Source organism: Mustela putorius, unplaced genomic scaffold (assembly GCF_011764305.1).
Source record: "Mustela putorius furo isolate JIRA1106 unplaced genomic scaffold, ASM1176430v1.1 tig00000765_pilon_pilon_pilon, whole genome shotgun sequence".
Taxonomy (NCBI): domain Eukaryota; kingdom Metazoa; phylum Chordata; class Mammalia; order Carnivora; family Mustelidae; genus Mustela; species Mustela putorius.
Window position 1 is genome coordinate 1394474 of NW_025421470.1, and position 135792 is coordinate 1530265.

Sequence of the window (135792 nt, forward strand, 5' to 3'; positions counted from 1 at the left end):
ACATCTGAATTCAGATACAAGTAAGCACTATTTTCACCCCAGAATCTGAAAAATCACATTTCCCAATCTTAACAAAGCCTCAACACAAGCCAACATCACAAACACGTCTGTGATTATCACAGTAACCATGTTATTTCAATAATTTTAGAAGAAAGTGCAGTTTATTGAGTCTGTTTGACTTCTAAATAAGGAAGCTGTCCACGCAAGCCAAGGGTCTCAGGTCCAGAAGCAGGGGACCAGCTGTCCCGGGAACCCGACATCAGAGAGAGACCGGAAGGCTGGCGTCTTGCTATCTCTGGGAGCCGACTGGCTCTCCCGGTGTCCTGGAAACGTGCACTGATAGCGGCACCCTGGAACCCGGGTCATGGGGTGGCAGCCAAGAACCCACTAGGGCCAGGCGGGGGCCAGACCCCAACATCTCAGCACAACGTGACCAGCCTAAGCAGCCGTCCGGAGCATTACCGCCGCCTGAATGGTATTCCAGAAGCAGCCTGCGCGACACCGACTTCCACGCAACACGGGGCCTTCACAGGCAGCGCTGCCTGTGCCTGACTCACCATCCAGCGGAGACGGCCCCGCATGGACACTGGTCTCTGCCCAAGGTAAAGGCTCTGAAGCAGCCAGGGAGCCTGAGCCCACGTGAAAGCCCGCACACGGAGGCTGCGGGGCTGCCTCGGGGCTACCGGTCACCATCCGCCTGGTGCCAGACCCAGGCCCCTCTTGGTGCAGCCCAGACAGCAGAGACAATAAGCCAACGTGAGCCAATCCTGCCGGCCTGCCTGGAACGGAGCGAGCCCGAGGGCCGTGCGTTGACACCAGCGCCTTCCTCCCCTGCAGGTGCTTCGGAGTCAGGGCCCCAGGAACCCTCTTCCCGCTGCACACTCTGTGCAGACACGAGGCCACCCCACCCAAACCCGGGGCTTGGTCACCTGGGTCAATGCAGGCCACCGTTTCCTGTCTCTGGTTCATTCACAGACTCACTGCCACACCCAACAGGGCAAATCACCCCCTGCCCTCAAGCGTTTCTGTCCTCAGGAAAGCCAGGCAGCTCTGAGGACATAAGATTAACACCAGGCAGGACAAGGGCTGGGTGCTGAGGTCCGGGGGCACCAGGAGGCCCTCATCACCATGAGGGGACCCCCAGCCCACCGCCCAAGGCCCCAGCGCCGTGCTCTGCTGCCCACGGCTGCCCCACGCCTCCCCCTCCTCCTCCCGCATGGCCGTCCCACCGCACGAAGCCTCGGTCGCCCAGCGTCTACCCCACAGGCAAGGTCACCTCCTCCCTGCCCCACCTGGTGAGTAGCCGTGGACTCTGGATGTGGACCTGCGGTTCACCCGGGAGCTTCCGAGAACGCCACTGCCCTGACCCTCCCCAGACCCAGTGTGTCTCCGATGACTCCCGTCTACCTGGAACCTCAGAGCACGACTGTATTTGGAAATGGAACCCGCGGCGGCATTAGCTGACGGGAGGCCATCCTACAGGACGGCGGCCTGACCCAGTGACTCCCGGGAGGCAGAAGAGCGACGGGGGTGATGCAGCCACCAGCCGGGGACGCCAGCGCTGCTGGCAGACGGGACCGCCCTGTCTGGAGGCCTCCGGAGGCGGCGTGGGCTTGCCAGCAGGGACCAGACTCCATGGGAGAACGCATTCCCGGTGTCTGAAGTCACCTCATCTGCTGACGTATTGCCCAAGACACAACTTTGGTGGGTGCTGCAGGCAAGCGTCCGGCCCGGCCCACACTTGTGGGGAGAACAGGCGGTGGCACGTCCGGGGGGACGTCTGTTACACGGGTCCCACGGCGCCGGTACCGTGCACGCGCACATGCACACACACACACACACACACAGCAGAACGGGGACAGCAGACGCGGCAACCGGGACCCCAGGGGGAAGAGGAGAGGGTCCTGGGGAGGGAGGATCCCTGTGGGTCGCTGGAGTCCTTCAGAAGGGGGTCCTGACGACGTCAGGCTGGGACCGGGGGACCTGTAGAGGTGAGCCTGCGGGCCCCATCTGTGCCAGAGAACAGACCCACGCAGCCCTGCACGAACACAACTGTTCCGCTCACCGCTTACCCTGCCGTGCCGTCACGCCCACGCCGTGCACACCAGAAACCACGCACGCGCACACAGGCTTCCCTGCCTGCTCGGCGGCAGGCGTCCGGCCACACCCAGGGGACACCCGGAACGGCCTCTCCTGCCACAGCACTCACCGGTGTCCGGCACTCTGTTCTGGGGCTGAGGTCCCCACACATTCGAGGCCTCCCGGGGTGGGGGGGGTTCTTCAGAGGTCAGTGGACGGGGCAGCCTACCCTCCACGCACCCTCCCCTGCCCGGCACAGGCTCCCCAGGCACACCCTGGGGCCGCGGGAGGCCGGGAACTTTCTCCCTTCAGGTAACACGTAACACGCTCGCAGTCACTGCCACCAAACTCGGACGTTCGGACAAGCGTGATGGAGAAACAAGACGGCGGCCGGGCCCCACTGGGGTTCTCCCGCACGTGTTTATTGCAAACGCGAGTCGATCACAAACACCACATTGTAAACAGCTCGTCTCACTTAAGGGGAACCAGTGTCCATGCTGAAGACAGGAGAGCACCGTCGCTCCGAGGCTGGCGGGCCTGTCCAGACGGCCGTGCGGACCTCCGGCCAAGGGGACTCAGGCTCCAACGTGCAGCCTCAGAGGCCACACCTGTCCCTTTCTGTGTCCTGTTCCTGGGGGGCGTGACGCTGTGTGCTCTGGTGGCGAGAAGGGGTCCAGGATGCCCAATGGCGGCAGGGCACAGGCTTGGATTCCCTTCAGCCACCCGTGCCCGGAGAGTCCTGGGAGACGCTGCTCCGTGTCTGAGAGCCGCAGGCACACCAGCCGTGGCACCAGAGGTCAACGACCTTTCCAGAGCTCACGCCAGGTCGGCCACAAAGCCCAGAGCGCCTGGCTCCTGGACGCCCCGCCCGCACACCACAGCTAGGCAACGGGTACTGGGTATCCCGGCCTGTCCCCGCGGGTGATGGGGCTTCCCTGGGTCTGAAGCTGCTGCCCTGGGTGCCCAGGCCCACACACCGCACACACCCCGGACAAGCCCAGGCCCTTAGGGGTGAAATCTGCTCTTGCAGCCTGGCCTCCAAACCCCGGGCTTCGGAAGGGAAATGCCCATCTTGCTCCCAGGTGGGACCAGGTCTGCTGTCTCCGACCGCTAGACGACGGCGGCCCAGCTCACCTCGATGCCAGGCGCAGGTCGGCAGCGATGCGGGCTTAGAGCCCAAGGGTCGTGGCATGGGGGCCACGACCCAAGAGGAGCAGACAGGAGCCCCTGGGACCTGGGAGGGCAGCAGCCACCCACAGAACCTGCCTGGACAGCATCTTGGGCTGCAGAGGAGCTGGGAGGCACAGAGCCAGCCGGGTGGGGGGTTGTGCCGAGGGACCCCAAGCAGCCCAAGAGCAGTCTGGAAGGAAGCCCAGGGACTGTGGGGAGCAGAGGGGAGTGCCCTCACCCCAACACCTGGGACCATGCCCTCCCTTCCGCGGTGGGCTCTCTGGCCAGGTTCGGGGCACGGACGTCCCTGGAGCTCCTGGGACGCCTCCGGGCTGCGTCAGAGCTGGCCGCCGCCGTCCAGATGCACCTGCCGGGCCAGCTGTTGCCCGATGGCCAGGAGGGGGCTGGCCCTGTAAGCTGGACTGGCCAGCAGCTCCCGAAACCGAGCCCTTTCTTCATCCCTGAAAGAAGCGAGATCAGAGCAGGTCAGCAACCCCCGTGCCTTCCGCATGGGGGGCAGGGAGAGGGAGTGTATCAGCAGTACCCCAGCCCGGCTGCGCTGTCTCTGGGCACCTCGGGGCAAGCTAGACACTGGAGTGGGTAGGCCAGGTGCCAGAGGTTACACAGGGCAGAGTCCCTGGGGCCCGAGGGTGGCTTCAGGAAGGTGGGTGGGGGCAGTGGTGCCATGGGGATGGGTGGGGAAGGCAGCAGGGCAGGGAGGGGGCTCAGGAGCAGCCTGAGGCCCAAGGGGGACTGACCCCGGCAGTGGGAGAAGGAGTGGCTGCCCTGGGGCCCCTCGGGATCACACAGGCTCTGGAACCACTGTACCTAACCGCAGCTTTGAGGGACTGGCACCCCTGCCCAACCCCAGGACGTGGGCTCCGGGCCCCCGACCCCCAACTCCGATGCGGAGCTGCTATTCAAGGCAGGAAAAAGAGGACACACGTGGGGAGGCAGACGCAGCCTTACGTAAGAGGCGCCCTCTCTCCCGCGCTGCCGCACCGGGGCCCGAGACGGGCCGTGCCCACAAACAGGCGCCTGGCGGGAGCTGGAGGGCTTCCTCCGGCAGAGGTCCGAGCCCCAGTGGTCCACAGAGGTGGCCGCCACTATCGCCACATGGGTCTCTATGCCCAGCCAGCCCCCAGGTGGAGCCTGGGGTCACGCCGCCTCTCAGAAGCACAGGGGCGGGGCGCCTGGGCAGCTCAGTCAGTGAAGCCACGGCCATCGGCCCAGGTCAAGATCCCAGAGTCCCAGGATCAAGCCCCACATCGGGCTCCCCGGCCCAGCTACAAACAGGCTGCTTCGTGCCAATGAGGAGCCACTGGCCAGAGGCCGGCCAGCCCCGGGAGCACAGGGAGGACAGGAGCGGGTGCGCGCAGGCCCGCGGCGGCCATACTCACAGGAGCTGGAGCCTCTCCGCAGCGCTCATGCGGCTCAGCTCGGCGGGCCGGGGCCTGCGGCTCACCCTGCGGGGGGGCACAGAGAAGCAAGTCAGCATAGGCTCCCCCCGACCTTCTCCCGGTGCGACGCCACCGTCGCCAGCACAGTCGGCCCCCTGCGGAGCGGTCACCAGCAGGCACACGAGGCAGCAGGAAGGGTGAGAACACCAGAGCCCCGGGCCAACACCTAAATTTAGCCTCCTGCCCGGGAGACCTCGTCCTTTATTCATGGTTTCCGTTAAAATATGAATGAGAGACTCGTCTCCCGTGTCCATGCTCACCGCAGGCCTGTGGAGACAGCGGCTCAGAGCCACACATTTCCCTGGGCCACCGTGGACGCCCTGCCCGCGGCCAGCCGGTCACGCGCCACCCACAGCCCCAGGCACCGGGGCTCTGCTCCTCTCACCGCCGTCCCTCCCGTGCTCACCCCGAGCAGGCCCCTCTCGGCAGTGGCCGGCATCTCCAGGCCCTGGATCCGAGCCCCCACCCAACACCCCTGCACCCCATCCATAAAAACGTACAATCGGACTGTCTGGGTGGCTCAGTCAGTTAAGCATCCGACTCCGGATTCTGGCCCAGGTCGTGACCTCAGGGTCATGCGACTGAGCCCTGCATCGGGCTCCGCACTCGGCAGGAAGTCTGCCCCACCAGCACCGGAGGCAGTGGCTCCGGACACCAGCTGACGAGGGATGACCCTTGGGACAACCTTTGTACCCCTGAAACCTCAGCGTCCCTGTCACACTGGCAAATGCTCTCCTGCGGGAGCACCCAGGAAACTCCCAGCTTTGCGGCTCTCCCGCAGGCAGCGGACCCAGCCCCAGCACTCGCCCGCTGATGTGCGGGAGCCCACGTGGCATGTCCCACCCCCCGGGGCCTAGCAAACCAAGCAGGTAGAAACCCCAAATGATGCAGACTCATCCAAATCCACAGCTTCAGGTGAGGCCGTGACGTCCAGCCGGGGACGGCCCAGTGGGTCCCGTGGTACTATTCCTAGCCCGCTCTCCTTAGCCGCTGCTGGTCTGTAAGATCTGGGGGGGCTGAGCCGGCAGGAAGCACCCCCGACCCTGGTGGCCGACCAGGGGCACTCTGAGAATCCATGGCTGCAGCCTCAAGACGTGGCCAAGGCCACCAGGCCCACATGGGGTCCAACAGGTGGCTGGCCTGGTGGCTCAGCCACCCAAAGCTCCCCCGGTCCAGTTTCAGAAAAGACAAGGTGACCTTGGCCTGATGCTCTTCGCAGAGAACGGGTTTCCTAGAGAACTAACCTCCCACCGAGGAACAGTGTCACTGTGTTGGTGCAACTGTGCACTGTGGTGTCCCCCAGATGGCAGGGACACCGCCTGGGAAGCTGTGCTCAGACGGCTCGGACCCCAGGCTCCCTGTGGCCCCCGCCCCACGAGGCCACATCACGGGTGTGGGATGAGCTTAGAGCGGCCCAGGGCCTTGGTCAGGGTGGCCCAGTAGGTGACTGGTGACCCTTGTGCTTGGGTCTGGGGGTCCAGGGCCACAAGGCCAGCCCCCTCCTGTCCCATCCCAATGCTAGGACACACCCAGAGGAGGGGGACAACACACACTAATCAGCAGTCACCTGTGCCGTCTGTCTGCCTCCTAGACTCAGCCTCTGCTGTGGCCCGCCCAGCGCGGAACCTCCCCCTGGCTCCAGGACCCTGCCCCGGTGAGGCAGGAAGGGGACCAAACGCTCCTGTGACCACACTGAGGGCTTGGCCTGGGCTCAGGACCGCAGGGCTGAGGGGTGAGCGCCGGGGACTCTACCCGGCAAGATGGGGCTGGGGGTTCTCAGCTGGGCCTCAGCGGGCTCGGAAGCACAAGGGAGAAAACAGAAACGGAGGCCAAGCTCACCAGCCGCCTGGGGAAGGGGGCATTGAGCTCGGGGAGCACGGCTGGTGCTGTCCCAGCACAGTCCCTGTATACTGCAGACGCAGACACGGGCTGTACCCTCACCCCACCCCGTGGGGACAGGATGACGGGAAGCTCTGCATTTGGACCGTCCTGGTCCCCACCCAAGGGCCTCTCCCGTGGCTAACTCTGGCCTGTTCCCTTCAGCCTGCTGAGTTCTGAGTCTAGGGAACGACTAAAACTAAGGTGATCCTGGGGACCCTCAGACTCCAGGCCAGTGTTACAGGGAAGCTGGTCCTGAGGTGCCCGGCCGGCTCAGTCAGTGGAACATGCGACCTGGTGTCAGCATCGTGGGTTTGAGCCCCACAGTGGGTGTGCACATTGCTTAAAAATAAAATCTTGGGAAAAAAACAAACAAAAAGGTTGGTCTTGTAAACCACTGTGGTACTTTTGCAGGAACGCGCTGGGGGCACACAGAGCTCCTCACTCCCGCCGCAAGACAGACCGGGGCGCTCGCAGAAACGCTGATTCCAGGATCAGGCAGGACCTGCCCCGGGGGGGCCCTAGAGCACCAGGCAGAGCCAGAAGGGAAGGAGCCCCCACCCTGAGGGGCGTGTCAGAGGGACAGAGGAGCCACCTGAAGGGGCTCCCGGTGGCCAGAGCCGGACCCGTGCCAGCCGCGGAGTGAAGTCGTGCTGGATCACAGCTCGCACGGTGCGTAACTACCCACGAGTCCGCACTGACATCGTCTGCGGCTCACGTGCGCTGCGACCGAAACGGCATTTCCTCCTCCGAAGGAGACCCCCCCAGTGTCCGCACAGCCGCTCTGTCCTCGGGAGTGGAGTGTGCCTCCCCCTCCTCAGGTGTGGGCTGGGCCCCAGGGACGGTGCAGGGAAGGGAAGGAGCCACGTGGGGGGGGGGGGACACCTGGCAGACCCAGCCCCAGCAGGTGACCACGGCCCACGTGAGCAGGGACAGGTGCCCCCAGCGCCCGGTCCCCCTCCGCGCAGTGTGGATGGGAGGAGACGGACACTTGCCCTCTGCGGTCCTCCCCGCCACAGCCCCTGGCCCCGGTCCACCCTCGAGGAACCGCCATGCGGACCCCAGCGAGGGGCGTCTCCCCAAAGGCCTGACTGGGCCTCCGCCCAACGGTCGGGGTCCTCGGAGGGACGGTCACAGCCAAGAGGAGACGGAAAGCGACGTGACTGATGTCGCGTGGTGTCCTGAAGGGATCCTGGACAGATGTTCGGGGAGACTGAGGACATGTGAATAAACCCCGAGCGTGATTCCATCGCTCTCATCCATGCTGGCTCCGTAGCGGCGCCCGGCGCACGCGGAAGCTGCCGCTGATGAGGGGCTGGTGTCGGGGCCGTGGGGCCTCGCAGTGTTTCTCTGTAAACCTAAAACTCTTCCACAGTAACGTTATTCCAACAAACAGCCTCCCGGTGCCAAGACACACTCGAGGAGGGACAGTGACCCTGTCCAAAAGAAGGCTCAGCGGGAGACCGGCTGGGGACCTTCCCGCACCCAGAGTGCCGGAAGCCACCTCAGCTACGGCCCAGCTCGGCACCCAGGCCGCGCGAGGCCACGCGCTCTCCCCTCGGTGGCCGGCCGGGTGCTGACGCGGCTCTTCTTCCCCGCCGGGAGCCCCGAGCACACTTTTCAGAGGAGAAAGCTGAAAGCAGGGAAAGGAGTCTCATTTTTTATGGAGAAATCCGGGGGGATTTCTCTCTCAGGCTCTGGCTCCATCCCTAGTCTCAACCGTGAAGGCCACTCCCTGACTCCGTCCCGACCAAAGGTTCTGGGTGCTTCCATCCCGGGGGCCAGCCCGGGATCTTCCGACTCTGTGGCCTAGTGGCCCTGAGCTTGCCGGACACCCCCCTGCCAAGCCAATGCAGCGGGGCGCAGGGAGGGACCGCAGAAGGACTGGCTTCCCTAGAGCACACGAGCCCCCGGGAGGCAGGAAGCACTACAGGAGCGCGTGCTTCCGGGACGGGCAGCTGAAGGCCGCGGGTGTGGTGGCAGGCGGGGTCCCTGCGGGTGAGCCCCGCAGCTGGAAGGACCGCGGCCCTCCCGGCTAAGCCACTCCGAGGCCCGCAGCGGAGAAGGCCGACAGGCGCCCCTCGCCCACACGCCAGCCGGGCCGCTCGCCTCCAGAGGCCCCAGGGCTCCCAGCCCCACGCGGGGGAGTCACCACACCACATGCCTGCCTTGAGGCTCGGGCCACGGGAGCGAGGGCTTCTGCACCAGCACGGAGGTCAGGCGCTTCAGCGGCCTCTGCCTCCCCCGGCCCCCTGCCGGTTCTTCTCGGGGCTCTGGACACAGGTTAGCGGCTGCCACCCCGGAAGGGCCGGCCCCATCCTGGCGCCGCAATCCCCAGGCCGCAGACGGACACTCACCCCCGGGCTCGGGGCTGCCGCGCCCCCGCCTCCAGCTCCAGCAGCTCGGGGAGGGCGTCTCTCAGGGGCTGCAGGTCCCCCACCACCGCCGCGGCCCTCCGTTTCCGCTCCGCCTTGCGCTGCCGCTCCGCCAGCTTTATGGCTTCGATTTCTGGTGGGACAGAGGACAGTGGGTTAACGAGAGGAGCAGAGAGCAACGGATGAGCACACGAGCGACCGGCTTCTTCCCCGAGCAGGGCCGGGAGGCGGCACCTCCATTCGGCCGGGGAGGCCGGAAGCAGGCCGGCAGCCTCACGGCGAAGGCCAACACCGAGCTGCACACACGGGCGCTCCTTCTGAAAGGGACGCTGGCTCGGCGGCCTGTGCGTGGCTGCTGCATCAAAGGGGTCGAGGGGCGGACGACAGGAACGGCGGGTCACGGAGGGTCACGCACGCCCCTCTGGGGACGCACCAGCAAGGAGAAAGCGGGTCCCCACATATGGGAGCAGGCATCACGGGGCTCCCAGAAGCCGCTGCACGGCGGTCTGGGCCTCTGAGGGGGCAGCGCAGCCTCTGGGAAGGGGGCCCTGGGGTAGGCTGGGGGCCAGCACGGCTGAGTGGAGAACAGGGAGCTGGAGGAGGAGCCCGCACCGGCAGGCAGGGCATGGCCTCCGTGCTGGAGGAGGAGTGGGGGCAGGGCCTGTGTGGGGGCACGAGTGGGGCAGGGCAGAGGGAGGGGGAGGGGAAGGCGCAGACTCCCTGCTGAGCGTGGAGCCCGACACAGGGCCGCGTCCCGGGATCCTGAGACCAGGATGTGAGCCGAAATTGAAAGGTGGACACTTAACCGATGGAGCCCACCAGCTCCCCAAAGCCTGGGGATTTGATTTTCATTTAGAAATATCTTTATTTTACAACTGCTAATAAAGTACGTGCTCCAACCAGTGTGGCTGGAGGCCAACTCCCAGGCAAGGCTGCGCCCCAGTCACTCCCCTGACTCCCGTGTCCACACCTGCCGGCCGACGAGAAGCCCAGGGGAAGGTCCCCAGAAACCAGGTGTGCGGCGGACAGCACGTGACCGATGGCCCCTTGCATCATGCACAGCACAGCTGGGTCCCGGCCCCCCCACTCACACCCCTTCCATCACCGCTCCCCAGAGGCTGGAGCCCCTGCCCGACAACGAGAAGACACGAAACGTGAGGCGAGGAAGATGAAACGTCCTCTCCGTGTTTGGCGCCGTGATTTTCATGCAGAAAGTTCTAAGAAAGCTACAGAACAACTAACAGGACACACAACTTTAGCGCCTTCAAAAGGACACAATATTCTTAAAAAGCCGTCTTACTCCCTAAGAGGGCTGCTGCGGGAGGGGGTGTGGAGAGGGGAGGGCGTGAGCTACGGTGAGCGCTGTCAAGTGTGGAAGCCTGACGGTTCACAGACCTGCACCCCTGGGGCCGATAATACGCTATATGTTAACAGAAAACAGTAACAAAAAAGCCAGGTTATTTACTAATAGAAAACTAGAAAATGAATCTTTCAAGAATCCCGTAACTATGACCATAAAACTGTCAGGAACAAGCTTAACAAAACAGGACAAAGACCCAGGTAAGACCTCTACCGTGAAGACTGCGTGACGTCGGCAATGGAAATTAAAGAAAGTCCACGTTAAGTGGAGAAACAGACCGTATTTGTGAATGTGAAGATGCGGTTGTCAACACGGCAACGCTCCCCAAACTAACCTACACACTCAAGGCGCCGCAGCCGTAGCCGGCAGGGCTGTCGGTGGGGCGGGAGTCACGCAGCCGGGGCGCCCACGGCGAGCTCCACACGGAGCCACCACGGACGCGGCCCCGCACTGAAGAACCGCGGAGGAGGACGTGGCCACGGGACCCCACGGCCTCCCCCACAGCGGCATCAGCCGACAGCGGCCGCCGTCCTGCCAGCGGCGAGGAGGAGCGAGGAGCAGGCGTCCGGCAACAGGAAAGCGGCCGCACACGGCGCACCCAGATAAACCCTCCCGGCGAGAGAGGGGCCCGGGCCACGGCCGCACGCGGCGGCGCAGAACCTCCAACCGTCCCGCGGAGGCAAGAAACGCGCGCACTCACCGAGCACACCCACGAGGCCCGCTTGCCTGCCGTCTGCCGCCGTCACATCCCAACCGCGGACTCAGGCGGCAGCGGTCACCACCGGGGCCAGGGACAGTGGGGACTAGTGGGGGACGCAGGGGGCTTAGCGGGGCTGCTGCTCCGCCTCTCTCGGGGACTGCTGGCACCTGCGTGTGCGGCGGCCCATGGCCCAGCCGTCTGTCAGAGGCTGGCTTCTCCCCAAGGTGAAGAGAACCGCCAGCAGGGGCGGAGCTGCAGCAGAGTCATTCGGGACAAAGCGTCCTGACGTCTGCAGGAGTCCACGGAGCAACGTGTGGGAGGGACCTGGGTGGTGGACAGATGGGCAGGAACGGACAGAGGAACAGATGCGGTAAAGAACAGTGTCCAGGGGCGCCTGGGGGGCTCAGTGGGTGAAGCCTCTGCCTTCGGCTCAGGTCATGATCTCAGGGTCCTGGGATCGAGCCCTGCAGGCTCTCTGCTCAGCGGGAAACCTGCTTCCCCCTCTCTGCCTACTTGTGATCTCCATCAGTCAAATAAATAAATAAAATCTTTTTATAAAAAAAACCTTCAGGGAAAAAATTAATTCTAACCATGAGAGAACATACTGGATGTAACAATTTTAAAAAGTCAAGAAAACAAAAAAATATTATAAGCAAATAAAAATAAAAGTGAGCAGAACCACACTAAAATGAGAATAACAAGAACAATTGCAAAGCATAGGAAAGCCCTTAGCCAACCACCGGCGCAGATTCAGCAGCAGGAAAACGCTCCAGACGGGACACCCGGTGCGGTGCGGCATCTGCCGGAGGCCCGGGACCAAGCCCCCATAGACAGGCCAGGGGAAGGGAGGAGCAGGGGCCCCAGGATGGTTCTGCCGGGAGACCCTCACGACAGCACTGTCCCCTGCGCGCTGACGAGGCAGCCCTGCACACGCGGAGCCCAGAGCCACAGTGCTTGGGGAGGAGGGGTCAGGGCATGGCTCCGGGCCGTCAGCCACCTGGGCAGGGATGGGGGCCATGGGGACAGGGGCACAGGGGCTGGACACGGACTTACTTTGCAGCCACCTCTCACGCCGCAGCTTCAGCTTCTCCTTCTTGGGTAAAACCGCCCTGGGCTCTGCACCTGAGGACAGAGAACACACGGGGGTGAGCCGGGCGCTCCGTGCCCACAGCGGGGAGCTGGTGCTGTGCATGGCGGCCCAGTGTCAGGCAGGGCCCCTGACCCCAGGAGGACCTCCGGCAGGCAGCCCAGAGACCCCACACAACTCACCAGGAGGAGGCATGCACTCTCCGCTCGGGAGAAGCCTAGTGGCACGGAGGAGGAAGCCGACTGCCCTGAGCCCTGGCACCCTGGAGTGGAGGCTCACAGTTCCACCCCCCACTTGCAATTTCGCCCCCACCCATTTGCACGGGCGCTGCCCAAAGCCAAGGGTCTCGGGTGAGTCCTGTCGAAGCAAGAGATGGTCCCAGATCTTGTCACTGATTCTACCAAGACAGTAAGAAAAACCCACTTCCGGGGTGGGGGGTCGGGGGGGTTCAGCGGGAGGGCAGCACCTGACGTCCCTGACCCAAAGCGGACCCCCAGCTGGACAAAGCCGGTCGGGAGAGCCCCGAGGGTGCTCGGGCAGGGCCTGGGGGTGCCTCAGACGGCACTGCGCTTCCCCTTCTCCAGGCCCCTCCTTCACCAAGGGCAGGACGTCAGGATGGGCCTGGAACCACACGCCGGGCAGCGGGACCCCCACAGAAGGAGGGACCTCTCATCAGGTACCGAGCGCCTCGAGCCTCTGTGTTCGAGGGTGAGCTGGTGGCACAGACAGCAGGGCTGCTTCGGGCACGATCGGGACAGTTACGACGCAAACCCCGAGAGCGCAGCGGTAAGCCTCTGGGATTCTTCCAGCCGCGGGAAGAGAGGCTGCTCACATCGCCAGGGCTGCCACGTGCGAGACACGCAGGCGTCCCTGGGCTCTGTGCACCGGAGCCTGGCCCGACCTGGGTGGGGCAGGGGGCACAGTGTGGCTGCCAGGCTCCGGTGCACAGAGACAGAGTGGTCTGACTGCTGTGTGCCCCACAGCAGGGTCGTGGCACGTGGAACACAGGCGCGTCTGCCTCCCGTGCGCTCTCAACACAGTGCGGTCCCAGGCCGGCTCCGCTTCCTTGGCCTTCACGGGGCCTGAGCCCAGGGCACACGCCACCCAGGGCACAGACTGAGTCACGCGCGTCACCGATGCAGCTCGACTTCCGCCGCTCTTCTGGCTCACTCGGCAGATCTGTGGCGTCTGACGAGAGCACAGACCAGAGCCGTCAAAGAAAGGGGTGCGTCTGCTAAACGAGACTCTTCACCTCAGAACCCGGGGCCCCCAGGAGGATTTAATCCCTTCTGCAAGAGTAAGAGCCTGCACGCTCTGGCCTTGCGCCGGAACTTCCAGACTCACGGGAGCTGACCTACATTCCTCCTCGCGGCCCTGACACCCCCAAGCCCCTGCCGAGAGCGGAGGCATTGTGTGACTTTCCGGTCACCCTCAGCTGCTTAGAACAGGGCGGGTGCGACGGGGCGGAGAGAAGGGGCTGCAGGCGCAGGCCCCGGGTACCACTGCTCCTGAGATGCCCCAACCCTGCTGTGCTGTCCAGCCCCACATGCGGGCCTGCTGCGGGCCACGGAGGGCATCTCTGCAGCCCCATGCAGGCGTCAGAGGCCCCTGGGGGTGGGGGGAGACGTCCACATGTCCCAGTGCCATGTCGAGCCACAGACGGGTGGTGACGGTACCCACTGTGGGGTCAGAGGGCACCTGACTGGGGTGTAATCCTGGGCAATGGAGGCCAGTGTTGGGAAGAGCTGACGCACACATCCAGTGGGCAAACGCGGGCAGGTGGCCTCCCAGGGAAGCCTCTGACTGCAGGACGTGCAGACAGCTCACTCTCACACGACCACGGAAGACGGGGCCTCCCAGCCGCACGGCCTCTGGCTGACGCACAGGCCATGCACACGGTCCGGGGCGCCTGTGCCTCGACCCCACCCCAGGGGCCTCAGCCCAGCAGCCTGTCCCCACGGCACCACGGAAACAGGAACCAAACATGCCCTCACTGTAAGACAGCGGAGCACCTGCAGAAGGAGGCCCCCCAGGGCATCTAGAGGGTTCCAAAGCCCAAGCCCCCAAGGACTAGGCAACGCGCAGGCTACAGCCCTGGAATGACACAGACCAGAGCGCAGGAGGGGAGTGGTGGCCGGTAGGCCAGGGGGACAGACCCTACGGACAAGGCATGGCAGCACAGGCCTCAGAAAAGGTGGCATCTGGGGGCATCGGGATGGTCTGGGCAGCCAGAGCCCGAGGCTGAGGGAGGCCAGACAGCTGCCCGGACACACCTCGCTGCCCCTAAACGGTGTCAGACCTGGAGCGGAGGCTGCCCCGGAAGAAAGAGAAACACCGATCCTGGGGGAGAGGCCTCCGCGGCAGCCTTCTTACGGGAGACCGTCACACACGTGCCGGAGAGGGAGGCCGTGAAGAACCCTCGAGCGCCTCCAGCTGCGTCCACCCCGACCCGGTGGCTTACAGCACACCTCCGTCCCCCTCTCGTGCCCTCTGCCCCCAGGCTGCCGGTGTCTGCTCACCAGAGCGCCCCCGGGGGCCAGAGCCAACAGCTCAAGGGGACCCGCCCTCGGCACGGGCACCAGGGGAACCGGCTGAGACGGATCAGGAGACGCTCAGGAGGACACGGCGGCCTGTGCAGGCCTAGCACCAAAGCCCTGCCACGGCCCCACATAGGGGCCCCCCTGGGCTCAGCCCTGGACACGCCACCCTCACGACTCCAAGCAAGGACACCTCCCCGGGCAGACGGGAATCCCCACAGAGCTGCCTGGCTGTGACTTCTGCACAGCGGCGGGGCCTCTGCCACAGGGGCCGGCTCTCGGGGACACTAGCTCACATCCTACCAGAGCACCCCCGGTTCTGCTCTGGCTCAGTTACTCCTGCCCTCCTGCAGCCGCAGGGCTTAGAGGATGCCGGTCCACAGGCCCTGTCCCTCCGGACGCCCAGCAGGCTGCTGGGCCATGTCACAAAGGGAGACATGGAGGCCCAGGAACTGCCCAGAACCAGGCGAAGGGAGTGCAACAGGCACCCCGGGGCCCACAGATGGGAGGTGCCCGTTGCACGCCCTTTGCCTGGTTCTGGGCGTGTGACCCAGCGAGCAGCGAGTTCTCACCTCCAGGGTCAGAACCTCTCTCCAGACCAAAAGTCAACACTCGAAACAATCAACCCGCTGACCGTGCTGAGCAGGAGAAAGGGCAGCCTCCCGCCCTGCTGCGCCCCCAGCTGCCCTCCGGGCCTCGCAGCCCCAGGGTCGTGGCCTGAGCGACACACTGAAAGGGCTCTGGGCACCCCCGGGGACAAAGTGCAGGCACAAACTGGGGCAGAGGCAGCTCCGAAGAGAAAAGCTGACGGTAAGATGCGGCTGGAGCCCTGGGTCTCCGGCGGCAGAGACACGACGGTCTGCTCGTCCGTGTGAGCCGCTCGGGCACCACGTGCTCGCGAAGCCCCGGGGCAGAGGCAGTAATGCCCTGTGGGGAGCCCACATCGGCCAGCCCAGCACTGCGCTGGCACCCGTGGCCCGCGCCACCGGCGGTGAGCTGAGGGGACAGGACACAGTAATGCGTCATCCCAGGATGGACGTCCCAACGGAACCGGAAGCTGAATCGATACATAATTTGCTTCTCCACAAACGACATCAAGAACCCGCTCTCTCTCCACCGACAAGGATGTGCGAGATCCGGGCACAGGGTCCGCAGCGGCTGCAGCAGCGACCAGCGTGGCCGAGGCCTCGCACGAAGGCACCCGCGGTGGCGCGCACACCTCCCCACCTCGGCGCGGGCTGCCGACAGATGGGGGGGAGGGAGCGCGGCTCCCTCCGGTCCCTCTGTGCATCGAAAGAAGGTCCCAGGGCATGAAATACAGAAACCACAGCACCATGAAGGATCCATAAAGAGCACAAACGAGCCACGAAACACAAAGAAAACGTCCATCGGGCCACATACGAGACCCGTGGTGAAAAAGCTCTGTGACCTGCCGGGGCCACCTGCCGAAAACAGGCTGCGTCCTTGCTGTGTAAAAAGTTCTTCTGGAAAATAGGAAAGACAGATAAAGAAACGGGAGAGGTGCAAAGCGGGTGCCTGCAGAGAACCACGGCTCACGGAACCTCGAAGGAAGCGCACGTTTTACAGACTGGCCCCCGCTGTTCGCCCTTGACATTAGCAGAGACCTACGCGTGCGCCCGCCAGCTCAGACCAGAGGCAGACGCCCACACGCAGAGCAGGGGCTCCCACGGGCAGCGCCTTCAGAGGGGGACGAGGTAGCGCCTAGTGACCTCCGCTGCTCTACGGGCTCCTCACGCGCAGGCTCCAATCAGAGACGCGCCCTCACACCCTGGGCCGCCGGCGGGGACTTGCAATGCAAACCCGGGGCCAAAGGGGCCATCCAGCTCCCAAAGCCACTGGCGGGTTTTCTAAATGCTGCACGTGGTCCCAGCAAGTGCCTGGCTACATCTGCAGAGGGGGTTAACGAGCGCGCACCGTGGCCGGCAGACACGACACGCCCCGCAGCCCGGGGCCCATCATACGACAAACCCCGACAGCCTAGCACAGGAGCGGGCATGCCGCGTGCTGCAGGGCCACACGCCCACGCTCGAGGACGCGTGGGGCCGGGGCCAGCCACATGTGCAGACAGAACAGAGAAGCCTGCAGGGGGACAGCCACGCCAGAGTGCCTGCTCAGAGTGTCCACGCTTGTGTGTGTCACGCCAGCCAGAGGGCAGCGGCGGGACACCAGCGCGAGGAAGGGCAGCGAGCTCTCGGGGGCACGGGCGGGTGGGCACTGGGGGCTCTGCAGGAGGGAGAGGGCGGGCCGGCGGCGGGAGATGCAGCCGGACGTGGACCCGCGCTCCCCACCCCAGTCTGAGACAGGTCACCTACCACCGACGGTGCAGATAGATTCTGTTTTCTTCATTTTCCATCTAATTAATTATTGACACTGCACTCTGCGAGCAGCTGGCCCTGTAGAATTCTTTTTAAAAAACAAAAATACAAAAGAACTGGGGACAAATTTCCCTCATCAGAAACAATGTCTGGGAAGAAAAGTGACAAGACTGTTCCCCAAACAGGCCACATCAACGTATTCTCAAAAACACCCCCTGCCAAGTTTTACTGTTAAAACACCCGTTTTATTGGGGAAAGCCGTCTCCCACGACGAACTCCCAGATGCCCCAAACTGTTGCAAATGTCAAAGAGAGACTCAAAACCCTTAGGACCAACTTCTACCCTAAAGACACATGGTGACGCGGCCGTCGGTGGCGTCGGTTCTGCAGCCGCAGAGCTGTCCTCCTTCAGGGATGACCCTGCCAGCCCAGAAGTCTGACAGGAGGGAACCAGGGCAGCACCCACGGGCAGACGGGAGGGGCTCCTGGGGGACTCGGGCCAACCTGCGGTGTCCCCTCAGGGCAGACTGTCCTGCCAGCGCCTGGGCCCCATCCCCGGCAGGACACGAGTCTGCTCCTCCGTCTGCTCCTCCCACGACCCCTTGTCCCACCTCTGCCAACCCGGCCCATGTCGCCATCGCCTTCTGCAGGCCGCTGTCAGGGGAGACCCGGTGGGGGACCCTCCACATGACCAGGCGCCAGAGGGCCAGCGGGCAGCACGGCTGCGCTCCGAGGACGGAGGCAAACGGCTCCTCCTCACGGGCTCCTTTCTCTGCGGGAAGGAAGCCTGCAGGGGGGCCGCCACCCCGAGATGCTGCAGCCCAGCTCGGCCTCCCTCTGGCAGGAGCAGGAGGCCTCAACGTCTGCCAGGGAGAAAGGGGCCAGTGGGAGAGGTGCCCCAAGGACACCCCACGCAGCCCCCGCCCGACATGCTCCGGGGCGTCCCCCCGCCTCCTCTCCACAATCTACGACCGTCCCACAGCGGGGACAGGCCGGGCCCGGCTCCAGGCTCCTTGCCAGACAGGCCCCGCAGCCCCTCCCTGAACGTGGCGAGCACCGAGCCCGTGGAGCGGACGGGGACGTCACTCAGGCTCAGCGGTCACGGCACCTTCACCGGACAGTACCTCTCTCTGAGTGGTAGGGACGTGAGGACCCTTCGGCCCCAGGAGACCAGGAGGGCCCCGACCTCAGCGTCCTACCTGAGCATCTTGAGTGGGCTTTGAAAAACCCAGCAGCGCGCAGGTGCTCACAGGGGGACGGCCGCCGGACCCACGGCTCCAAGCACTGACAGGGCCGGACGGTCCCCACTCAGCCACGGGGACGTGAGTGACAGCAGACGGCCCCACGAGCAGCAGACACGGCCCCTTCCCACCAAGCGCAGAGCGCCGGGTTAGAAAGCGTGAGCCGCGTGCTCGACGGCACCTCTCCAGCCCGTCTTTGCCAGTACGCGACACCCCTCGGGACACGATGAACCCCCAACGGCCAGAGAGCCCCACATGCCCCAACGGGTCCAAAGACCATGGCCGGAGGGCGGCACCATAAAGACCGCGTCCCCTCTCAGTGGGAAGGTTCGGGAGTGGCGGGAGCAGAGACAAGGCTCTCAGGCGGTATCCGGTGACAGAGGAGCCCCGAGGACCTGCCGGCGACGCACCGTCCCGACACTGGGCCGCCACCGCTCCACGGGCGCAGGCCAGCCCCCCGTGCCGCGCGTGGAGGCAGCGGTGGGCGAGCCGAGCAGGGGGCGAGCAGGGCGATTCCGAGGGCCGCTCCCACAGACGGGGCCGGCGGCTCCCCCAGCCGACGAGGGGCGGAGTGGCCCGTGTGCTCGGAGAGCGGGAGACCAGCTCGGCCAAGCAGCCACCGGCCACGTCCGGGAACGGGGCAGGTGGCACCTGCTCTGACCAGGTCAGTGCGTGGGCACGGCTGAGTCACAAACACAAAACCCCCACAGGGACACAGAGATCCAGGGAGCGCGCGCTGGGTGGAGAAGGAGGCGCTGACTTTTCCAGAACGCACACCAGCTTCTCCCCTTAGGAAGCGTTACCGTTCACAAAAGCGGATTCAGAGGGAGGCCAGGCCCTGACTTGCGCGCCTCCGCCTGGGCTCCCCGGGTGGCTCCCGGGGTGGCTCCAGGCTGGGGATCGGGGCATTTGCTCACACATCAGCTCAGCTTCACGGAGCAGGGACCTCAAGTGGCACCTAGCGAAGGGGCCTCCTCTGCAGCCCGGCCCCTCCCGCTCCCCCCGATGCCAGAGTGAGCCCCAATCTGCCTTCCCGCCCGACTCTCCACGCTCTGCACCCCCAGGCGTGGAAAGTCCCGGCAGCGAGACACTGGCCCCCGAAGGGCTGCCTGTTCTCCCCCCAGACACGCGTCAGCCATTCCGACGACGGACAAATCCAACAGCCTCCTCCGGGCCGACGAACGCTCAGCCCGCTGCGCTGCCGGGAGGGGCCGTCGTGACGCGCTCCGGGACAGAGCAAGGGTCGTCCTCAGCGCTCCCTGTCACTGCTTGGGCCACACCCTGCAAGCCGAGCTCTGCACGGATGACCTCACAGGGCCCCCCGGCAGCCCTCCTGCCAGTGAGGGAGCCCACCGCAGGAAGAAACCGGTGGGCAGGACGTGACGGAGCAGGCTGGCTCCCCCGACTGCCCGACAGCCCGGCAGAGGGTCACCGGAGCACGTGGGGGCCGGGACAAAGGCAGCAGCCCTACAGACGGCTGCCCAGAGGTACACAGCCCCAGCCCCAGCACAGGCCGGCCCAGAAGCCGCGGCGCGCAGCCCACTCCCGCGTCCCAGCCCTGAAGGGACAGCCTCTCATGGCTGCCCGAGGAGAGCTCGGCCTCCCAGGTCCATGACGACGCGACCACAACAGCAGACTCCGGGCGCGTCCTCATACCGGCCACTGCCCACTGGCACAGGAGGCGGCTCGGGCGCATGTCGGGGTGGGACGGACACCCAGAGCCTCCGAGGAGCACAAACACGAGCACCGCCGGGGCTGGAGCCTGATCCGGACCTGGACCTGGCGCCTCAGCCAACAGGCACAGCAAGGCCCCGCAGCGAGGCACCCCCGTGGCCCGACTGTAGAGTGGGGGTATGGTCCCCCCAGTCCCAATCCTGGTCCTCTTTCCCACTGCCAGGCGGGACCTTGGACCCTAGTCCTGCGGGGAGGCTGCTGGGCTCACCCCGACGGTGCTCTCTGCTTCCCCGAAGGTAGACACAGGGAGACACGGACTCCGGAGCTACACTGGGCCAAGCCAGGGACCCCTGTGACACGTGGGGCCTACACCCTGCTGTGGCTCCCACTGACTCTGGGAGCCCGGTGAGCCCAGCATCCCTCCCCCACCCGCTCTGTGGGCTGTGCAGCGCCGCTGCACTTGGGTCATCACGGCTGGGCAACAGTGAGGGACAGGGCTTGGGCTGGGGCTCTCCGAGAGGGACGCCCGCGAGATGGCCTGGAACCGGGCAGGGAGGTGCCGGCTGGAGGGCTACCCCAGCCACCTGCGGGGTAAAAACAGGAGCTGGCCAGGCCCTGCCCGCCGCACGCCCTGAGCCCAGGCTGACAGGCATGGGTGTCCTGCAGACACCCTGCTCTGGCCCAGGAAAAACACCTCCTAAGGCTACCAGGCCTCCTCCAGCGCGGATCTCAGACCCCAACCCACGCTCAGGGCTGACGGGGTGGGCACAGAGGTTCCGGCCGCTCAGCCCAACACAGGCACAGCCCACCCCCCATCAAAGCACAGGAACTCAACGGGTGCAGGGCCAGCGGCCACTCCAGGCTGCTGGGACGCTGCCGTGCCCCCAGCCCCACACCTCAACCCGCTCCGCACAGACGGCGCACCAAGTCCCCGCACGGCCGGGCTGCAGGCCGTGGGCATCAGCTAGGCCCCCCACGCTTCGCCCCCCACGAGCAGCCCGTCTACAGGCTAGAAGGTCCTGGAAGTGAAACGGCCGTGGCTTGTCCCAAACTGGGAAAAAGGGGATTCAAGCACAGCACCGAGGCCTCCCACTTCCTCCTCCAAGCACTGAGGACGGAGCGGGACGCAGGCCCTGGGCCCCACACCGTCTCCACGCCCTCGGAGCAGGCCTTTCCGGGCTGCCTCCTCGACCCTGCCCTTCCCTGCTTCCTGTTGTTGCAAAGAACGGGCTGGAGGCAGACCAAGCCGCGGGCAGCCCGACAGCGGGCCCCTTCCTGCGCCAGCAGTGCGCGACCATGACCGCAGGTCGGGTGCCGTCAGCACTCCAGCTCCGTGGCCCCGTGGAAACCAGGGGGCCCAGGGCCGGAGAGCCTGCCTCCCCGTCCTCCGCACGGACAGGCACACAGACTTCTGGGCCCCGTGAGTCACGGTGCCTCTGGAGGCAGTGGGTGCCCCTCCCTGGGGCTGGGCAAAGGCGCTCCCGCCCCACAGGTCACGGGAGACGCGGCCGCACTCCAGACCGCCCACAGGCAGGCGCCACGCACAGCAAGGAAGCAGGACGGCCCTCTGGCTCCCGGACCTGGCAAACACCGCCAGCCCCTGCAGACCTCCGGGACCCCCCGCAACGGTCTTCAGGAGGGCCACGGGGGAGTCGGACACCCCCTCGGCCAAAGCAGCCCCTGTGCGGCCACCAGCAAGGCCCCAGCCTGGCCCAGAGCCGTCCCACGCGGGCGGCGTGAGGTGAGTAATGAAAACCTTCCCAGAGGGTCGTCTCGCCCCTACCTCACAGCTGGACAAAAAGCTGTGAAAGTCTTCGAAGGGGAGAGCGTGACAGAATCCCGGAAGCCTGGGAGTCCGTGCACAGCCAGGGTCCCCGTCTCCCTAAGGCAGGGCCAGCCGCCCCGAGCCAGGCTCGGCCTCGGCACACGCGGCTCTGCCGCCCTCTGCTGAGCAGACCGCGCGCCTGCACCTGCTCCAGCCTAAAGCCAAGGTCGCGGGCCTCAGACCCACCAGCCCGCAGGCTGGCCTGGTCCGCTCACCACAGCCACCTCCAGACCCTCTCTCCGCCACAGGCAAGTGGGCCCCCAGAGCACGTCCGGGCAGCCTCCCCACCGCCCAGCGCCCTGGCCTTCCAGTGGGCTGACCGCGCTCTCCGGCGACGCGGACACCCTCCCCCCATCCACTCCCATCCCCGACCAGGCTTGGGTCTGGGGACCAGCACCGCCCACCCCAGGCCACACGCCCGAGTACTGACCCAACACTCTGCGCGCTGACGTGACAGCAGACGGGGCCTGCACCTGCACCCTTCCAGCACAGAGAGCTGCACAGGACAGAGAACCGGAGGAGCAGTGTCCTGTGCGGGGGAGGGACGCAGGAGCCAGACGCCCCGCCCCCCGGACCAGCCGTGGACCCTCAGACAGACATGGAGGAGCTTCGAAGCCACGTCACACACAGGTCCAGGAGCCCACAGAGCTGGACCCCCAGGCCACGCCGGGTTCTGCTACTGGCAGACGTGGGGTGCCATCTGCAGCAGGAACTGGGGTGACCTCTGGCTCTGCACCACAGCCTCCTGCCCCGGGGATGGGAGACGAGGCCACAGCAGCACAGGAACCCCACAGCCCACGGCACAGAGTCCGGGGGGAGCTCGGCATCCCTGCCGGGAATCACAGGGCGGCCCACGGAGGCAGGACCCGGCTCGCAGGCCAGCAGGGTTCGCAACGACGCCACGTACGGGCTCCGGGGAGGCGCCCGCCGCAAAGCCCCCACAGGGTCGAGGCCGCTTGGCTGTGAGCACAAGTGCGCACCGGGGCAGGGAGCTGCACGCGCGCACGCGGTGGGGACGAACGCGGTGGGGACGAACGCGGGGACACGGTGGGCCAGCCCCCCGCCCCCAGCGCCCCCCGCACGGGGACCACACCCGCCGCAGGGCTCCCGCGGCAGCCAGACAGGCAGCCCTTCTGCTGGTGACTCAGCCCAGGGCAAGGACTCTGGAAGGACCGCGTCTGTGCTGATCCGGGCCAACAGGCACCCGCGCCCTCGCGGCCCAGCACGTGACTGAGCGGCAGCCGAGTCCTCGGATGCCACCTTCCACAGAACCCGCGCCTGCCTCAGGCCACCAGCCCCGGCGCAAACCTGGGGAGCCACAGAGCGCGCCAGGACCCAGGGCGCCGGTCAGTCGGGAGACAAGGGGATTCAGGCCAAGACGGAAGAGCTGCCGGCAGGGAGGGAGGCCGAAAGCCGCCACCTGAGCCGTCTGGACGTGCCAGGCCGGCAGGGAAGGGGCCGCGGCTTCGGCAGCCCCAGCCGGGCGGCGACAAGAATCAAGCGCCCTGTCCAGCACTTCCCACCTGCCCACCTGCACCGAACCAGGCAGGACTCGGAGGGCAGACAGCACGGCCGCCTCCGGCCTACAGACCTGCAGACCCAGCGCCCTGCTGGAGGCCACCAGCTCACGAGGCCCTGAGCACACACCCCTGACCGGCAGCAGCTCGGCCTCAGGCGATGTCCACTTCAGGGTCCCAGGACCCGGGCTCTACCGGAGGCCCCCTCGGCTCTGCTGACCGCAAACACCGCAGAGCTCCCGACACAGCCCGAGCGCCGAGCTCCGCACCCCAGAGCCCAGGCCCTCTCGTTCTGCTCGTGTTGCTTAGCTTCGGTGTAGGAGGACGTGTGACATCCTAAAATGTCACCCTCCTGGCCGGGGAGAGGCCACGGACTAGCCAATGCCCGTCTTCCGTCTCCTAACCCCCCCTCCCCAGCACTTCTGCCCCGAGGCCCGCTGTGCCGTGCCCCGGCTCGAGGACCCGAGAGCAGAGCTCCCGTTTCTCCCGAGCAACCCCTGCCTCTTCCTGGGACCCCATCTGACTGCCCGCCCCATAAAGACACGGCAGCGCCTTCCCCGTGGTGTTCCGGCTCACACCACGCGGACGTGCACTGTGCTCTTTGCTGGGAAGGAACGTGGTGCCCTTTCTGGGTGGCCACGCTTTCCGCGTGGTCCGGCACTTTCTACCGAGCCCTCGGACTCAGCTCGAGGCACGAGGTAATGGAGTTCTTCCCCGTGAGCACAGACACGAGCGCAAGGCCCCAGCTCTGCGGGCGGACCTGCGGACGTGCTAAGGGGCCGCCACTCTGGGGGCTCCCGCGGGACCCCAGCAGCTGCCAGGACCCCGTCAGGTCAGGAAGGACGTGCTCACGCAGAGCGAAGAACCGAGAAGACGGGCTGGGCTCTATGGTCTGCAGGAGGGCCCAGGAGAAGACGGAGGGACTCCTGTGCCCTACAGCTGCCAAACAGGACCCAGAGGCTCCCGGCCAATTCCTTGATGTGGAGAACACTGGACGGCGGCGGCAGCAAGGCCCGGCAGGTCCGGCTGGGGTCCCCGTGATGCTGGTGGGCACGCGGCCTCAGCAGCTCTCGCTGCTCAGGGGAGGAGGAACACGGAGGGAGAGGCCACCGTGCCCTGCGGGGAACCCCAGAGGGAGGCGCTGCTGTCACTCTCGCTCCCAGACGGGGCTCGTCCCTCCGAGCTCTGCAAAGGGAGGGTCCGGCGCCCAGACCAGCACTTCACCTCCTCCCGTATCATCCACGAGGGGACACGGTACGCCAGCCCCTAGCAGGCACGGCAGCGCCACCTGGCCAGCACGGTGAGAGGCGCCCCAGACCCTCCCAGGCAGGCCACATGGCACACCTGCCCGGCAGGTGCCACGCTCAGCTGACCCCTAAGTTCAACGGGTGCCCCGATCGCCGGCAGCCACCACCGTGGACCGGCAGTGGCCGAGGCAGGACCAGGCTCTGTCCCACAGCTCCCACCGCTGCTCGGGGACTCCGCAGCACGGACCCTCCTCCCGCCCTTTGCCCCGGGTCCTCACCTGAAGCCAGCCCCTCACAGAGCCCCCACAGAGCCCCCAGTACAGGCAGGCCGGAGACGGGCGCAGGACTGGGGGCCCCGAAGAGCCCCGCCGACCCCCCCCCCCCGTCTCAGGTCAGGGGGAGCCCAGGTGCGCGCGTGGACGCGGCTGCTGCTGACAGCGGTTCGCCCGCGGCCACGGGAACAAGAGCCTCCACCGTACCCCGGGACGGAACGGACAGGGGCCCAGGGCGCGTCGCCGCGGCAACAGGTCTGGCTGGGTCCAGCCGCTCCGCTCCAGGCTGAGTGCCCCTTGCCACCTCGGGCCGCTCCGCTCCAGCCACCGACGGGGCCGTGAGAAGCACATGAGGAGGTCACAGCGCGCGCCGAGTGGTGCCCATCTCCCGCCCGCTGCCCGCCCACCCCGGAGGGCTCAGCCCATGCGGACCGGACTGGGGCCGGACCAGGACGTCCGAGCCCGCCCCACGGGCAGGAGGCAAGCAGCCGCACAGCCACCACGGAGGCAGGCAGAGCAGGGGAGAGGCCACAGGGTGGCACAGGGTGGCACAGGGTGGGGGTGGGGGGACGTGGGAAGACCGCGTCTGTCCGCTCTCTGGAGGCACAGTCCACGCGGTGACTCAGAAACCCCGAGGAGCGACCCTGAACACAGAGCTCTCCCCCAGGGCCGAGCGAAGGGGAGAGGCCGTCCACGCAGACGGACGGGAAGAGAGCGGCGCATGCGCTGGTCAGCGACGAGGCCTGAGAGCCCGTGGCCCCCGCGTCCCTGCGGAAGCCCAGCGGCTCACACCAGGGCAGGACGCGGCCCGGGCTGCAACCCACCGTGGGGCAGGCGTCCTCCAAGACAGCCGGGGGCCTGTGAGGGACGAACCCGCCCGAGGGCCGCCATCAGGCGTCCCGCAGCAGACGCGGAAGGGAGCCCTCCCAGAGCGCCCCTTCCCCGACTCAACGCAGAAAATCCTGAAAACGACTGCAGGGGTCCCGGTCCTGGGACGTCTTCTGGCTGCACCTGCACCAACGACCCTTCCTCCGCTAAGTTCCCCTGGATTTACCCCTCTTCTGTGCCCTTGGAAGCCTGAGATCAGCCTCCACGCTAAGACGGCCGAGAAGCCGCAGTTCCGACGGCCCCGTGGGGTCACCTCTCACGGAGGCTCCCCCGGGCGATACCCTCTTCCTCTCGTCTGTCGGCTTACTCAGCTCCTGGCCGAGAACGCAGGGCCGGTCCCCCACAGGCGTCCGTGTACCGAGAAGCCAAGGAGATGGGGACGGCCCGTCTCCCCGTGGAACTAAGGACCACACGGCACGGCGTGCGCAGCCCCAGGCTAAGGGCCCGACACAAGCCACAGCTGCGCCACTCCAGCTCTCCAGCCCTGGGAAAGGCGGGCAAGCAGGAGGTGGAACCGACCGCTGCTAAGACCCGAGGCCACGCGGTCACCCGACACAGAAGAGTCCAGAAACGCGCACGTCGAACGGACAGAGCACCGTGGGGCCGCAGGGACCCGCGCTGACCGCGGCACGACACAAAGACTGGCAGCTCTCACGACCGGGGCAGAGCAGGACTCTGGCAAGGTGAACCGACGGGCGGACCCCAGCAGAGCAGGATCCGGTCTGCGCAGGCAGCCCTGCCCTGCACGGGTTCACACGCCGCCATCGCCCAACCGCCCCGCTGTGCGTGTGCAGCCCCCGGGGCAGCGGGGAGGCCTCCCTGCAGGCGGCGGCGGTGGCAGCGTGCCCTGTCCAGGCCGGAGCCCACCGCGCCCAAGGGCTGTGACCCGCAGCAGCCCGTCAGAGGACACCCAGCAAAGAACGCACGGGGCAGCACGCGGGGGAAAGTGACCTGCCCCACGCCGGAGACACGGCACGATACAGCCGGGCAGGAGCTGGGACGGGACGGGGGTCCCCGGGCGCACCCACGTCTACACGGACATTGTGAGGACATCGCGAGGACGCGAGCACCGCGTGCTTATCTGAGGATGAAGGACGCGTACCCGCCGAGGGACGTGTGTGCATCTCGACAGCCCTGCAAACGCGCGGAAAGAACGCAGGAGCAGCACCGCGCGTCAGCGTGCGGCGGAGAGCGGGGCGACCGGCGTCTTTACACCGTCCTTCCTCCTTCGGTGCAGCTGAAAACGCTCCCGTTCCGAAAACACGCACGGCTTCGCTGACCTGCCCCTGGCCCACGCGTGAGTGTCTCGGACGGGGCCTGGGGCCAGAGCTCCGAACAGCCCGGCCGCAGCCCCGCGTTCTCACCTCTCCTGATGGAGGCCACACTCCTGGCGTCCGGGTCCAGCTTCTGCACCAAGGCACTGGGGTCTATCTTCGTCCCGGCGAAAATATCGGTGCTCGCGAAAGCCCATTCCTAAGGAGGAAACAAACCCTAAGATTTCTCCAAGGCTCCCGAGTCCACGCGCGGCCGGTCACGCCGCAGGGAGAGCCCCCAGTGGGGTCTCCCAATGGGCCAGGCCGGGCCAGCTCCTCCATGGAGAGCCTGGGGAGGGAACCCTCGCCCCCCAGAGCTGAGCCCTGAGCCCTGGGCCCCTAAGGCAGCACTCCCTCCCACCAGCCTCTAACGGGCTTTGCTCCTGCTGTGCGGACCCTCCTGGCCCGGGCTCCGGACGGGCACGGACTGTGGACGGAAGGTCACCATTCAGAAGCACCGTGCCGGGAGCCGGCTTTCCTCCGGATCCGCACCCCCCTCTCCCCACGGCTCCCTCCCGTTTGGCGACCACCGTCCCGCCGCGGCCGTCTCTCCCCAGGCCTGCCTCCCCCACGTTCTGGCCACAGGGAGACTCCCACACCTCCCAGTGCCTCCACGCACACGGTGCCGGCCAGAGCCCACCTCCCAGGCTCCCCCCTCCACCGGCTCATTCCAGGACAAGCATGGGGGGGGGGCAGCATCGGCCCCCAGGGGAGTCACAGACCAAGACAGGCCTGTGGGGAACACTGACCAGCCTGAGCGCCAAGGTGCAGGCCGGCCTGCGGCCCAGAGCCGGCGCCTCGGAGCTCCCGGCGGGAGGGAGACCGTCCACAGGAGACGTCAGAAAACGCACAGGGACAGCGCCCGGGCCTGGGAGGCAGCTGGGAGGGGGGCACGGGACGGCGGCCAGGGAGCCCTCCCACCGGGGAGCCGCGCAGCCGGTGAGGGCCGCCTGCGGACCCGCGTGGCCGGGGCACACACAGCCAAGACTCCCGTTTTCCCACGCGGCCATCCGGACACCGTCACAGGGCAGCGCCGCGCTCACGGCCTCGGACGTCCGGAACACCCTGTAGCAGGCTCGGGCTGCGCGGCCGACCGTCCTCTGGGACCTGCGGTGCCGCCCAGTGACCGGAAACCGCGCGCTCCCCGCCGGAGCAGCCCCTGCAGCTGCGTCTCCACAGGCCGCCCCGGGTCTGCCCACCGTCCTCCAGGTCTTGTCCGGCCCCCGCACACTCCAGACGCGGGCACCCACGGTCTGCACGTGACAGCTCCGCGCTCCGCCGGGGGTCCGGCTCCGAGGGGACAGCGGCTCTGCCCGGGCCCTGCAGCTTCCTTCCGAGCCGGTCCGCATCAGCAGGACTCGGCCTCCGGGGGCCCCTCCGGCCTGGCCATCGCGGGGGTGGGGGGTGAGGGGGATGCGGATGGAGCCGGGGCTGCAGGGGCGCCGCCCTCCGGCCCAGGTCAGCGGCTCCCTGCTCGATGGGGAGCCTGCTTGTCCCTCTCCCGCCCCCTGCTTGTCCCCCCGCGCCGTGTCCCCGTCAGGGACGTAAGTAACAGGGCGCAGAGAGCGCGACCTCCGCCTCCCCAGGCCGCGCGCTGCCCCCACCGCCCCCAGCAGCCCCTCGGGAAGGGCCGCGGCGGCCAACGACCGCCCCACGAGCGCCGGCTCAGTCCGAGCCGAGAGCCGCCCCCGCCCTCATCGCCGCTCCGGCCGCGGACTGCAGGGGCCGCCCCGCGGGCTTCTGTCGCGGTGACCCACCGTCCGGCCGCCGCGCGACCCCGACGCTCCGGCGCGCGACCTCCGGCCCGAACCGCGAGCGCCCCGACGGCCGGGCCGCGGGCAGGACCCCGCTGGCCCCGCGGGCCGGACGCTGCCGCGTGGGGCGGGGCCGGCGGGCGCTCGGGCCCTGGACGCTCGTTGACCGGCGCGGCCCGCGTTCCCCCGGAGACCGCGCGGCTCGCAGGCGCCCCAGCGCCTCCCACGACCTGGGCTCGGACCGCGCTGCGGGGCCGTGCGGGGCCGCGGCCGGCGTCCGCCCCGGCGAGAGGCGCCGACCCCCGAGCCCCCGGCCCCGGAAGCGCAGGCGGAGCGCGTCCGCGCACACCCGGCCCCGCCCCGGCCCCGCCCCCGCGCGACCCCGGCCCCGGCCCCACGCGACCCCGACCCCGCCCCCACGCGACCCCGACCCCGACCCCGGCCCCGACCCCGCGCACACCCGGCCCCGCGCCGGCCCCGCCCCCGCGCGACCGCGACCCCGACCCCGCCCCCACGCGACCCCGACCCCGACCCCGGCCCCGACCCCGCGCACACCCGGCCCCGCCCCGGCCCCGCCCCCGCGCGACCCCGACCCCGGCCCCACGCGACCCCGACCCCGACCCCGACCCCGGCCCCGACCCCGGCCCCGCCCCGGCCCCGCGCGCCCCACGCCACGGGCGCCCACCGCGCCGCCGCTCACCTTCGCGCCGCCCCCGCCGGCCGCCGCCTGCGCAGGGGCCGCCTCCCGGGCCGGGGGCGCGGGGCCGCACGAGCCCTGCCCCGCGGGCCTCACCGCCGCCTGGTGCACGCGGGCCCGCAGCCCCCTCACCTTCCCCATGCGCCCGCCGACCCCGCCGGCCGCCGGAAGCCGGTGCAGCGCGCCGCCCTGCGGCCGGAAGCTGGTCCTCCGCGCCCGCGGCCCGGCCGGAAACAGGAGCCGGGCGGCCGGGATCCGCGCTCCTCCCGCGCAGGCCGCCGACGGGGGCGGGGCTAGCACGCGCGCCCCGCCCCGCAGCCTCCGGCCCCGCCCCACCGCCGCGGCGGTCCTGCGATCTGCGGCCGCGATGGACGAGGTGCGCCGCGGACCGAGCCTGCTGGAAACACAGCAGTGTGTCGGCCCCACGGCCTCGTGCCTTTCAGAAACGCGCCGGGGGAGAACAGGACTCAGAGGCCGGGGCCGTGCGGGCCTGTGTGTGCCGACCAGCGGAGTCCGGTGTGCGGGAGGACCCCCGGACACCAAGGGGAACCCCAACAACCCGTGGTCCACGCGGCGCGGCTGCTTTCATCCGCCCTGACCGGACAGTTACAGCGCTCACTCACTCCCCCGAACGGGCCCTGGAAACTGGCACAACCCGCCCCTTCCCACCCCAGCTCCCCCAGCCCCGGTAGGGCGCGGCAGGGTCGCAGGCTGGGGAGCCCCGCTCTCCGGACAGCCCCGGTGCTCCGTGCTCGGGGCTGCAGGGCCTGCGGCCCGGACGGCCGCCTTCAGGAGAGCAGCCTGGGGGGACTCCCATCCCCAGGGACCCCGTTGTGCTGCTGGGGACGCAAGGCTGGCGAGTCCAGAACAAAGTTCAGCGCAAAAAGGGCTGCGGTGGGGGCCACACGGGAGCCCAGACTCAGCCAGGACACTAGCCACACCGTGTCCCCCCACAGTGGGAGTCAGCACCACGGCTCAACCATGGCCGGAGCCCGGTGGAAGCCCACGCGCACCGATGAGTCTGGGAAAGGAAGAGCCAGCTGCAGGCAGGGCCGGGTGCCGCTGCTCAGGAGGGACACAGAGGGGCTCCCCAGCAGGACACTGGACAGATGACCACATCAGCCGCTTAAGGCCAAGGTGATGGGGTCTGTGATTGACTCAAGGCCACGTAAGGGGCTGGAATCTGTGTCCGTTTATATATTCAAGGCTTTACTGAGCACACAGTGTGCTAGAAGAGGCAGGACTATGGCAAGTGGGCACGTCCTACTTGTGGGGAGAGCAGGTCCCTTCAGGGTGTCTTTGGCCAGGCTGTGCAGGAGCCCATCGGTCCCGTTCCAGAATGGCCCAACAGGGAACCAGGCGGTTCATAGGTGCAGAAGGAGACACCAGGCCTGAACATACAGGGGTGACTTCACAGCATGGACCTGGGCTGAAGCCACAGAGAAATGTCCCGGGAAGAAACCCCAGAAGACCCTCTCAGGCGTGACATCCCCGCGGTAAGAGCTGCCAGCGTGGGTCTCTGCTCAGCATCTGCCGGCCCAGGTCGGTGGAGAGGAGAGACCGGCTTCCTCTGGAGAGGACCTCCTGCGAGGCGGTCAGCGGCGCGGTGGGCACTCAGCACTTGGTCAGCCCTTCAATTTTAGGGCCTGCGTTTTGCCTCCTCTGGGCTGTGCAGGTTTTCTCCACACAGACAATCGTGTCCGACAAAACGGATCAGCTAGGAGTTTTCCAAAGTCCCGGGGCCTCTTCTCTCTCCATCTGTCCCATGGTCCCCCTGGCTGACCTCCTCCTGTCCACACGTCCCACGCCCGACCCTGCTGTCCTCACATTTCCCTGTGCAGCCGGATCTCCCCATCTCCACCCGAAAATGTAGTAAAAATCTTAAAACAGAATCCTCCCCCTCCTCCAGCCCCCGCCCCGCCCGGCTCTGCTCTCGGTCCGGGAGACCCCGCCCCATCCGCTCGGCCCTTCGAGGCGCTCGGCGGGGACCGCGATTCTTCGCTTTTCCTGCCTCATTCTTGGGTCACCCGAGGGCGCTCGCGGCCCGCTCTGCGCGCATCCTGGGCTTCTGGGTTTCCGGGCGGAGCTGGGGGGCCGTGGGGCTGCCGGAGAATCCGCTTCCCCAGGGCCTGGAGCCCCTTCGACCTCCGCCCTCGGACTGCGGACGGGCCGTCTCCAGACCGCCGCGCGCCGAGGCCTGGGGTCCCACGCAGCCGCGGAAGGATGGACCCCAGGAGGTGCTGACTCCCCCGCGGCCCTTCCCTGTCCCCCCGGGCCCTCAGTGAGGCACTTCCTAGTGAAGAACCCGTTCCGCAGACCCCACCAGGCTGCGCGTGAGGGTGGCCAGCGACCGCTCCCGGTAGGGCAGCCCCTCGCAGCTCGGACGCCGCCGGTGCCGGGTCACAGTCCCGGAGTTGGGACTCCCAGCCCTACCTGGCCCTCGGCCGCTGCCCTAACCCTGCCCTCGCCAAGTGCCCAGGGTCAGGTCTTCCTTCCCGGGGTATCATGGCCACCCCCTTGCCACCAGCCAGGGCCAACCTGGGTCCAGATAAATTCGCCCACCGCTCCCCACTCAGCCCTGGGACTGTGTCCTCTTCAGCCCGTTTCTGCCCCTCTCCCCGCACACTCTGCTCCCTCCAACCCCTTCCTGGCCTGAGTCCCGGTCTCAGGGTGCCCCCAGGCCCCACTCCTGGCAGGAAGGTCCTTGCGTTCGCCCCTGGGGAGCTGTCCAGGCTTGGGGTTGACTTGGCAAGGGAGGAACTTCTGGGGCTGTTTCCCCATCTCCGCAGTGGGGGTGCCAGTGCGGGGGGTCTTGGGGAGACAGAGCCCCAGGCGCCCGCAGCAGCCGGCTCAGTGGGCTCCAGGGCCCTGCGAATGTAGGCAGCAACTGTGGCCTGGCTCGCGGCTCAGGGTCGGCGTGGGGTTGGCAGGGCGGAAATCCTGAGTGCGACCCCAGCCCGTCCTGCCCCGCGCGGGTGCTCGAGGGCGAAGGGACGGGAGAGCGTTTTCCCTCCCCTCCTCCATCTCCCGGACCCTCCCCAGCGTCCGGCACCAGCGACTCTGGCAAGGAGCTGCCGCGCCGCAGGGCGTGTGGCTGACACCCGCCCCACTGGGCGCGCAGTGCGCTCGATCGCCTGCCTGCAAACTGGGAGACTAAGGCAGGCGCCGGGTCCCGGGGTCCTCCGCCCGGTCTCTGGGCGAGGAGCGCCGAGGCCACGCCCAGAGCCTTCTCCGCGACCCAGAGGGCACACGCCCGTGCTCTTTGGCTTGGCTTCGGGCATTTCAGGGGTTAAAACGGTCGGTTTGAATCTCTGCGGGACCGCTGTGGTCTGAACGTCTCCGTAACCAGGGGAATGTCCGGGAGTCGGGCCGCACGCGTGGCTCCTGGACAGTGCGGCGGGGCCCCGGGCCGTGCGCGCGTCTGCGGGCTGGACCGTCCGCGCCTGCCCGCGCCCGGGAATGCGACAGGAAGTTCAGATGCTAACGCTCTGGGGCTGTGCAGTTCCCGAATTTGGAAACTTTCAGGGTAAAAATAACGCGTCCAACTCTCTGCGTGATGCCAGGGTTGACCGGAGGAAGTGGTGAGCCAGGGGTGGGGGGAAGAGGCCCGGGGAAGTCGCGATTTCGCCAGCGCGCTCTGCCCCCAGGGGCTGCGGCGGCGTGGGGCGTGGGGCCCGCCCTCGCCCTCCCCGGGCGGCCCCAGAGCCCGGGCCCCAAACGTCCAGCTCGGTCTCTGCTCCTCCTCCCAGCCCTGCCTCCCCGGAGCTGGGCAGAGAGCCGCTTCCGACGTGGGCCCGTCGGACCAACTGTTTATAGTTAACGTCCTTTTCCGATTCCAGAGTGAACACCTGCACGTCGGAAACGCTTTGGAAAACACAGAAACCTACTGTAAACAGCTACAATCCCTCTGACCCCCTTGCCCAGAGGTGCTGGGCCATGACGTCCGTTCCTCCCAGCACCTTTCCCCCACCTGTTTGGGTCTTGCCGCCTTTTTAAAAATGTGAAATTTTCATGTTGCTCAGGCGTGAGAAGGGGTAGGTCTCCCTGGAGCCCACCCAGCACACAGCCCTGGGTCTCAGTCCGCCCCCCACATCCTACCCATGCAAGCTTCAGGGCGCAATTCCCAGGGTGGCCAGGGTCACACCCAGATTAGGGCAAATGATCCAACCCTCCCTCCCCCCTCAACCTGAGCCTCACCGCAGCTTAGGCGGCTCCTGGGTGCTTCCCCACGGGAATGGGATTTTCCTCTCCTACCCTCTGCTGGATCTTATTCACCAGCCCTAGTGGGCTGGGCCCTGGGCGCTGGGCCCTGACCCCTGCCCCACCTCCCCCTTTCCAGGCTCTTCATCTCTACCCCACCTTCCAGGAACTGGGCTAAGGCCTCACAGCCACCTGCCCAGCGGGGGCCTGGCACTGCCTTTGGGGCTTCCCAGAACCCAGTGGCCCAGCACTGCTCACCTGCCTGCTCCTCTGCGGGCCACAAGCAAGACTGACCACGGGCCCGCCCGCACGCTGGAAAGGTGCTCCTGTTCTCTTGAGAGAGAAAACAGGAAGAAGCGGACGGAGAAGGCTGCCCCCAGCCTGCAAGGGCTTCCCAGGTGGCGGAGGGTGAGATCTTCCCGGATAGCTCCCTGTGGGAGCGCTCTCGGTGGGGACCCCAAACCAAGGCGGGGACGGGAAGCAGGTGGGCAGAGCTGGAGCACTTCACGGGAGACCGGGAAAGGAGGCCCCTGGCCCCAGCTGGCTGCCCAGGAGGGTGATGTGGACCCAGGGGGGACAGGCCCAGGAACACCAACCTCTGGGGCTTGGGGGGTGCTGGTGGGGAGCTGGGGAGCGGAATGAAATGCCTGGGTCTCCTCTGCGGAGGAGGAGGAGTCTTGAAACTGGTGTGGGAGGCCAAGGGAGAAGCTTTTGGAGAGAGAAAAAAGGCCCCTAGGGTTGACTTCAGCTTCCTGGGATCCGGGTTCTGTCCCGGCCCTGAGGCCCTCCGGCCCTTCTTCCCCAGCACCGAGTGCCTTCCTAGTGCAGGCCCAGCAGCCCGGGGCTCAGAGTCTGCTCGGGGCTCCGGACCCAGCGTCCCATCAGACCCCCGGAGCGGGTGAACCAGACACTCGGGCCCTGCCCCCATCGGGATAGAGATCCTCGGGCTGGGCGTGGGCCCCGGGTCTGCGTTCCTCACACGGGCCCTGCCCAGTGCTTAGGCTGGGATTTCCAGGTTCCTGCGTGTACTTCCTCCTCTCCCACCCAGCGGCCTCCCCAGAGAGCCCCTGGTGTGGAGCAGGGTTCTGCCTGCTCTGAGCCCAGCTAAGCTTGCTTACGTGCAGTGGGTCCGAGGCTTCCCTGGTGTCGCAGAGCAGTTTCCGCGGCACACGTGACACACGCCGCCTGCTATTCCCGCACTTTCTCTGGGCCAGGCCTGTTATCTGTCCCCGTTGGCCCATAACCTCACACCCACGGAGGGGAGGCCAGTGATCACTGACCTCATGGACGAGGGGGAGCCCAAGGCCAGAAGCGACTGTTTGTCACCGCAGCCAGAGGCTGGACAGCAGGAGAGGGAGAGAGAAGCTCAAACAGACCCTGCCCTGAGCACAGAGCCCTATTCGGGGCTCGATCTCACAACCCTGAGATCATGACTTGGGCCGAAATCAAGAGTCGATGCTTAACCAACTGAGCTATCCAGGTATCCCCAAAAGAAATTTTTCTATAACTTCAGGTATAGACACTCCCCTCAACAACAACAGAAAAATCTGCTGTAATTTGATTGAGAGCTCCATGCTTCCTGGGACCTTGTGGCTGCCATCTTTCTGATGATTTGCAACTTCACATGTATTGGGCACTTGCTGTGTGTGCCAGGCCCTTTGAGGAACCCTTTCATATTCATTTGTCCTCATAGTGCAAGGGGGGGTGAGGGAAACGGGGTCCAGGGAAGAAAAGGGATTGGCTGTCTGGAGACGACTACCGCTACCAGTGCCCCGTCTGCCGGACCCCAAGTCCATGCTCCTCTCTCAGCCTGGCATCCCTGCCCCCAAACCAGGTACCAGTTGGAAGGTACAAAGTTGATTTGACAAAGGCAACCGAGACGTCCAGTGGGCACATGTCCCTAAAGATGTCCGAAAGGGGCTTTATTTGGCATTGGAAGAAATGACAGATTGAACAGGAAATGGCAATCCGGTAGGTGCCGTAAAGAGAGAAATGACCCTGGGACCTGGGTTAGGGTTAGACGGCTCGCCTGACCTCCTGGAACCCCCACCCGTCAGCCCGGTCTTCATACTGAAAGGAGAAATTCGATTCCAGGGGACCGGGAAGGCATTATGACCTTCCTGTTGTGGTAATGAGGATGTTAGCTTCTCACACCCCAGCCCATCACATCTCTGTAGAACGATGAACAGTTTCATTTTTAAATTATTGTTTTTAAAATAGGCACCATGTCCAGCATGGAGCCCAAAATGGGCCTTGAACTCATGACCCTGAGATCAAGACCTGAGCTGAGGTCAAGAGGCAGATACTCAACTGACTGAGCCACCCAGGTGCCCTCCAACAATTCCATTTCTTTCTCTCTTTTTTAAAGATTTTATTTATTTATTTGTCAGAGAGAGAGCGAGCACAGGCAGACAGAGTGGAAGGCAGAGTCAGAGGAAGAAGCAGGCTCCCTGCGGAGCAAGGATCCCGATGTGGGACTCGATCCCAGGACACTGGGATCATGACCTGAGCCGAAGGCAGCTGCTTAACCAACTGAGCCACCCAGGCGTCCCAACAATTCCATTTCTAACCTGGGTTCAGTGCTTTGGTTATTCTGACAGTGTAACTGTGCGCTACTGAGCCAAGGGAACATTCTAGAATTACATTTTCTTCCTTATACAACTTATGGCTTTCCCCAGCGTGGATGATCGCTTAACTTTTTCTGGCTCAATCTCCTTTGCTGGAGCCAAGTCTTCTGCCCTCCAGCAGGTCCTCAGTGTGACCTTCCACAAAGTCAAGTCTGTTGGTTAATCTTTCTGTTCTGGTGAGGGTTGGGCAGTCCCTGCTCAGGCCATAGGCCAGCCTCTGCCCCGGCCTCCTCAGGGTGTCTTTCCTTTAGCCGGGTTGTAAGGAGGAAGCCAGAAAGAGGAAGACTGAGGACAAAAGACCTTCTGCTTGACCTGAAGGCGTAGTTGGGCCGTAAGTGAGGATGAGGACACAGGCCGCGTCCAGGACAGCAGGTGGCTGGAAAGGGCCAGGCCCTTAAACATCTTCCCTAGCTTCTGCGCTCGCCTGGCTGCCCTAGCACCCGTGTGGCCTGGACTACAGTAAGGATCTCTGTGGCCCTGGCAGGGTGACTTTCTGCTTGTCGGTAAGGATTTGTGGGGGCCCCGGGGAGAGCACTGTTCAGAGCCCCTGGCAGGGCCCACAGTGTTTTCCGCTCTGCTCTGCCCACCCCCTGGGAGCATGTTCGGGCCTCCTCTGCAGCTGCAGCTGCCTCTGCCGGCTCCTCCACCCCCTTCCTGCCCCACAAAGGGAGCAGCGGCTGAATCAACATTGCAGAAGGAAGTTACTGCGAAAGAAATGAAAAAGAAAATAAAAGTGAAGATCGGGGAGCGGTCACGAAAGGACAAGCGCTGGGGCAGACGGAAGTCGCAAAGGGACGCAGGATAGAGGGTGTCAGCTGGGAAATGGTGTCACGGCCCTGCTGCTGGCCCGAATGCCACCACGCCACGGCACCCTCTCAAGGGCCAAGCTTGTTCTGTGCCCTTTTATTTTTTTTTAAAGATTTATTTATTTGAGAGAGAGAGGGAGCAGGCAGGGCACTGCTCAAGCAGAGGGAGGGGCAGAGGGAGAGAGAATCCCCAGCAGACTCCCGGCTGAGCACAGAGCCTGGCTTGGGCTGGATCTCAGGACCCTGAGATCATGGCTTGAGCCGAAATGTAGAGTCAGACGTTTAGCAGGCGGAGCCACCCAGGCGCCCCTGCTTTCTGCCTTCTGAGCGCTGGGTTGTGTTTCCCCGGTGCCTCCTCTGATGACTGGGTCCCCCGTTCTCGGGCTGGCGCGTCACACCCGCACAGCACCATGGGCTGCGCTGCCTTGATCTCCAGACTTCTCCCGGCTTCGGCTAAGACACCGCAGCGTGCCTGAGCGTCTCTATAAAGGGAGCCTCGCTTTGGCCATCATTAAACTATGTCTTAATCTTTGAGACCCCTTAGTGCTGTGTATTGTGGGAATGTGGCTGGGGGTGGGGAGTGGGGCTGCGGGTGTCCCGGCCAGCATTCGGGACAGCCAGAGAATGGAAACAGCCTGCCTCTTGCGTCTCTTTCTCTGTTTTACATCAGTTAGGCTGCCCGCTTCCCCCCCACCCCATGCCCAGAATAATCTGAGGGACCGCCGCTCTTTCTGCCTTATAGCACTGTGACATGCTCGTCCCTGAACTGGGCCATGGTGTCCTGGAGGGAGCAGGCTACGTGCCCTCTGGGCTTCTAACACAGCACTGGGCCAGGCAACACGTCCTCAACGAACACTGGATGAAATGGAGTTGATTTTCTAGAAGGCTAGAGGGAAGTGGCCACAGATGGAATTTATTGGGACTTTGGGGAAAAGATTTTTCCCAGAATTCTGTTCTTCCACCCCTGGCTTCAGCTTTTTTCAAAACACCAAGCCTCGTCTCTCATGCTCACGCCCCACAAAGGCTTCCGCTGGTTGGACCATCACTTCCTCTGTTTCACACCATTATTCCTGGATGGAGAAACCCCTTGGCACGCACCCCAGGACTCCCTGTCTCCCACCTCGCTGCCCTAGTCACTGGCACCACACCCGGGTCTCGCCTGCTCCATGGTGTTGGGGACTGGATGCGCCATGGTCTTAGCTAGATGTTTCCCCATTACTAGATGTAAGTTAATTACGTTATAGATGCTAATGACCCAGTAAAGACACAGACACTTTGTGGTCCTGGTTGTGGCCACCAGGAAGAACACACGGTGTGCATACTAATACTAACCGTTTACATAAGTGACGCCAACTGCCCCCCCCATTACCGCATCATCTTTCTGAGTTAGCCCCCATGGGGAATGGATCTCGTGTGGTTTTGGGGTCTGTCTTCCCAGTGTCCACTGAGTCTCTGTTCTGTTGACTTCCTTCACCTGAAGAATGCTTGGGATTCACTCATGTTGTTGAATTTCTCATACAATCACGTAATGCCATCAATTTCCCTCTAGGCGCTGCTTTACCTTCATCCCATAGTACGACCGGCAGCATATCATTTCATTCCATTCAAAATATTTTCTTTCTTTTTTTTAAAGATTTTATTTATTTTTTTTGACACACAGAGAGACAGCAAGAGCAGGAACACAAGCAGGGGAAGTGGGAAAGGGAAAGCAGGCTCCCCGCCGAGCAGAGAGCCCAATACAGGGCCCAATCCCAGGACCGTGGGATCATGACCTAAGCCAAAGGCAGATGCTACCCAGGTACCCCTCAAAATATTTTCTAATTTACCTTGAGGCTTTTGTTTGACCCACAGATTATTAAGAAGTGTGGGGGCACCTGGGTGGCTCAGTGGGTTGGGCCTCTGCCTCCAGCTAAGGTCATGGTCTCAGGGTCCTGGGATCGAGCCCCGCATCAGGCTCTCTGCTCAGCAGGGAGCCTGCTTCCTCCTCTCTCTCTGCCTGTCTCTCTGCCTACTTGTGATCGCTCTCTCTATCAAATAAACAAATAAGATCTTTATAAAAAAAAAAAGTGTGTTGTCTCGTTGGCGGTTTCTCTACATCTTTCTGGTTGCTTATTTTCTAGTCATACTCCACTCTGGCTACAGAGCGTACTGGGATGGCTTCGGCCCTCTCGGCTGCGTGCAGGCGTCTGTCTTCCTTGCTGCAGGTGCCACGCACACCTGTGGCTGCCGGCGGACGCAGCAGGTCGCCCGTGTACTTGCTGCACGTGTCTCCGTTCTAACGGACTGCTGAGGGGGCACCGACATCTGCAGCTGTAAGTGTGCATTCGCCCCATTCTCCTTGCAGCTCTGATTGTGTGTGTGTACCATGAGCCTGTTGTTAGGTGTGTGCCCATTTACAAACCCTACATCTCGTGGAATTGGCCCACGGCGGTTAAGTAAAGCCCCACCAGACTGTCGATGGTTTTCACTGCTGCGACAGCTACGGTGATTGAAATCAGCAGAGAACTTCCCTGTTTTCCACCGATTAACATTGCTGGGGTACATCTCCTTCTTCCTTCTTCTCCCTCTATCCCTATCTGTTGCTCTGTCTTTATTCCTCAGTGTCCATATTTCCAGCATCATTTCCCTTGGAAATCTTAAGATTGCTTTTAGAGCTTATCGGCTGGAGACTAATCTTCTCACTTTGCCTCCATCTGAGACTGTATTTACTTCTTCATTTGTGGGAAATAAGAGAACTGCAGGAGAATCCAAGGCTGGCAGCCCTTTTCTTGGAGCACTGTGCCACTGTATCCAGGATCTATGATATTTTTTAATGATTTACTTATTTATTTTTGAGAGAGAGCAAGTGAGTGGAGTGAGAGGCAGAGGGAGAGAATCTTCAAGCAGACTCCCCACTGAGCAGAGAGCCTGATATGAGGCTCAATCTCACGACCCTTGAGGTTATGACCTGAGCTGAAACCAAGAGTCAGATGCTTAACCATCGAGCCACACAAGTGTCCCTGCGCCTATAGTTTCTGATGCTGCAAACCTCTACAGTTTGCAGTTACTCAATGCTTGCTGCTCTGCATGGAATGTGTCATTTTTCTCTGCTTGGTTTTAAGAATTTTTGTTTTTTTTTTTTTTTTTTAAGATTTTAATTATTTATTTGACACCGAGAGAGAGAGATCACAAGTAGGCAGAGAGGCAGGCGGGGGGTGGGGGGCAGGCTCCCCACTGAGCAGAGAGCCCGATGTGGGGCTCAATTCCAGGACCCTGAGACCATGACCTGAGCTGAAGGCGGAGGCTTTAACCCACTGAGCCACACAGGCGCCCCTCAAATGCTTTTTCTATCAACCGTTCACTTCTGTCCTTCTGGGACTTCAGTCATGCAAATGTTATCCAGCCTCTGTCTTTGCCAATCTCTTGGTCATTCATAATGGTCTTCAAGTTCACTCACTTTCTTCCATCTCACCATTCTCACATTAAGCCCATTCGATGATTTTTTTAATCTCTGTTACTGTATTTTTAATTTAAATCCCATCTTACTCTTTTTCATAGTTTTTTTTTATCTCTGCTGAAAATTTTTACCTTTGTATTTGTTTCAAGAGTGTTTTCCTTACTTATGGAGCATATTCATGAGAGCTGATTTAAATGCTTTCTGTGATAGTTTCAACACCGGATCATCTCAGAGTTAGTATCATTCATAATTTTTTCTCTTACAAATTCCTGACATTTTCTTTGGTGTTATTGTCATGTGAGTACTTTTGGACTGTATTTTGAACATTTTGAGTATTACCTAATAAGTCTCTGGATCCTATCAAAATCTCCAACCTTGCTCATTTTGTTTTTGCTGTCAGATCAGCCTGATTAGAAGCAGATCACAAGTTCAGACCTGCTTCCTGTAGGCTGTGGTTCCCACATGAGATCAGTTTTCACAGTCTTCACAGTGTTATTTGGATACATCTCACACTTGCATGCCCCTGGGTCCATTCTTTGACCTTGGCAATGGTCTGTACCATGTTTCAATGCTGTGAGAGAGAGTGAGCACACATTTCCAGCTCAAGGGTGAGTCTGGAACATCATACTAAACTTCATGGGGATCTTTTTCTAGACCTCCTTCTTATCCCCTACACTCTTTGCCTCCAGAGGCCTCCCTCCCTGCTCCTCTGGTTGTGAAGTGGGGGTTGTAGTCCCCGCACACTGCTGAGTATCTCCGGTGGCTACATTACCCTGGGCCACAGTGAAGATTGCAGTAGCTTCTGCTGAAATAAAATAAAATAAATAAAATAATAAAACAAAATAAAATAAAATCTTCTGCTGCTCCCACCCTCTTGGGAGCACAGGTTTAGGGCAGGAATTGCCTCTAGGGTAAGACTAGGACAAAGAAAAGCAGGCATTTCTCCCTCTCTCTCTATCCATCAGGGCATCTCTTCCCAGCCCAGAGTCCAGAAAGGAGGGCTTCTCTTGGCCATATGCACCATGCTGTTCTGGGGTGCAGGATACCTTGAATTAAGCCAGTGGTTTGGGGGGCAGGACACCCCCATATCAGTCTTTCATCAAGTTTTGATATCTTGTCCCTATCTTTCAGAAAATTGTTCTGTTTCATTCTGTGTGGTATTTTTAATTGTGATCAGAGATGGAGGGCAGTGTGCTTGTTTGGTCTCAGGAGGGACTGGAAGCTCCTGGTGACTTCTTTTTACTCCTAAATATTCTTCATTTTGTTTCATTTGTTACAGCTTCATTAAGGTAGAATTTACATGCCTACATTCACTAACTTTAGGTATACCACTTAATGATTTTAGCAAGTTTACAGAGCTGTGAAATCATCACCACAGCCCAATTTTAGCACATTTCCGTGACCCCACACTCCTCTTGCTCATTTGTAGTCCCTGTTAGTTCCTTAAAAAAAAAAAAAAAAACAAAACTCAACACTACAGCAAAGTGTGAAGACCAACATCATCAAACACACATACCCACCGTCCTAGTCTGTCGGATCTTAACGTTTTACCTTACTTTGCCCAGCATTTTTTCTTCTTAAAATGATAAAATTGAAGGTCTCTGTACTTCTCTTCCAGGACCGCTGTCCCCTGTGCCTTCAGAGGTGACCACTGCCCTGAACTTAGGATTCATGGGCATGTGGGTGTCTCCAGCATCACGCAGGCTACGTGGTCACACCATACAACCTACTGTAACTCGTGCGTAGGTCAAGGTTTTGAGATGTGTCCTCCGGATACACACAGCTCCAGAAAAATACTTAAATTCCCACGCATTATCCCGCCATACGAACATACCATAGTGTGTCTACCGGTCCTACATTAGGTTTGCTGCCAGTGTCTCAGGATGCTGGGTTTTTTCTTCAATGTCACCCTTTGGTTAACACCTGATTTTCTTATACTGTGCCCATGAATTTGCCTCCTTGTGACCTTTGTGCTTTAGGGCATGTCGAGATGTCCTTTGTGGCTTAATACATGATCTGCTCGTCGGTTACAGAGGCCGTAACCCTCAAAGTGTTCACAAGCCTCCTCTGCATCTGTTTCATCTGTTCATTTCTGAGAGAAGGACATTAAAGATGTTTGCTGCGTTTGCATCTGGGTCCTTGGCTTATGTGTTTGTCAGTTTCTGTTCTATGTGTTTTGCAGCTATTTTTTTTCTTTTCTTTTTTTTTTTAAGATTTTATTTATTTATTTGACAGACAGAGATCACAAGTAGGCAGAGAGGCAGGCAGAGAGAGGAGGAAGCAGGCTCCCTGCTGAGCAGAGAGCCCGATGCGGGGCTCGATCCCAGGACCCTGAGATCATGACCCGAGCAGAGGGCAGAGGCTCAACCCACTGAGCCCCCCAGGCACCCTTGCAACTATTTTTAATTTGTGGATGATAAATTCCATGACCTCCATCATTCCTTAAGCATTTATTACTTTTTGCCTTGAATTATACCTTTTTTATTTATTTTTTTTTTTTGAGAGAGAGAGAGAGAGGAGAGGGGAGGAGCAGAGGAGAAAATCTGAGGCTCCATGCCCAGCGCAGAGCTCAGTCCCAGGACCCTGAGATCGTGACATGGGCTGAAATCAAGAGTCAGAGGTTTCACCAACGGAGCCCCCCCGGGTGCCCCTTGAGTTACACCTCTTGATATCATGTGTACCTAATTGTTAGTATTCCCTGGCATGTGATGTGTCTATCATCCAGTCCTTTATTTTTGACCTTGAGTGTCTGATTTAAGTTTATCTGATAGACAGAATTTTTGGCACTTTTTCCTTTTTAACTGTGGTAAAAAACTAAAACAAAAACGTAACATAGGGATGCTTGGGTGGCTCAGTCAGTGAAGCATCTGCCTTTGGCTCAGGTCACGATCCCAGGGTCTTGGGATGGAGTCCCGCATCGGGCTCTCTGCTCAGCGGGGATCTGCTTCTCTCTACCTCTCCTCCTTGCTCATGCTCTCTCTCTCTAAAATAAACAAATAAACAATTTTAAAATGTTAAGAAAAAACACAAAACATAAATTTAATCATACATCCCACCATCTTTTCCCATTTTTGAGTGTGCAGTCCAGATGTTCTGTCCACATTGTGAGCAAACAATCTCCAGAACTTTCTCATCTTGCAAAACTGAAAGCATCCTCCTTCAGCAAATTTACACTTCTTTTTAAAGTTAAAATAAATTTTACTCCAGAAAAATGTACAGTCTCAACAGTTGACAGAACAGTTTCATGAATCCAGATGCCCTCAACATTTGGTTCCACGATCGTCAACTTGGCCAGTCTTGTTTTCTTTATAGCTTTACCCACTGCTGGTGCAAAATGAAAAAAACTTTTTAAACATTTTAAAGAGAAAGGAGAAGAGGTTGACTGGAGCGCGTGAGGACAGCCGCACAGGTCGACCGCGCTCAGGGACCCGCGTTGGTGCGGAGTTATGTGTGTTTTTACACGGAGCTCCCCATGACCACGACGAAGTGCATTCCAGAAAACAATAGACTGTCTTATCTTTAACCCACTCCTAGGTGCCATGATTCCTGAAACTCAGGAATATTCTAGAACATTCTTAGTGTATGTGATGCTATGTGACTTCAATCTTATAGGAGTCAGGGAGGGTTTTTTTTGTTTTTCTTCTTTTTATGCTTAGAATGCTCCTTTTTGGTTATTTTTTCAACGAAGCAGATATATGGTATGTGCTTGGGGCAGAATTGGAGCAGAAGTACAGCCCATGCTTTGAGGTTTTGCTGAGTCATTTTGAATCCCCAAAGAGATTCATTTTGATCTCTGCACACAGCAGGGAGTCTGCTTGGGATCCTAGGGAGTCTAGCTTCCCTGGGGCCCCGGCACAGGGCCTGCGTGTCTGGAAAGGCGACATCTCCTTAATTCTCCCTCCCCCTCCGGCCCTCCCCCCACTCATCATCTGGCAGCAGATCCGGAACACGGCACCGCGTCCTCCGCTGATACTTCAGTGTGTGACTCTTAAAGGCGACAACTCTGGAGTATAATCACAAAATCTATCACACCTAAGAAAATCAACAGCACTTTTCTTTGAAGATTTACGTACTTATTTGAGAGAGAGTGAGCAGACACAGGGGAGGAGAGGCCGAGGGAGAGAGAAGCTCAGGCAGACTCCGTGCTGAGTGCAGAGCCCGGGCGGGGCCCCACGCCAGGACCCCGAGCTCACGACCTGAGCTGAAATCAAGCGCCACATCCTTAACTGATGGAGCCCGTCGGGGGCCCCAACCATAGTTTCTTAATATCACCCCCTCCGTACATTGCGATTGGCTGATTTTCTCCTAAATCTCTTAACCCGTGGGTTCCCGAGCCGGGTCTCCTTCCCCCACTCTTCTCCCTTTATGGTTTGTCTCGCGGGGTTTTGCGGGTTGAATCCCTGTGGTGTCATTTGACACATGCCTCCGTCCCCTGTTCTTCCTGTAACCCTGTAGTAGATCTAAAGTCTTGGTCCGAGTTCGGTGCGGAAGTGACAATCGTGATGTCTACTTTATTAGTGTCTAAATTTGTACTGCCCTTCACCCAGGTTGCGCCACAAAGGCGTGTGCACAGTGCGTGGTATCCGTCTCTGTGGTGTGGTGGCCAGTGACAGTCACTGCTCTATCTAGTGAGGCCGCGCCGGGTGTGGCGTGGGGACATTCTCAGTCTGTGCTTCTTTGTTATTCTCTAATCGTACTGAACGGTCCGGATTCCCTTGATAGAGAGCATGTAGTTGGAACTCATCTGTCTCTTTATTTTTAAAACCCAATGCAATAATTTGTTTATTCGAAGTGGGACACGGTAAGCCCCTCCTGGGTGCTACGATTCCTGAAATTCTAGAATATTCTAGAACATGTGAAGCCATTCCTGGGTTGCCTGGGTGGTTCAGTCGGTTAGGCATCTGACTCTTGATTTTGGCTCATGTCATGATCTCAGGGTCGTGGGATCGAGCCCCGTGTCGGGCGGGCTCTGCACTCAGCGGGGAGCCTGCTTGGGATTCTCTCTCCCTCTGCCCCTCCCCCCACTCTGTCTTTCTCTCTTTCTCATAAATAAATAAAATCTTAAGAAAAAAAACCTCATTCCCAATATCTTATTGTATGTTTTTAATTTATAATCTTATTTTTTCTATTTCTCTTGTCTTTTCTAAAATAAAAATTGTCATATTTTCTTTTTTTACAGATGTATACATCCTATTTATATCCTTAAGAAGGCTTTTTGATCGTTCTTACATATAATATTAAATACTTCCTAACAAAACGTCCGTTGATGCGCACCAGAGACGGCAGCGTGCTCCCCTGATCCTGCGGGATTTTTGTTTCAGATTCTTACTATTTTTACGTCTGTTCTAAAACCTGTAGTTACTAGGCGTCCTCATTTCTGCTTGCTCCCTGCTCACCTTTGTGTCCCCCAGCCTCCCGTCCCTGTCGGATCTGTCCATCTGTCCGTCCGCCTTTTGCTGGGGAGCGTCTGTGCACAGTGCAGGGAGCCGGGTGCCGGGTCCTGCTCCGGCTGGAGACGTCCGGCTTACCTGATCGATCCGTGTCTCCTCTCCTTGCCCCCGTCCCCACTCGAATCCCCCCCACCTCGTGGCATTTTCTTGCTCTCTGTTCTGTCCTGCGAGGGCACTAGAAGCCCCCCGAGGGCAGCAGTGGCCTGTCGCTTGGGCCGCTCGTTGGGGGCCTCTCCTGTCACGGGGTGTCTGGTCCTCTCTGTCCCCGGGTCTCTGCTCTTGGGCGCTGCCCGTCGGATGGGCATGGGCTTTGTGCACCTGCGTCCGTCTTGCGTCCTCCTGCCTGTGTTGGGGCCGATTCTGTCCTGCTCACGGGCTCACTCCCAGGGTCACTGTGCTCCTGAGGCCCTGTCACACTTGTTGTTCCCTGACCACAGCCCTCAGTCCCAGCACCTTGTTCTCCGATGGCTGCAGTCTGCAGGCTGGGCCCCCGTCCCAGCGTGCAAGTCTGCCGCCCTCTGTCCCTGCAGGGCACGGCCCCCTCTGCCCGCAGGGGCGAGTCCGGGTGCCACCCTAGGACCATGCCCACAGTACTCATCCCTCACTGCTCCTCACGGGAACATGCATAAGGAAGGGCAAGTCCCTCGCGGGCTCCTGGGGTCCTCCTCAGACACCCGTGGGCGGGGCGTGCGGGGGCCGGGGTCTGACGGCCACCTGTGGTGCAATCGCCCCATGTAAGCACTTCCTCCAGAGCAGCTTGGAACAGGAAGCACCGTGCCCTCCCCATCGGGGCTCGCCGGCTCGACCGCTCAACCGTGCAGCAGCCGGTACCAACGAGGCTGACGCCCCTCCCTGCCCAGCCAGAATGCCTCACCGAAGTCACCAGGGCATCAGCGGGGTGAGTGGATGGGGCTCCTCTGTGTCCAGGCTCTTTTTCTAGAGGGGAGCAGTTGGGCCCTGTGGCTCTTCCCCGGGGAGTGGCCCAGCCCTGGAGAGGGCCCTGCAGACCTGGTCCCTGTTACCCGCCCTGGACTTGTCTGCTCCGGGCTCCCTTTCCCGGAGATCCAGCAAGGGGACTGCTGTGTCCACCGTGGCCAGAGCCCCACAGAGCAACAGGAGCGTCTGTAACCGGGGACAGGACCGAGCATGGCCGGAGGACGGGCCCTAGGCTCAGTCCTTCGCCACTGGGTCTAGGGTCTCTTGACAAGTCCCAGACACTTACCGAGCCCCTGACGTGGGGGCTCTGAGGCCCTGCAGGGCCAGGAGGAGGCCTGGGGGGGCAGGCGAGAACCCGCCAGAGGGGCCAGAGCGGGTGGAACCAGGGCCGTGCGGGGAGTCTGGGGGCCCCAGCCCGCCTTCCTCTTCCTGCTTGGGACCCCTCCCCACCATGCCCCTAAGGTCGGCCGTGGTGGTCTGTCCCCCCAGAGTCTGTGTGTGTGAGTGTGTGTGGAGGTGTGCGAGGGTGGACATGCTGTGTGAAGGCCTGTGAGTGTGAGATTGTCTGTGAGCACGTGTGCACAAATGTGCACAAATGTGCATTAGAGGATGTGAGCTGTGCAGGTGTGAGTGGGTGTGTGTGTTGTGTGTGCGTGTGTTGTGTGTGCGTGTGTTGTGTGTGCGTGTGAGCTCTCCCGCTGCTGGGCCCACCTCTCCTCTTCAACTCTCCGAGGGTCTCAAGCTCCGGCTTGCTGCTGTGAAGGTGTCACAGGACAGCTGGGTTTAGGGGACAGATGTCAGGTGTGTGACTGCACAGCTCACTGCCAGTCTCCTGGGAGCCTGTCCCTATGTCTCCTGGGAGTGGGGGGCAGAATCCTGGGGTCAGCCGGGACCCTGACACGCCACACTCCACACCACCGCCATCTCACCTCCTCCCGGTGCCCCGTCCTCTTTCCCTGACCCGGGCTGGGATCCTGCCGGCTTGCCCAGCTGGGCTTGCCACACCTGGAGGTGGGGGACTCCTGGGACCCTGCTGGACAAGGAGGAGGGGCAGCTGGGGGCGGGCCCCCCGCAGCCTACGGTCCTTGCAGAAGATTCCAGTGCCAGCTGCGGAGCCCGCGCTCCGTCCCACATCTGGTGCAGGCACGAGGCTTCACTCCGGGGACGCCAGCTGTCCAGGTAACCACAGGCTGGGCTGCTCCGAGTGGCCCGAGCTAGGCTTCTGTGACAGGGAGGGGACCAGCTCTGCCGGGGTCCCTGCACCGAGGCTCACACCTGTTTCTCTGCGGAGCTGGTAAGCAAATCCAGGAGGGAGGAGAAACGGGGAGGGGCTCAGCATGGCCCCTGGGCTCTGCCCTGGCCTTGGGCCTCCAGGAAATCTGGGTGGAACTCCTGGCCCTGGGCAGAGGCCGCAGGCCCCAGGCCAACGTGGGCATTGCCTAGAGATTTCATGAGGGACGGAGTGCCGAGACCGGCAGGGGCCTTGCAGACCACTGTGTGGAGGACGCGGCCCGCTCTCTGGGGCGGGAGGGACTGGCTGCACCCCGGGAGAAGGCCTTCCCGCAGCAGGGGGAGACCCGTAGCTCAAACTCCCTTGGACGCTGTAATCACATGTATGATTCAGAACCCCCTTCCCTGTGGGGTCGGGGACCAAGCAGACGCCGGCTTCCGCGTGGCTCCCCTGGCGTGGCTCCCCCGCTTGGTGTAGACATCCCCGTGTCAGCGCCCAGACAGAAATGTGGGTCCTGGGGGACAGTCGCTTTTCCTTATTCTCATGAAAGTTGAGTTGTGCTCCCACACTTTCTCTGCTGTCAGGGGCCCCCTGGGAGGGCCTCCCGGATGGGAGAAATACTTTCCAGCCTGACAGCTGGGCAGGCAGCACCGGCATCTGGGGCCGGAGTGGGCAGCAGCCAGAGGGCAGCCGCTGGGACCACCGCTCCCGCCCATGGCCCCCAGGGACATCTGCCTGTTTGTTCCTGACTTCTAACACCTCCTTGTCACGACACAGCCCTGCCCTTCGACCCTGGATTCATTACACGTCCTCTGTTTTAGGTACAGATCCGTTCTTTTAGGGTCCATCTGTCTTGACATGTTCCTCCGCAGTCTTGAGGTGCAGAAGCTTCCCGGTTCAGATGTACATGCTCTCCTGGTCCTTGCATCATCCTGTGTCCCCACGCGGAGCCTACGTGGGCCTCTGCTGTGAAGGGCCCCTTCCTGGGGAACCCCCACCTGTGCTCTCCGCCTTTGAAGGCTGGGGCGCAGCCCACTCACAGTCTCTGACGCGGCCACGGCCACGGCCGCGCCGTCCACCCCCGCCGTCGCGGGCCGCCCTCTGACCGCTCTAACCGAAGCCGCGTGGCCATCCTTCTCCCAATTTTGTTGCCTTTTTCAAGGAAACAGGTTCTGGTGGGTTTGTTGATTTTAGCTTTTTGGTTTGTTTTCCGACTCAGACGCGCGCCCATATCCGCGCGTTTCCGCCTCCCTGTCCAGAGCTTTCCCGGTCTTTCCACCACTTCTGAATCGGCGTCCCGTCCCGTCCCCTCCGTCCGCGTCCGCGGCCAGACGCTCGGGCATCGGCCGCGGACACAGGCTTTCCGCCGCCGGGGCCGAGGCTGTTCTCTGCAAACACGATCTCGATTCCTCTCCGACGGGCGAGATGCTCTTAGTCCGATCAGCACGGGAGCGCGTCTCACCGGGTTCCCACGGTCACGAACCATGGTCGGCTCTGGGGCCTCTTGTCCTGGACACCTTTCGCAGATGCCTGTGGGGCTGTGCAGAGGACACGCAGGTCACGCCTGCTGCGGCCCCTGCTCCTTCTGTCCCTGTGTCTGTCCATCTGTCCTTCTGTCCAGAGCCTCGAGCTCTGAGCACCGGGGGTCCAACACACCCCCACCCGTACCATGTGGCTTCTGTCCAATTCTGTGTTTTTTTTTTTTTTTTTTTTTTTAAGATTTTATTTATTTATTTGACAGACAGAGATCACAAGCAGGCAGAGAGGCAGGCAGAGAGGGGGAGGCAGGCTCCCCGCTGAGCAGAGAGCCCGATGCGGGGCTCGATCCCAGGACCCTGAGATCATGACCTGAGCCGAAGGCAGAGGCTTAACCCACTGAGCCCCCCAGGCGCCCCGGTGTTTTCTTGTGAAAAGCCGAAATGACCCCATCTCCACACTCTGTCTGTGGCATAAACAGGCTGATGCCTCGATCAGCTCCGTTGTGCGCATTTGCTTTTTTCCTCCGTGAAACAGCCCTGAGTCGTCCAGCTCCCGGGGTGAGTATGGACCGAGCACAGCCAGGGTCCCCTGTCCCATCTTTTTTCTTTATCGTTTCAGTGGCTCTGAAGTTCATTGTTTCATCAGGTGCATGTGACACCCGGTGCCCATCAGGCCAGGCGCCCCCTTCATGCCGTCCCCCAGTGCCCCAGCTCCCCACCACCTCCCTTCTCTGCCTCTGATCTTCGAACTTTCCCGCCAGCACCTCCCCCCACCCCCCAGGCTGCCCCTGTCACCTGATTGGGCATGTCCCTTGTAAGCCCCTGGGGATTGGCCCTCTGGCCCCACAGGCCTGCAGGTGCAGTGAACCCTTGGAGCTGACAGTGGCCTGGTCTGAGGGTTTGCACTTTACAAAACCCTTCTTCTTTTTCTTTTTCTTAAAGACCTTATTTATTTATTTGAGAGAGAGAGAGAGAGAGAGAGCATGAGAGGGGAGAAGGTCAGAGGGAGAAGCAGACTCGCTGAGCCAGGAGCCCAATGTGGGGCTCCATCCCCAGACTCTGGGATCTTGGGCTGAGCCGAAGGCAGTGGCTTAACCAGCTGAGCACCTCCCCAAGGCGCCCAAAACCTTCTTCTTTTGATTCGATGCGAGCCTGCGGTCAGGAAAGGATTCTTGGCAAGTTTTCTGTGCAAAAAGATGGTTTTATGAAGCACGAGGACGGGACTTGTGACAGAAAGAGCTGCCCTGGGGGGTGTGAGGAGGAGACGGTTATGCTCTTTTACGTTGGGGGCGCAGAGAGAAAGGAAATTTCTAAAGGGATTTTCTGTAAGACTTAAAAGGGTCCTGGAGGTCAGGCTATTAGAAGCTAAGGTTGCTTCTTGCCTCCAGCAAAGCCTGAACGATCCTGCTGTTGTGAGCTCCTGGAGGACCCTCCCGTCTCTGTGTTTGTCCCCGTCTGTGCCCCGTTCGGTGGAAAGGGGATTTCATTGTTTCTGCATTTGTTTTGTCTTCGTTCCCTTCCTCCTCCGTTGGACAGGAAGCCTGGTCTGACACCAGCTTGCTGTCCTGACGCAGACGCCGCGCCCTCCCTCTGCCTGCTGCCCGCGGTGCTCTCTTTCTTAAGTTTCCGCTTTTCCTTGTCTTTTACCAAATATGGGCTGTGTGTGCGCGCGTGTACGTGTGCATGTGTGTGCGTGTGCGCGTGTGCGACCCGGAAGGACGGTGCTACGCCGCCGCTCCTGTAACGCTCCCTCGGCTCTCAGACCCTCGCTGTCCAGACCTTCTGCAGGCGACCCTGCTCCACTGCATTCCTTTGGGGACGGTGGGGCCAGGGCGGGAGCGCGCTTGGCCCGGGGTCGCTGGGTCTGCAGGAAGCCACCCGCGGGGGACAGACCCACGACTTCCGGCAGTTGCCCCCAGGCTGTGCCAGCGTCCCCACCGCGGATGGGGCGTGCAAGGGTGGCTGTGTCCCCAAGTCCTCACAGCCGAGGGCGCTCAGGCACTGTGGGTCCCACCCTGCTCTCTGGGGAGACAAAGGCCAAAGTGCGGGCGGAGCGGGGCACCCTCCCTCGGAGGTAGGGTGGTGGGGAGCGCCTGAGCTGGGCCAGAGGCCCGGCCCACCCTGGAGCCTGCGTCCCTCCCCCTCCCCCGGGCTCAGCCTAGGCCTCCTGCTCCCAGGTCCCTGTCCCTACAAACAAGTCAAGGGCCCCCGGCGGCCAGTCCTGTGGTGCTGCAGACACACGTGCTCCCGGCCGGTCCCCCACTGGGAGCCGGAGGCTGGTCCCCCACGGAGGAAGTCAAGGCAGCACGTTCTAGCGAGGCGGGCCGCCATCCAGGTCGGGTACCCTGTGCCACTGCAGGGCGGCCGGCAGGACAGGCTCCGAGGGCCCTCGGTCTGTGTAGCTCCACGACGTCAGTCTCGGGCAAGGCCCAGTCCCGGCCACTGGGCATGCCTGCCGCTGCCTGAGGGCAAGGAGGGAGCTGGCCTGCCCACTTGCCTGGGGCGGAGGAGGACAGGCTGCGGGCTCTGCCTCTCTGTCCTCCCTCTGAACTCCCAGAGCCGCCGTGTGTCCGGGCATCCTGCCCTCAAAGGCTGGGGGACACGCAGACTGGGGTGCAGCTGTCCCCATGGCCACGCCGTCCCCGTGGCCGCCCCAGTGCTCCCATGGGCAAGGAGTGCTTTGGGACAGGGCAGCTCCCCACCCCTGCCCAGCTTCCCAAGGTCAGGGTCAGGACCTCGCAGTCTGTGGGTTACGAAGTGAGGTCCCTCCCTCTCAGTGGGAGGAGTGTGCCTGCCGAACCGGCACCCGGGTCCACATCCTGCTGGTGCTCAAGGCCCACAGAGCATACACGCTGGTTGTTGGGAATGTTTGGGGCTCGGTAGTAGGGCAGCTGCTGCCCCAGGAGCTTGGTACCAGCTCACCCTGCCTGAGCACGGGTGTGGCTGGGGTGCTTGGGAAGGAGCCTCCCACCTTTACTGGGGACAGCCTTGGGGCAGGGTGGTGGGGTTCCCTGGAGGCCGACGTGCCCTGGACAGTGGCCAGGCAGGCCCAGGGCTATGGGGGGAACACTTGAGTCAGCACGGGCAGTCAGCTGTGAACTTTGGAGGGACCCAGATCGAAGCTGGGACTGGCCACAGCTGGCCTCGGCCTGAGCCCCACGCACCAGGCTGGGAGGCAGAGATGGGGCCTGATGTGTACCCGAGCTGTCCGCCCCCCGCCCCCTTGGGCCCATCGGCCGCTGCTCTGACCCAGGAAGCCACTGCGCTGTGTGGTTCTGCTTTTGACTCCAAAGGGGAAGGATGGAGCATTCTGACATTTTTGGGTCCTGATTATAATCTTGGTGGGGACCAGGGAGCAGGACGGTCACCTCCAAAAAGATGGGAGCCCGAGGCTGGGCAGGGCTTCGAAGCGCAGGAGGCCCTCCCTGCGAGGCCCCCGCCCCGGGCACGGCACAGAGGCAGGCGTTACAGGAGAGTAAAGCGAGGCCCACCTACAGGCCACGCCCAGAGCCCCACAGGCCGAGGTCCGTCTGGGTTGTGGCCTCTGCTGGCCCTGAGGATCCCCTCCTCGGTCCTCCCCAGGCCGTGTGACGGGCTGGGTGGGCCCCGGGAGCCTCACAGGCCTGCTGCAGGGGCAGGAGCCGGCATTCACATCACCTTCTCCGGTCAAGCAGGCCCCTTCCTCCTGCCACGCCTGATTCCTGGCTTCTCCGCACCGGGCTGCTCTCTGGGTCGAATGAGAAGACCACAGCCAGCTACAGAGCTCTGAGACGGGGGCGCCTACCTGCACGGGCGTTCCAGCTCTGGGCCCAGCCCCTGACCGGGGGCCCTGTAAGGGGAGGGCGAGGTTGCCCACGCTGACCGCAGCCCAGCAGGCCGTGGGTCGGAAGGCGCCCCTGTCTGCCTTGAGGACCCGAAACAAGAGCCTGAACGCTGGGCCTCCCCCACCGACCGTGGCTCTGGGGGCGTCGGGATCCGTCCGAGCCCAGCCCATCCTCGTCTTACTGCAGGTGCCGGGTTTCTGAGGACAGTAGGCGTGCCCAGAGAAAATCACCGTCACCTAGAGCCATGGCCTTGGGCCAGGCAGGCCTGGACTCTGTGCTCGCCCTCCGGCAGGGGTCCAAGCCGGTGGCTGGCTCAGGCCTCGCACCTGGGATGTGCTCGGGCGATTTCTCGTCCTTGTCCTGGTTCTGGGGCCACCAGGAGGCCTGGGCCGGGTGTGGCTCTGCTCTGAGCCCAGCGCTCAGTTCCCGGGGCTCAGGCGTGACCCGGCACGTGCGATGTGTGAGTGTGGTGTGTGATTGTGATGTGTGTGTGAGGTGGGCACCCACACGTGTGCATCCTGCTCGTCCTCTGAGGGCCTGTGGGCACCCGCCACACCACTCGGGCTGTCGGGGAAAGGCGGTGGCTGGGGCTCACCCCAATTCTCCCCAGCCAGGGTGGAGGGACATGGGGCCGCCCAGTGCTGCGTCTGGAGGCCACAGCCCAGCATCGGGGGTGCAGGGCCACATCAATGAGACCCCTTCCCTCCACAGGACATGCTGTGCCAGCGCGCCCTGCTGCTCACACTGGGGGCTCTGCTCTGCCTCTGGTCGGGTGAGTTCTCCGCATCCTGGGTCGGGAAGAAGGGGGCCGACCCCGTGCTCCTGGGCTGGGTTCCAGCCGCTGTGGAAGGACTGTGCCCCAGGGAGCGCGTCCCAGACCCCACGCTCTGCAGCTCCTGGAGGCCTGGCCCCAGGCCGCCGGCCTCCCTCCTGCCCTTCCTGGTCCTCCTGCAGAACCCCCTCCTCCCCCGCACCCCATTCCCGCTGCCCAAGCACCCGCGGCTCTGTGCCGGCGGCCCAGCGCTCACGGAGCTGTGTCGTCTCCCCGTCTCCCCGGCGCTCACGGAGCTGTGTCGTCTCCCCGGCGCTCACGGAGCTGTGTCGTCTCCCCGCAGCCCTCTGCCAGGAGTGCACCAAGTACAAAGTCAGCACGTGCCGGGAGTGCGTGGAGTCGGGCCCGGGCTGCGCCTGGTGTCAGAAGCTGGTAAGAGCCGCCGGGCACCGCCGGGCCCCTGACGGGCCTCACGCCCGTCCTGCGGGCCCGTCCCCGAGCTGGGCGCCCTCTCTCTGCCTCTGGAGCTGCTGGCACCCGGGGCGCCACCACTCTGTTCCCTGGGAGGGCGGGAGCAGCCTGGGGCATGGCCTGTTCGAGAGACAGACAGACAGACCCAGCCTCACCCCAGGGTGGCCGCGTACCCCCGACCAGGCAGGAGCCCTGCCCAGAGGTCACGGGTCGCGAGGAGGCATCCAGGGAAGCGAGAGGAACAGCTCTCAGTGTGGAAGGTGTGGGAGGCTCCACGTGGGGAGCCTAACTGTGCTGCGGTCTCCTGTCCTGCCCGGCTGTGGGGCCTTCCCGGACGGAGAGCAGAGACCTCCCTCCCGTCCCCTCCGGAAGGACGGCCAGGGCAAGGCCCGCAAATGCCAGACCCACCCTCCTCCTGGACGGAACCCCCAGATGCCGACCCCGCCCCCTGCCCTGGGGGGGTCCCTGAGGTTCCGGCGCGGCAGGCATGGCGGGAGCCCCGCACAGGTGTGCGCACACTATGATTTTCTCGCGAGCACTCGCAAGCAGACTGCGGCCCCGAAGCCCGTTTGTTGAAAACGTCCCGTGTCCTTCTCACGCACAAGAGGCCCGCCAGAGACCCACAGTACGCTTTTCCAGGACGGGACAGCTGCCCCGACGCTCAAGCCCATCTGCCCGCCGTCCGCAAACATTTCCAGCTGTTCCAGCAGTGCCTTCGGCAGCGTTTGCGAGGAGCCAGGCTCCCGCTCTGCCGGTGGCGGTCCTGTCCCTTTAGTTTCCCAGAACCAGGACAGAGGAGCCCCCGCCCACATCACGCACCCTCGACATTTCTGACCAGGGCGGAACGGCCACCGTGTCCACGGCCTGGCATCTCCTCTGCTCCCGCGCAGAAGCTCCTGTGTCTCGGCCAGAGCCCCGCACGGGCTCACACCGTCACACCGTTGTCCCAATGCGAGTGACGCTAGCTCGGCCCACTCAGCTGATGTCACTGTTCCTCTACAGTGATTCCGTACTTTGTGGGGAGCTGTGCCGGGGCCAGGAGACCCCCCCTTCCCGTCGGGCTCACACCCCTCACGTCCGCACCCCGGGGTGATCGGCGCCGGCGTCGCTCAGTACCGCGAGGAGTGCTGTGGGGTCCATAAACTCCCGTAACGGCTTCCGACGTGAGGAGGAGTTTGTCCTTCTCCGCCTTCTCTCTCTCATCTGAGCGGCCCCACAGAGGGTTAGGGTTCTGTTTTATTCCGTCACTGTCATCGGAGGCTCAAATACTTCCAGCTTGGTCCGCGGGGAGCCCCTGCCCCGGCTGGCTCTGTGTCCCCCCAGCACACTCCTCGTCGCTCTTTTGAGCGCTTTCTGACTCCAGAGTCAGTCGCCCCAGGCCCAGCCCTACGTCCCGCCCCAAGCCTGGAACTCCTGTTCCCGGGTCCCTTTCAGGAGAAGCGGCTCCTGACACCCGCCGCGCACTTCCTCCGTCTCCCCCCCATGACGCTCCACGCTCCGATGGGACCTTCTGAGCGGCCACAAGCAGCCCACAGAGATGCTCAGGGTGTGGTCTCTCCCCTTGGATGCGGTCCGGCCACAGCGGGGGTGGGGGGACGTGTCCTCCGGCAGGTCGCAGCTCCCCTGCCCCTCCGTGAGCATATTCGATTCTGCGGAACCTCCGTGAGGTTCCCAGTGGATTCCACGGGAGGCTTTGTCGGTCCCCGGGAAGTTCACTTGATTTCTCGAGTTCTCCGAGCCTTGATGGAGTCCTGCGGGGGAGCGCCGGCCCCCCCTGCCCCGCGGCCCCCCTAGCCAGCCCCGCACGGCGCCTTGCCCTTCCGGAGTCTCCTTCCCTGCAAGGAAGCAGAGACAGGTGTCCGTGCCCATGGAATGGGGGCCCTGCTCCTGCCCCATTTATGGGGGCGAAGTGGGCGTGAGGACACTGCCCTGAATCCAGGACCCCCACACTCCTCTCCAAACAGCGAGGGGCTTGGCCCGGAGTCTGGGCCTGTGTGCCGGGTTCTTGGGTCTCATGTGTCTTCTCTCAGGAGGGCACCTCTACCAAAGCGGCTGCCGCTGGAGGGGACAGCCACCCCGGCCGCCCCGGCCACTGCTATCCTCCCTGGCCACCTCTGGCAACCTCAGGCCAGGTGCCCCAGCCGGCGGCTCCCGGCCCTGGGACTGCTGAGCGACCGCATCGGCCAGCCTGGGGCTGGACACATGGGTCCTTCAGTCACTGCTGTGGGAGGCAGTGGCGGCAAGCATCCCGTCCCCCCACTGGGGTGATCTTGGAGCCTCACGGGGAGGCCGTCAGCACGTGGCTAGCTTCCTAGCCGCCCAGCCCCCACCCCACTCACCCCCGTGAGGACACCTGTCTGGAACCCCAGGTGCAGATAAGGAGGGACAGCCTCTTCGAAGGACCCCGAGGGTTGGACTTGTGCAGCCCCCACAGTGTGGCCCCCACGTGTCCTCTGCCCTCTTCCTGACCCCTGAATGCCCCCCCCCCAGAACTTCACCGGGCTCGGGGAGCCGGACTCTGTTCGCTGCGACACCCGGGAGCAGCTCCTGTTGAAGGGCTGTGTGGCTGACGACATCATGGACCCCAGGAGCCTGGCTGAGACCCAGGGGGACAGGAAGGGCAGCCAGCAGCAGCTGTCCCCACAGAAAGTGACGCTCTACCTGAGACCAGGTAGGCTCGGGCTTGGCTGGGGGTGAGTCAGCGTGTGTGTGTGTCAGTCCCTCTGGGTGCCAGGGCCCACCAGTGGCGCAAGTGTCCACGTGGCCAGGCCAGGAGGCAGGTAGGTGAGCCCCGAAGACTGTTGGAAACCTCGAGAACATTCCCCTGTGGGCCTCTCCCCTCTGCCGGCAGGAGGATGCCCCCACACCTGGTGTCTGCTGCTTTTGCTCTGTGTCCTTCCCAAATGGGAAAGGGAACCATCTGGGGAACACTATTCTGTCCCACTCTCGGAACGCCAGGTGTGCTTGGCAGAGTCAAGGTTCTGATAAGTCATGCAGCCAAGCAACCTGAGCGACTGTTTAAGTCAGTGTTGCTCAAACTGATTTGACCCCAGAACCTTGCCTGTGCTCCAGGAGGCGCCCTTCAGGAAGGGGACGGGGACGTGGTGAAGAGCAGGACCACGGGGACAGGCCAGGGTAGGGCTGGGGTGGAGCCTGCCCTGTACCACTGCCCCTGGGCTGGGAACCAGGCCCGCACCCGGACTGCTGGGGTGCTGGGCGGGGACGGAGCAGGCTGCCCAGGCCGCCAGGCCCACCTGCATCTCAGCAGTGCTGGGTGAACTGGAGCTCTCAGTGGTAGATTTATGTCTGGAACGTTCTGTGGGGGGGATGTGGTTCCTTCCTGAGGTGCCCTGTGACTTGTCCGCAGGCCTCAGGGAGCAGTCGTGAGCATTTGGGGACCCGTAGGAGGTATGTCAGTGCCCCCAGATGTCCTGACTCTCCCGTCTCTGTCGGCAGGTCAGGCGGCTGCCTTCAACGTGACCTTCCGGCGGGCCAAGGGCTACCCCATCGACCTGTACTACCTGATGGACCTCTCCTACTCCATGCTGGACGACCTCATCAACGTCAAGAAGCTGGGGGGCGACCTGCTCCGGGCCCTCAACGAGATCACCGAGTCCGGCCGCATCGGTGAGGCGACCCCCCAGTCCCAGCCGGCCCTGCCGCTCACACGCCCCCCCACGGCCACGCAGGGCAGGGCACTGGCGGGGGGAGCTCTGCCAGGGACCCTCATGGGGAGGGTTCCAGGGGAGGCCCCCTGGGGAGGCCCCTCCTGGACGCTGGCTCCCCTGACACCGTCATGCCACGCGAAGGTCTGTGACCTGCACGGCGGTCACACCGTCGAACACACGTGCCCGCCCACGGACCCGGTGCAAGTCGGGGGCCAAGGGGACACCCGCCTCTCATCTCGGCCCCCTCCCCGGCCGTTGTCCCCGCGTGCAGGACACGCACATGCTTGTGCTCACACACTCGTCTGCCCCCACGCTCATGCATGTGGGTGTGCGCCGTCCCGTTCTCTCGCCTGCCCTGGTGCGCAGCAGGGAAACCGAGGCTCGCGGGCAGACCCCCCCCCCCCCGCCTGGGGCCGCCCCTGCCTCCCGACCTCACCCCGCCCGCCCCCCAGGCTTCGGGTCCTTCGTGGACAAGACGGTGCTCCCCTTCGTCAACACGCACCCCGAGAAGCTGAGGAACCCGTGCCCCAACAAGGAGAAGGAGTGCCAGCCTCCCTTCGCCTTCAGGCACGTGCTGAAGCTCACCAACAACTCGAACCAGTTCCAGAGGGAGGTCGGGAAGCAGCTCATTTCCGGAAACCTGGACGCCCCCGAGGGCGGGCTGGACGCCATGATGCAGGTCGCCGCGTGCCTGGTGAGGTCCTGTCCCCGGCCTGGCCCCCGGCCTTCCGCAGACCTCCGCCCTGCAGCCACGGGGCCAGCGGCTGAGGGTGGCCCCGTCGGACTCAGAGGCCCCCATCGGCCCCGGGGTTTCCAGGCGGCCGTGGGGCCTGCCGCTTGCCCACACATGTCACCGTGGGCCTGTGACACTGGGCCACCGTCCACACCTCCGTCCGGTGCACGATCTTGCAGGGCGAGCCCACGGAGCAGTGTGGCACTCGCAGCTCCTGAATGGCATCACCCCTGCCATGGCTCCCCCCCAGGGAAGGCGGCATCCCCCCCAGGCGTCCCCCTGTGTGGTTTCAGTGGTGGGTCGCCGGCCCCGCCCCCAGCAGCCCTCCCCTAGCCTCATCACCAACCCCGGTGGTCGCCCCATTCCGTCACACCTGCTGCGTTGGTGCTGTAGGTGCTACGGTCGGACCGCTCCCTGGCTTCTCTGTTTGATTTGTAAAGATTTTATTAATTTATTTGTCAGAGCAAGAGAGCACAAGCAGGGGGAGCAGCCGGCAGCGGGGGAAGCAGGCTCCCTGCTGGGCGAGGGGCCTGATGAGGGGCTTGATCTCAGGACCCTGACACCATGACCTGAGCTGGAACAAGTCAGACGATGAACTGTCTGTGCCCCCCAACGCCCCTTTTTTGGTTTTGTTTTTAATATTATTATTATTTATTTTTATTTTTGTTTTATTATTATTTTGTATGACATGCTGTTTTAACCCTTCCCAAACCAGACTCCAGGCTCCTAGCCTCTCTGTGGGCCCAGGCACAGCGACCGTGTTTCTGTTTTTGTGCCCTGCCTGCTCTGTGACCACGCGAGTGTTGCTAGTGTCCCCATGTCACCCGTGTCCCCTTGCACGTCCCCCAGTTTCTGTCATCCTTTGTTCTACCGTGTTTCATGTTGTAATACGCATTTCTGTGAGCATTTTCTGTTTTGGGAGTATTTCCCTAGGATTGGTCCCTGGCCGGAGTGGCCAGGGAGGCCATGGGCTGTATTTCAGCCGACAGTACCCCCCCACCCCTGCCATGTGCGAGGGCATTTCTCCAGCAGCCCCGGTGCTGGAATCCGGACTGGACTGCGGACCCCGAGTCCCGCGGCTGGTCCCGGGAGGGGTCCTCCTGTTCCCAGGAAGAGCAGGTGTGGGGTACAGGCACGGCCCGGGCCTCGAGGCTGCCCCACCACGCTGTGCCCACGGGGGAAACTGAGGTCGTGATCCCGCCGTCTCCCCAGGAGGAAATCGGCTGGCGCAACGTCACTCGGCTGCTGGTGTTTGCCACGGACGACGGTTTCCACTTTGCGGGTGACGGGAAGCTGGGCGCCATCCTGACCCCCAATGACGGCCGCTGCCACCTGGAGGACAACACGTACAAGCGCAGCAATGAATTTGTGCGTGGCCCTCCCTTGTCCCGTGTCCCGGCGCCCCCAGAGGAGCAGACAGCAGGGGGTGCTCGGGAGGGAATGCCAGGGCCGGGCTGCAGCCTTGGGGGGGCTCTGCTGGCGGCACAGGGTGCCCAGGGGGCTGGGGGCAGGTCGGCGTCCCCTGGTCTGGTCCCCGACCCGTCGCAGGAGCTTACCTTCACCCGCTGCGACCTGACGCGGCAGCCTGGAATTGTTCGGGGGTGGGGGTCCGGGCTCTGGGCCCCGGGTGGGGCGGACAGAGGGCCCGGGGCTCTGGCCCTGACCCTGGGCTGTCTGACCAGACCTCCCCTCCAGGACTACCCGTCAGTGGGCCAGCTCGCACACAAACTGGCTGAAAACAACATCCAGCCCATCTTTGCAGTGACCAAGAGAATGGTGAAAACCTACGAGGTCTGTGGCGTGGGGGTCCTGAGCAGCGGGGGCCGGGGGAACCCGCAGGCACTGCAGATGCCTGCGCACAGCTGGGCAGAGGGCAGGGGGCGGGGCGCAGGAGGGCGGGGTGACAGGGGGAGGGGCATAGGGGCGGGGCGCAGGGGGGCGGGCCTGCGGGGGAGGAGGGATGTTCTGCGGGTGGACTGGACCGCAAGGAGGCGCCGGGTGTCCCTGTCCGCTGCGGCGCGCGAGTGTCTCTGCTGACCCAGGGCTCGGTTCACACGGGTCACACGGTTCACACGCGTGCACCTGCCCAGCCCTTACGCCCCAGGTCGGGTGTGTTCCACGGGGACGCGCCCCCACACGCCTGCGCCCGAGCCGGTCCCCACGGGAACCAGCTCTGCACGCCGACCGCACTTGCGTCTCTGCTTTGGGAACCCTGGTCTCCCGGGACTTCTCGGGGTGACCGCCCTGCTCGACTCCGCAGAGTGCGGGGACCTTTCTGTTCCTCCTCTGCCCTTCCCACCCGCTGTCTGGCACCGGGTTTGCGTCAGGCCTTCCCAGCACACCCGGTCTGGCCTCCTCTGGGCTCTGGAGGGGCTGTGAGGGCAGCTGCTTTTTCCCCCACCCTTGGTCCTGGTTGTCACTGTGGTGGGGCTTGCTGCCACTTCCGTGGGGGGGTGAGATGCCGGCGGGGGGCCCAGCCCCGAGACGTCAGCAGCTCCTGCTGTGGGTTTTCCAGGCTCTGAAAGAAGACAGGACCCTGCAGGCAACACAGCGGAGGGGGAGGGCAGGGGTCCAGGAGAGCCCCTGGGGTGGGCCCCGAAGCTTGCCAAACCACAGGGACAGGGGTTCCGTGCGGGGCTGGTGACCGGGTGCAGGACCTGGCAGGCCACCCGAGGGGCCACTCGGGTAACTTGCTGTCGGGGCAGGACAGTGTGGGGATGGGAGCGGAGGCAGGAGATCTGAACACAAAGCGCCAGCATGGACAGTGCCCTGGAGAGTCCCAGGCCTTTCTGAGCCTGTTTCCTGATTTGTGGGGCTCCTGGGTGAGGGGCATCGAGGCCACCCAGAGCCTGTCAGGAGAGCATCTGCTGGACTGTCCTTGGTGCCACACACTGAGGGACAGCAGGCTGGAGGGACAGGAGGGGGAAGAGCCCAGTTTCCCAGAGCCATAAGGGTGGGGGTCCTGCACCCGGGGTGGAGGGGAGAGGGCGCTGGAGGCCACAGAGGCTTGATGCCCGGGCTGTGGCGGGCCTTGTGGGCTCCTTGGAGGTACCTGGATTCTATCTGGAGAGTCATGGGGGGCTTTGGGGCAGAGAAGTGACCCAAACATCGGTTCTGTAAGATAAAGCAAGGATTCGGTCTTCTATGGACCACAGAGCGAGGGACACGGGGGCAAAGAGTCATTGGCCTCCACACGCGGCAGCCTGCCTGCGCGGGACGCCCGGCCTGCCCCCCACGGGCGTTACTGCGATTACATCACATCACTATGGAAGTGCTCACCACCCACCCCTTCCTGATGGTGTCGGCACATTTTGTGATTTTCTGCCCTGGCTGTACCCGACGAGTCCACTGGGCAGGGACACCCGGTCGGGGCGGCGAGGCCCAGCTCGTCCCAGCAGGTCACAAGCTGGAGATCGGCCACGGAGGAGTGCTCCCGGCAAGGAAATGGGCTTGTCCCGGGCCACTGACCAAGTGCTGTCTTAGCCGAGCGATAAGCTATCTGGGGGAGACGGTCTGAGCCATTTTATAGCGAGAAATAAACCCTCTGGGTGTTATGAGCTCCAGGGACGCCGTGGCTTCTGTGGCCCCAGGGCCCCGGCTGAGACGGGTCTGGTCTCCTGGCCCAACAGAAACTCACCGAGGTCATCCCCAAGTCGGCGGTCGGGGAGCTGTCGGACGATTCCAGCAACGTGGTGCAGCTCATCAAAAACGCCTACAACGTGAGAGTCCGGGTGCCCGTGGGGTCCCTGGGGCGGGCGGCCAACCCCACCCCCCACCCCGCCCCCGGCGCAGGCCTGTGGAAGGGTGCTCTCCGAGTGCATCCTGGACAAGCAGAGCCTGGCTCTTCCCACGGCCTGTCAGGTCCTGCCCCAGGGGTGGCCTGTGTGCGCCCCGTCCGACCCTCGCGTGAAGCGCGGCCTCCCGCCTCCTCCTCGCCTGCGGTCCAGTGGGCGTCCCGGCTCCGCAGGCTGAGAGCTCCTGGGAAGTGCCCTCGGACTGAGCTAGGGCACTGCTGAGGGCTGCTCCTCGTGCCCTTGTGGGGCCCGAAACCCCCCAGGCAGGCCCTCCTGCGTCATCACACCCACCACACTGGCCCTGCTCACCCACCAATGACTATCTCTCTGTCTCTCCCTCTGGCTCTGTCTGTCTCTCTAGTCTCTGTCTCTAGCTCTCTGTCTCTCTCTGTCTCTATCTCTGTCTTTGTCAGTCTCTCCCTGTCTCTCCCTCTCTATCACCGTCTCTCCTTCTTTCTCTGTCTGTCTCCCTCTCCCTCTGTCTCTCTGCTTCTTCCTCTGTCTCTGTCTCTCTGTCTCTCATTCATTTACACAGTTTCCCCATCTCCTAGCCCATGCCAGGCACAGGGCATGTGGTGGTGGGTGACTGCCAGGCCCCATCCTCGTGGCTTTGGTCTGTCCCTGTCGGCCCCTCCCCAGCCTGTCCCGGGGGCCCCCCCAGCTCCCCATGGGCATGTGGACAGAGGGAAGGATGAGCAATGCAGGGGCGTCAGCGCCTCGGCCGGGAAGCCCCGGGGACAGCGGGAGGAAGCCCCCTAACCCACAGCTGCTCTTTCCCCCCAGAAACTCTCCTCCAGGGTCTTTCTGGACCACAACATGATCCCCAGCACCCTGAAAGTCACCTATGACTCCTTCTGCAGTAACGGGGTGTCACAGGTGGACCAGCCCAGAGGGGACTGCGACGGCGTCCAGATCAATGTTCCGGTGAGACTCCCCCCCCAACCCTTCCGGAAGGTTCTCCCTCGGGTGAGAGCTAGGAGTGCCCAGGCCCACGGCTAGCACAGGAACAAGCAAGGACAAGGGCCAGGGTCACGGCCAATTCAGCTCTGTCCCCAGGCACCCAGTCGCTCCTTGTGCAAGAGAAGAGGTGCGGGCTCCCCAGTGTGGACGGAGGATGGGGCATGGCAGCAGCCCCTGGGGCGGAGGCTGGCCAGCGCCTACCGACAAAGAAGGAGGTCCTTTGTGTCTGGTTTCCTGATTCCAGGGTTTCGGGTTTGGGGGGTTCTCTTCAAAGGCGCTATTTTGTTTACTTATTTTTAAGTAGGCTCCGCACCCAGTGTGGGGCTTGAACTCGTGACCGTGAGATCAAAACTCGGGGGCTCTACTGAACCAGCCAGCGCTCCTCTTTCTTTCTTTGACAAAGATATTAAAGCACGGGCCACACGGATGATTAGAAGTAGCGTTGTTTCTAGGAGTTATTTCCATAACATTGTGATATTATTATGATCATAAAAATTAAGTTTTTCCTTTTTCTGGCTGGAAACCAATATTCAGCAAAAACACTTGCTGTTCTTGCGATTTTATTTGATTTTATTTTTTTTTAAAGATTTTATTTATTTATCAGAGAGAGAGGGGGAGAGCGCGAGCACGGGCAGACAGAGGCAGGCAGAGGCAGAGGGAGAAGCAGGCTCCCCGCGGAGCAGAGAGCCCGATGCGGGACTCCATCCCAGGACGCTGGGATCATGACTTGAGACAAAGGCAGCTGCTTAACCCACTGAGCCACCCAGGCGTCCCTGTTCTTGCGATTTTAAATAGGACATTGGAATGCCTTCAAGTATGTCACTCGCTCAGGGTCGCACCTAGACTCTCACAGAACTCTCTCTCCCTCCCATGGGGCGACCCACTCGGGACTTTATTCAGTCCTTCGGTGGGCTGATGGCTTCTTTCACGCTTCGCTGTGTTTCTGCTCTGCGTGAGTGTCCCCCACAGCCCTACAGCAGGTCACTGAAACTGATCTGGGGTGTGGCGGCTTTTGACACGTCGGTGCTCCCTGAAGCCCGAGCTGCTGACTTCCCGGTGCGGGGGACGGGGACTCCGCTCTGTCCCACCTGGTTCCCCCGGGGCACGGTCCCCTACCCTTTATCTGGGGTCAGAGCACCCCTCCATATCCAGAATTTAGAGCCTCCTGAGGGATTCTGGCGTCGCAGTATTCCAGTCACGGAGAAAATCTGTGTCCTTTCCCAAGCCACTGAGGCTGCTTTCCAACGCGTGAATGTTAAAAACGTTCCAGCAACACCCACCCCGCCCTGGTGTAAGGCCAACCCAGAAGATGACGGGTGTGGGGGCAGCTCCGGCGGGGCAGGAGCTGCCGCCCCCACGTTCCTGCGGGTCCAGCTCTGCTGACCAGACGCCGTTCTCTCTCTCCTCGTGTTGGGTGCCAAGTCCTGGATGAGCGTGGGGTGTTCGGTGTTCTTCCCTCCGTCCCCTCCTGGGGTCCGGGAAGGGCTGGGTCCTCCCCCTGCTCCAGCCGGGCTCCTGGACAGACCCCGAGTCCAGGCCGCAGGGCGAGCAGACGGGGCAGGTCTGGTCCCGCCGCCCCAGCCTGGCCTGAGCCCTGCCTTCCCCGCACAGATCACCTTCCAGGTGAAGGTCACCGCCTCGGAGTGCGTTCAGGAGCAGTCCTTCCTCATCCGCGCCCTGGGCTTCACGGACACGGTGACCGTGCACGTCGTCCCCCAGTGCGAGTGCCACTGCCGGGACATGAGCCAGGACCGCCAGCTCTGCGGCGGCAAGGGCTTCCTGGAGTGCGGCGTCTGCAGGTGCGGAGGGGGTGAGGCCTGCCTCGGCTGATCCAGCGGCGGCGGCGGAGAGAGGGCCGGGGACAGGGTGCCCCCCTCGGGACCTGAGCCCAGCCGCTCCCGCCGCAGGTGTGACGCTGGCTACATCGGGAAGAGCTGTGAGTGCCAGACGCACGGCCGGAGCAGCCAGGAGCTGGAGGGCAGCTGCCGGCGGGACAACAACTCCATCATCTGCTCGGGGCTGGGGGACTGCCTGTGCGGACAGTGCGTGTGCCACCAGAGCGACGTGCCCAACAAGAAGATCTTCGGGCGCTACTGCGAGTGTGACAACGTCAACTGCGAGCGCTACGACGGGCGGGTCTGCGGGGGCGAGGGTGAGTGCGGCGTGGGCGGAGGGATGGGGGGGCTGCAGCGGACAGACAGGCGGACCGGGCGAGCGGGGCCGTGGGCAGAGGGACGGGAGGGAGGGGCTGAGTCCCTCCACCTCCTGCAGAGCGGGGCACGTGCGACTGCGGCAAATGCCACTGCCGGGAGGGCTTCGAGGGCTCCGCGTGCCAGTGCGAGAGGTCCACCCGGGGCTGCCTGAGCGCCGAGGGCTACGAGTGCAACGGGCGCGGCCGGTGTCGCTGTAACGTGTGCGAGTGCGACGCGGGCTACCAGCCGCCACTCTGCCTGGAATGCCTGGGCTGCCCATCGCCCTGCGGCCGGTACATGTGAGTGCCCCGCCCCCCGCCCCACTCGCCAGCCCCTGCGGCTCCTCCACCAGCAAACACCGCTTCCCCCACCCCGGCCTCGGCCTCGCAGCCCACGTCACCGCAGGGGGCCCCTCACACCCACCCCCCAGCAGACCCCTCCCGCCACTGGGCACCGAGCTCTGGGGCGTGTGCTCTCACACTCACGCTCACGCTCGCATTTGTGCTCGCGCTCACACCACACTGGCGCTCACACTCACACTCGTGCTCACGCTCACATTCACGGTCATGCTCCCACCTGTGCTCACACTCATGCTCACACCACCCTGGCGCTCACACTCACACCCGCGCTCACGCCTGTGCTCATGCTCACATTCACGATCGTGCTCACACCTGTGCTCACACTCGCGCTCACACTCACGCCCGTGCTCGGCGCTCACGCCCCTCCGCAGCACCTGCGCCCAGTGCCTGAAGTTCGAGCAGGGCCCGTCGGGGAAGAACTGCAGCGCGGAGTGCGGGAACGTGGGTCTGCTGAGCGCGCCCCCGGAGAAGGGCCGCCGGTGCAAGGAACGGGACCCGGACGGCTGCTGGGTCACCTTCACCCTGCGGCAGCGGGCGGGCCGGGACAGCTACGACATCCATGTGGACGACAGCCGAGGTGAGGCCGGCGAGGGTGTCTCTCCCCACTCAGATGGCTGGCCTGGGGGTTAGGCAAGCATCCACAGCCACGGTCCTGGCCTGCCCCCTCTTCCTTCCCCACGTCGTGACCTGTGAGAGGCGGTGCATGGCTTGTCCCTGCACAACAGCGCTGTTCCGGCCAAGGGGACACATGGGGGCTGGGTCCCCACCCCTGGACCGCTGCCTGGGGCTCCCGAGAGTGGGTCCACAGAGAGCTGTGTGAAGGCCACCGTGGGCTCCGATCTCAGCCCTGGAAGGGGGCCTGGGGCCAGGAGCCCAGGCGGCACGCCTTCTAAAATGCTGCTTGCCTATCCGTCACTGGGCTCCGGGGCCATGCCTGGCCTGGTAATGGTTGAAGACATGAGGACACCAAGCCTGTCCTCGTGGGGCTCACATTCCAAAGGGGTGGGGCACACTTGGCCCGTACCAGAGACAGCGTGGGACTGTGGCCAGGGTCATGAGGTGCAAAGATGATGGGGGTGCTGTGTGGGCCCCTGACGTCAAGGTCAGACAGTCTCTCGGAGGGGGACCACTGCTGCCGAGACCGCGCAGGGGAACTGGAGGGCATGGGGTCAGGGGCCCTTGGCTCTGGGTTTCGATGGAGCCCCTGTGAGGCCTGCGATGATTTGGGTCTCCCTCCAAACGTACCAAAAAGCCATGAGCAGTTTGGGGAAGTGCGAGGGACACATTGGAGTCGTGTGTTCGGAAGCCGAATACGGACCCACGAGGGGCCCCTGCCGGACACGGGCACAGTGGCGTGCAGAGGGACATGTGTGGGGGTGGTGGGGGCATGGGGCAGCGTGGACAGAGCCTGCCCTTGGATGGAACACAGGCATGGGACCAGGGGGAGCAAGAGGCAGACCCATAGGCCCCAACAGGTGGTGTGGGGGTCAGGCTACTTTTTAGGAGGCACACTGGGTGGGTGATAGCGACGGACACGTGTGGGTGCCGAGACGTCAGGAGCACAGACACACATTGGGATGGGCCCCAGGACTCTGGACAAGCAGCCTCCAGGGGTGTGCGGGGCACCCAGATGTTCAGCTCCCCCTGCTTCCTGCTCAGAGAGGCTGAGGGCAGGGGAGCTTGGGGCCAGGGGCCCAGCCCCCAGGGTGGATGCCGCAGGCCTGGGCAAGCCGTCCCCCGAGGCCCTTGCAGGACGGAGACCTGCTCCCAGCTCCCCTTCCCACGGAGGGAACCCCGGGGAGGCGGGTGGGGCTCAGGGCTTCTGTGTGGCCAGGAGCTCACGGCCTGTGCCCGGGGCCCGCACAGCGCAGCCTGCCAGCCTGGAGCGCTGCCGCTGGCTTTCTCTGACCCCAGATTGGGTCCTGTCTGGGTTTGTGCTGCTGTGGCCAAGTTGTTCAACCTGCATAGGACACTAAGGCCCCCTAGAAAGGCCAGTATGATGGAGGGAGCACAGGGAAACATGGGTGTCCAGGGGCAGGCAGATAAGGGCTCCATCCCTTGGTCAGGGGCTGAGGTGTGACACAGCCCAGCCTAGCCCTCAGGGAGGGGTCAGGTCGTTTGGACCCCACCCGGGTTCCCTCGGGAGGCTTTCGCCCGCTGAGTGCTCGTCCCTAGACTCAGGGAAGAGGTTCTGGGGGCCCTGGGGGCCCTTCCTACTCTGTCTCTGTGAGTTTCAGGGCCGGGGCCCTCGGCTGTCCCAGCTGGGGGCAACCGAGTCGGGAGGTGGGTATCTTGTCCAGGCTCTGCCCTGGCTAGGGGCATCCTGGGCCCCACTTTCTTTCTGGATAACAAGGGTTGTTTAAGCTTCCTCTAAAACCACAGGAGGGGGTCCCTGGCTGAGGGTTGGGGGCTCCCTTCCCCACCTGTTGCCGTGATGGCGAGCACGGAGGTGGGAGAGCTCTGTCCGCCTCAGCAATGGGCAGTGACCTGGGGCAGGGCACCCATGGGGCCCGGTGAGCTGGGGTGGGCCTGACACTCGCATGTGTACTTCTTCCTTGCCTCAGAGTGTGTGGGGGGCCCCCAAGTTGCCCCCATTGTGGGTGGCACTGTGTCTGGCGTTGTGGCCATCGGCATCCTTCTGCTGGCCGTCTGGAAGATTCTGACCCACGTGAGTGACCTCCGCGAGTACAAGCGGTTCGAGAAGGAGAAGCTCAAGTCCCAGTGGAACAACGTAAGTGGCTGTCCCTGGGGTTGAGGCTGTCCCACATGCCCCCCACCACTACCACGCTCCCCAGTCCACATGCCCCTGTAGTTCATCTGCGGAGCTGGGACCCCGGGATGGTCACCCCCGCTCCTGGCTTTCTTCCCCTCCACTAATGAGTCGCCCTTCCCTCCAGGACAACCCCCTTTTCAAGAGTGCCACTACAACAGTCATGAACCCGAAGTTTGCCGAGAGCTAGGGCGCTCGGTGAACCAGGCGGAAACAGCCCAGCTCGCATCTCCTCCAGGGACGGGGTCACAGTCCCCGACAAGTTCATCCATTAACCTGAAACCCCACTGTCGTTTTCTGCTCTTGAGATAATAGGTATGGTCGGTGACAATATGGACGTGTCCGAAGGGACAGCCTCCCCCTTCTGACGCGTCCAACCTTGTAGTAGAGACTTGAAGAAGGAATCGCTTGGGTCTTACGAGGTTCGGTGCGTTTTCCTATAAAACTTAGAGTGGCAATCTCACTGTGGCACAGATTTATTTATGTTCGAACTTACTGTGGTATAAAATCACCTTCCGTTGGTGACGTGTTTCCCAATCGTGTGTATGGAAGAAATAAAGAAAACTTCAGGTGAGGCTGTGCGTGAAAGCTGGGCTCTGTGCACCCTGCAAGGGTCTGTGTGGCCCGCGGCCATGGCGCGCGTCTCTCTCCTTCCTCGCCTGTCGGCCGGGTGTCCACGGCCCTCTCCGCCCCACCCCTGCCCCACTTCCTAAGCAGCTGCTTCCCCTCCTTCTGGGGCCAGTGCAAATCCCCGCTGGCTGTGCTTCTGATGACCGGCCACGAGTGGATTCCGTGAATTTGCGGAGCGGCTCACTCGCTGGGTTATGGATTTATTACAAAAGATGTGGATGAACGGCCCCATGAAGATAGGTGTAGGGCGAGGTGGGGGTGGGGAGCTTCCATACCCGGGGGGGCCGCTGGCCCCATGATGCAGACGGTCGGGGTCCAGAGGTGACGACCAGGAAAGAGTTCTTGAGACCCCTTTGGAGCAAGAGGGGTCTTATGAAAGCGTGGGCCCGGGGCCACGAGGCTTCCAAGGGATCTGCTGAGCGACTTCCGCACTTCGGAGCGGGGGAACTAAAGACAAGGGAAGCTCCCAAGAGGACTTTCCTGTGCTCACGACTCTCGGGATCCTGGAGGCCAAATCCTTGTCAGGTTCTTCCCTCTAGTGAGGGATGCAGACAGCAGGGAGCTTCCCAGAAGAAGGTGACCTTCTGCCCCCGTCAAGCACAGGTCAACGGTTACAAGGACATTCGGCTGTACCTGCGTCCCCTTCTGCCTCTGTCCCCCACGTTAATGCCACCCTGGCGCCCCTATCCTGCACAAACTGGCAGCTGGGCCTATGCATGGGGTACCTGGCGTTGGGTTCCAGACTTGGGCAGCCAGAAGGGACGACGTCCCATCATGGCCCAGGCGGCCGCCCGTTCCAGCTCCGTCGCAGCCCAGCCGGCACCTGGGGGGCTGGAAGCGACAGCGTCCCACGGAGGCGGACCTCCCTGCCCAGGGGCGGGCACTGTCACTGTCTACACGTGTTGCCTGCTCAGGTCAGCGGCCGCTGGGTTGAGACTCACGGACCCAGCCCCGCACGGCCCACAGGCCCAACCTCCACGGAGACTGTGTCGGAGATGCAGTACTGGTCTGGGTATAGACCCAGCCTGCTGAGCTGGGAGCCCCATGCGGGCTCCATCCCAGCACCCCAAGATCATGACCTGAGCCGAAAGCAGAGGCTTTAACTCACTAAGTTGCCCAGACGCCCCTGGGGGCACACGTCCAAACCCAGGCAGGAGGGTATTCATTTCTAAGGGCAGAAACTGGCCAGGCCACCATGCTAGCCCCAAGGCACCCTCCTTCTGGCCCTCAGATCTGGCACTCATGTAGTCCAGCCCCGGGGGTGGTTTCCCACACCGCAGGAGGGGCAAAGGTGAGGTCAAGCTGCCTCCAGCGTCGCCCGGACAAGGAGGCACACATACACAGTGACCGACAATCCTGGCACACGGGCAAGCTCAGTTCTAGGGGCGGTGGGACCTTCCCAGGGAGGGGAGGGAACGAAGCTTTAGAGGCCACGGACCGAACCGCTGCCCGACGGGGCAGTCTTGACCCCCGGATCAGACTGCAGCGCCCACGGCAGTCCCGCCCCCCTCGACGCCGAGGCCGGGGTGGGACGGCAGAGCCACCGGCCCGCGAACGGCATGGGGACCCCCGCACGCCGGGCTGGCAGGCGGACCCCGCGAGAGCCGCCCCAGCCGCGCCCCCCGCCCCCCGGGGCTGCCCCGACCTGCGGCAGCGGGAGGTGCGCGGCCCGCCCCCGCGGACGACTGCACGCCCCGGCCCCCGCGGTCACGCACACGGTCCGGACGCAGCGGCCGCCGGCGGGGAGGCGGACCCGGGCCCGGGGCGTCTCCGCGCGGCTTCCCCGACTCGGGCGCCCGCGGCCCTGCGAGCTCCCTTCCGTGCGCACGGGGCCCGTCCGGCTGCGGGCGAGGACACCACCACCAGGTCCCCGGGCCACCCTGCAACCGCCGCACGGCCTCAGGGACCAGGTCACCGCACCCCTGCGGCCGGCGACACCCGCCGCGCCCCACCGCCCCCCGCCCGCAGCCGCGCAGGCGCACCGAGCCGCAGCAAGCCCCGCCTCCCGCGGCCCCGCCTCCCGCGGCCCCGCCCCCGCCCCCGCAGCCTGGCCTTCAGCCGCGCACGCGCACTGAGCCTCGGGAGGTGCCTCGGGAGGCGGGGGAACACGGGCCGCGGAGGGAGGGCGGGTCGGCTGGGGCGGGGCGAGCAGGGACCCGCGGCTGCGCACTCGGCCGTACCCTCGCCCCGCCCACTTCCGGCGTGAGGCTCTTCCGGGGGTGGGGGGCAGCCCGCCGAGCCCCGCCGCGGAGGTGGACAGTGTCCGCCTGACGTCCGACCCACCGGCCGAGGGGCTGCGGGCAGCATGGCGTCCGGCGGCGCTCCCGGGCTGACGCGGCGCTGGCGGCTGCTCCTCCGCGGCGCCGCGCTCTTCCTGCTGCTGCTTTCGGCGGCCGCGGCGCAGGAGCCGTCCGGGGCGGGTGAGGGACGCGGGGTCCGGGGCGGGGCGGGGCGGGGCGGGGGGTCCGGGGCGGGGCGGGGATGTGGGGGGGACGCGGGGTCCGGGGCGGGGCGGGGGGGGGACGCGGGGTCCGGGGCGGGGCGGGGGGGGACGCGGGGTCCGGGGCGGGGCGGGGATGTCGGGGGGGACGGCGGCGTCCGAGTCGGGGTCGGGGCAGGGAGGTGCTGAGGGACGCGGGGTCCGGGTCCGGGGCGGGGGAGGTGGAGTGGGCGGTGGGGTCCGGGGCGGGGCGGTGGGGAGGGACGCGGGGTCCTGGGCCGGTGGAGGGGCCACCGTTGGTGTGGGTTCAGCGTCCGGCGCGGGGGGGGGCCGGGCCTGCAGGGTGGTCCTGGCGCAGTTCCGCTTGCCGCCCCGCTGTCCTCTCTGAAGGAGGCGGTTGAGATTCCAAGTCTGGAGGAGCGCTTGCTCCCCGCAGCCGCCGGGTCGGGGTGTCCGGGTGCCAGGCCCTTGAGGACTGGGGGGAGGGCAGGTGGGGGTGTGGCGCAGGGGGCACCACTGCCTTCGGGGAGGCATCCCTGCGTGCCTCCGGGGAGGCGGGAAAGCAGGGTGCCAGGGGACCTGCGGTGTGTGCGGACGGCGGACCTGGGGCGGGTGTGCGTCCTGACTGTGCTGCCGGGGGCTGGGGCCGTGGTGGTCAACAGACAGTTCCTGGGGGGACCCTCCGAGAAACAGTGCTCTCGAAGGGAGTGTAGGACCCAGGGCCGGACTGACGTTTTAGAAGGTTCCAGAAGTGCAGGATTGCGGGAGGGTGGCCTGCTGTGGGGCCGTGGAGGGGGCCGGAAGGTGCTCAAATCAGCCTCTGGGCCTGGGGAAAAGGCCAGGAAGCCGGGCAGTGTCAGGGCTGGGCCTGTTTGAGGACTCTGTCGCTGCGGGGAGGTGCCATGTGATCGCTGTTCTGGCATCCAGCTGACCTCGGCTCCAGGGCCTACAGGTCGCGCTGCCCTGGGGCGCGTGTTTTTCTCCGCTCCCGGCTAGCCCAGGCGTTGGTGGGTTCTGCGTGGCACGGCAGGGCACCCTTCTTGTGTGACCCTGTTGAATGTTTATTTCCCCATGGACCGATCTCAAGTCTGCTTCCGTGTGTGTGTATCGGGAGGGATGACCCCATGAGCCAGCTGCCTGAAGGGCGCAGAAGAGCTCTGTGGTGGCCTGTCCCACCCCTACCCTTACTGTCCTTACCGAGGGCACTGGACTTGGAGGGGCTTGCTGTTCCTCTCCAGCCGGTCTCCTGCTGAGAACCAGGGCTTTCCAGACCTGTGTGAGGGCGCTACAGCGTGTCTCCACGTGCTGCCTATTACTGTACACGCACACCGCCCCCGATTTACACGCGTCCGCCGGAGGACTTTGTGACTTTGCGGTGGTGCGAAAGCGAGAGGCATTCAGGACAGCCGGTGCTTGGAACTGGGGATGTGGGTCTTTGCCCAGGTCAGCAATGTGCAGTCCTGTCCAGAGCCGGGGCGGCCCTGCGGTCACACCGCTGTTCTGTGGGTCACTTGGGGTAGTGTCCGGTCATCCACGGGTGCTAGTCCACGCTCCCTCGGCAGACAGGCAGTGTGCGAGGTGGTTCTGGCCAGCTGTCGGCCACGGGAAGCGTTCTCAGCATGGTTAAGATTGGCTGGGTGTAGGAACCGGGTTCATCATGGGATCTTTTCCACGTACAGTGGGGTTCTTGGGGTGTAACCTGTCCTAAGCCAAGGGCTGTCTGGCACTCGTGGCTCTTTTGTTTCTTCTGAGATACGGAGATGAGCAGCACGTTTCTGTGAATGAACTTTGCACCCTTGTTCCTCATGTGACACCGTTGAGGTCGGTGCTCTGTACCTGGACGGAGTGAGCACAGTGGCCTCCCAGGGACCCGCTGGTGCCGCCCTCTGGCCTGTGCATGTGACACACGCACAGGGAATGTAATCTTACTTGTTCCTTCACCTTTTCAAAACAGATCTCTCTACGCACACCAGCACGTGTCCTCTGTCCTGAACAGGCTCCCTGGAATCTCGAGGCCACAGTGTGACCAGGGGCCACAGGCTGACATATCTGAACACAAGGACCTTTTTCTTCATTTGTCTTTTCATTTAGTTTTCAAAGGGACCAGCATGTCAGGTTTTCTAACCATTGGTCAGTGGACCCTCAGCCAAAGATCCCAGGACTTCCAGAGCCAGGATGTTGACTCCTAGTGTCAGACGTAGAGACGGGAGGGTGGCGTGGACTTCTCTGGTGGTCAGCGCATGGTTTTCTGCGCCCCGGTCCTTGAAGCAGGAGCTGGGAGTTAGTGTATGTCGCCCAGAGAGAGAGAGAGATCTGGAGAGAGAGAATCTGGAGATCTGGAGAGAGAGAATGGAGCTTTCCCCCGGCTGCTGGTTCCCAGGAGTGCCGTGGGCGGTTTCTGCGGGCATGGATAGCTGCCAGGTGCTGGGTCAGGGGCAGGAGGGCACTGGTGTCTCTGGACTCTGGCTCTCTGGTCCAGAGGCCCGGCGTGCACGAGGCTGATGGCATGTGTCTGGGAGTGTAGTCCACACGAGTCCAGCTGTCAGAAAGACTTCAGAAAGGAAAAAAATCCCATGAGAGAGTTCTATGCCCCCCCAACGTGGCCGCTCTGTTAAGACTGATGAGAAGTACACCCTTTCTTGTAGAGTTTTCCAGAAGGACTTGCGAGGGGGCGTGTCAACAGCTGTGTAGACATTCACGGCAGGAAAACGTCAGAGCTGTAGAAAAGTGGGAGGAAGGAGCCGTACAGCGGACCTGCCACGCTCTCTGTGCTCGGCGCTTCCCCGTCTGCGCGGCCGGGCAGCGCGTTACCGTCATGGCCGAACCGTCAGAACTTGGCTCTCTGCGGCCCTTTGTCCCGACGTCCCGCAGGGTGGGCCTCCCGAGGACCAGGGCATTCGGGGCCGCGGGGGAGCGCCCCGAGCCCAGTCTGGCCGGTCAGCATTGGTGTGCTCCGCGAACGCTGCGACGTGGTCTGCGGTTTCTGTACGCGTTCGCTGGTGGTCCCGTAACGTCCAGGACCCCGCCGGGGCACTCGGCTCCGTTCCCCGGATACCGCCGCGGTCGGTCTTGTCTGCTGTCCTCTGGCATGGATTCCAGGGCGTTGGGACCGGACTCAGCCGTGCACGGCCGTTGTTCCCCTGCACCCCTCGGGGCCCTGCCGGCATCCGTCCCGCTGTCCTGTCCTCATCTCCTGCTAAGGAGACGCTTTGAGACCAGAAGTGTCTGGTCACCTCACAGACGGGCACGGTGGCCTTGGCCTCCAGGTTTACTGAGGCTGCAGAACGGCAGGCCTTGAGCCCTTTGCCACCGCTCTGCCCTGGCCGATTGGCCTCCCTCTGCTGGTTCCATGTCTGCGTGAGATCCTGGACCATTCCAGAGGCTAGAGTCTATTGTGGTCAGTCACTCTGTCATTGTCCTGTTGGACAAGGACGACCCCCCCCATTCAAGTGGGCTTCTGGGTCCTTTTGCATTGACCCCGAAGTTGGTGGCCCTCAGGTGCGGCAGTCTGTCCGAGGTCCAGCTTGTCCTTCTCTGTCCCGGTGTTGGGATCCGCTGTTTCTCCCAGGAGTCCTGGCTCCAGTCGGTAGGGGGACAGTGTCTAGAAACTAAGGCCCCTATGCTGCCGGGTGTCGCCCTCCAGACCCTCAGCAGCCAGGGTGAAGGGGTGGGTGTGGCGGTGGAGTCCCTGGCCTGGCCCAGGGGCCCGGGCCTGCTCTGGGCACGGCCAGTCCCGCTGCCCGGCGCCTGTACCTGCTGCTGTCGACGGCTGCCGCGGCACTGGGGTGCTTGCAGGAATCCAGGTGCTCCATGGGTCGTCCGTTTTCTTTCCTTCCTGGAGCCAGGTCAGGTGTGTGGTAAGAGCAGTACTTGGCAGGGGCTTCCACACATCGCCAGGGGCTCTGCGAGGAGCGCCGTCCAGCAGGAATGCGGGCCAGCAGGTGCTCAGTGGGCTTCCGCGCTGTAGGTGAAGCAGGCTCGTGTTGGGCTGGCAGACCATGGGCGAGTCCGGCCTGACCGGTGCCAGGCCGCTCTGTGCGCGTCCTGCTCAGCGGGCACGATGGGCGCATGCACAGCCGGGGGCTGGAGTGCTCGGCCCACATCTCACACGGGGTTGTGGGCTGCGCACAGCCTCCCCTTGGGCGATCTGCTGTGTCTCCTCTGTGCCCGAGCTGTCCTGTGCCCTCCCGAACCCTCTGTGAGGCTCTGTGAAGCCCTCACTGTGAAATGCAGGGTCTCATGTGTACTGTGGGATGAAGGACACTGTGTCACCCTGGCCCCCTGTCCAGCTCTGGATGTGCCTCTCTCTCTGGAGGTTCAGGCCACCGTGGTCCCGTTCCTGGTTTAGGGGAGTTGCTCCAGGGCTGCGTGTCCCGGGAATCCAGCGGGATGGTCTTCGTGTCGGGTTTCCACGGGTCCCCGGACTACGGCTAAGTTCGTCCGTGTGTGAGGCGCCCAGTGCGCTTCTAGTGGCTCCGCAGTGTCCTGTTGCACGACGCGCGGCCAGACTCCAGTGCTGGGGCTTCTGGGCTGTTCGCAGCTTTTTGCTGTTGCTAGGAGGGTGCTGGGGCGTCTTGGCGGCTCAGCTGGCTAAGCGTCTTTCTGTGGCTCGGGTCATGATCCCCCTTGCTGGGGTGGAGCCGTCCTCCCCAGGGGGCTCCCTGCTCAGCGGGAAGCCCGCTTGTCCCAGTGGCTCTGTGTCCGCGCCGACACTGAACGTTGAGGGTCTTTCTCGTTTTGGTCCCTCTGGTGGGTGTGGGGTGGGGTCTGCTTCTGACGTTCGCCGCGGTTCCTGCTGCCGGGTGAGCTCGCACGCAGGTTCCAGGTCCCCGTGTGTGTTTTGAGTCACGGGTGTGGTGCTACAGGCCGGAGGAGGGACGGGCGCGTTTCATTCATATCCTGGTTCCGTCCTCGCCATGCGCTGGAGTTCCAGACCTGCTGGCTGCCTGCGCTTTGGCCAGGGCCATGCGGTGCCTCAGGACCGGCATCCGCTGATTGTGGAGCCTTCTCCTGCAGGTCTGGTGGACCTGGGGGGCTGAGGCCTGGCTCTGGTCTCGTGGGCCTGGCATTGCTGCGGCCTGGCGCTCCAAGGAGAGCGTGTGCTGAGGAGTCAGCAGGCCTGGGGTTTGTGGACACAGCCTCTGTGTGCCGAGGCCTGTTTGCCCCACAACCCCTTGCAGATGGGAGCCTAGGTGCTGGGTCTGCGTCCTCCCTGAGGCCCTGTGGGTGCCCCTGGAAGGCTGGGTGCCAGGAGACGGTGTGTGGCTCCGGGTTTGGGAGTGGAACCTTCCCCCCATCCCCCCAGCCCTGAGTGCACGTTTGAGCCTGGCCTGACTCAGTGATGTGTCTTCTTCCCCACAGCTTGCTCCCAGAACACAAACAGAACCTGTGAGGAGTGCCTGAAAAATGTCTCTGTAAGTAGCACAGCCCCCTCCTCGGCCCTGGGCCCCTCTGTGCCAGACAGTGACCTGCTGGGGCCGCCCGAGCTGCTCCGCACCAAGGACAGCCATCCTCCTGAGCGCCTGTGGCTTTCAGTAACACGGTTAGAAAGCTGGGAAGCTCTAGACACTGGAAACTTGCATTATTTGAAAATGGAGGACTTACCCAAAGTTGTTCTCCAGGACCAGGCTGCTGCAGGGTGGTCTCCGACGGCCAGAGCGGAGGGGCCCGACCGCTGCTCTGCGCGGCGTACGCATGCCGTGTAGCCCTGGAAGAGCCCGGGCTCCGTCTTCCTCATGTCCGCAGTGGACTTGTCCCCTGGCCGGGGGCTCAAATACCTGGTTTTTTCTCCTTTTGAAAATCTCAGAGAAGACAAGTCTGTGAAATGCTTACCCTTCGGACTCAAAGTACCAAGTGCAAGGCCTGACCCGAGGAGGGTCCGAGGGGGCTACCTGAGCACCCGTCCAGGCCGCGCGCGCGCCTGGTGCCGTGAGCGGCCGAGAGGGCCGCGGCCCGGGCTGCCGTCTCTGCACCGGCCTCGTCCCTGGTGTTTTCAGGGACTCAGGCAGGAGCGTCCGGGGCGTGCCCCCCAGCTCTGAGGTTCTGGGCCTGGGCCTTTGAGCTAAGATGCGCTGCTATTTGTTGTTTAATGTATTTATTCATCTGAGAGAGACAGAGACAGAGAGGATGGGCAGGGGCGCAGCAGAGGGAGAAGTGAACTCCCCGCTGCGCAGGGGGCTGGGTGTGGACTCCAGGCCAGGACCGTGAGGTCACATCCTGAGCCGAAGGGACACAGGCACCCCCGGATGCACTGTCTGTAAGATGGCCGGGCCCCCCATGCTGTTGGAGAGGCCAGTGTTTTCCAGGGCCACGAAAGCCCAGTGACACCGACTTACTGTGCTCCACCTGTGGGCCCGCCGGGTCCCGCCTGCCCTCCTGCAGATGAAGGGAGATAGACACCCTGCTGGGGGGGGTGCTACTGACGGGAAGGTGATGGGGAGGCGGGGTGGTGCTGAGGGGGCGCTCAGGGGAGGGCACACGTGTTTGGGGAAGAATGTTCTGGGCAGAAGGAGTAGCCGTGCTAAGACTCTGGGCAGGGAGCCACCTGGCAGCTTTGAGGACGTGCACCGAGGCCAAGAGGCCGGGCAGGGTGCCTGGTGGGAGAGGGTTTGCGGAACCTCAGCCCTGGTGGGCCACGTGGGTGGAGCTGATGGGGTGGGGTGGGGGCCGAGGCCTTCCAGCCCCGCACCCGAGGGGGAGCAGGAGGTGGGGGGGCCGAGGCCCGGACGGTCTGGTTCTTGGGTGCGTGTGGTGCACTTCTGACCCGGGTCGGATGTCCTTCTCTCCCAGTGTCTGTGGTGCCACACCAGCAAGGCGTGCTTGGACTACCCCGTGAGCAGGATCCTGCCGCCCAGCTCCCTCTGTAAGCTGAGCTCCGCACGCTGGGGCGTGTGCTGGGGTAAGTCTTCGTTCTCACAGCGTTCTGGCCAAATCCGTGCTGTCTGGGACAATCTGGTTGTGCTCAGTGAGTGTGGCTGCTGGAGCACGTGCTCTCCACGGGGAGCCTGAAGCCGGGGAGAGTGCGCGCTTCCCGGGAGGGCTGCTGGCAGTCCCCGGGGTCTGGACGCCTGTGTCCTGCCAGTCTGTGCGGCGACTGCGTGGTGCCCTGCAGGTGTCCACGCCTGGTGCTGTTGGGGGCATGCTGGCATCCCCGTGCTGCCATCAGTGGGCTCGTGGGGCAGCAGCCCACACTCACTTCCATGGGCACAGTCACGGGGTCCATGCAGTAGGTCTGCGGACGGTGTCCCGGAGCGGCTGCGGGAGTTCCTGTTGTCCCCTGGCCCTGCCAACACTTGGGGTGGTCAGGCGTCTGCTTTTTAGTCTGGCTGGTGGGTGTGAAGTGGTATCTCCTTGTGGTTTTAATTTGCATTTCTCTGATGACTCCACCTTTTACGTGGAGGCACTTTTGATCAGTCTCCTGTGCAGTGAGGCTCCTGCCTCAGGGCCGTGGGGCAGGCTGAGTGCCTGTCACGGGTCAGATGAACTTTCATCTGGGGGGTGGGGAGCAGGGAACGAGCCAGGGGCTGCGGGAGGCGCGCTCCGTGGGTGGGACAGGTGCCCCTGCTTCCCGAGAGAAGGTGCACGTGATGTCATTTGTGCCGGGGCTGCGTGGACCTGAAGCGTGCCTCCTGGGACTTGGGTCAGTGGGGTTGTCCCCGGTCCTTGCGTGCAGTGAGGAGGGCTGGGGCGATGCAGAAGGGCCGGGGGCTTGTGCCGTGCTGTCTGGGGATCCCGGGAGGGCCCCGAGGCCTCCTAGATGTCCGGGCAGCACGGAACTGTAATTCCAGACCTCATGCCACAGGAGCTCTTTGTTCTGATAGAAAACTTCAGAATCATCTTATCCAGGCGGCTCAGGCTCTTGGGAATGGGGGCCCACAGTGTTTTTTCCCACTATGATTGGGATTTCTGTATTTTTTTAAAAGATTTTATTTATTTATTTGACAGACACAGGAAGAGAGGGAACACAAACAGGGGGAGTGGGAGAGGGAGAAGTAGGCTCCTGCTGAGCAGGGAGCCCGATGTGGGGCTCGATCCCAGGACCCCGGGATCGTGACCTGAGCTGAAGGCAGACGATTAACTGACCTTCACTGACCCAGCCCCCTGGGCGCCCCGTGGGATTTCTGTGGTTGTAACTCATTTTAGCTGTTAGTCAGAAAAGCTGTTTGGGGGCAGACGTGTCTCCGAGCCAGGTATCTTGGTGACCTTCTGGGTGTTTAAGTGCAGTGTTGGAAAGTTCTGTTGCCCACACCTGCTGCCACCTGCCCGCGGAGGTCTTCCCTGATCACATGCCAGCCATGACGGTGCACCGTGCGGCTCTTCTGGAACAGGCGGCAGGAGGAGAAGCCAAGTGATTTCGGCTTGGAGGACACTGCATCAGACGGGACCCTGATTCTGCTGGTCGGAGGACATGCATGGACTCGAGGCCAGCCTGTGAGGCTCACAGCTGACCTGGTGGTGTGTCAGGCTCCCGGCGGTGGTGTCCCTGTGCATCCCAATGCCGGGCCCTCCCCTGGCACAGCACAGCATGCGTGACCCTGCAGTCCCAGGAGACAGAGCAGACTCGGGGGACCTTGCCGTCTGGGGTGGAGCTCCCTCCCGCAGCTGCCTCGGTGGCCGTCTGAATGGGACGAGTGCACACATTGGCCAGATACCAGAGCTCTTGATGGCTCTGGTTTGAATTAAATAGAAAAGTATTGGCGGGTTTCGGTTTATTTTTTATTTTTTTTTTTAAGATTTTATTTATTTATTTGACAGAGATCACAAGTAGGCAGAGAGGCAGGCAGAGGTTGGGGGGGAAGCAGGCTCCCTGCCGAGCAGAGAGCCCGATGCAGGGCTCGATCCCAGGACCCTGAGACCATGACCTGAGCCGAAGGCAGAGGTTTAACCCACTGAGCCACCCAGACGCCCCTTATTTTTTTAAGATTTATTTATTTGAGAGAGAAAGAGAGCATGTAGAGGGAAAGTGGAGGGAGAAGCAGGCTCCCACCAAGCAGAGAGCCCCATGTGGGACTTGATCTCAGGTCCCTGGGATCACGACCACAGCCGAAGGCAGACGCCTAATCGACTGAGCCATCCTGGCGCCCCGGGTTTGGGTTTATTATTAGCCTTTCAGAGAAGTTAGAATCGTGAAGCTTGTTTTAACTATGTGTTTGTCTGAGGAGTTGGGTTTTGACGGGAAATCATCACATCATTGGCAGCCGAGGAGGCAGCCGTCTGCAGACTCTGTGGCTCCACGGTCGTCCCTCTGACTGCCAGGGTCAGAAGCTGTCCCTAGGGAAGAAAATGCAGGCGACCTTGAACAGCCCAGGGGTTAGAGGCGCTGACGCCCCGCACTTGAAAATCCGCGCCTGACTGCTGGTTTCCCGGAAGCAGATGGGAGCCTAGGTGCTGGGTCTGCGTCTGCTGCTCCCTGCCGGGGACAGAGGCTTGCTAACGGCAGAGCAGTCACCTGTGCATGTGTGTGCATGTGTCCGTGTGTGCGTGTGCACGTGTGTGTGCGCGTGTGTTACATGCACCCCGTGCTGTGCTCCCACGGGGAAGTAGGCCACAGAGAAGGAAACGTGCAGGAGAAGGTCATCAGGAAGAGACGGTGTCCATACAGTACCGGCCTGGATCTGGGGAGCCGATACCCACAGATCATGGACCCGTGCGGTGCAGACCGTGTTCAAGGGCCGGTGGTGTCGGGCTGTGGACTTGGGTTCAGGTGACGGGAGTAGCTGCCCCAGGCTTCACTTTGGTTTGCAAAGTTCCACGGAGTCTAGAAGTGTGTCAGGACGGTCTGCACGCCCTGCGGGGCTTTCTCCTCCCCGGCTCCTGTTGCTAAGATACCTCAGGCTTACCGCGCTGAGAAATGCTGCCTTGTGGCCTGTGGCCCTGTGGCCTGGGGCTGTGGTGGTTCATTGAGAAGTTCTCGAGTCACACACCCGCCCTGAGAGGCGATCTGGGGGCCGGCCCAGTTCTAGGACTGCCGTCTGCCCCCAGGGGTGGGGGGCTCCTTTGGGGCCCTGTCCTGACCCCCTGACTCCGGCTGACCTTGCAGTGAACTTCGAGGCGCTGATCATCACGCTGTCGGTGGTGGGGGGAGCCGTGCTCCTGGCCGTGGCCGTGTGCTGCGCCTGCTGCTGCTGCCGCAGGAAGAGGAGCCGCAAGCCGGATAAGAGCGAGGAGAGGGCGGCGCGGGAGCGCGAGGAGCGCCGGATCCGGCAGGAGGAGAGGTGCGGGCTGGGCTGGCTGGCCTGCGAGGCCGCGGCAGGTGTCGCTTGTGGGCCCGAGCTCTCTCCAGCTTTGGGGGGCCCGTGGGCCACACGCTGGGGTCGTGGGACAGCGCGTGGGCTCTTATCCTCCTGGGCGGCCACGGGTGGGACAGAGGCCCAGCACATGCCCGTCTGCCTGTGCTTGGGGCGGGCCTCTTGCAGCCAGCACGCTGGGACCCCATTCTCCCCTCGTGGAGCGCTTTGGGGGGGAGCGTGTGGGAGGCTGCCACGGGCCGGGCCGCTGTGGCAGGTGTGGCGGGTCCCCGGGCCTTGCCTGACGGGAGCGGGAGTGAGGCTTGGCGACGTGCTGCCGCGTCAGGCGCTGCCAGTGGGTGCGGTCCCCGCAGGGCCACCAGCCCTGGAGGAGGATGAGCACGCGTACCGTGTACGCTCCCAGCCTCGTGCAGGGCGTGGTGTTAGATTTTCACCTATCAGCGTGGCTTCTTTACATGAAAAATATTTTAAGAAATCTTAGTATTGGGCATTTGAATCGCCTTTGTTAAAGCAACCGAATGACAGGACGCGGGAGCGGCCTCAGAAGACGGTGCCGGTTGTCACCCTGCCCGGCCCAGGGCCATCCGCGCCTGTCCCCGGCCTCTCTGGAAGGAAGTGACGAGAACGTCTTTTAGCGTCATGAGATATTCTGATGCCAAATGAGATTCTTTTGTTTTTTAGGAGAGCGGAGATGAAATCAAGACACGATGAAATCAGAAAAAAATACGGTAAGGGCGGATGGAACGTCCACATCCGTTGGGTTTGGTCGGGAGCGGACGCCGCGCTGGGGGCTGGGAGCGCTTCCCTCGTCCACCCCCCGCGCTGGGCAGCTGGGCAGCTGGGCGTGCTCCGCGTGGCCTGGGACGAGCGAGCCCACGAGTGTCTTGGAAGATGAAGCCCTGGCGTGTTTTTCTCTCTCCAGACTTCCTAGTACTGCTTACTCCCAGGCGGGGGATGTGACCAGGCTCTGTGTGGCTCCTGGCCTGTCCCCACGTTTGGGAGACATGGGGTGTCCGTGGTGGCCGCAGGCCTCCCCCGCCTCGCCGCCTTGGGTGCACGCTGCTCCCACACCTGACCTCGCGGGCTGTGCTCCCCGTAGGGCCTTGGCCACAGCTGTCCATGTCCAGGCCTTCTGTCTGGTTTCGTTTGGAGAGAGTTCGGGGGCTGAGGCGGGGGGGTGACTCATTCTTTACTAAGCCTGCTCTTGCATGGGGTTAGCGGTTGGGATTGGGAGAAGGGGACTCACGGGGCCTCCCTGGCGACCGCCACGGGGCCTGCAGCCCTGGGCCATGGAGCTTCCCTTGACCTCGTGACCAGAAGATGAGATGCTCTGTGGTAGGTGGACCAGGCAGCTAGGCCAAAGGCTAAGTACAAGGAAAATTTCAAAATCCTGTCCAGCTGGTGCACTCATTGTGGAGTTCTCCATACGGAAGAACTGTTTCATGGTGTTTTAAGATCCTGGGCACTAAACAGTGCGTCCCCAGGGCTCAAGTCCCTCTGGCCCGGGCTGATGGCCACACGCCTCCACCTCCATCCACATGGGCCTCCTCTGACTGTCACGTCCTTGGGTTGGGTCGCCCGGGGTTGAGGGGACCCCACCAGCCTGCCAGTGTTGGTTCCCAGGCACGAGGCTGCCCCGACAGCCCCTCCTCCCGCCACTGGGTCTCATCTGTTGAAGGTGAGATGTCTGGCCGCCGAGAGCCTTCTCTGGTTAGCGCCCTCCCGGCCTCCGCTCCGTGTGCCCCTGTCTCGGCCAGCCTTGCGTGTCTCTCTCGCTGCCCCTGGCGCTGGCCCTGGGGTCGGGGGCTTCCTCCCCGTGTAGGTGGTGACAGGCTCCGTGTGGGCGAGATGACCTGTCTAGCGGTCTCGGCTCGGTGCCCTCTGCCCCCGGTGCCCACTGAGCATCTGCTCCCCTCAGCTGGGCCCCTTGGTTTTCCATGACGGTGAAAAGCGTGGAAGGAAGCTTGTTGGCGTCTGATTAACGCCAGTGTAAATAAAGACCAGACAGCGTGTGCCCGGGCACTCACACAGACTCACGCCGAAGTGCCTTCGTTCCCGGCACACGTAGCTTCCAGGCCTTCCCCTTGGCCCTGTGCATGCTGGGCCTGGCGGCGTCTCAGGCCGGGCTCAGGGGCAGACGCCGACCCTGTAACAGCGCCCCGGGGCGGCTCCTGCCAACCGTTTCATTGGTCCGGGGGGCCCGTACTTGACTGATGAAGCTCGCTCTTACCTGCTGACGCGAAGCCCATAGAGCGAACTGGACTTCGGAAGGAGCTGGCGGGAGGGCTCCCAGGGGCCCACGGGAGCCGCGGATTGGCACGCGCTGCGGCGGACACACAGCCCCGGCACGGATGAAGCCCTTCTCTAGGCTCTAGAAGCCGTTCGACTTCTGATCGCATAACCGTTTCTCCCCCTCAACACTAGAAAAGACAGCTGGGAGCCGTTGGGCTTTGTCCTTCCCCAGCATGACGGCGTGTGTGGCGTTTGGCATCTGAACGCCCTTGACCGGACCCCGTGGGCCTCCTCCCCAGGCCTGAGGCGCGTAGTCCTCCCCCTCGGCTGCTCCACGTCCCCAGTGTCTCCCACAGCAGAGGGCTGTGTCCTACCGCCCCCGGGGATGGCGGCATGAGGTGCAGGTTTCCGAAGTGGGGAGAGGTGTGCGTTTGTGGGGTGCGGGGAGGGAGCTTGTCTTTGTGCATTTGGCACCTAAGGCTGATGACCAAGTACGTTGTGGTTACGTCGGGACACGCAACAGGGAGATTGAAGGTCACCTTGTTCTAAGTTCGTCCCACCACGAGGACGAGGAAGGGAAGGTGGTTTTGTAGGTCACCGCGGTTCGGTGTTGGGATCGGCACGGCGCCCGGACGCCTGTCTCGTGCGGCCTCCGTGGGTGCGGCCGTACAACTCCGCCGTCCTGCTCTCCGCGTCTCACTGCGTCCCGTGAGTGACTTTGTAACCGGGGCTCTGTCGTTCCAGGTTTGTTTAAAGAAGAAAACCCGTATGCCCGGTTCGAGAACAACTGAGAGCACCGCCCGCCCCACCCCTGCCGAGGACACAGCACATGGCCGCCCACGCCCGAGAGCTTCTGTCCCCTTCTCTGTATCTGTCCTCAGTCACTTGAGACACTAAGCCTGTCGGGGGTGGGGTGGTTTGGTTTGGTTGCTAATGTGAGGAGGAAAGGACATTCCGTCACTCATCGTCACTAAGCCGCCCGCCCTGCCTTCCCTGCTGATGGGGGCGGGGGTGCGGGGTGGCACCTGTCCCTCGGCCGCTCCCCTTGAGCCCAGCGGCCTCCCCAGGTGGCGCACAAACAGCACCAGGGTTCTGCTCACCTTGGGTCTGTGTTGCGTTTTCATTCTTTTTTAAATAATTCTTGGATTTCATTCTTCCACCTAAAACATTCCACCAAAAAACTTCACTGTCAAAGTTCAGACCACTTATTGGATAGTTTTTAATTCGTGTCTTTACCAGAACATCAAGATTTTTTTCCCAGTGGAAGCCCGAAAGCTGCCTCTCCGGCCGACTGCCACCAGAACACAGAGCCGTGGGGCCTGGACAGGCCGCCGCCCCGCTCGCCTTCCTGCCCGCGACAGCAGGTGGCAGGCTCTGTGTGTGCGAGGCTCCTGCCTGTCAGGCTGGCGGCACTGTGTCACTTGGGGACCCTGGGTTGTCCCGAAAGAGGGAGGGGCCAAGCACCCGCAGGCCCCTCTTTGGGGCTCTGCCCACCGGGGAGGCAGGGTGTCTCCCAGCGAGAGGGGTTTCCACGTGTTCGTCAAACGAGCCCCATCCCGGAACCCTGCTCCTGCGGGTGTGTGGGGGGGACTCCTGTGGAGGCCGCGTCTCGGGAGGCCGGCCGTGGCCTCTAGGCTCGCCTCTGTGCGATTCCATTCCTGTCAGATCAAGGTCTAGGACTTCAGGAAACAGACCAAGCATTTGGCGTCTAGGGCGGTAGCCGGACAATGACGGGACCGTCAACAGCCTTTCTGAGCTCTGAAAACAGGCCCAGGGGCCACAGGGCTTCGGATTAGGAAGACATTTGGCTTTGAGAAAGTGGGTGGACGGGAACATAGAAGGACACATTCCGCTTTCACACTTGCGACCCCGCCGTCAGAGCCCTGTCCCTCAGGCGTCCCGTAAAGTGTGGCGCCGTCCCGGAATTCCCACGAGCGGGGAGCTGACCTCCGCAAACTCTGTCGCCTCTCAGACTTCTTGGGCATTTAATCGCAGTTTAAAGTACTATGATACATTCCTAAGTCTTTTATAGCCGCTTGCAGACTTTGTCTTTCACTGTGTATTCATAAAAGAAACTTTGTAACCGACTCCGGCAACCCTGCCTTAGCACAGTGGACTCTGGGCCCGGCCGGATCTCGCGTCGGACTGGTGGGCCCAGCCCGGTCTCGCGTCCGGGTCGCCGAGCCCCCGCTCTCCTACCGTGTATGGAATCCCGGCCCGGGGTGCGGAGCCCACAGCAGGGCGTCTTGGGGGCTGTCTCAGTCCCTGTGCTTTTTCTGGAACAGGCCTAGGAGCAGCCGTATATTGTAACCTCAAGGAAACCACAAAGCTCAGAGTGCCTTAATTTTAACCAGTTTCCAAAAAACAGTTTAATACACACTTTGTTCAATACACTTCTTGTCCTCGTGTCTCATTTCTCCATCGTATTAGGTGACTGCTTGAAGAGCGGCAGGTAGACATTCTACATAGAGACTTTTTTTTTTTAAGGTTGATTTATTCTGAAGAGAGCGAGCCTGTGGGTGGGCAGGGTGGGCACAGAGGGAGAGAATTCAACCCAGGCTCCACGCCCAGTGCGGAGCCTGGCATGGGGCTCGATGCCATGGCCCTGAGATCGTGACCTGAGCTGAAACCAAGACAGCGGTCAGACACCGAACCGACTGCGCCGCAGGGGTGCCCTGCCGCATGGAGACCTCTGACCTATCCCACGTGTGAGAGCAATCCTGGCTTCGGTACCATGGCCAAGGGGGCGACTGCCACATCCTCAAGTTGTCTGTTACCTGTTACCCTCTCCCCCAGCTGTTTGCTGTGCATCCAACAAGTGCAGAGACTCAGGCTGGTGTTCTGCACACCCCTGCCCCTTCTCCCGCCCAGCACTGCTTTCCTTCGGCTTAGCTGCAATCAGACACAGAGAACAGGGAGAAAGCGGTTCTGCCTGGAGCTTCGTGTCCTTGCTGTAACTGCTGGCAGACTTCCCCCCGGGGTGGGGGTCTTCAGTGCCCGGCCGGTGGGGAGCGCCTGTCCCTCTTCTGAGCTGCTGCGGAGCACCTGGGGTGGCCGCCAAAGTCGTGGGCTCTCTGGGACTTCCTCTGTGCTGCAAACTCCGAAGGCCGAGACTGTCGGCACCGCGATCCCATGTGAGCCCACCTGGTGTCCCCCAGGGCTGTGCAGGAGCCGCACTGGGGCACTTCTGGGTCACAGGGCGGGAACCAGGCAGTGCAGGCTTGTCCTGGGACATCAAGGTCCAGGTGCAGTCATGGGGTATCTCTGTGCCCCTCATGTCCTTAGGGTATCTGGGCCACTCAGGAAACAGTCACCTCGGATTTGTTGAGAAAGTTCAAAGTCTAATTATGGCAAGACCAGTGCTTGGCAAGGACGGGTGAATGAAGTCCTTCCATCATGATGTCCGCTTTTGAGAAACAGTCCCCTCGCTGGGGTTTAAGAAGCACACCGTCGGGGGGGCGTCCGTGGCCGTTCCCACCCGTGCGTTCTTGCTGTCCTCCCAGAGCCCGGCTATGTCATGTGCGGCTCTGCGGATGCCACTGAGCACGTGGCCGCCACCTCCCCGGGGGGCCTCGCCCCGCCTGGGCTCCCCGCCATCAGCCCGTCCCCGGGGGCCCTTCCGCCGCCCCCCATCTCACTGGGAGGCGCTGCTGTGCGGTGGGCACAGACGAGCTGCTGGGTGAGGCCGCAGGGGTGCAGCAGAGGCAGGACGGGAGGCGTGAGGCAGGGGAGGCCAGAGCCGATTCCAGCGGCGGGACCAGGCCCCTCTGGCTGCTGCAGGGTCTGCGGCTCCCCGCCCCCCCCTCCCCCCCACTAGCCCCTTCAGACATGCCTGCTGCTCCTGCTGGTCTCTTCGGGGCTGTGCGGGGCCGGTCTCGGGCCCGGCTGCTTCAGCGGCAGTTCTGGGTGCCGACCCCTCCAGGAGGGGCGGCAGGTGCCCCGTGAGGCCCCAGAGCTGCAGGCTCCCGATGCCCAGTGCTTTGCAGACGCCTGCTGTCTCGTTGTCGCCGCCGCCGGAGAGCTGCTTCTGGCCCCACATCGAGGTGGAGGAGCCCGCGGCTCTGGCGGCAGCCACGTCTTTGTGGGGTGCCCTGGTACAGAGGTGTCCGGCCAAGCCTGGCGGGAGGTGGGGCAGGAGGCATGGACTCCCCCTGCGGGATGCTGGGAGGGGTGAAGGCGCAGTGTTGCTGCGTCCCCATCCCCGGTCCCACGCATTCTGCTGAGGACATGGCCCCCCAAGGCGGCCTGTGAGTCCAGAGGATCTGCCCAAGGATAGAAATGGCTGGAGGTGCACGGATATCTGTCACCCCGGCTGCAACTGTGGACAGATGGCCGCGCGTCTGGAGGCCCCAAGCCTGGAGATGTTCACTGGCTGGCGGGGCTTTCTTCCCCGGGGCCTTGCAGCCAGGGATCCCTGGGGCCCTTGGGGTCCTGCACCCCTGCTGGCAGGCAGCCTGGCCTCTCCGCAATGCCACCAGCAGGAGCTGGGTACTGGGCCTGGGGGTGCACCCCACCCTCACCGGGGCCCTCTCTGGCCCGGCCAGGGTCAGCCGCCGAGGCCATCCCAACAGCTCCGCCACGTCCCCCGGAAAGCGCTGGAGGACGCTGGTCTGGAGGTCCCACCCCACGCACAGAGCAGACACTGACCCTGCGGAGAAACACCAGGGGAGCAGCTCGGCCACAACGTACGTGATCTGGCGGGGTTTCTGCTCTCCAGAGCTGAAGGGTGCTGTTTACCCCGGTCCCGCAGCAGTGGCCTCATTGTTTGAACCCTGGATGCTAAGAACAGCTGCTCACCACAGATAAATCACTTTTTTTTTTTTTTTAAGATTCTATTTATTTACTTGAGAGAGGGAGAGCGTGTGTGTGCACCTGGTGGGGGTGGGCAGAGGGAGAAGCAGGCTCCCCGCAGAGCAGGGGACCCAACACCCAGGATCAGGGATGAAGACTTGAGCCGAAGGCAGGCACTTGACCAACAGAGCCCCCCAGGCGCCCCACTGGTTGGCCCAGCCACCTGCACCCCAAGTCCTCGCCTGGAAGTCCTCGGCAGGGTCTCCAGTCTCCGCCCCCTCCCCCCGGAACCGTGTTTTCCTTCGGTTTCATTAGGAGCCACTTCTTATTCTACTTCTGAGTGACCCACATTTGTTGAAATGAAGTCGCGGCGTCTCTCAGGCTGGGGACCGAGGTTCGGGATTTTCCGTAGGCCTCCTGATGCCGGACTTCATACCCTTGATAACAGCATTGCCTGTTTCCTTGTTTTCAGCATTTTGACGAAGTCATGGGGGCCACCTCAGGCTACTCAAGATGATCTTTGACTCTCTTGTTTAGACGGCAGGGGGTGGGGAAGGGGCGCTGCCCGCTGGGGGCCGTTCCAGGCCAACAATGGGGACCCAGGGAACTGGAAGAGGGAGTAACTCGGCATAAAGAATTGTTAACCAGGCATAAGGTACAGCTAACTCGGTATGAAGAAAAGTTAACCCTTGGGGTGCCTTTGGGGGCTCTGTCGGTCAAGCGTCTGCCTTCGGCTCAGCTCATGATCCTGGGGTCCTGGGATCGAGTCCCGCATCGGGCTCCCTCTTCGTCTGCCTTTCCCCACCCCCAACCCCATGCTCATTCTCTCTCGATCTCTCCAATAAATAAAATCTTTTTAAAAATTAAAAAAAAGCATAAAAAAGAATAGTTAAGCCGGTATGGAGAACTGTTGAGCAGGCAGAAAGAACATTAACTTGGTGTCGAGAATCGTTGACCAGGCATAAGGCGCATTTCATCTGCTCACCGTAGGGCTGCTAACTCGGTGCCTGACAGGCGGGGAGCGGGTGGGCAGGACCCCGGCTGGGTAGGGCACCTTGCCCCATGACCGTGGCTTCTCAGGAGCCCAGACTTCGGGTGCAGACCGCCGCGTGCTCGTCTCTGCTCTGCCTGCAGCCTCTTACCCAGCCTGGCCCGATGGACACCTTTAAACTGCAAGCTTCATGGAGGGACCACTCAAACCTTCCACAGCTCCTGCCACACTGAGAACAAGGCTCGCGCTCCTGGACGGCCTGGAAAGACTCCGTGGCCTCCTCCACCTGCATCTCCTGCTCCTCGTCACTACTCGGGCCCCCTTGGTGACCGTAACACGCCAGCTCTGCTCGGCCTCAGCCCTCCCCTGCTTGCTACCGGGAGCTCCAGAAGCACATCCTCAGGCATCCTGGCAGCTCTCACCCCCATTCCCTCCCCCCATTCGGGTGTCTACACTTCCCCTGGCCAGTTACCTGAAGAAATGTCCTGTGCTGTAACCTGTCCCCTGACTCGGATCTACTGTCCTGTTCTTTTGGCCACCAAATGTAGCAGAGTTTGACTAGAGAAGTGGGGTCAGTAGGATATGTCTGTGTCTACCCACTTTTCTGCCCATACATTCACCCTCCACCCATCATCTTCCAACCGTCCGTCTACCCACCCACCCACGCAACCACCCACCGCCCGCCCGCCCATCCATCCATCCATCCATCCACTACCATCTCCCCATCTCCCCCCACTCCCTCGCGTCCACTCGCTCCTCTACTCATCCACCCTCCTGCCCACCCATCCGGCTATGCAGCCTCCCCGCCCTCCACCCCTCCCTCCACCGCCCCGTCCACCCCTCATCCCACACGTGTTTTTATCATGAAGAAATTTTGTGTTTTTATGTGGATAAACATCAGTCTTCCTTTATGGCTTTCTCAGTGGTCGCACTTGGCCTTTCTTCATTCCAAAGTTATGAGCATACATTGTCTATGTTTTTTCCTAGTGCCTTAAAAAGAAAAAATTTTTTAAGTAGGCTCCATTCCCAGCATGGAACCCATGGTGCGGCTTGAAATTACAACCCTGAGATCAAGACCTGAGCTGAGACTTGAGAGTCAGACGCTTAACCGATGGAGCCACCCAGGCGCCCCTGGTGCCTTTTTAATTTTGATTTTACATCAGAGTTTCCCATCTTTCTGGACTGTTCATTGGTGCAGGTGTAGAAGATGAATCCAATTGCATGTTTCCTAGGGGCTCCCCAGTCTCTCGGCCTCTCTTGGACTTGCGTCCTCTGGAGATGTGCGCTCCTCCTTCAGACGTGTCCCAAGAACCCTAGGAGAGGGGAGAGGGACGTGTGTGCCACGGCCTGGTGGGGGGGCCCAGGCCTGGACCCGAGCATCCCTCGGTGGTGGAGCCTGCCACGGTCTGTCCGCAGGAGCCTGGGGGAAACGGCTTTGCCTGAGGCCCTCTCCTCCACGTTGCCTCCATGGAATCTGCTCGGGCGGGTCCCGAGGCCCCAGTGCAGCTGGGGCCAGCAGGACAGTGCTCGCCTTGGGCACCTCATGCCAGTAGAGGGTCTCCAGGACCTTCCAGCCTGGGCAGGAAGAGAGACAGAGTCCGGCTGCGGCACTGCAGGCGTCCAGGTGAGCAGGGACCTGCTGGGAAGGAGCGGGTAGCGGGGAGAGGACGAGGCTGGTTCCCAGATCAGAAGAGCCCCGTCAGGGTGGCCAGCTTGTGTCTCCTCTAGGCATGACCAGGTTCACATGCGAAGTCTCCCGGAGCACCACTGGGCTCTCTCTCCCAGCTCGTTTCAAGGATGACACACCAGAGAAAAGGGGCTCTGGAGTGGGGCTGGGTCAGAGGCCACGAGCAGGTGACCTGGGTGTGGGCATCTGGGCCGGGGGCCGTCCTAAGGCGCTTCTGGCACTGCATGTTATGGCCAACGGGACTGTGAGGGACAGCGGGCCGTGCCCGAGGGTGGACCCTTGGGGGCCGTGGCCCAGCTGATGATCTGAGGACCAGGCACTGCGGTGAGAACTGCTGGGCTATGGGTACATGACCTGGCCATTGGGCTGTTGATTCTCAGCTCTCTAGAATGACGCCAGCACCAGCTGGAGGCACTGGACGCCCATGTCCGTGTCACCTGCCTGTGGCCTCTGGTCCCGTCTCTCTAGGGAGGTCCGTGACTGAGCGTGAGGTCTGCACTTCTCCCCAGCGTCCATGCAGGAGTCCCAGGGACGATGAACCCCAGGGGCCTACCGGCAGGGGGCATGGGCCCTACCTGAGCCCCAGCAGGCCTGCCCTTAGCCGTCCTTCGGGTCACACCGCATGGCCGGCCGGGCTCTAGGACAGCCTGCTAGCATCACACCAAAGAGACGGTTCCTGAATTTGCTGTGGTGAGGCCGGCTGGGAAAGGAAAAGGCTCCCCCTTGAAACCCCAGAGCGGTGTGCTCGTGGGCTCCTCTCGGGTCTGTGGTCCCGTGGGTGGGCTGCGGAGGGACTCAGGGAGCCCCAAGGCTGGGGCTCCATTTCATTGTGTCGACCGCACTGCCCCAGCATCTAAGAGCTGGAAAGACATGACCCCTGCCTGGGAGGGGGGGTGGGGATGCTGCTCCCCCCCCCCACCCCCGGCCTGGAGGCAGGATGTCGGCCGGCAGGACCTTTGAGCCTCTGTGGTGCCGGGTCTGGGCGTGTTCGCGACCTGCCGCCCCATTCCTCGCGGCCCTGAGGTGCACGTGTACTTGCTGACCGGTGGGTCAGGTGCTAGTGCGGGGCAGTCTGGGCAGGGAGCCCCCCCCGCCCCCCAGTGCCCACGAGCAAGGACCTGCTTTTCAAGGGGAGGACGGCTGTCAGCAGAGGGCGAGGTGTTCCTCCCGAGGGCGAGAGATGGTCTCTGTGGGGTTCTTCTCCTGGGACCTGCCCAAAGGCGCACCAAGCGTTCGTGCGGCAGGGTCTGCTGGTGACCGGCCCAGGGCGGGCAGCTCCAGGCGCCTCTCCGGAGTGGCAGCCTGAAGGAGGTTCCCGCACGTGGGTAAGAGCAGCACAGCAGGTGTGGACCAGGTCACCTCCGAAGTCCCAAGAGGCCCCCCAAATGCAGCACCCACCTTCGCGGTGCTTAGTGCGTGGTGACTGTCCTCCCTACCGGGACACTCCGACCCGTCCCGGGCAGCCGGATCCCCAGGAAGGCACCCCTGTGGCCGCCCCTGAGTGGGGAAGGGTTCGGCCGCTGCCTCGGGGAGCACAGGTGCCGGGGAAGCCTCTGGCCGGCTCCTGTCCCCATCCGGCCTAATGAGCTCAGGTTGATGTCACCGTCCCCTCTGCCCCGTAACCATGGAAACCCTGAGGCCAGAGTGGAGACATTCTGAGTCCCCACCGCGGGAGGGAAAGCCTTCGGGGACACGGGCACAGCTGGGTCGCTGCTGTGGGCATCACCGCCCCGTGAGCGTCCACGGCCCACAGCGGTTCTCCGGTTGCACCCGGCTCCGGGGCAGCCAGAGCAGTGGGGTGCGTGGGTGTGCTCGGCTGCCGCGACGGACATCCCACCGCCGGGAGGACTTAAGCGTCAGCGTCTCACGGCCGGCGGAGGCGCAGGCAGGCCGCTTGTCCCGGGCCGCCTCCTCCGTGTCCTCACCCGCCTCCCCTCTGTGCCCACCTCTCTTCCGTGCGACCCCAGTCACCCTGGGTCAGCGCGCCCATCCAGCCTTTTTTTTTTTTTTTTAAATTTTATTTATTTATTAGTGAGAGAGAGAAAGAGATGGGAACAGACTCTGCGGGGTGTGGAGCCTGACGTGGGGGCTCGATTCCAGGCCCGAGAGCCAGGCTGGAGACAAAATTAAGAGCCCCCGCGGCCCCTATCGGCCCTTTCTCCAACCACAGCCAGTGAGGGGACGTCTGCAGCTCCTGGTTCCCACTAGGCCCCGTGGGCTGGATTCAGGGCAAGGCCCTTCTCCTCTGCCCCGTGGGCCTCCGTGGCTGGCTGGGGTCTCCACAGAGCCGGGATAGAAGACCCCAGAAGTTCAGGGAGCTCCCTTTCCTCCGGGACCCTGCGACCCTTGAAAACGGCCACGGGCCCGTCTGGGAAAGGCTTGGGGGCCAATTCCCGGTCTCTGCATGTGTCTGAATGACAGGGTCCGCCCTTACCAGCCCTCGCATCTGGGAGGGGCCAGGAGTCCCCGTTTTGGCGGTCACGTTGGGACTCCACCCAACAGACCTAGAACTGGCCTCTGGTGGCTTCACCGTGTGTTGGTTCCCGTCCGAGGGTCCCTGTGATCAACGAGCCTTCACGACCCCCACGGCTCACAGAATTCCGGTTCCCTCTCCGCCTGGGTGACTTACTGTGGCATCCGGCACCCACCGCCCCAGGACCGCGTTGTCCACACTGAGAGCAGTGGCCCAGTTCCATCCTGACGGCTCTGGCCTGCAGGGCTCCCTGCGGCTTCTGAGTCCCGTGGTGCCTGGAGTGTCCTCACTGTGGCTGAGGGCACGTGGTGGGCTGCCCGTGGCAGACCCGCTCCAGCTCCCCACTCGGAGCCTCAGCCTCGCCCTGCACACACACTGGCGGTTCTCCGCGCGGCCTGAGGAATTTTTAAGCCCACCGATGCCGGAGCCTACCTCCAGATTTCATGGGGCCACGAGCACTTGTCCCTAAATGCTCCCCATGATTCTGACACGTGGCCGAAGTGGAGGACCACGGGCTGGAGGCTTGCTCCTCGGGCTGTGGCCACGTTTTGGCAGCCTGTCCTCACTGTCCTCTGGCTGGCGTGGTTTCCGCGACAGGTGCACTGCCCTTCCGGCTCCCGGTTGTGGGTCCCCGCCTGCCTTTGGGATGTGTTTTCTGTTTGCGGTCGGCCAGTGGGGACAGGTGTGCCTCCTGCAGGCATAAATCCCGGCTGGGTCTCCTGAATTCGGATCCGAGCCGTGCTATCTGTAGGGTCAGAAAACCCGTGGCCGTTACTTTTGCAAACCTTTCTCTTGCCCCTTCTCCCTTCTGTGTCTCCAGCCACGCAATTCAGGCTGTTCGAAATGATTCATTCCAGCACTTCCTCTGCTCGGTTCTCCTGGTTCCCACCTGTTTCCCCTCTTTTAGTCTGGGTGATTTCTCGACTCTTCGAGAAGCTCCTGGATTCTCTCCTGTCCGTGTCTTCTGCGCTCGCCAGCCCGAGGAAGGCGTTCTTCATCGGTGTGGTGCTCTTGTCTCCAGCAGCCACATTCCCGGTCTCCGTCTCCAGGCTGGGAAGCCCCACCTTTTCCTTCATGTCGCTGACCTTATCCCCCGGAGCCGGGACACAAAGCCGGCCAGACCACCCCAGCTTCTGCGTCCTCTCTGGATCTGGATTTTCCTGTCTGGATTGTGGGTTTCTTCCTCTGTGTGTGTGTCTTGGAATCATCGACTGAGCAGATGCTGTCTGCAGGATCCCAGAGACCGAGCTGACCCGGAAAAGGGTGCTCCTCTCCCAGGGGGTCGAGTCTGGGGGCTGGGAGGCCACTGGGTCTGGGTTTTGTGGTACTGGTTTGTTCAGTGTGTCCACGGACCCAAATTCCACCGGCGTCGCCCAGCGCTGCGGGGGAGGCTGGTTTGCTGGCGGCAGTTTCTCAGTGTTCCCGCTCCACCTTCGGGTCCAGGCCTCCTCGTGCGCCCCCAACGCGGGGAGGGCGAGGGTCTCTCTCCTGAGACGGAGCACAGGCCCCCAGCTTACTTCTTGGTGTTGGCTGTCTTGGTGTGGGCGTGCGTTTGTGTGTGCGCGTGTGTGTGTGCGTGTGGTGGGGGCAGGTGGACATTCTGTTGCCCTGGTCCAGCCCTACCCTTCAGCAGGCCTCGTGTCCTTGGATCTGGGTGGACTTTTACAGGGACGCCGTTTCCTCTCCAGGCACAGACCTCCAGAGGGCCTGGCCCGGGATGTATGCAGAGTGAGGACAATGACGGGACGGACACCTTCAAAGACTTTAAGGTGAGATCCCGAGACCCGGGAAAATATCTTCCCAAACCCATTAGAGGGGCCTGGACTTAAGGATGGCAAAGCTGCAATCCCAGCTCTCGGGTGGTTTACGAAAAGCAGTGTTTCTGGAGGTTTCCCAGCTTCTCGTTTTCAGACCGGGATGATGACTGTTGCAGCCTCTGCTTCCTGGACACAACCCTCCCCTGTATGATTTCTTAGACTCAATGACGCTCTCCGAGAGACCGAATATGTAATTAATGGTGTTATGCAGATTCTGTGTGTGCTGAGTTTCTGCCGTGTCGCGTGCGTTCCAGAAACATCAGGAAGGCGGGCACAGCACAGCCTCCCGCACCCATCCCCCCAGCACCCCTGCCAGGTGCTTGGCTCCCAGTCACCAGGCTCGGGAGGGACGGGTAAGAGGGGAAGTGGAGGCAGCTGAGACGGAAGCCTGGCTCCAGCCAGAGACACGTGGCCAGGCCGGGCAGGCCTAGCACAGGGCTCCGAACCCCTGGCGCCCTGGTGGCGGGTGCAGGCTTTGGCGTTCCCGTGGGTGCGCTAAGTGAACGCGGGCAAGCTGTCGCTGGCGGACAGGTGCGCCCGCCTCGGACCACCTTTCTCCACCTGCGGTTGCTCCCCACAGGACGTGAGGCTCCTCGTGAGGGCCAGTGGAGCCTTTTCCAGGAGTGGGGCTGCCTTCTGAGGCAACTCACGCACCAGGTCCCCTGTGCCCACCACAGATGGCTGACCACACCAGCCTTTGTTCCTTTTGCTCCGAAAAACGCACCCCCCCCACCAGTGGGTGTGCCCGCGGCTTGGCTGGAGGAGCGGAAGGGGGGGGATGGGACACCAGGTCTGTGGGCTAGAGCATGGAGACAGTGGACAGGTCCTTCTCAGTCCCTAAGATAACATGCCATCTTTGTGCCTGCCCCCCACCTATGAGCAACCCCCCGGATGTCCTGAGCACCCCTCTTCCCTGTGTGCCCCGGGGCCCCTTGGTGTCCTGAAGAGCCCCCGCGGTCCCCTGCTTCCCCTTCCCTGTGTGCCTCTGGGTCCCTGAGCGGCCCCTGGTCCTACTCACAGCCCCAGGCGCCTTGGTCACCTGAGTGCCTCTGACCCTGTTTCCCCCCCACGCCACCCCTCTGGTGTCCGGAGCAGCCCCCCCACTGCCGTGGGGTCCCTTGGTGCCATCACCACCCCACTTCCCGTGCGCACTCCTGGGCCCCTCGGTGCCCTGTGCACCCCCTGAATATTTGGCCTCCCCCCGCCCCCGGGGCCCTTTGGTGTCCTGAGCGCCCCCTGGCACAGCATTTGGCCTCCCCACCCTGCACCCGGGGCCCTCCGTGCCTTGAACACCCCCGTGTATATCTGCCCGCCCCCCGCCCCAGGCCGTTCGGTGTCCTGAGCGCCCCCGGGGTCGCTTGACGCCCTAAGCACACCCGCCTTCCGTGTGCGCCCCCGGGCCCCTCGCTGCCCCGAGCGCCCCCGCTGTCAGGCCCACCGGATGGCGCCGTCCCGCCCCGTGACGCATTTCCAACCACCAGGAACCTCTGCCCACACGAGCGCGCGCCCGACACCTCGGGGGCGCGCGCATCGTGCACGCGCGCCGCCACGTGACCTCACGGCAGCCAACCGGCGCGCAGGGATTTGGGGGGCAAAGCGCGGCCCCGCGAGCAGTTGCGGCGGGAGAGCGGCGGGCGGAGAGCGTGACTCGCCCGCTCCGGCGCTGCCTGCTTCCCCGCCGCCGCCTCCCGCCGCCGCGCGCAGCCATGTCCGAGGAGAAGCCCAAGGTAAGGGCCGGCGGGTGCGAGCCGGAGCCCCGGGGTCGGCCCGCGCCCGCGCCGTCGCTGCCGCCCCCCCACCCCGGGCCGACCCGGGCCGGCCCGCCCCGGGCGCCCTCCGCGACCTCGGGGTGCCGGGGCTAGGCGGCGTCCGCGGGGCTTCCCCGCGCCCTGGGCCTCCCGCCCCTGCCCCGCACCCCGCTCCCCTCCCCCTCCGGCCCGGCTCCGCCCCGCGGCGCGCCCCGCCCCGCCCCGGCTCCGGCCCCGCCCCATCCAGGCTCCGCCCCCCGCGGTGCGCCTCGCCCCACCCAGGCTCCGCCCGACGGCCCGGGTCCCGCCCCTCGGCCAAGTCCCGCCCCTCGGCCAAGCCCCGCCCCGCCGCTCCCGGGAGCCCCGCCGGGGCGGACGTAGGACGCAGCGCTGTCGGGACGCGACTCTTGGAGGGCGCGGGCGGGGCAGCCCCTGCCCGGACCCTCCCCGTCGGGGCGCTTCCTGCCGGAACCCGCCGTCTCCGGGACCCCCTGGCCACCTCCGGAGTCACCCACCCTCTACCCGCACCAGCCCTGCGCTGGGACCCGTCCCCGGCCTCGCCCTTGCCCGCTCCGTCCGGTTCCCCCCGGGCCGCGCCTCTCCCAGACCTCCTCGCGGGGACCTTCTCGCCCCTGCGCCCCCCGCCCCCGCGGGCCGCGTTTCCCCCGGCGGCGTCCGCGCGCCCCGCTCTGCCCTCGCAGGGCGCCGACAGGGTGCACGCCGGGTCCCCGCCGGAGCCCCCCACAGCCGGGCCTGCTGCGCCCCCGGTGTCCGCGCGGCTCCCCGCCCGCGTCATCCGGTGGGCGCCGCGTCCGCCAGTCATCGCGCCCCACCGCGGTCCTCCGGGTGTGCGCCACCGCCCCGGGACAGCTTCCGTGAGCGCTCGTGCCTCCCCGTCGCCCCCGCGTCTGTGTGCTCCGGTGCGCGCCCCTCCCCATCCGTCCCGTGGCATCCTCCGGTGCGCGCCCCCCTTTACCCATCCGGTTCTCCAGTGTGCGCCCCTCGCCCCACATCACCTGCCCCTCGCTGCGCTCCTGGTGTCCAGGTCAGCGCCCGCCCCCCCCCCCCGCCCCTTCCCCATCGTGTCCTCCGGGTTTGTGCTCCTCCATCCTTTCTGGCTCCCTGGTCTGGGTTCCTACAGAGTGGACAGTGTAGGTGCTGTGGCGGTTCTTAGCGAAGTGTGAGTTACGGTAACTGCTTTCGTCGAAAACAAGCGTTTGAGGCTGTCGGTCTGCACTGTTGGTGTCCATCGCTTTTGCCCAAGCGGAGCATCCGTTGAGGTGGGTGCTTCCTGCCTAGGCTTCTTCTGATCCCGGAGTCCCTGCCCCTCTGGGCCTCGGTGCACACAGCCGGCAGGGCTGGGGTGCAGCGGATCCTTCTGGAGCCCAGGGCCCTGCCCCTCTCCAGGCCTTGTGCAGGCTGGCCCCTTGCCCGCTGGGATTTCAGAGAAGGCCGGGCTCCAGAGCCGCTGCCTTGTGGCATTGGCAGGTGAAGCTGTGTTTGCTTTTTGCCAGCCCGGCCTCTTACTCTAATTTCCCATCTTGGGTCCATGGCTTGCCAGGGGCAAATAGAAACGCCTTTAGGGCTTTTTCCCTGGCTTCCTCTCACTAAAGTTCCAGTACCGTGGGACAGCTCCAGCCCTCAGACTTCGCAGCTATGTGGCCAGCTTCCCTGTGCCGCGTCAGGATAACCTTGTTTGCGTTACTTCTGAACCGAGGAAGGCCTGTGCTTTCCAGGCCCGGAGAGAGGATGGGGGTGCACTTGCGGGCCATCGTGGTGCTGGGAAGAAGACCGGGGGGTCAGCTGGGAAAACAGTGTCTGCCTCCTTTGGATAGCTGACGCAGGGGGTGACCTTGGTGATTTGTGGTCATTGTTTCTTTTTTTCTTTTACTGCTGGTTTACTAGGAATTGACCAGGGGTCGGAGACAGGCTGTTGGTTCTTGGTGTCCTTCCCTCAGGGAGAGCGGTTTGTGATGTACTCTGCCGGCACCAGCCTGAAGTGCCCTCCCTGATTTTGCTGCCTTCCTGCACTGGCCTGCAGCCGCTGCCCTGTGTGTCTGTTTGCTCTGTGTTCTAGTCCCCATGTCTGTCTTGACACTTTCATCTCTTTCCGTTAAAAAAGCACATGCATCCTCCGTACTCATGCGAAAGAACGGAGTTGGCCCCCTACCTCACACCGTATACAAAAAGCAGTTCAGATGGATCAGGGACCGAGACGTAAGACCCAAGGCAAGGAAACTCTTAGGAGAGAATGTGGGACAGCGGACTTCACAGAGATTTCCGGGATAAGAAACCAGAGCACCAGCCACAAGGGGAAGAGCAACCCGACTCCTCGAGAATGAGGCATTTTGTGCATCGAGAGACACCGTCCCCGGAATCAGCAGCCGCCCGCAGAGGAGGAGATGTTTGCAAATCACCGGTCTGATCACAGATTAATATCCAGAATACAGAGTGCACTCCTCAAACTCAAGAGCAAAAAAGAACTTTATTCAGACATGGACAAAGCGCTCCAGCAGACAGCTCTCCAGACGAAGGTACACGAATGGCCACTGAGCCCGTCGGCTACGCTCAGAGTCACGAATGGAGAAGTGCGAATCAAAACTTCGGGGGTGGCTGCTCTCCGAAGTCAGACCCAGCCCCCGGTGAGCCTGCGCACGGCCGGCACGTCCCGTGTGCAGTCACAGCAGAGTGAGTGTGGGTGTTCCTACAAGATTTAACAATAGAATCACCATACGGAGCCGCGATCCTCCTGGGTATTTGCCCCAAAGAACGGAAAGCGGGGTCTCCAAAAGTTACTTGTCCCCCCCAAGTTCATGGCAGCATTATTCATAACAGCTACGACATGGAAGTAACCCAGGGGTCCGCGGACGGATGAATTCAGAGGGACGGGCACAGGAAACGTGGCCCCCCGTGTGGCGGACGGACGTCAGCACGGGCCCCTGCGGCCCTGGGCTTGAACCTCCAGGACGTCGTGCCAAGTGAAATAAGCCCGTCCCAAAGGACAAACACTGTGTGATCCACTCGCGTGAGATGCCCAGAGGGCATGGAATCACAGAGACAGAGAATGGAGCACTGGGTGGAGGGGAGTTGGGGTCAGTGGCACAGAGTCCCAGTCCTGCCGCGAGAATAGGGTTAGAGGCGGGTGCGGTGGAGGTTGGAGGACCGCAGGTCTGCGTGTAATACCAGCCGGCAGCCGCCAGATGGCAGGTTTTAGGCTACATGTGTATGTATGTATGTATATTAATTTATGTGGCCGAGGGAGAGAACACAGCAGGGGGAGCGGCGGGCAGAGGCAGAGGGAGAAGCAGGCCCTCCGCTGAGCAGGGAACCTAATGCGGGGCTCGATCCCTGGACCCCAGGATCATGACCTGAGCCGAAGGCAGGCACTTCACCACCTGAGCCACGCAGGTGGTGACACAAAAAAATTGAAAAAAAAAAAAAAAAAAAAGTCTTATCTCTAAATGGATGTAAGTGTGGTGGCCTGGGTTGGATCCTGGAAGAGAGAAAGGCGGTTGGCGGGAAACCTGCGGAGATGTCAGAGAAGTGTGCGTTCCCTTGCCAGTGCGGCCGCGAGCTCTGGGCTCCCAGGGGCACAGACGGAGAGTGGCGCCGGGGGCGTTCACGCGAGGGAAGCCTGGCGAGGGGCGCGCGCAGTTCCAGCTCTGGTCTGGCTGCTCCTTTTCTGTAAATGTACAATCATTCCAAAATTAAACCTTTGTCAAAAAAAAAAAAAAAAGCCCGACAAATGCACCCTTCATGTCTGGGGGATCTGTGCGCAGCTCCGCCCTGGCCGCAGGCCAGTGAGCACCCCATGTGCAGGGCCTGGTTGGCCACGGCGGCGTCTCTGTTCCAGAGAGGGAGGGTATCGGGGTGTCCGCATGCCTGCCCCGGCCCAGGCCACAGCGCGCCCCAGCTGGTCCGCCTTCAGTGGCGCTGCTGGAGTCCTGCCTCGGGGGCTGCTGCTTGCCCAGCCCTACAGTCCGTGGGAGCCCAGGCGCAGGGCCCTGCAGGAGGGAGAGGGAGGCAGCCGCGGGGGCGGGACAGATGGGTCCCCGTCCTGCAGGATGCGCAGGCGCAAGACGGGCGTGTGTGAGGACAGGGGGCGGGAACACCGTTCACAGCAGACTTGATTTTCAAAGGGTCCCGGGCTAGCTTTCTCATTTTGTTCAAAATAAAGGACTCCTGTCTTCCCAGATCGTGCCGGAGCAGGGAGATGTGAGTAGTGAGATCTTTCAGGAGGGAGCAGAGATGCAGCTTTCAGTCCTGCCAGTTCGGTCGGGAGGAATCAGAGTTGCTTCTTAGGAGGGATCTCCGTCTCCCCTGCCGCACTGGCCCTGGCCTCAGGCGCAGCAGTCTGCGTGGGCTCCTCCGGCTGGGCCCTGTGCCTGCAGGATCCCCGTAGGCACGCTGGAGAGAGGTGCGGCCCGTGGGGTGACCCCGCCCCCCCAACAGGGCCGCTGCCCTCGAGCTCGTGTCGTGGGCGGTGCTTGTCTCCTTTGTCCCCGAGGTCCGTGGAAGCGCGCACGCGCTGGGATGTTGGAAGAGTCCTGCTACAGCGAAGATGGGTTGTGGGTTTTTCCCAGCGTCATTAAGCAGATTCTGTCCTTTGAGCTCATAACCCGTGAATTCTATCGACTTGTGTAGCGTTGGGAGCGTCCTGTGTCGAGACGAAGCGGTTGTGCGAAGGACTCGGGGCTGCCGGAGACGGATGAGCTGCTCCTAAGGCCTTCCACCCAGCAGGTCCCGCCCGCGGCCCGTGAGCAGGGTGGCCGTGCGGGGGCCGGGGCTGAGACGCGGTCTCGTGTGTGCTTGCAGGAGGGCGTGAAGACCGAGAACGACCACATCAACCTCAAGGTGGCCGGGCAGGACGGCTCCGTGGTGCAGTTCAAAATCAAGAGGCACACCCCGCTGAGCAAGCTGATGAAGGCGTACTGCGAGAGGCAGGTGCGTCCCCCGCGCTGCGGCCCCGGGGCTCCCATCCTGAGCCGTGGCTCCGCGACAGCAGGCGGTGCCCGCTGCCCCGGGCTTCGCTGTCCTGGATGCACGTGTGCATGTGTGCTCGAGTGCATGTGTGTGCACGAGTGTGTGCACGAGTGTGTGCACGAGTGCATGTGTGTGCACGAGGGTATTCCTGGAAGCGTGTGCACGCGAGCGGAATGCATAAATGCATGTGCACGTGTGTGTGAGCGTGCATGAGCAGGCATATACGTGTGCGAGCGTGCGTGTGTGAGTGTGTGCGTGTGCGTGAGTGAATGGGGTGCACGAGCACAGTCCTGGAAGCGTGTGCACAAGTCTGTGTGTGCGCACGTGTGTGCACAAGTGTGCGAGAGCATGTGGTGCATGTGTCTGTGCACGCGCACGCTCACCCTCGCTGGCTGTGTGCTTCTGCTCCTGTTGGTGTCTCATCAGGTGGCGGGTCAGGCCTGTCCGCAGCCGGGTCCCACTGCCGGCGTCCCCCCACAGTCAGGCGTGTGTGGCCGTGTCCTTCAGGGCACAGTGGCAGAGTCGTGGACACGCGTGCTTCGTTGTTACTTCTGGCCGTGGCTGGAGTGTGTGCGTGCAGACACGGCCCTGCTCCCGGTCGGGTCTGCGGACAACCCTTCATTCCTCCCTTGGCTGAGCGGCACCGCAGCCGTGGGCCGGGTCTCCAGCGCCCTCCCGCAGTGACCGCCTGGCCCTCTACGGTTGGTGCTGCCGCCACCGGCCCACACATGTCGCTGTTTTGAACCTCACAGTCTTCGGTTCTCATTCACACACAGGGACCTGAGACCCTCCACATCCCTCTCTGTGGGGGCTTGTGTCCACATCGCTCTGCGGTGCGGGGTGCGGCTCCTGGACCAGGTCCTGCCCGGCCTTCTCTCCATGATGCCCTGGTCCTCTTAGCGGGAGGCAGCCTGTGTCTGCACGCTCTGGAAGTCCTGCTGGCCTGTTCCCGTTCTTGGCTCTGCCGGCGGTGGCCTTGGGACCTGTCGCTACACGAAACACTAGAGGCCCGCAGTGCGCCGTCCCCGTGTCCCTCCCCGCCTTCCAGAGCTGGTTTCAGAGGCCGTCCCTGCGGGGGGTTTTCTGGGTGATCATGGTGAACGCGTCACCTGTATTGTCCACCCGCTGCCCGGGGGCCCGTCCTGCAGTCCCCGCCGCCTGTCCCTCCCTTCCTGCCCCGCTGCCCTGGTGGCTGGGCCGTCCTCGCAGAGCCCCCTCAGAACCCTTCTGGAGATGGTTCTGGCCGCCATCCTCTGTATTTTCTGGATTAATCTTCCTCTGGGCAGAGCATGTCTTCCGGCATCTTGCTGTGGGAGGTTTACAAAACGCAGCGTCTTTGAGACAGTGTGTGTCTGAGGTGACCGGCTTTTCCTAAACCTCAGTGCGTCTCCATTGGCTGCACGTTCTCACCATGTCGTCTTCTCCCAGTGTTGGTGTAGCGACGTTCCGGTTCTCGGTCCTTTGATGTAACTTTGCTCTTTTCTGAGAGATTTTAAGACCTAATTCTGTGTCCTGAAACATCACTGTCACGGCTTTGAAGGGCATGATTGTGCCGTTCCCTTTCCTGATGCATTTTTTTCTCTTTCTTTCTTTATCGGACAGACAGAGATCACAAGCAGGCAGAGAGAGGGGGAGGCAGGCTCCGTGCTGAGCAGAGAGCCCGACATGGGACTCGATCCCAGGACCCTGAGATCATGACCTGAGCCGAAGGCAGAGGCTCAACCCACTGAGCCACGCAGGCTACCCTATGCTTTTTTCCCATTTCTTTTTCCTTTTCCTTTTGTTTTGAGAGTAATCAGTACACCAGTCGTGGGCTTGAGCTCATCACCCTGAGATCAGGAGTCGCTGGCTTCACTGTGGAGCCGGCCAGGTGCCCCTCCGTGTAGAAACGTGTTTTTGGTTCAGGAAACGTGGCTGACGTTGGTTCTTTGAGGACAGTGCCCTCTCCCGTCCTGTCCCCTGTGTTCGGGACGCCCCTGCGTCTTGGAGCTCCCTGCTCTGGACCGGTCACTCAGGAGCGTTTCTGCCCACTGGCTTCGGGCTTGGTGCTTGATGCCGTTGGTTTTCTTCCTGGGAGGTTCTTCTAACTTCGTGCTCCCATCTGACTTGGGCTGGCCAGCCTCTGCCGTGATTTCTAATTTCCAAACGCGCTTCCTTCTCGCTTGATGTCTGAGGGTTGCTTTTTCCCAGCAGTGACTGTCTCTAGAATTTCCGGAGTCTGTGTCCTCCGGGCCCTCCCTGCCTGTGCCTGCAGACCCGTTCCTTCCTCGCTGGTCGGAGGCCTGCACATCTGAGGCTTTCCGTCTCCAAGTCTGTGGTTAGCTGCTCATATCTGTGAGTGAGGCCCAAAGGCTGACGAAAAGCCACCTACACAGAGCCCACAAGCCCCGGTGGGGTGGCCTGCCAGCATTGGGGAGGGCGCGGGGGGGAGTGTGCCTTGCAGGTGTCATAACCTGTGAGTCATTAAATTTCCCGGAAGCGGACTTCCCAGCCTCCTGTCTGCGTCCTGGGCGTGCAGCTGGACGGGCAGCTGGGGCTCGGCTGGTGGCTGGCCTCCACGCTGGCTGCTGTCACTTGTCCCTGGTGTCTTGAGCCCAGGGCTCAGAGCCCATCTCTCCGGAAGGTAGATCTTTTCCCTGGGGAATGGCAGTGCCTGGCCGCTTGGGGCAGGGGGCCCCCAAGTTGGGGGTCTGGAGGGACCTTTCCTGCACCAGTTTTCAGGCACTGCTGGAGCGTCAGCTGTGAGCAGCTTGAGTCTCTGGGGGCTCGAGTCCTGTTGCCCCCCCCCCCCACACCTGACCTTGGGGTCTAGTATCCGTGGCCATGCAGCGCCTGGCGGGTGGCCATGTCTGCTTCTGCTGGTCCCTCTCCTCTCCTGTACTCTGTGTCCCTGTGCTTCATGCCTTGGGTTTTGGGTCAGATCTTTTCAGGAGGGAGCAGAGATGCAGCTTTCAGTCCTGCCTGTTCGGGTGGGAGGAATCAGAGTTGCTTCTTAGGAGGGGTCTCGGTCGCCCCCGCCGCACTGGCCCTGGCCTCGGGCGCAGCAGTCTGCGTGGGCTCCTCCCAGGCTGGGCCCTGCAGTCGGCCTGCTTCCCGCCTACACACAGCCCTGTGACCCGGGTCTCACTGCCTCGGGTCACAGTGCCTCACTTTCTCTCTGGGACCTTCTTAAAGGTGGTGGCGCCAGCAGTGTGAACTTCTGGTCGCTTTTGGGGGGAAGTGGGGGCCAGCCCCCACAGGGCGCGACCCCGGGGGCTGGAAGGTGTGAGAGCCGGGTCTCCGTGCTGCGCATCCCACAGTGTGTGGTAGGCCCGCCGGCCTGTTTTATAATCACGCGGGTCACAAGGCTGTATGTTCTCAATTCTGATGTTTTGAGATAAATGTTTTCTTTTCTGGAATTAACGTGTCCCCTGGAAGCACGAACGGTAACTGGTGTTTCTTTTCAGGGCTTGTCAATGAGGCAGATCCGGTTCCGGTTTGACGGGCAGCCGATCAACGAGACAGACACCCCCGCGCAGGTAGGAAAGCCGGCGGGAGCACTGGGCTGTGGGGGTCGGGGGCTCCCGTCTCCCCCGTGCCACGGAGGGGGGCGCTGGTCTGAGTGCTACTGGGCGGCCTCACGCACGATACGTGACGTTTCTTAATGATTTTAATCAGTTATTTAAGTTTTAAATTTGGGGTTCACTTTCCAGAGGAGACAAGTTGGACGCCGTCCCCCCGTGCTGGTGGATGGGGCGGAGGACGGGGTACCGGCGCCCGCACCCCTGCCCCCTCTCCCAGCGCCCACGCCTCGTCCAGGGCGCCGGACTGGCAACTCCATGGCCGGCCCGATCCTTGTGCCCTTCCAGTGCACCGGCGCGACCGGTGCAGACGGCATCGCCCATCGTACGGGCTCGCTCCCCGGGGCCCACCGCGCCCCTCCCCTGGCCGCACAGCACACTGCAGTGGGAGGGCTTTGGGCCTGGAGAGGGCGCTGAGGTTGGGCTGCTGCTGCCGCCGCCGGCTGGGTGACCCTGTGATCTAGAGCCCTGACCGTCTCGGAGCCTCCCTCTTCTCTGTGAGGCGAGAGGATACCCGTTCGGTCCTGGGTTGTGAGAACAGGCGGATGGGGCCACGGGACAGGACCGCCGAGCGACGGGCCGCGGGTGCCACTCCAGGAGCTCTCGCTCCACTCACCTGGGGTGCTGGGTTGTGGGGGGCTCCTGCGGGCTGGGGGGGGCACCTTGTCCTGCCTGCCTGTCATTCTGGCTGCTGCTGGGGCCTGAGCTGGGGAGAGGCCCTGCTGCCCCAGCCCCGCACCTCTGTCCTTGGGAGAGTGTCCCGGGGGAGCATCGGTGCTTCCAGCCTCCGCAGACTCTGAATGGGGGAGGTCGGGGTAAGCGTGTGAGCACCCTGTGCCAGGAGAGAAGAGCCGGCGGCAGGACGCGTCTGCTCCAGCAGCCCCTCCTTGTGGGATGTGGCTTTGTTTGGGGTCCGTGGGCGTGACCTGCACCGCTCGTTAGATGCTCCTGAGTGGGATGGGGTGGGGGGTCACGGGGGTCAAAGCTCGAGACCCTTGTTTATTTTGTAATGAGATTTACTTTTCTTTCTGAAGACTCCATTTTTTAAAAAAATTATTTATTTTATTTATTTGACACAGAGAAGGAGAGAGAGATCACAAGTTGGCAGAGAGGCAGGCAGAGAGAGAGGGAAACAGGCTCCCCGCTGGGCAGAGAGCCCGATGTGTGGGACTCGATTTCAGGACCCTGGGATCATGACTTGAGCTGAAGGCAGAGGCTTAACCCACGGAGCCACCCAGGCGCCCCTGAAACTTCATTATTTTTAAGCGATCTGTATACACAGTGGGGGGCTTGAACTTCAACCCCGAGATCACACGCCCCATTCCCTACTGACTGAGCCAGGCCTGTGCCCCCTTCGTTAGGCTTAGTTTTTCTAAGTCCTTAGGTTTGAACATCTTTTGTGAGTTCTGTGGGGGGAGGCTTGGGGGATGAGTAGGGCTCACGGGACGTCCACAGCCGGGCATCTGTCCCCGTGTGACGCGCACAGGTGTGGCCAGGCTGGACGGTGTCCTCCGAGGGGAGGAAGCGCGCGCGGTGAGCCTGTGTATTTGCTTGGGAGGGTCGGCATTCCTGGGACGGCGAGGAAACTAACGCTCTCCCCTCTCACTGCACCCCCGGCAGCTGGAGATGGAGGACGAAGACACCATCGACGTGTTCCAGCAGCAGACGGGAGGCTCGCCCGAGAGCGGCTGCGTCTAAGGGCGCCCCGTCTACAGGGACTGTCCCCACTGTGTCATCGTCCTTGTGTCTGCTGTCGGATAGTGAACCAGAGACCGTGCCCATCACAGAGGAGTCTGGGGAAACCCAAGGACGGTCACCAAAACTACTTCCCTCTCTTGACATTTGGCGAGGGCAACTCAGAACTGTCTGCAGGGGGCGCCCACGGCTGGAATTGGGCCGGTCGCACTTGTCTTTGTTGGGGTGAAATGTGTTCGGAGGGGCTTGGGGTTTGTTTTTGCTTTCATTTTTGTCCTTTCCCCCTTCAGTTTTGCCCCCCGACTTGTGGTCTGAATGTCCACTTGTAGTCGAGGTGGGGACCTGCCCGCAGGGCTCGGCCTCCCCACCCCACTGCTTGTTGGAGAGCTCACAGCACCGCGGCGGGGGCACTTCTGTTGGGCAAGTTTGGGGGCAGCTTGGGGAAGGGAGATAAACTTTCCCTCTTTCATGTAGGCACAGGTTTTTTAAATGCTGCGAAGTACTGCGTTTCAGGATACGGTGAAGTTGAAGGGAAGATACTGAAATGCTTTTTAAAAGGTGAAAAGGAAAATAAGCAGGTCCTTTGGCAACATGGCCCTGGGCGTGGGCACCCACTGCCTGGCGCCTGGGGCCGCAGAGATAGGCCTTTCCCCTTCCTAGAGAAGAAAGCCACCCCCACGGGTCTCCCTTGGTCATAGGGCCCTGGCCTCACTTTTCTCTCCTCGGAGTAATTATGGTCTCTCAAAAAAGCAGGTTTCAGTATTGCTGGGTATGCGCTTGTTTTCATGTGAAAGTCCTGCTCCCGCATGTGTTATCCTCGAAGCCCGCGGAAAGGTGACTCCATGTCACCCTGACGGACGTGGGCTGTGCTGCTTTCCAAATAGGTGTGGGACTTAAGCTTTAGTACGTGATCTAGGTTCTGTGAGGTTTTGGGATCTACACCAATTAAACGGATAGTTTTCCTCCTGTCTTTGTGTATGGACCCACTGCTGCCCTGTTCCAGTCACCACGCGTGACCGTGACTGTCGTCTCTTGCTTGCCTGAAATCTCGCTGAAGGGGTTTGCATTTCCTTTGTGTCCTGCTCTTTGGGCGTTGGGGGGGGGGGTGGTCTGCTGGCTCTGTTCTGTTCGTTCACCGATTTGTACATTATTTGTTGTCCTTTGCTACTGTAAACAGTAAATATAGTTTGATATTCCGTCTCCAGGCTTGTAATAAGTACTGCCTTTGGCCTTGGGCCATACTGTCACAGTGTCCCATCCGTATAGACCATTCAGAGAGGCCACTGGCATTTTCAGGCTAGTTGAAGGGGAGTGTTCACCTGACGGTCACCCTCTGCGCCCTGGCAGGTCACACATGGCAGTCCTGGCTGTCCCCCTCCTTCCTCACGAGCTCTCCCAGCCTGTGGCTGGGAACTAGTACCGTGACCCTTTTCCTCTCCAGAGCATCATCTGGATGGCTGGGGACAGAAATTTGGGCTTCTCAAGGTTGGTGTTTGAAGACCCGTCCTCTGTGCGGTGCGTGGCCTCCCCATCTGAGAAGCTAGTGTTGGCGTACATTCTGTGTGCTTCTACCCTAAAATAGGCACGTGTGGGAGGTGTTTGCATTGACAAAATTCACTCAGTTCAGCATTCGTGGACTGCCACGCTCGGGCACTAACGCTGCTCCACAAGTGAACAAGACGGAAACTGCTTGGCCTTGCGGATCGTGTTTTCTGGGTGCAGGAGGCAGACAGTAACCAGCAGTTCCGAGGGATGCTGGAGTTCGGTACAGGACGTTCCCCAGTCACTTCTACACAGGAGTGTAGGATGTGGGTAGGACATGCATGCTGTGGACGCAACAACTTTTTTTTTTTTTTTAAGATTTTATTTATTGAGAGAGGGGGAGGGAGCCCAGGCAGGGGGAGAAGCAGAGTCAGAGGGAGAAGCAGGCTCCCCCGGAGCAGGGGATCCTGGGATCGTGACCTGGGCCGTGACCAGTGGAGCCGCCAGACCCTGAAACTTCTTTTCTAAGGTTTAAGGTGTGTGCATCTTCGCGCGGCAGCGCCACAACATACAAGTCCGCTCACTGTCCTAGTCGTTCGGAATGGGGCTGCGCAGCACGGCAGGGTCGGCGCAGCACGGCAGGGTCGGCGCGGGACAGCGGGCCCACTGGGTCCGAGCGCCACGCTGAGAACTGAGAAAGGACTCCTTCACCCCGGGGCCCATCACACAGCGGGGGGCAGCCGGAGGGCAGCGGTCGGGTCACGCGGCTGTGCGCCCTCTCTCTCCCGGCGCCCGCGGAGCACGGCCGTCCGCGACCTGTCGGACCCGCAGACCCGAAGCTCTCGGCTGACGGCATCTGGGCCCGAACGTCGCCCCGCAACGGCTCTTGCCACGCGCGCTTGGCCTGCGGGCGCGGCCCTCGGTGCCCATCCCCGCCACGGGGTCACCTGTGCAAGGACCCCCGCCCGATGCGGTCTCCGCCCGCCCCGCCCCGCCCGCCGGGCTCCGCGCCCGCCTTGCAGCCAGGGTCCCGGCCCGCCCCGTCCCCGGCCCGCCCCGTCCCCGGCCGCCGTCCTCCGCGCGCGGCCCCCGGGCGGCCCCTCCCGAGGCCCGGCCAGTGTGATGCAACAGGCGGCCGCCACCCCGTCCGCGGGCGCCGCGGCTCCGGGCTTTCCGGGACACCGGCCGACGGGAGGCGGGGCGCCGCTCGCGACCCGGACCCCCAGAGCGGCCGAGGCGCGGGCCGAAGCCGGGGACCCGCGACCGCGACGCCCGGACGCCCCCCGACGCCGCCCCTGCGCCGCCGCCCCCGGCACCCCCGGCACCCCCGGCACTGCGCAGGCGCGCGCCGCGCCCCGGAAGGGATTCCGGCCCCGGCGACGACCCGGAAGCAGCCCGCGGCGGGCGGGAGGGGCCCGCGCTGAGGAGGCGAGGCCGGACGCGCGGCTGTCGCCGGGACGATGGCGGGGACGGCGCTCAAGAGGCTGATGGCGGAGTACAAACGTGCGTGCGGGCCGCGCCGCCTCCCGCCCCGACCCCGCGGCCCCGACCCCGACCCCGGCCCCGACCCCGGCCCCGACCCCGACCCCGACCCCGACCCCGGCCCCGACCCCGACCCCGACCCCGACCCCGACCCCGCGGCCCGACCCCGACCCCGCGGCCCTGCCCCTCCTCCCGCCCACACCCGCGGCCCGCGCCCTCCTCCGGCCCCGGTTCCCGGCTGTGGCCCGGCGGCTGCGCGCGGGCGGAGCTGGGGCGACGGGCAGGTAGGGGACGGCCGAGCCCCGGAGTCACGCCGCCCGTTGGCCACCGCGAGCGCGGGTTCCGGTCCCGTAAGTGGCGGGCGGCGGCCGGGTCTCCGCGTCGTCCTGGGCCGGCGCCGCCCGCCGCGCTCGGTGAGCGTCGCTGCAGGAGTGGACTTTGGGGCGCTGCGTCCGCGGGGGGTGCGCGTGTCCGTGTCCGCGCGTGTCCGTGTCCGTGTCTGCAAGTGTCCATGTCTGTGTCCGTGTCCGGGTCCGTGTCCGGGTCCGTGTCCGTGTCTGTGTCCGTGTCTGCGTGTGTCCGTGTCTGCGTCCGTGTCTGCGTCTGTCCCTGTCTGCGTCCGTGTCTGCATGTGTCCGTGTCTGTGTCTGCATCTGCGTGTGTCCGTGTCTGCGTGTGTCTCTGTCCGTGTGCGTGTGTCTGCGTCCGTGTCTGCGTCCGTGTCTGCGTCTGTCCCTGTCTGCGTCCGTGTCTGCATGTGTCCGTGTCTGTGTCTGCATCTGCGTGTGTCCGTGTCTGCGTGTGTCTCTGTCCGTGTGCATGTGTCTGCGTCCGTGTCCGTGTCTGTGTCCGCGTCTGTGTCCGCATCTGCGTGTGTCCGTGTCTCTGTCAGGGTCCGTGTTACTGTCAGTGTCAGCGTCCACGTCAGCGTCTGCGCCTGGCTCCTGTCGTGCGGAGCCCTGCACCCGCGGAGCCCTGCACCCGCGCCACGGGGGAGCCGGTGGGCACGTGGGGAAACCGATGGGGCGCCCATAGGTTGAGACCAAAGCTGCAGCTGGAGGAAAAGCGCCTTGTGATGCGCTGGCGGCGACAGGTCAGATTTGGGCGTTGTTCCAAGGGACCGGTGTGTCGTTCTTCCGGGGGTGCTCGGACACCTGGGCGCCTGCTGAGCCGGGGAAGTGCCTGATGTCTGGGAGAGCACGGCGGACCGAGAAGCGGGAACATCCCGCGTCCTGCCCGTTTCCAGCGGAGCGCTCCCGTGGAGGAGCTGGCAGAAGTCACGGCGCAGCGGGTGTGTGGAACGTGTCCCCAGCTGCTGCTGGACACAGGCCGCAGCCCGCCTGGGGTGGAGAGCCGCGACTCCACGGCCAACGTCAGGGGGTGCACCTGCTGCTGCTTAGTAGCTCGTGGCCCAGCGTGGCCTTCACCTCTGCCTCGGCTGCTCTGGGAGGATTCGTGGGTGGCTCTCAGTTCTCCAGGCTGTTGCTGTGATGACCCGGAGGACGCCTTCAGAAGGTTGGAAGTGAGCCAGAGTAACTGGTAGACGTGCAGGGAGCCCAGTGTCCTAACCAGCTGGCCCTGCGCGGGGAGAGCCCGTGTGTGGCTGCAGCAGGCCAGCGCGGGGCGCGGGCGGGCAGAGGTGGGCTCATCAGGATACGGGTTTCCTTACCGCTCGCAGCCCGTGTCCTCTGCTGTGGGAGTGCTTTCGGGAGGCAGAGTGGGAACAGAGGGTTGGGTGGGAGTGGGACGCTGCTGCCTCTGCCTCCTCGTGGGCAGTTGGGCTGGGGTCGTGCGCGGGGACACCTGTCATTCTCACCGTGCCGGTCGGTGTTTCTCGGTTTGCGTTAGTCCGTTCAGTCCCAGTTCGGGGCTGCAGCGAGCGTCGCTGTCTCTGGTCTGTAGGAAGGGGTCAGGGGAGCCTGTGCTGCTGCTCTGACCCCGACTCTGCATTGTTGACCTTGTAATTGCTGAGGATAGTTGCATTAGGAAAGATTATTTTTGCTTTTTCTGGATTTACAAAAACCTCGTCTTATTTCAACACTCCTGTCCTTTGCAGTAATGGAATGCTGGTAACACTTGACTTCCAAAGTGGCACCATATGTGTTTTTCTGTGTTAACGGGACGTCTCGGGGTAGTTGTGGAAGGCGGAACCCGCCGGCGTCTCCGTGAGCTCGCTTGCCCTGCTCCACCCGCCAGGCCCGAGTCTAGCGCTGCTGGGGGGCACTCTGGAGGTGTGACTTGGAGGTTACCGAGTAGCCGACGTACAGGTCGGGAGAGTAACCTGGATTATTGGGGTACAACCCAATAATCCCCCAAAACTGTAGAGGAAGGAGGAGGGGTGGGGCGGGAGGGGAGGTTCGGGAAGTTCAAAGCAGGAAGAGGACTCCCCCTGCCGTGGCTGGCGTGGAAGATGCGCGGGAGACCAGGAACCGAGGAACGGGGGTGGCCCTTAGGACCTAGGACTGATCCCTGGGGAGCCTCTGTCCTACAGCCGCAGGGACCTGAGTTCTCCTAAGAACCTGAGTGAATGTGGGGTGGCACCTGCCAGGAGCCCTACCTTGACGCTGTCCCTTGAGACTCTACGCGGAGAACCACCTGCCCTTGTGACACGCAGAAACTGGCATGTCACCCATAGGTGGTTTGCTGTTTTTTATTTTTTTAAGGTTTTTATTTATTTATTTGAGAGAGAGAGAGCAAGAGTGGGGTCGGGGCGAGGGGAGCGGGCAGAGGGAGAGGGAGGAGCAGACTCCCCCCAGAGTGGGGAGCCCGAGGTGGGACTTGATCCCAGGACCCTGAGACCATGACCTGAGCCGAATTCACTGACTCAGCCACTCAGGCGCCCCCAGCGAGTGCTGTTCTAAGTCACGAGTTTGTGCTGACATCGGAGGACAGCGGGTACAGTATGTCACCGAGGGGAGTTGTGCTGTTGCTGGATCTAGAAACATCATAAAATCCCAGTCAGCCTCATCTTTCGCGGATTAGCGTCCCGTTTGTCTCGCCACTTGAGGGTGGCGCGTCCGTCGTGCGGGTGGATTTTGTGGAACAGCCTCTCTGTGACGTGAGGTTTCAGCAGGTGATAGGGAGAGGGCTCAGGCGGACGTTTTCGTACTTGGGAATAGTCCCAGAGCTGCAGAAATCTACGGGCTCGGGAACCTGGCGTGGGGTTCTGTTCGGCCCCCGGTGTTTCCCATCTTGCAGGAAATTGAATCAGAGGCAGAATGTTTTGCCTCGGTTCTTAGAACCAGAAAAGGGAGAGTCAGAAAAAGAACCCAGGTTTTTTTCTTTTGTATTTTTAAAATTTATTTTATTTTTATTTTTAAAGTAAGCTCCACACCCAGCCTGACGAAGACTCGAGCTGAGATCGGGGGTAGACACTCAGGTGACTGAGCCACCAGGTGCCCCAGATCCCGTGTGGATCTCTTTTAAGTTGTATTGTCACACATCCAGCCTTCCCGACGAGCGTGAGAAATAGACTCCGGCATTGGGTTTCGGGGTCTCCTTAACAACGTAGCGCTGGCCGAGTGTCTTCACGAAGCAGGAATTCGTTCTGCGGCTCTTCTGGAGGCCCGAAGGCCCAGACCAAGGTGTCGGCAGGGCCACACTCTGTAGGCGTTGGGGGGGGGCCCTCTCAGCCTCCGGCAGCTGCTGGTGGCCAGAAGCCCTTGCTGCTCCTTGCTGTGGCAGTGTAACTCTCATCTCCGCCTGTCTTCCCTTTTAGGGAGCTGCCAGGCATCGGCTTAGGACCCCACCTTCGTCCAGTGACCCCCCCACCCCAGCAGGATCACCATCAAACAAGGTCGCAGTCACAGATTCTGGGGCTGTGCTCCACCTAGGCCGTACTGAATAAGAACCGCAAACTTGAACGTGGAGAGCTGAGCGCCTGCCCTGCCCGCCCCAGCGCTCCCCGCAGTCCCCTGTGTCGGGCCGGCAGCCCCCTTCCATGGTTTCGGGCCCAAAACCTTAGATTCGCCCTTGATGACTCCTTCTGTTTTCTGTTCCCGTGGAACCTGTTGTCCCACCTTCAGACTTTATCTGGGGTCCCACGCTGGGCCCAGCCGCTCAGCTGTGGCCTGGCTTACAGCCAGGACAGTCCTGAAGGGTCTTCTCTTCTGCCCTTGTCCTGCTTTGTTCTCCGCGCAGCGGGGGGAGAGCCCCTTCCAGCTTGTCAGCTCACGTCCCTTTGCCCAGCGCCTTCTGTTGCTGTGAGAACCAAAGGCCTGGCGCTGAGCCCTGCCTCTCTGACTTCTGCTGACCCTTGTGCCCTCAGCCCGCCGGCCACATCCTGGGCATCAGCACTTCCTTCCCCTGGGTACCCTGCTCCCCTGCAGAAGGCTTCCCCGAACCCCCAGACTCCTGTCCGTCCCTCTGGTCACTGTCCTTTCTCCCTGGCAGTAGGTATCCCTTTTGAAGTTTTCAAAAACCCTCTGTGTTGTGAAGCGTACTGTACGTGTAGAGGTAAATGGGTCTGTTCAGATGGAAAATGAAACGGTACATGACATCTGTACGCAGGACACCCCCCCAAGAAGCAGCGTTCACGGCAGCTGGAAATCTGTGCCGCCCCCCGCCCCCCGCAGGTTACTGCCGCTGAAGTCCAGTGACGGGCTCCTTTCCTTCTCTTCGGAGTTCTGCTGCTTAACGGGCTTACAGGCAGCGTACTGTTCGTTTTTGCCTGCTGTTGTCTTAAGAATTGAGATGGAATCGTGCAGTGTGTGTTCTCAGCACTGACTCTGAGAGTTAGGCCTGTCCTAGCCCATAGCTGTGGCTCCTTTCCACTGCTGGGTGGTGGTCGAGTTCATGAAGAAGCCAGAATTCATCCCGTCCTTCATGGGTGGGCACTTGGGTTGTTTCCAGTTTTTATTTATATGTGTATGTGTGTGTGTGTGTGTGTATATGATGCTGGTGTGGCCATGGCTGGTGCCTTTGTGCAAAGTCTGTATCCGGGGTGTAAGACAGCCACGGAGCTCGTAATCCACGTAATCCACGTTCCTGGTTCATGCCAGCCTGGTTCTCTGTGTGCTTGTCCCTGTGCGCATTGCCTGGAACGTTCCCTGACACCTTGGTGTGGGGCACGGTCTACATCGGGCACGGCCGTGTCTAAGGACATGGTCCCTTGTGGTTTTAATTCGTGTGCTGTGATGGAAGTTGAGCGTCCTGTCACGTTTGTAGGTGGCTTATGTGTTTTCCTTTGTGAAATGCCCGTTTTGTCTTTTACCAAATTCCCAGAGTGGTCTGTCGTTCTCTTACTGATTTGTAGGTGTCTTTCGCATGTTCTCTACGCCTTTGCGTACCCCGGTCCATGGTTGGTCGCGCATGTTGTAAGTTTGTTCTTCGTCTTCGTTCAGCCTTTGTGGCGTCTTTCTCCCCAGCTGTCTTTCTTTTTCTTTTTAAAGCTGTTTCGTTAAGGTTTAACTTACACACAACACGTTAATATACTCGGTTTACAGTGCGATGACTTTTGGGGATGCACACACCACTGAAGCCCTGGCCACAGTCAGGATGAGGGGCGTGCCCACTGCCCCACAAGTCCTTCTGCTTCTGGATCCAGCTCTTCTGTGCCTTCCTGGGCCCTGGACTCCGGGTAACGACCGACCCATCTGCTCTGAGTCACTGTAGATTGTCTCGTCTTTTCTCTCCTCGGGATTTTTTCATCCAGTGCGACTCTGTAGCCGTCCGTCCTGCGAGTTGTGGCCTTTCCGCTGCAGGGTGACCGTCTGCCGTCTGCACGGACCAGAGCATGTTCCTGCATTCGGTGGACCTTTGGGCGGTTTCTGCTTCTTGGTCAATATAAATAATCCTCCAGCAGTGCTGGAGTCTTTCCGTGGACAGACATGTTCATCTCTCGGGCAAATGCATGGCTCACCTGTGAGGTTAATGTTTGAGTTTTAAAGAAACAGCCAAACTGTTTTCCCGAGTGGTTGTACAGTTTTACATTTCTGCCGTCAGTGTATCAAAGTGGTGGTTCCACTGCCTTGTCCACGCTTGGTGTGATGGGGTTTTAAATGTTTAGTCATTCTGTTTGGTGTGTAGTGTGGTCTGTCATTGTAGTTTTACATTTTTCTTAATTTTTAAGACATCTTAATGTATTCTACCACTTTCTGTGCTTGTTTTTTAAATTGTTTTAAATTCAATTTATTTAAAAAAAAAAAAAAGAACCCCAAACCAGAACAATTCACTCATTTCCGCCCCCCCCCCAGCTTCTCCACCTCTGGCAGCCACCCGTCTGCACTTTGTATCTCTGACCTTGTTTCTTATACACACTGTCGCCTCTACGTGTGGGAGATGCTGGGTGTTCTGTCTTACTTCACTTCGCTTGATGTCCTCCAGCTCTGTCCCTGTTCCTGAAAATTGCAACAGTTCTTCCCCCTCCAAATATTCCATTGCATACAGGCTTACCCTGGCGATCTTGTGGGTTGAGTTTCAGACCACAAGAAAGTGAATATTACAGGCAAGCTGGCCACGTGGATTCTTTGGTTTCCTGGTACATGTAAAAGTTGTGTTTACACTCTGTGTAACAGCATTTTGTCTGAAAAGTGTACTCACCTGTGTTTTCCTCATTGTGTATTCTTGGCTCCTTTGTTCTAAGTTAATAGACCATATATGTGTGGATTTATTTCTGGGTTATTTTGTTCCACTAATCTAAGTATCGGCTTTTATGCCAGTTCTCGGTGTTTTAACTACTGTAGCTTTGTGATATAGTTTGGAATCAAAGAGCGTCATGCTTCCAGCTTTGTTCTTTCTCAAGTTTGCTTTGGCTACTCTGGGTCTTTGGTGGTTCCATACAATTTTTAGGCATGCTCTATTTTTTGAGAAGTGCCGTTGTAATTTTGATAGAGATTGCACTGAATCTGTATGTTGCTTTGTGTAGTATGGATATTTTAATAATTTCATTCTTCCAATCCATGAGCATAGGCTGTCTTTCCATTTCTGTCTTTCATTAATGTCTTGTAGGTTTTTTTTTTTTAAGATTTTATTTTTATTTATTTGTCAGAGAGAGCGTACAAGCAGGGGGGAATGGCAGGCAGAGGCGGAGGGAAAGGGAGAAGCGGGCTCCCCATGGAGCAGGGAGCCCGATGCGGGACTCAACCCCAGGATTGTGACCCGAGCTAAAGGCAGATGCGTAACCAACGGAGCCACCCAAGTGCCACAGTGTGTTGTAGTTTTAAACATACAGGTCTCTCACCTCCTTGGTTAAGTTTATTTCTAGGTATTTTATTCATTTTTATGCAGTTATAAATGGAATTCTTAATTCCTTTTTTTGATAATTCACTATTAATGTATAGAAACACAACAGATTTTTGTGTATTAATTTTGTTTGTGTCCTGCAACTTTACTGAATTTGTTTATTCTAACATGTGTTATTCTAACACATCCAATTCGGATGTGTTTTATTTTATGTATAATGTCATGTATGCTGTAGATAGTAACAGTTTTAATTCTTCCTTTCCAATTCGGATGTGTTTTATTTCTTTTTCTTGCCTACTCTGTTGGATAAGAGTGGTAAGAGGTATCCTTATCTTGTTCCTGATCTTAGAGGATAACCTTCCAGCTTTTCACCATTGAGTCTGGTGTTGGCTGTGGGATTTCATATATGGCTTTTGTTATGTTGAGTTGTGTTCCATCTCCACCTGCTTTGCTGAGAGTTTCTGCACCAGATGAGATAATCGTATAATTCTTATCCTTCATTTTGTTAATATGGTCTGTCCCGTTGACTCATTTGCAGATGTTGAACCATTCTTGCATTCCTGGAATAAATGTCATTTGATTATGCTCTATGATCCTCTTACTATGTGTTGAATTGGGTTTGCTAATATTTTCTTGGGGATTTTTGCATCTGTGTTCACCAGGGATATTGGCCTGTAGTTTCCTTGTGACATTCTTGTCTGGTTTTGGTATTACGGTGAAACTGGCTTTGTAAAATGTTCCCTCCGCATCTGTTTTTTGTTCGTTTGTTTGTTTTGTCTTTGTTTTGGAAGAGTTTGAGAGAAGAGCTGGTATTAATTAATTCTTTGAATGTTGGGTAGAATTCACCAGTGAAACCATCTGGTCCTGGACTTGGGTATGTTGGGAGGTTTCTAATTACTGATTCAGTCTCCTGACCAGTCATCCATGTGTTCAGATTTTCTCTTTCATCATGCTTCACTCTTAGGAGGTTGTGTGTTCCCCAAGAATTCATCCATTTCTTCTAGGTGCAGTTTGTTGGCCGGCAGTCGTCCGTGGTAGTCTCTTGTGATCCCTTGTATTTCTGTGGTGTCAGCTGTAACATCTCTTTCATTTCTACTTTTGTGGTTTGGGTCTTCTCTCCATTTAATGAGGTGAGTCTAGCTAGAGGTGTGTCGATTTTATCTTTTGAAGAACCAGCTCTTAGTTTCATCATTTCTGTTGTCTTCTTAGTCTATTTCATTTATTTCCATTCTAATGTTTGTTCCTTCCTTCCTTCTGCTAACTCTGGGCTTCACTGGTTTTTCTGGTTTCTTGAGGTGTAAAGTAGGTGCTTTATTTGAGATTTTTCCTGTTTCTTGACATAGGAATTTTCACTGTGATCTTCTCTTTTAGAACGGCTTTTGCTGCATCTCATTAATTTTAGTATATCACATTTTCTTTGTTTTAATTTTGTCTCCAGGTATTTTTTAAAATTTTTCTTTTGATTTCTTTATTGACTCATTGGTTTTTCAGTAGCATGTTGTGAATATTCCAGTGTTCTTCATGTAACTAATCTCTAGTTTCACATAATTGTGATCAGAAAAGATGCTTCGTATGATTTTACTCCTCTTAAATTTGTTAAGACTTATTCTCTGGCCTAACATGTAAATTGTCCTGGAGAATGTTCCCCTTGCACTTAAGAACAACGTGTCTTCTGCTGCTTTTGAATGGAATGCTCTGCAAATATCTGTTGAGCCCATCTGGTCTAACGTGTTACTTAAGGCCGGTGTTTTCTTACTGATTTTCTGTATGTAAGTGGGGTATTAAAATCCCCTGCTACTAGTGTATTACTGTCTGTGTCTCTCTTTAGGTCTCTCAAAATTTGCTTTATATATTCAGGGGCTCCTGTGTTGGGCGCTTAAATATTTACAAATATTACATCTTCTTGTGGATTGACTCCTTTATCGTTATGTAATTCCTTTCTTTATCTCTTAATACAGTCTCTGTTTTAAAGTCTGTTTTGTCTGGTAGAAGTATAGCTGCTCCAGATTTCTTTTGGTTTCCATTTGCATGGAACATCTTTTTTATCCCTTTACTTGTAGCGTGTGTGTCCTGACATCTCAAGTGCATCTCTTGTAAGCAGTATAGGGATGGGTCTTGAATTTTTTTTTTTTAAAGATTTTATTTATTTGTGTGACAGAGAGAGACACAGTGAGAGAGGGAACACAAGCAAGGGGAGTGGGAGAGGGAGAAGCAGGCTCGCCGCAGAGCAGGGAGCCCCATGCGGGGCTCGATCCCAGGACCCTGGGATCATAGACCTGAGCCAAAGGCAGATGCTTAAGGACTGAGCCACCCAGGTGCCCCGGCTCTTGATTTTTATTACCCATTTAGCCACTCCCTGTCTTTTGATTGGAGAGTTTAGTCCACTTACATTTGAAGTAATTACTTAGCATGTGATTGTTGCCATTTTTGTTAATTGTTTTCTGAAAGTTTTTTTTTTTTTTTTAAATTTTATTTATTTGACAGAGAGCAAGCACAAGCAGGGAAGCAGCAGGCAGAGGGAGAAGCAGACTCCCCACGGAGTGGGGAGCCCGATGGAGGGCTCGATCCCAGGACCCTGGGATTATGACCCGAGCCAAAGACAGACACTTAACCCACTGAGCCACCCAGGCGTCCCTTCTCACATTTCCTGTAGCTCCTCTCTGTTCCTTTCTTCTTCTTGCTTTCTTCTTCGTGGTTTGATGACTTTCTCAGGTGGTACGCTGGTATTTCTTTATCTTTTGTAGGTCTGCCCCAGGCTTTTGCTTTGTGGCTAGCTACCATGAGGCTTACCTATAACAACTTATGCTTGTAACAGTCTGTTTTAAGTTGATAATGACTTAAGTTCCTAAAGCTCAACACTTTTACTCTCCCTCACCCCCACATTTGATATTTTGATGTCCTACTGTACATTCTTTTATCTGTGTTCTTTTTTTTTTTTTTTAAGATTTTATTTATTTATTTGACAGAGAGAGATCACAAGTAGGCAGAGAGGCAGGCAGAGAGAGAGAGGAGGAAGCAGGCTCCCCGCTGAGCAGAGAGCCCGATGCGGGACTCGATCCCAGGACCCTGAGATCATGACCTGAGCCGAAGGCAGTGGCTTAACCCACTGAGCCACCCAGGCGCCCTATCTGTGTTCTTTAATTATCATAATCAGTTATTTTTTACTTCCTATGTCTTTTAACCTTCATCCTAGCTTTTTAAGTGCTTAACCCACTACTTTTACTATATATTCAACTTTCCAGTGAGATTTATTCTTTCACACGTGCTCTTGTGACACCCCCTCTTTTCAGCTTAAAGAAGAACATTCCTTGAAGGCCGTGTTAGTGGTGATGAACTCTTTGAGATTTTGTTTCTCCGGAAAACACTTTACGTCTTCACTTCCGAATGATGGCTTTGCCGGGTAGAGTTCTCTTGGTTAGAGGTTTTCCTTTCAGCACTGAGTACGTCGTGCCACTCTCTCTGGCCTGCAGAGTTTCTGCTGAAAGATCCGCTGAGACTTAAGGGGTTTCCTTGTCCGTAAGAAGCTGTTTTTCTCCTGCTGCTGATTCATCCTCCTGCCACGACCTCCCCTCCCTCATCTGCTGCTTTTAAGATTCGCTCCTGGTCGTTAGTTTTTGACGTGTAACCATAATATGTCTTGGTGTGGGTCCCATTGGGTTCCTCTTATTTGAAACTCTCTGGGCTTCTTGGATCTGGATGTCTGTTTCCTTCTCCAGATTAGGGAAGTTTTCAGCCATTACTTTTTTTTTTCCCCCAGCTGTTACTTCTTCAAGGAGATTTCTGAACTTTTCTCTCTCTCTCTTTTCCTGTGATCCAAATATGAGTCTGTTCGATATTGTCCTATAAGCCCCTAAGCTATCTTCACATTTTTTTTTTTTAAAGATTTTATTTATTTATTTGACAGAGAGAAATCACAAGTAGATGGAGAGGCAGGCAGAGAGAGAAGGAAGCAGGCTCCCTGCTGAGCAGAGAGCCCGATGCGGGACTCGATCCCAGGACCCTGAGATCATGACCTGAGCCGAAGGCAGCGGCTTAACCCACTGAGCCACCCAGGCATCCCTATCTTCACATTTTTTTCTTTTTTCTTCTTGCTGCTCTGATCACCTGAGCTCCACTCCTTGACTGAGCTGACCCTTTCTTCTGCTTCATCTAGGCTGTGTTTCAGTCAGCTTTTGTATTCCTCTCTCTGCAACTTCTTTGTTTGTTTGTTTGTTTTTAGAGAGGGAGAGAGGGAGTTGAGGGGGCAGAAGGGGAGAGAATCCACAGAGAGACCCCCGCTCCACACCCAGTGCAGGGCCCCCTGCACAGAGAGACCGGCTCCTGAATCTGTGGCTTCTTGCTTTCCCAGGGGTACTGCCTGTTTAAGAACCCTTCCTTCACTGGTTAGGGTCCTCCAGAACCCACAGCGTAAGTCCCACTGGCTGCCGGAGTCAGGTGATGTAGAGAAGTCCCCAGAAGCAGGCATAGAATTTGGGACACCAGATAAGTGTGAGCTCCTTTCTGTGTGATACTGATTATTACAGTTTCCTGGGAGCGGGTGCCCAAGTGTCCCTGGCCTGCAGAGCCAGGTGATCGAGAGCTGTTCGGTGGATGACAGCCCCAGAAATCAGGGCACTAGGTACGCATAGAAGCTCCCTTCAGGGAGATGCTGGTGCCCCAGAGCCCAGCAAAGGGTGGGGGCAAGGGTGGCCCCCAAGTCCCCGTTCCCAGTGGAGAGTGACCCAGCAGGCTGTTGACGTGTGTGTGTGTCAGATCACGTGCCTGCCCTCAGGCCGGCGCCCCGACAGACGCAGGTGAGCCTGCTTCTCTTCGGTCTAGGCACAAGCCACGGACTCCCTCTGAGCTGGGCCCCGGGGCGCCTGGGTCCCCGTGTGCAAGCCGCTCCAGGGAGCCTTCCCGAATTACTCCTGTCTTGCGGTCTCGGGATGCGAGTCCCCTGGGATTTCAAAGTTAGGTGTTTGGGGGCTTGTCTATTCAAGTGTACGTCTTAGAAGTCGGGGCGCTGCTGTGAGGTTGGAACCTTTTGCTGCTCAGGGAGAAGCTCTGGATTTTGCGTTTGCTCCTGGTTGTGAGATACCGCGAGGAGGGCTGGGATTCTGTCCCAGCCTCTCCCCGCTGCTTCAGCGTGGTTTCCTCCTCACTTGCTTGATGTGTGCTTATGGCCCAGCCAGCCTTTAGGGTTTTATTTTGTTTTTAAGACTTTTATTATTTTTTTTTATAGATTTTTATTTATTTGACAGAGAGAGATCACAAGTCTCTGTGAGGCAGAGAGGCAGGCGGGGCAGGGGAGCAGGCTCCCTGCTGAGCAGAGAGCCCGATGCGGGGCTCGATCCCAGGACCCTGAGATCACGATCCAAGCCTATGGCAGAGGCTCAACCCACTGAGCCACCCAGGCGCCCCCAGACTTTATTTTATTTTAGAGAGAGAGTGTACGTGCATGTGAATTGGGGGAAGGGCAGAGGGGGAGCGAATCTCAAGCAGGTTCCCTGCTGAGCACTGAGCCCAACGCAGGACTTGATCCCAAGACCTCAGGATCATGACGTGAGCCGAAGGCAGATGCTCATCCGATGGAACCACCCAGGCGCCCCGATAGGTGCTTTCCTAATCAATGACACTGAGCATTGTTCTGTGTGTTTCATGCCATCCTGGGTCTTGAGTCTTCTGCTGATTTTCAAGTATATTGTTTTCTTGGTAAGTTGTAACAGTTCTTTATATAATGTATCTACAGTCTTTCGTTGGATGTTTTGTAAATATTTTCCCTTAAACTGAGGCTTGCCCTTTTTTAAAATTGTGGTTAAAAAAAAACCCCATAATTTCCTCTTCTTACCAGTTTTTAAGTGTACATTACAGTGTTAACCCTATGCATGCTGTTGTCTAGCAGAGCCTTAGAACTCCTTGGTTTTGTGTGACCGGAGGGCACTGCCGGAGCAGCAGCCCGTGTGGTGTGCCTTTGAGTTTCCGTAGCGCAGCCTTTTGAAGAGCAGAGGATTTCTTGATTTCACTGAAGTCCAGTCTGTTTACTTCCAAAATATTTCATGCTCTCCGTGTTTAAGAAACCCCAGCCTACTGGGAGATTGCTACGATTTTCTCCTATGACAAATCACGTGTCTTTCTCAGTACGGTGTAGTTTCTCCTGGTCATCTGTGGTCAGTGTCAGGGAAAGGCTTGGGCGCGCCGTGAGTTAAGGGTCAGGGTTCCCCTGCAGATTACTTACAGATGGCCGCGCGCCTGCTCGAGGACCGTGTTCGTGTTCTAGAGCTGCAGAGACAAAATACCTGGGAGTAGGGCCTCCAACAACAGAAATATTGTCTTTGGGTCTGACGTCCAGCTGGGGGCAGGCCTGGCTCTTCCGGAGCCTCTCTCCTGGGGGTGTGTGTGGGTGCCATCCTCCTGGGGCTGGGTGCTGGTCGTCCGAGAACACCAGGCCTGGTGGACTCAGGCCCTTAACAGCCTCATTTTTATTTAATCATCTCTTTACAGACCCTCGGTACAAGCTTTTCTCCACTTTCTGTGGTTTTTTTTTTTTTTCATTTCGTTGTACACCTGTACAGAGAGCGTGTATCTTTTCTTCCAGCAGCGAAATACTCCGTTGGTAGAAGAATCATGATTTGACTGACTGGTCCCCTGTTGATAGATATTTGGGTCAAATTTCCAGTGTTTTGCTATTACAAATAATTCTGAAATGAATAGCCTAATGCCTACCTCTTTTCCTGTTTTTACCAGTGTATCTGTTGCTAGGGGAGGCTCCAAGACTGGGATCGCTGGGTCGGAGTTGAGTTTCTATTGCATTTTGTGTGGTGACTTTTTTAAGCCACTATTAAAATGTTTTGAACAAATTAGCATTCTCAAGGGTTCAGTGCTATGGTTTGTGCAGACTTCTCTGATACTGTTAAGAGTTTTTCTTTTTGAATTTGCTTTTGCCAGTAAACGTGAAAGCTCTGCGGGTGTGTGTTTGGAACAAAGCGGAGAAAGGAGAGTCAGGACCCCTTTCCCTCGGGGCAGCTTGGGCCGCGCAGTTCCCCTCTGACCAGTAGGTGCCGCTGTCGAGTCAGGATGCGGGTGGGCCGCGCCGGGTGCTGGGTGCTTGCAGCCGCCCAGAGAGCACCCTCCGGCCTCCCTCCGGGGAGGGTGAGCGCTTCCAGCGGGCCGCAGGTGAAGAGCACAGCCAGCTTGTTTGCGGGGAAGCACCCCTTCAGGGCTCCCGGGGAACCAGTGCCGTCTCTACTGTTGTGCTCTCTCAGGCACAGCGGTTTGTAACTCACCTGCTTTAATCTGTTGGGTTTTTCTTGTAATACGGTGATTTGACTTTAGACGTGAAAACTAGACTGGATTTCAGATGACTGGGTGTGCGGAGCCTGGGGAGCTGGGTTCTGGGATCCCCTGGGGCCGCTCTCCTGGTCGGCTGTCACGCAGAGACGCGACGAGGGGCTGCGACAGAGTCTGTCTTGCCCCACCCGAGGGGCTCGGCCTTCCTGGTACCCCTCCTCCTCATCCGCACCTGGTGCCCGCTCCGAGGCGTCTGCTGCCCTGCTTCCCCGGCTTCCTCTGGGCGCCCGCTCTGGCCCTTCCCTTCCCGCGGCCGGCTATGACTTCTGTGGCTCTCAGTGGATCCGGCTGGCTCGGCAGCTCGTATTCCTTGTGGAGGACTCGTTCCTGGCAGAATGTGGAGCGTTCCTGGTCCCTTCTCCCTCCGTGGCGGTGGTACTCCCTGGTCATTGTGGAGACCTGCCGGTGGCACCTGAGTTTCCAGGTGTTCCCTGGGGGACTGCCCGGCGGCTCTGTCCCTTCCGTGTGCACGTAGATTTCTACGGCTAGTGTCGTCTCTCCCTGGAGCCTCGCACTTGTCCCTCCAGCCACCTGCCTGTTCTATTGCCTTTTTATTTTTTTAAGGTTTATTTTACGTGTTTTAGAGAGTGAGAGTGAGTGGCGGAAAGGGGCAGAGGGAGAAGGAGATAGAATCCCAAGCAGACTCCTGGCTAAATGCAGAGCCGGACGTGGGCTCGATCCCTTGACCCTGAGATCATGACCTGGGCCAAAACCAAGTCAGATGACTAACCAGCTGAGCCGCCCAGAAGCCCTTGACTTGTCTGTTTCCTGGTCTCCATTTTAATGTGTTTACATGAAAATTCCTGCTTTCCCTTCAAGCCTGTCCCTTCCTGTTCCGTCACAGGAATAGTGCCACCGTTCGCTTAGTTGTTTGGCCAGGAACCCGGGAACAGCCTTGTTCTTCCTCTCTGCCTGCAGAACGGACCCCCCCGCCGGGACCCCAGTTCTCACTTACTACTCTGACTCAAGCCAGCTCCTTCCCCATCTAGACTGTCGTGGTAACAACTCTTAAAATCCTTTATTAATTTGAAGGGCACCAGGGTGTTTCAGTCAGTTAAGTGTCTGCCTTCGGCTCAGGTCATGATATCAGGGTTCTGGGATCGAGTCCCTGTGGGTGCGTGTCAGCCTCCCTACTCAGCGAGGGGTCCGCTTGTCCCTCTCCCTCTGCCCACCCCCTCCCGATTGCTCGTGCTCTTTATCTTTTCTCGAATAAATAAGTCTTTTTTAAAAAGTTAATTTGGAATCCGCTGGTGTGAGGACAGGTGCAGGAAAGACATGTTCCCCTCAGTGAGCTCCCCGAGCATCGCCGCCCCCGGGTAAGCAAGAAGTCTGAGCTCCCCAGGACCCCACAGTGTGGGACTGCCACGCCCCAGAGCAGCTCTGTCTTCGCAGGAGAATCACCAGCTTGCTTTGTTTTTCCACCGAAGCCTGGGTTCTTAAACGTTGGCGCTCAGCTTGCCGGGTTTTTAATGAACGTAGTCAGTGTAACCTAGCTATACATGTAGTTTGTGTTGTGTGTTCTGGGTCGTGCGTATGTATGTAGCGTGAGGAGTATTGTGTTGATAGGTAGACACCTGGCTTCCTCGCACAACTTTATGTTGTGTGTAGCATCATTTATTGTCGCTTTTGTTGCCTTGTGTGACCCTGCCACAGTCTCTTAATCTCATCTTCTATAGATAGATATTTGGGTGTTTTCATTTTTGGGGGCTGTTATGGATAATGCTTGTACCAGGGGGTGTTACTCAGCCACAACAAAGTATGAAATCTTGCCGTTTGCGACAACTTGGAGGGACCTCGAGAGCGTCACACTAAGCAGAGTGAGACAGAGACGAGTGTCAGGTGGTCTGTCTCGCGCAGGGAATCTTAATCAGAGCGGCCGCTCCCGGACTCAGGACGGCCTCGTGGTAGCCGCGGGGGATGGGCCGTGGGCAGGAAGCGTGGAAGTGGTCGGAAGGTACTGGTGACAAGAGGAGCGAGGCCTGGGGATGTCACGCACAGCACGGCGCCTGCAGTTGATAATGCCATGTGGTGCGTTTGAAAGTTGCTAAGAAAGTAGATCTTAAAAGTTCTTATTGGAAGAAAAACTGATTTGTGAGCGTGTGTTGGTGGACGTTAACTAACCAGACGACGTACCGCGCCCATTTCAGAATATAAACGGTACCGGCTCCCTGTGTCGCACCTGAAACTAACATGGGATAAGTCAGCTCTATCTCAGTTAAAAAAAAAAGGAGCCCCTCCAGTGTCACCTTCACAGCGAGGCGTCCCCTGCCCCCGCGGGCATGTCTTTCTCTCACTTTGTCACGTCGTACTCTCTGGTACCTGGAACTTTCTTCACGAGTGGTCCTTGTCTGCAGTCTCCCTTCCCGAGCGCCTGAGCTCACTGAAGGCAGGGCCCTTGCCTGTCCTTTGCCCCTGCGTGTCCACTGGCCGGAGGAGTGCTGGGCAGAGACGTGTGACGGACCATCAGTGCTCGGCCGCGTCTTGTCGCCGTGGCCTCGCGGGCTGCTCAGATCGCTGCTGCCCGTGGCTCTGGGCTGCTCCTCAGAGCTCCGAGGGGACCGGGAGTATCCGTGTCTGAATGGTCTTGTGACCAGACTTTTAACTGTGTGCGTTTTTTAAAAGATTTTATTTATTTATTTAACAGAGATCACGAGCAGGCAGAGAGGCAGGCAGAGAGAGAGGGGGAAGCCGGCTCCCTGCTGAGCAGAGAGCCCGATGCGGGACTCGATCCCAGCACCCTGAGATCATGACCTGAGCCGAAGGCAGAGGCTTCACCCACTGAGCCACCCAGACGCCCCTCTTACATACTTTTAAAAAGTGTTTTTTAAAATGCCAGCCTAATACACATTGTGTTTCATAATGGTTTTACTTTTTCGTTTTATAGAACTAACGCTGAATCCTCCAGAAGGAATTGTGGCAGGTAAGGCACTGCACTTAACCTCTTTATAACCTACTTCTGATCGCCAGTGTTGCCTTCACAATTCATTGTGGAAATTGTTTTTTTCCCCTGCAGGCCCCATGAATGAAGAGAACTTTTTCGAGTGGGAGGCACTGATCATGTAAGTTCGTTACATGTGTTTCTGGTTTTCAAGACTTTCCCGGACACGGGACCTTTGAACCCCTTCAGCGGCCATGCGGTGCTTCCAAGTGTCCGTTCCTTCGTGCGTTTCCTGAGTTGAGCTCTTTCTAGTCTGCTCGACTCAGAGCAGGGGACAGCACAGATGTGCATCCTGAGAAGCAGAAATGTTTCCTTAGAGCCAGTGAAAGGTTTAGTCGATGTTGTATTTCTAGGGTTTTATAGTAATTAAGACTTTTTTAAAAAGATCGTATTTATTTGACAGAGGGCGAGCGAGCAGAGGCAGGGCTGCGGCAGAGGGAGAAGCCGGCTTCCCGCTGAGCAGGGGGCCCGATGCGGGGCTCGATCCCACGACTCTGGGGTCACATCCTCAGTCCGAGGGGGACACTTAACCGACTGAGCCCCCCAGATGCCGCACAGTAATACATTTTGAATGTTGTGTGGCTGCGCTGGCAGTTCTCACCTTGGGGAGTCCCCAAGAGCCCTCAGCTCTGAGTGGAGATGGGCCCCTCAGGGGCTGAGGGGTTCTGATGCCCTCTCGGGGGCCAGAGTGAGCCTCTGGCCCTACGCGCCTGTGCACCCACACTTCCCTCTTCCTCTCGTCCCCACGGAGCGCCTCGTCTGCTGCTGCCGCTCTCTCCGGGCGCCTCGTCCGGCTTCCGTGGTCCCTGACCCCGGCACGCGGCTTAGTTCTGAGGCCAGCAGTGTGGTGCCTGGCCCTGCCGTGGAAAGCTCATGCGTGGATTTCCCATTTCACTTAGGGATGTTACTTCAGGGGGTCACAAACGGATCCCCGAATCTAGAATGTTCTAGATTCCTGTGACCCAGACGCTTTGTTTGCCTTCTTCCTACTTTATGTGGGCAGTTTCTGCGTTCCTGTCCTGTCTGAGACCTGCTGTATTTTCAGCAGAACGTGCTTCAGTAACGTTTGTGAAGTTGTGAGGTGGTCCCCGGACTCTCCGTTCTCCCTGTAGGAAGACGAGATGTCTCAGTCAGTTGGCAGGTGCTGGGGCTGGATTTTGTTGGGTTGAGGAGTGAGGGGCAGGGGCAGCCGGGCCTTTAGACACTGTCCCCACCCCTTGGGGGTCTGCCCAGGGCCAGCGTCACATTAGCTCTTCGTGCTTTCCGTGCTTGAGGAGCACTGATAGTGTCCCTGGAGGTTAGAGTAACGTATGGAAATTGATGACAAGAATGAGGGTTTTTGATAAAGCAAAATATTTTCGACTGTCCAGAGAAAGTACAGCATGCGTGCTGTCTGATGGCTTGGGCCTGTGATGCCCGCTGTTCTTCCCGTGCTGAAATGTTCCCGGCATGAGGAGGTCTTTGCAGTCTGTACTTCTGTCTCATCTTGTGTCTTTTGTCCCCTGAAGCAATTACCATGGGATGACGGGGGTCCAGCTCCGCAGTGTCCCGCGTCTGCTGGAGCATGGCGCTGGCTGCTGTGTCCGCCGCAGAGCCTTTTTTTTTTTTAAGGAAACAGCAGATTATATCATTGGAACTTGAGTGATAGCCCTGCTTTCCCACTTGCTGTATGCTGTGCGTTCTCTCCGTGTTCACGCGGGCAGCTGTGCGCGCCACCTGCCTGCGAGCCTGTGGGAGGGACACGGGGCTTTGGAAGGCTCGAGTGCAGAGGTGAGTGGCCCCTGGCAGGTCTGACAGTTCGCAGGGCAGTGGCTCGTGCCTGTCGGCAGGCTTGGGTAGAAACCCTCTAAGGGACATGGGAGCCTTCCGGTGTGATTTCTGAAGTGTTGGGGTAACTAAACCTGTTAGGGTAACTGTTACTAATTTTAGATAAACACTATAATATTGAACCAGTATTTTGAAAACACAGTAATAATGAGATGCAAAGGCAACAAAAGCAGAAATCAAGGAGCAGGACAAGGTCCATCGGGAAAGCTTCTGCTCAGCGCAGGAAGCCACCGACAGGACGAAAAGGCCGCCTGCAGGATGGGAGAGGAGGTTTGTGGTCCCGTGCCTGTGCGCTCTCCGAAGTACATGAAGACCTGGCAGAGCTCAACTCCAAAAATGTAAATCATCTGATTTACCAACGGGCCGAGGACCTGAATACGCGCTTTTCTGAAGAAGACACACAGATGGCTGACGGGCGTGTGGAAGGGAGCTCGGCATCACTCGGTGTCCCGGGAGTGCGCTTCCGAACCCCAGGGAGGCGTCACCTCGCACCAGTCAGCACGGGAGTCACACAGCAAGACTAGAAGTGACAGGTGCTGGCGAGGCTGCGGAGAGAGGGGAGCCGCGTCACCCTGCTGCTGGGAGTGCCGGTTGCTGCATCCGGTCCGGAAAACTGCGGGGCGTCCCCGAACTGAAACAGACTGCAGTACTGAGCCTTTACCCAGAGACAACGCAAACCCCGGCTCAAGCCGTCAGCATCTCCGTGTTCCCGGCAGCGTTATTTGCAGCAGCCAAGACCTGGAAGCCCCCAAAGTTGCTCTCCAGTGATGGACGAGTGGACAGAACAGGCAGTGTGTGTACACACGCATGTGCGCGCACACACACAGGATAGCAGCCTAAAAAGGAAGGAAATCGTGCCATTGGTGAAAACGTGGGTGGACCTTGAGGGTATTATACTAAGTGAGATGAGTCAGAGGAAGAGAAATACCATAGGATCTCACAGGTGGGATCTGAAAGCCCCAAACCCCGAAGGTCCGAGAACAGCTGGGCCCTGGAGGGCCGGAGTGGGGGCCACAGTGAAACGGGCAACGGAGGACGAAAGCCCAAACTTGCGGCTGCGGAATGACTCTGTCCCGGCAGTGTGGGGGACAGCAGGGTGACCGGGGCTGGTGGCACTGCAGCAGGCAGATGAAAGTCCTCATCTCAAGAAGGAACAGTCTGTAACTTCGTACGGTGATGGGTGTTCCCTCGATTGACGGTGGTCGTCCTGTAGGTCTCCAGAGCGTGGCCCCTGCTGTCCCGCTCCCAGGACGTAGACCGGCGTGTGTCAGTTATGCCTCAGCTTCAACTTCAACATCAAAAAAAGTAAGGAGAGCTCTTCGGGTTCCTTCCGCGCGTTTATATCTGAGTAAGGCTGTTGCGTTAGCGTGGAATTCCCCTGCTTCAGGATTTGGTGCGCCCGTGGGTCTTGGTCCTGTTCCAGACCCTTTTACAAACAAGAGGCCGTTTACAAATGCACTTAAAACACCTATTGGGGAATTAGCTGTCGCCCCATCGATCGGCCTCACGCGGCTGTGTTCGCAGACACCTGGCTGAGTTTCACTGCTTAGTGATGGCTTTTCTTTTCTCTCTTTTGTTCTTTGATTGTCTCCGGAGTTTCTATGGTGCCCCAGTGTTTCTGAAACCATGCGTGCCCCGTTTCCGGGGGGGCACGGGGTCTCACCCACAGGGCCCCCGTCTCTCCTCGGCTGTGCAGTGAGGGTGCTTGGGCCACAGGTACAGAGGATTTGGGGGGACCCCATGTGTGCCCCCAAGAGAAGGAGGCGGAGGGTGTACGATGTGAGCGCAGCAGATCAGTGCACAGGAGGGGCACGGAGAACGAAACTGCACAAGCTCCTCTCGGAGGATAAGCAGAAGGCAGCTCTGGGACGCCCGGCTGGCCCCAGCAGAAGGGCGTGTGACTCTTGATGTTGGGGTCTTGAGTTCGAGCCCCACATGGGTGCAGAGATGACTTAAATAAAACCTTTAAGAAAACTGGTGGAAGGTAAGTCTGCTGGCTCCCGGCTGGGCATACGGTGGAGTCTGAGCCACGGCCCGGAAGACGACCAGGCCTCCCAGCAGACGGAGAGCTGTGGGGCCCGCGGGCTGGGGGCCGGCGGAGCCTCATGCCCTCGCGCCTGCCGCTCTGCGCTTGATCGGAGCAAAACAGACCGGCACACCGTCCGCATAGGGAGGTGGTGTCCCATTCGGCCTCTTCTGGCTCCAGAGTCTGGCCCGTGTGGCCTCGTCGCGCTGGGCTGTCTGGGGACCCTGTCCGCACAGGGTGGGTGTGCTTCTCCGGGGGAGCCCTCGGTGAGGACGGGAAAAGCCTGTGCTGCGGGCCGGCTCTGTGTCCTCGGGCTAGAAGAGGGGGGAAGGCCTTGGGGATCTCACTGCCCTGTTCTGTGCTTCCCCAGGGCTCTCGGAGCACGGCCGTGAGCCGGCTCCCTTCCCCGCCCTCGCCCGCGCTTCGCGCCATCCCCGCTGCCTTGTGGGTGTGCGCGGCGCTCCCCGGGGCCGTGTTTGACTTCTCCGAACCCAGTGTGCGGAGGGTCTCTGGGGACTTGCCCGCTGCCCCTGGGTCTTGGTGGCCTGCACAACTGTTGCCCATTACCTGGACTCCTCTTGTGGAGTCTTTATATATTTTGGATACAAATCCTTTGTCCGACATGTGATTTTCAGGTGTTTCTTTCCTTTCAGCAGTTTCTTTCCTTTACAGACCAGGCTTTTGGTGTCGCACAGCTCACGGTCCCAGAGGTTTTCTTCTGTGTTTTCTGTTCGTAGCTCTTACGTTTACATTTCATGTGCTTGGACCGTTGGGGGTTCTCTTTGGAGACGGCATTCGGGAGGGCCCAGCTTTAGTCACCGGCACGGGGCTGCACACTTGCCTTGGCCGCCCCGCAGACATCAGCCGAGCACCCGCGCGCGGGTTTCTGTCGGACTCCGAGTCGCGCTTCGTTGATCTGGGCCTGTCCTCCCGTCGTCGCCGTCTTGGTTCCTGGAGCTTTGGAGGAGGTTTTGGAATTGGAAAGTGCGAGTCCTGTCGCTCTGTTCTTCCTCCAGATTCTTTTGCCTCTTCCTGGGTCCCTCGCATGTCCCTCTGCATCTTAGGATCGGCGCGTCGGTGTCCGCAGCGACGCCAGCGGGAGTTTCCACGGGGAGCTGTGGGCTTGGCCAAGGACGGCTGCCGCCTGCACAGCCTCAGGGCTCGCTCCCAGGCCACTTCATTAGGTCTCTTCACATTCTTGTCAGTCGTGCCGAGATATAGTTTTAAATAATTTTTTTATTATTTAAGGATTTTTATTTTTTATTTGACAGACAGAGATCACAAGCAGGCAGAGAGGCAGGCAGAGAGAGAGGAGAAGCAGGCTCCCTGCTGAGCAGAGAGCCCGATGTGGGGCTCGATCCCAGGACCCCGAGATCATGACCTGAGCTGAAGGCAGAGGCTTAACCCACTGAGCCACCCAGGCGCCCCACCATGATACTTTTTTAATTTGAAAAAATCCGGTTTCGCAGATGAAGGTGTGTGAGTAGATGAACAGAGACGAGCTTGTTAGCCTTGGGGAGGTGAGTCCGGAGGCGGCGTGGAGGGGAGCGTTTTGTTATGTTATACACCTCATGTATTTGAGTATTTTCCAACACGTACTTTTCTAGTCAGAGTCAGTTCATGTCGTGAAGGTTGGTGTTTGTTAGAACCGACTGGGAAGTTCTCGGAATGATAGGCTCATTGCGTTCAAGTATAGGTCAGATACGTTTGATTCCGTTTTCAGGGATGTCTGTATCACAGAAAACCCCAAATCAGAGGATGCTTGCAGCCTCCTTATGGACTGGTTCAGGCTGAGAAAACTCTGTGCTGTGCCGCGCTCTCCCGAAGCACAGGACATCTGTCCTGTCTTCCTCCCAGGGTTCTCGGCCCGGGTTCCGCACGTTGGGACGATCAGGGCGCACAGGGCACGACAAGTGAAGGAGAATGCAGCAAAGCCGGTGCCCAGCCGGCTGTGTCCGCCCGCTCCTTGCCCCGGTGCCCTCCTCAGCCCCAGTCCCCGGGAGCCCGTGCCGTCTTTCCTGCCAGGCTGTGGGCTCCTGCTGCCCAGAGAGTGGCCTGGGGGTCTCGTGCAGCTGCCGCCCCTGCCGTCCTGGTGGGGCCTGGAGCCCAGCGGCCGGGAGGAGCGAAGGCCGGTAGCCGCGGCAGAGCCGGCCGCCCTCCGCCCGGGTGAGCTGGGGCTCCGCGGAGGGGCACTGATGGCAGGAGGGGTGACGCCCCAGCTGACAGCAGCCCCCGGCCCCGCCCACCCACCGGGTGCTCTGGGGGTTCCGCAGCGCCAGGGCCGCGATGGCGATGACCGCCGTCTCGGAGCAGCCGCCTTCCTCTCCCGCTGCGGCTGGTCCTGACCCGGGAGAGCGCGTTCTCCCTCAGCAGCGCAGCTGCAGTTAGGCACTCGCGCGTGGTTTACGGTCTCCGTGACCTACAGCCTTGTTGTCTGTGTGTCGGAGACGATCGTCCTTGTGCTGTGCGGGCTTGGGAAGGACCGCGGGCTTCCGCGCTGCTGCAGCCGCAGTGATATGCAGGCCGCGGGCCGAGAACATTCCCGGCGGCCGCCGGCTCACTCCCATGCGGACACCCAGGGCGCACGGCAAGCGCCACAGTCTCTGCGGCCTCCAGCGCGCAGCTGGAGGCTCCCCGTGTCCCGGAGGTGCGGTTTCCGCCGGGGAAGGGAGAGCGGCTGCTCACTGGCATTCGGGGTGGACGGACTGAGGGAGCGTTTGTGCCGGTTTCAGGCACTCGGCGCGTGAGCGCGCGTTTTTGTTGGCTCAGGGCGCGGGGGGACTGGGCAGTGGACCTACTAGAAGGGAGAGTGTGGCTCATCAGTGGCGGGGGCTGGTCAGGGGTCAGCTTCAGGCCGCAAGTGTGGCCTTCCCAGCGTCCGCTCAGCCGGTCGTTCCCGCTGTCTGGCGGCCAGCCGGAGCGGCTTGGAAGGAGGTTCCCTTCACAGTGCAGAGCACGGGGGACAGTTCCCGCGGATGCTCATCTCAGGGACGAGAGTCCCTGCCTCTGGTTTTAGTGGACAGATGGATGATAATTTGGCTTTGAAGACTTTGTATGTTTTAGATGAGTTTGTTTCCTTTCTTCTTAAACTTTATTTTATCTGAGCATTTTTGAGATGA

The 135792-nt window shown here is 61.2% G+C and overlaps 5 protein-coding genes and 2 long non-coding RNA genes across 16 annotated transcripts in view; 6 read left to right on the forward strand and 1 right to left on the reverse strand.

The window, feature by feature from the left end:
- Nucleotides 1-2480: 2480 nt before the first annotated feature.
- On the reverse strand, nt 2481-29607 carry SLX9 (SLX9 ribosome biogenesis factor). 8 transcript variants are annotated; one of them, XR_006607909.1, is made up of 7 exons: nt 27708-28151; nt 27010-27118; nt 12076-12144; nt 8945-9095; nt 4650-4715; nt 3488-3710; nt 2481-2734 (listed from the first exon to the last, which is right to left on the reverse strand). XR_006607909.1 is itself a non-coding variant. In XM_045084333.1 (6 exons), the coding sequence occupies exons 1-6, from the start codon at nt 29548-29550 to the stop codon at nt 3587-3589; spliced, it is 657 nt and encodes a 218-aa protein (XP_044940268.1). In that variant the 5' UTR covers nt 29551-29602; the 3' UTR covers nt 2481-3586. The 8 variants fall into 8 exon arrangements, 7 of the variants coding, with proteins under 7 accessions (XP_044940268.1, XP_044940271.1, XP_044940274.1 ...); XM_045084333.1 differs by lacking the exon at nt 27708-28151 and adding an exon at nt 29413-29602 and having other exon boundaries at nt 2481-3710; XM_045084336.1 differs by lacking the exon at nt 27708-28151 and adding an exon at nt 29542-29594 and having other exon boundaries at nt 2481-3710.
- A 55-nt stretch (nt 29608-29662) lies between these two features.
- On the forward strand, nt 29663-33501 carry LOC123393181. Its single transcript, XR_006607910.1, has 2 exons — nt 29663-32935; nt 33249-33501. It is a non-coding gene; the product is annotated as an uncharacterized LOC123393181 (long non-coding RNA).
- A 5551-nt stretch (nt 33502-39052) lies between these two features.
- Nucleotides 39053-42602, forward strand: LOC123393182. The gene is made up of 2 exons (XR_006607911.1): nt 39053-39354; nt 42097-42602. It is a non-coding gene; the product is annotated as an uncharacterized LOC123393182 (long non-coding RNA).
- A 4063-nt stretch (nt 42603-46665) lies between these two features.
- On the forward strand, nt 46666-69690 carry ITGB2 (integrin subunit beta 2). Its single transcript, XM_004762281.3, has 16 exons — nt 46666-46826; nt 54109-54169; nt 54513-54601; nt 57131-57311; nt 58097-58267; nt 58761-59002; nt 60254-60409; nt 60737-60832; nt 62671-62760; nt 63619-63759; nt 65407-65594; nt 65703-65947; nt 66067-66286; nt 66718-66923; nt 68911-69077; nt 69244-69690. The coding sequence occupies exons 1-16, from the start codon at nt 46794-46796 to the stop codon at nt 69304-69306; spliced, it is 2349 nt and encodes a 782-aa protein (XP_004762338.1). The 5' UTR covers nt 46666-46793; the 3' UTR covers nt 69307-69690.
- Nucleotides 69691-71923: 2233 nt separating this feature from the next.
- LOC101674946 (PTTG1 interacting protein) lies at nt 71924-87058 on the forward strand. 2 transcript variants are annotated; one of them, XM_045084340.1, is made up of 6 exons: nt 71924-72166; nt 77548-77600; nt 78976-79084; nt 82226-82400; nt 83115-83161; nt 85410-87058. In XM_045084340.1, the coding sequence occupies exons 1-6, from the start codon at nt 72052-72054 to the stop codon at nt 85454-85456; spliced, it is 546 nt and encodes a 181-aa protein (XP_044940275.1). In that variant the 5' UTR covers nt 71924-72051; the 3' UTR covers nt 85457-87058. The 2 variants fall into 2 exon arrangements, with proteins under 2 accessions (XP_044940275.1, XP_044940276.1); XM_045084341.1 differs by lacking the exon at nt 71924-72166 and adding an exon at nt 72322-72368.
- A 10942-nt stretch (nt 87059-98000) lies between these two features.
- Nucleotides 98001-109610, forward strand: SUMO3 (small ubiquitin like modifier 3). Its single transcript, XM_045084343.1, has 4 exons — nt 98001-98151; nt 102988-103116; nt 106602-106673; nt 108336-109610. Exons 1-4 carry the CDS (start codon nt 98131-98133, stop codon nt 108411-108413), a joined length of 300 nt encoding a protein of 99 aa, XP_044940278.1. The 5' UTR covers nt 98001-98130; the 3' UTR covers nt 108414-109610.
- A 1641-nt stretch (nt 109611-111251) lies between these two features.
- UBE2G2 (ubiquitin conjugating enzyme E2 G2) overlaps nt 111252-135792 on the forward strand; it is a 33038-nt gene continuing 8497 nt past the window's right edge. Inside the window, exons 1-3 of one of the 2 annotated variants that reach the window (XM_045084342.1) lie at nt 111252-111395; nt 128767-128802; nt 128896-128941. In XM_045084342.1, the coding sequence (XP_044940277.1) occupies nt 111353-111395; nt 128767-128802; nt 128896-128941 (125 nt within the window). In that variant the 5' untranslated portion in view covers nt 111252-111352. Of the gene's footprint in view, nt 111396-126786; nt 126881-128766; nt 128803-128895; nt 128942-135792 lie in introns of those variants that run through there. The other variant, XM_004762277.3, reaches the window with a different exon arrangement.

Bases quoted from the DNA above. Each gene is read 5' to 3' on its own strand.
- SUMO3 (XM_045084343.1), top strand. From the start codon at position 98,131: ATGTCCGAGGAGAAGCCCAAG. The intron at 103,117-106,601 runs GTGCGTCCCCCG...GTTTCTTTTCAG, and splicing joins AGGCGTACTGCGAGAGGCAG to GGCTTGTCAATGAGGCAGAT. The intron at 106,674-108,335 runs GTAGGAAAGCCG...CACCCCCGGCAG, and splicing joins AGACAGACACCCCCGCGCAG to CTGGAGATGGAGGACGAAGA.
- LOC101674946 (XM_045084340.1), top strand. From the start codon at position 72,052: ATGGCGTCCGGCGGCGCTCCCGGGCTGACGCGGCGCTGGCGGCTGCTC. The intron at 77,601-78,975 runs GTAAGTAGCACA...CTTCTCTCCCAG, and splicing joins AGTGCCTGAAAAATGTCTCT to TGTCTGTGGTGCCACACCAG. The intron at 82,401-83,114 runs GTGCGGGCTGGG...TTTGTTTTTTAG, and splicing joins CGGATCCGGCAGGAGGAGAG to GAGAGCGGAGATGAAATCAA.
- ITGB2 (XM_004762281.3), top strand. From the start codon at position 46,794: ATGCCTCACCGAAGTCACCAGGGCATCAGCGGG. The intron at 58,268-58,760 runs GTGAGGCGACCC...CCCGCCCCCCAG, and splicing joins CACCGAGTCCGGCCGCATCG to GCTTCGGGTCCTTCGTGGAC. The intron at 60,833-62,670 runs GTCTGTGGCGTG...CTGGCCCAACAG, and splicing joins GAATGGTGAAAACCTACGAG to AAACTCACCGAGGTCATCCC.
- SLX9 (XM_004762282.3), bottom strand. From the start codon at position 27,968: ATGGCCGCGTGGGAAAACGGGAGTCTTGGCTGTGTGTGCCCCGGCCAC. The intron at 27,119-27,707 runs GTCAGTGTTCCC...TTTCCTCCTTAG, and splicing joins GCACCTTGGCGCTCAGGCTG to GAATGGGCTTTCGCGAGCAC. The intron at 4,716-8,944 runs GTGAGTGTCCGT...GCCCCCCCGCAG, and splicing joins CGGCAGCCCCGAGCCCGGGG to GGTGAGCCGCAGGCCCCGGC.